Below are 144,179 nucleotides of genomic sequence, written 5' to 3' on the forward strand. Positions count from 1 at the left end.
GATCATTGCCTCCATCTCAGGCTCCAAGATTGTAGGTAGGTCGGGAAGGTTGTCTGTCTCCTCTGGCATTGACGGTATAGATGGGCCTTGCGAGTGGTGGATTGGCTCCTGCAATCCATCCATCGCATGTCCACGAACTCTTCTAATTGGCCGCAAAGGGTGCACTCCCCCTTGGGTCGAGACATCACCCCCCTGAATAGAAAATTTTCTAACAAGACCCAATCTTATTGTGTATGGTTTTCAATTAGCTTACCAGTACAATGCATTATTAATATTAACTTCAAATTACCGTTTGCTGAAAATCTGCAATCGCCTGATCAATGATCTCAGATTAAAACTCGCCAAATCGTCGTATGTGTTCTATAGACAATCGGCGTTTTCGTCTAATTGCCAACTTGCATTGAGAGCAAGGACATGGGACACGCTGATTAAGATACGTCTCGCGGTCTTGAACAATAAGACCTTCTTCGTTTTTCATCTTATCTACATTACAGCAAACGAGGCTTAAATGGATAGCTTTATGGAGATGTACGTCAAGTTGCAAGTTGACCATAAATCTTGCATTGTATATAGTAGTTGAGAGATTTTCTGATGTTATATCTCGGCCTTGTATCATGCTCAAGGATTTGTTTGTCCCGGTAGATAATTATTTGTTATTGTAAAAAACTGCACTAGAGGGCTTTGAGTATAAGTAATCCATTTTGAGCATCATTAAGGATCTCTTAGTCTAATAATAAATCTGTCTCAACAAAAAGCATCTTAGAAATGTGGTTTTTTTGTCCTAGGATCGCGTATTAAAATTAATGCGCGCCATCTATGAAATTTATCAACTATAGTAATAAAATTTATTTCAATCAATTCTACTCATAGTCATAAGACCTAAGAGAAAATATCCTATACTCAATTTAAGGGATTCTTCTTCTATAACAATACTTTTGGGTTCATTTTGATGAAGTACCGTAATGACCATTAGCTAGGGTATCATTTTCTTTTAGTCCTTCCGTTGACTAGTTGGCATGATTTCTAATTTGTTATGCCTATAAAGTTAATACAAAAACAATGAATTATGCATATCACAATTAGATCCCCTACTTGGACATTATGAAGGACATGACCATTTTTAAGCCATCTTAAAGAGTCACCAATGTACGTGGCCCATGGCAAAGCACATTGCATACCATTATCGATAAGTCTATTATCTTAAATTTCCTTCCCCTCCCTCTCCCTCTCTTTCTCTCCCTCTCTCTCCCTCTCTCTCTCTCTTTCTCTCTTTCTCTCTCATTTCCTCTCCTAAACAAGCAAAAAAGAAAGTGATTCAAACATTAAACAAGCAAGAGAGAGAGTGAGAGAGAGAATGCACTCTCTCTCTCTCACCCTCTCCCTCTCGTTCTCTTTCTTTCCCTCTCTCATTTCCTTCCCCTCCCTCTCCCTCTCCCTCTCTTTCTCTTTCTCTCCCTCTCTATCTCTCTTTCTCTCTCATTTCCTAAACAAGCAAAAAATAAAGTGATTTAAACATTAAACAAGCAAAAGGGAGAGGGAGAGAGACAATGCACTCTCCCTCTCTTTCTCTTTCTCTCCCTCTCTCATTTCCTTCCCCTCCCTCTCCCTCTCCCTCTCTTTCTCTGCCTCTCTTTCTCTCTCATTTCCTCTCCTAAACAAGCAAAAAATAAAGTGATTTAAACATTAACATGGGACCATAGGGAGAGGGAGAGAGAGAATGCACTCTCCCTCCCTCTCCCTCTCTTTCTCTTTCTCTCCCTCTCTCATTTCCTCCCCCTCCCTCTCCCTCTCCCTCTCTTTCTCTTTCTCTTTCTCTTTCTCTCTCTCTCTCTCTCCCTCTCCCTCTCCCTCTCCCTCTCCCTCTCTTTCTCTCTTACTCTCTCGTTTCCTCTTCTAAACAAACAAAAAAGAAAGTGATTTAAACATTAAACAAGCAAAAGGGAGAGGGAGAGAGAGAATGCACTCTCCCTCTCTTTCTCTTTCTCTCCCTCTCCCTCTCTTTCTCTTTCTCTCCCTCTCTCATTTCCTTCCCCTCCCTCTCCCTCTCCCTCTTTTTCTCTTTCTCTCCCTCTCTATCTCTCTTTCTCTCTCATTTCCTAAACAAGCAAAAAATAAAAGTGATTTAAACATTAAACAAGCAAAAGGGAGAGGGAGAGAGACAATGCACTCTCCCTCTCTTTCTCTTTCTCTCCATCTCTCATTTCCTTCCCCTCCCTCTCCCTCTCCCTCTCTTTCTCTCCCTCTCCCTCTCTTTCTCTCCCTCTCTTTCTCTCTCATTTCCTCTCCTAAACAAGCAAAAAATAAAGTGATTTAAACATTAAACAAGCAAAAGGGAGAGGGAGAGAGAGAATGCACTCTCCCTCCCTCTCCCTCTCTTTCTCTTTCTCTCCCTCTCTCATTTCCTCTCCCTCCCTCTCCCTCTCCCTCTCCCTCTCTTTCTCTTTCTCTTTCTCTTTCTCCCTCTCCCTCTCCCTCTCCCTCTCTCCCTCTCTTGTTTCCTCTCCTAAACAAGCAAAAAAGAAAGTGATTTAAACATTAAACAAGCAAAAGGGAGAGGGAGAGAGAGAATGCACTCTCCCTCTCTTTCTCTTTCTCTCCCTCTCCCTCTCCCTCTCCCTCTCTTTCTCTTTCTCTCCCTCTCTCTCCGTCTCCCTCTCCCTCTCTTTCTCTTTCATTTCCTCTCCTAAACAAGCAAAAGAGAGTGATTTAAACCTTGAACAAGCAAAAGAAAGAGAGAGGGAGACTCACCGATGAGATATGGCGAGCGTGGGGCGGCTTCTCTTTGCGATGAAGGCTCCTCCTCTCCTTCGCGAACAACGGTGGCGGCGGCGGCGGCAAGTTTTCTTCCTCTCCTTCTCTCACGACGGTCGCTCTCTCCCTCGCTCTCGCTCTCAAAACTCTCAATGGAGCAAAAGAAATGAAAACCGCGCTCGGGTTTCGACCGCGTTTTTTTCGTGCGGCCCGTCGCTATTTGCGTCGCGACGCCAATAGCGACGCCGCTATCCGCCTCGCTAATCGGTGTTCTAGTGGCCCAAATCCTTGTAGTGATAGCCATATGCACAAGAAAGGAAAGGAAAAAAAGATAAAGATGAAAAGAGGAGAAGAAGAGCTTCTCCACAACCTCTCACTCTGACACATAGATACTCTCCCTCTTTTACATTTCCTCTCTCACACACAATAATGAAGTAAGATCAAGAAGCAAGAAGAGAGCAAGTTTGGTCACACACTAAGAATGAGCTTCTTCATTCACTTTTTGACTTTCATACATGCCCTATTCCCTCATTGGGTAGCATTCCCTTTTTACTCTGGCCTTTGTCCATTCCCCCACTCTCTTTTCTCATCCTTCCTATTAGCATTAGCCTTAGCCCATGTCTCTCATTCTTTAGAACTTGCATGGGCGAGAGCCCGGCACTCTTTTACAAAATAAATTACAATGCGCCTAGCGCTCTTCTTACTTAAATATTAAGGTGTGCTTATTCTTGTGTGCTTTCTCTTACATTTAGAATTTCTCCTGCACTTCGTGTCTTCATATTTTCCTGAGTGTCCCTTTGTCCTCCGTCTTCCTCTTGCCTTAGGATAGTCTTCCACATTTGATTTTTTGGAATTTTTTGTCTTGGTCTTTTGAGGGTTAACAATTGAGGATATCTCATGACGCGGGCATGTCACATGTATATCAGAGTGAAATGTAATTAATATATAGGAAGATTTATTTTAACATTGTTTAAGAAAGAGTTCGATGTAAAAAAATTCACCCTCTAACTATCAATGGAATCTCTTTCAGAATAATGAAGATTGGCAAAAATTATTGATATTCTAAGCAATGTTTATCTTAGTGATGCATTCTCTTAATTATGATTGGTGGGATCACTTCATGAGTATCTTGGAGTGTATAAACAACCCTTTGCCACTGTATTAGGAGTGTCAGGGGATGTGAAGTAGAGTCTATTGCTTCATCAATGCCATTTGACTTACCTATCTTCAAAACATCCTTAAAAGAATTAAGTGGATAGAAGACCTTAAACTTGTCAAGCTATTCATATTCCAAGAATCATGTTTAAATCCTATCCTTAATATAGGGGGATAACTAGTTTTCCAAAACCGTTACTTTATGTGATCAAGTGCTTCGTATTCTCCCAACTAAGCACGTTGCCATTTTAGAGTGCTCACACTGCCACGATTATCGTAAATATGGTTTTCCAAATCTTTTCCAAAAATACAAGTCCTAAACATATTTGATGAGCTCAAATTCTTGCAAGATTGTGTACTTTGTATTGCCCTTATTATGTAAATTTAAACTTTGTGGATTCTTAAAAAGAGACAAGTATTGCAAGCATACAATATGTGCAACTAATCTTGTAAATGTTAAAAATTCTATCCTAGGATATTACGTCTTCCATACCTATTCTTATACTGATGGAAGCACAAGAGAAGAAATTTCTTCTCAAGAAAATCAAGCCGCCCAAGCTTGATGGCAAAGGAAACGATATTATTGAGTTTGAAGTAAAAATTTGGATCGAATCTATGGATGATTACTTTGCTTCCATAGGCATTGCCCCTTCAAATCAGTCAATGATAGCTAAGCTAAAATTCAGAGGAGAAGCCCAACTTTGGTGGAAACAATGGTGCAAAGAGCAAATTATTGTGGAAGCAACCATTACTAGTTGGGAGAATTCAAAGGAAGTTGTACATGGGCAGTATCTTCCACCAACATACCACACACTAAAATTGAATGAATTCTTTAGCTTGAAACAATCTAGATTAAGTCTGGAAGCCTAATATTCTAGATTTGTGTCCCTTCTCTGAAGTATGTCATATCTATATATCACCCCAATATGTGTCAAAGTTTTGTCATGGACTAAATCCTCCATTGGATACTCATCTCAAAGTAATGCATCCACTATCCGACTCATAAGACGCAGTAACTTAAGTAAGGTCTATTATCCAAGAACTTCAATTAATATCTAAGAGTGTTAGATTTTAGGGACAAATTTCTTTATACAAAGGATTGCAAGGATATATCAAGAGGATCCAAGGACAATACCAAACCGGTCAAAGAAAGAAGGCCAAGGACAAGTGCAATTGTAAACCTCATACCTGCAGCGCCAGCAACAAGGAGATACCAAGATGTTTCCATTGCAATGAATATGGCACTTCGAAAGATAATAGCCAAAGTTAGGTCAAGTCAATCAATCCACAAGGATAATTTCATGGCCAAAATCAAGCAGTTTCAACCACAAAAGAGAAAGTTAATGGAGTAACCTTCAAAGGGAGGAAAAAAGGAATAGACCCCGAGGAGATCAGTCATAAATATATGTATGTATCATGTGGGTTCAACATAAGGGATTCTTAAAATACCATTTTTACACATTTTTTACATACAAAAGGGTCCCGTATAAAGGGGTTACTTACAAATTGAATAGAAAAGGGTTATTTTTATTAAGGAAATTTTTGTAGATAAGGATATTTATAAATAGAGCTTGAATGCACATAATATAAAGAGTATACATATAGTGAATTCCTCAGGAAATAGACGAAGGTTGAGATCCCACTTTAGAAGTGGATGTGGAAAAAACAATGGTACATACTGCTCTCAATAAAAAGGGTGACAATCACCAATTCTCAATAATCCAAATCCAAAGCCTACCAAGGTAAGACCTTTAAGAATTTGATTGATTGTGAAAGCATCCACTCATTTATCTCACTAAAGTGTGTAAACAGGTTAGGAATAAACATTAAACCTGCATCTAAGTTGTTAGTAGAATTAGCGAATGGAAAATATGCAATTTTAGCTTTATAGACTAGAAGACTGGAATTTAACTTAGGTAATCTTTCCAACATGGGTTTTAGAGTCATGAATTTAGGAGCTTACAAGTGCTTTCTAGGAATGAATTGGCTAACCCCCAATGATGCTCACATTCACTGTAGGAAGGGTCAAAAACCATGCTTCTCGGTACAAAAGGAGACTTAATAGCCACTCAAGGTGAAGCTAAAAACTTGTAAGGAAAGAAAGCTTATAAAGAACCCTCTTGGTTAAAGAAATATGCAGGGAATATATAGATCTATTTCCTAAAGAGCTCACAGAACTTCCTCTAGCAAGAGAAGTTGATCATGACATTAAGCTAACACCAAGAGAGCTACACAAGTAGCAAAGTGATCCTATTATATGTCCACTCCAAAAGCCATTGAGTTGAAAGAAAAACTCAAGAAATTTTTGGACCAAGGATAAATCTGACAAAGTAATTCACCATGGGGAGCCCCAATGCTATTCCAAAATAAGGACGGAATCCTTTGCCACTGCATTGACTACCATGGATTAAACCAGGTGACGATTGAGCTAAATATTTAATCCTAAGGATAGGCGAATTACTTGATCATCTTCAAGGTGCAAAGATCTTATCAAAGATTGATCTAAGATCATGCTATTTATTAGATAAGGATCAAAGGAGAAGACACTTCAAAAATATCCTTTAACATAAGATACGACCATTACAAATTCATTGGGATATCTTTTGGATTAACCAGTACACCTGCAACCTTTAACAAGCTAATGCAAGACATCTTTTGGCCCTATCTTTATGACTTTGTTCTTATCTTCTTCAATGACATCTTGCTCTACTCAAAGAGGGATGAATATCATGAATTGCAACTCCAAGTTGTCCTTGAAACAATGAGGATACATAAGTTGTAACCAGTAAGAGAAGTTGATCATGAGATTAAGCTAACACCAAGAGCTACACCAATAGCAAAGTGACCCTATTATGTGTCCATTCCAAAGGCCATTGAGTTGAAAGAACAACTAAAGAAACTTTTGGACCAAGGATACATCTGACTAAGTAATTCACTATGGAGAGCCCCCATGCCATTCCAAAAGAAGGATAGAATCATTTGCCTCTATATTGACTAATGTGAATTAAACCAGGTAACGATCGAGACAAATATTTAATCCCAAGGATAGACAAATTACATGGCTATCTTCAAGGTGCAAAGCTCTTCTCAAAGATTGATCTAACATTAGCTATTATTACATAAGGATCAAAGAATAAGACATTCCAAAAATAGCATTTAACACAAGGTATGACCATTACAAATTCATTGTGATATCTTTTGGATTAACCAATGCACCTACAACCTTTAACAAGCTTATGCAAGACATCTTTTGGCCCTATCTTGATGACTTTGTTCTTATCTTCTTTGATGACATCCTAATCTACTCAAAGAGGGAGCAATGTTTGTGGTCAAAGGGTGGAGGTTATGACTTCAAGGATAATAAATAAGATGCAACATAGTGGTATGGAGACCATAGGATATTACCACACAGTGTTGTAGTCTGCAAGATGGCATGTACATGGCCATAAGGGTTGGCATTTGTGACTTGTAGAGCAACAACTACAACCAATAGGGTGGTGGATGAAGGGTGATGCTACTAAGGTAGGTGAAGGATAATACAATAGCAAGTTCAATGCTAGGAAAATTTTCTTTGGTAGAGGAATTTGATTTTGCAACCCTCCTTGAGGACTCAGAGATATTGGAAGCATGGTGAAGGAGAGGAAGCAAGTTCTCAACAAGTGTGAGGGCATGATTGAGAGCTACAATACATGTGGCTCAAATTAATAAGAAAGGCCTCTCTTTCTCTCCCTTTGTTGCCATGGTGCTCTCTTTCTCTCTCTCTCTCTCTCCCCCCATGATGCATGTGCAACTATAGGTGTGGCATTTTGAGGGGGAGCATCATGAGACAACACATAAGAAGAGACAAATCTACATTACAGTTACATAGTGTTTGTTGTTGGGTGCCTAACAAGAAGAGCAAGAGGTAGAGGTTAGTGGGGATGCCAATAGTGCCATTGATATGTGCTCGATGGCTAGGAGGAGATAAAAATTGTGTGTGGCTAAGAAATACATCATATGAGATTCTAATCAACATGTGAGTGGCCTATAGCAAGCTAGACACCTCCAGTTATGCCACACTTTGCCCTTTTCCCTTTGCCTTCTATTCTACCTTCCCCCAAAGGATATACTATACCAATGCTAACATCGCAACCCCATCTTCCCCCCCCTTGGATATCTCCTTTAACACCTCTTTCATGCTAGCCACTTGTGTTGGGCACTCGGTCTTGCATATTAACTTGTGGTTCTAGGGTTGCACCACCTTACATCTCATGGCACATGGCCACTATGATGTATGGGTCACTCCAAAGTAGTAACAAAGATAGAACTTGTCACATATTGACAATGGAATTGTGTTGGAGAAGATATGTTTTCTTTGAGATGTGTAAGAAGCACCTAACAAGCTCCAAGACAAGTAGATGTAATCCCTACAAGTGTTTTTCTGTAATACTACCCTCTCTTTGTACTTATTTCTCTCTACCCTTTTGAGGCTCTAAATAATTCTCACTACTCTTGTTGAATTGATTTTGCTGATTACTCTTCAAGCGCTTGCCAAGCTACTCCACAAATTGTGCTTCCTAATGTATGAGAAAGCTGAACAAGCTCATATATTTTAGGTGAGCATCTAGGCATCCTAGAAATTTTACCCATCAATAAGTAGCTAATGTTGCAACTAAGAATCTATATATGCATTTTTTGAGTCAACTCAAAATATCATGAACAACTTCTATAACAATCTTAATCTTTACTTCCTATAACTCTTCTCTAGTGAACAACAACAACAAAATCAAGTGCATTCCCATATTCAATATATCATATCAATTTTTCATGCAAGTTATAATTTTCATCATTGCCATGCTTTTCAAGAAATATCTTAACTTCAAGGAACATGCGCTATGCTTGCAAATCATGGTGGAGTGCCATTTGTAGTAGCATATAACCCCTAGATGAGAATGAGAAATGTATTATGTGTGTTTTGCTTAGTTAACTATGGACTATTCTTCCCTCCAATATCTTGGTTGAGCATGGTCACTGTCAACCAATGTATTGCTCCTTTAATCTCTCACACAAGTAAAATGGTGCATCCACAATGCACTATTTTGTCATCATACTTTCAGCAGAGAATGAACAAATGTGTTGTATCAATGCTACTACAAGATTATCCCTCTTGGATAATGATTGGACACATATGGTTGAAAAATCCTACATGGGCATGCTCATATATAGCCAATATATTGCCTCTCTAATGTACATTGTAGACTAATGACACGAGAATTGATATGTTAACTTCACATGCTCTTTGTATACTTGGAAGAAATGATACACCAAACATATCTACCTCAATTTTAGGAGTGATCTCGTTCAAGGGGTCCTTAGCATACAGGTTGCACTGAATAATCAAGAGAGACCAATAGATGAGCAATCACATGCAAATGATTATTCTCATGAGTAGCTACAATTAGAGAACTTAGATTACAAACCTCAAGAAATTAATGGAGCAATTGAAATATTTAGCATGCATTACAATGAATCATCTCAAAACTGAAGCCAAAATGGTGAAAGATAGCATGTTAGATCATATTAAAATAGCTCACAGTAAACAATGAGATGAGGGGCCTATCTTCTATGACCACAAATTGCCCAGAATTTGGTGTATGTGAGGGGTTTCTTTTATGCTATGGTGGAGAGGAAGCTAGCATAGACATGCTTGGTGCAAAAGAAAACCTAACCCTTTGAATCAACTTAGAATAGATACTTGAAGCAATCATAAAATCCAACTTGATCTATAAGACAATGTTTCTAGCAGATGCACACACACACGCGCACACATGCACATGCACGCACGCACGCGCACGCGTGCACACACACACACACACACACACACACACACACACACACACACACACACACATAAAGGTACCAACTCCCATGTGTCGTTATCCATAAGTGCAAACCATTTCTTCATCCATAGCATGATTCCAATACTCATTATCCACTGCATCCTCAAAATAAGTGGTTTCCACATCCTTCACAACCTTAATCATGTATGCATAGTGATGAGCTACATAGTTATCATATCTCAAACACTACATTGGTTTTCTTATCTTACTTGACATGTGTGGACTTGGATAACTTCCGAGTGTTAAAGCATCCTCTTGTGACTTCCACACTCAAGGAAGTTACTATATCCATATCCTCTACATCACGTGCATTCAAGGCCTATGTATAAATATCCTTATTTGTGAATTTTTCATCAATAAAACATAACCCTTTTCTATTCAATCTATAAGTAACCCATTTATATTACACCCTTCTATATGTAAAAAATGGTATTTTAAAATACCTTATTTCGAATCCCTGTGATGCACACATATATTCATAAGTAACTTTTCTAGTCTTCCACATACTAGGTATTTTAATAAATGGAATCCCAAACTCCTAATCCTAGCTCTACTCAAAGCCATCTGAATCAACATCAACATGAGAGAAACTTGATGATACATCTATCATAATAGGTGAGTCTCCAACTTTCTCTTTTAATACTTACAACCACTTAAAGGTGCAATCTTTGTTGGATCCCACACATTAGATTTTTTTATTTTTTTTTTTGCTTCTTGTATATATGCTTTTCATGTGAAAATGCATGTCTTTCTTGCTTTTCAAAATGACATGCTTCACATACTTCATGTATCCCATCAACTCTAAACTTAGGCAATCTATCCACAATATATTTTGACTCCATGTACTACAGCTGCTGCACATTCACATGATCAATTCTCTCATGCTAAACTTCAATAGTAGCCATAGTACCTGAACCTTGTGCAAACATGGCAGCATCCATTTTAGGTAGACTTACATCAAGAGTAAATAATTTGCTAGCATGTTTTCCTTTTGCAATAAATCACAATCATTTTTGAGATCTTCTATATAATAACCATCGTATGTGACTCAAACTTGCAATCCCTATTCTAGCAACAAGCTAACCAATAGAAACCAAGTTTCTAGTAATATTTAGTACATGCACCATATCAACCAGGCACTTATTTTTACCATCTTGCATATTTAAAGAAAAATTTTGAACATGAATAATGGGATGTGTTGTATCATCCCATGTCTCCACATAGCCTAGAGACTCTAGACTGCACATCTCTCTAAACCACTTTTTGTGAGAAGTCGTGTGGTTAGAGGCACTTGAGTCTACATACCATACGTCATTCTTTCATGAATCATTAGTAGTGAGTATTCATAAAGTATTACATAACAAATAACTACTCACTTCTATCATCGATATTTTTGTTCTATTAGATGCATAATTATCTTGTTGCTTTTTTCCATTTCTAATTTTAGTCTTCTTTTTGAAATAGTTTTTAGAATTGTGGCCTTTCTGACCAGAATGCCAACACTCCCTACTATCACCAAAATTATGTTGCCTATAAGAATCTGCAACTTGTCCTCTTTGACTTTCCCTTCCTCAATAATATCCTCCTCTATTTCGCTCAATGTCATAAATTTGACCACAACCACTACCTTGGCCTATACTACAATCTCTACTTCTGCTAGTAGAGTAAGACACCTATCAAACTTGTTCTTTCTTTGAGAAGAAGAGAAATCCAAGCCAAGGTTCTTCTCCTCAATTATCAACATAGAAACCAACTCTAAAAATTTAGGAATACCATTCCTCGTATTCATAGATGATTATATTAACCTCCAAGTCCATCTAAGCATGCATACACAATAACAACATCATCAACTACAACATTGATAGATCCAAGAGCTTCCACAATACTCTTAATCTTCAAGGCATAATCATTAATATTGGACATATTATCTCTTTTCACTTGGTTCAACTCTAACTCAAATTGTAGTTTCTAGCCTTTGTGTTTACTTCGAACAACCTTGCAAGATTCTTCCATGCAATATATAGTAGGGGTATCAAATTCTTACAAATAGCCCATCATGTTATTTGTGCCATTGACAAATAGCCAATACATGACTTTACTCTATGTTTGCTCCTAATCTTTATTAGCCTTTACTTGTTCTCTAATAGCATTTTATGTAGGAACTTCAAGTGCCACTACCATATCTCCTTTAATGTAATTCTAAACACCTTTGCTCTTGAAGAAATTTGTCATCTTGAACTTCTATGAAGGATAACTATTTTTATCAAGATTCTCGCTTACAATCTGGTGGAAGTTAATAGACATTTTGACAAAACAAATGACTTACTAAAAACTATAATCTGCAAGCAGATGATACCAAGTGCACTACAACTAAACATGCAATCATTTCTAATGACTACACAATAATAAATGTAATCTATAATTTATATGGTAAATTCCTTCTATGCCTACAACCCAGAAAACACCTAAAACCTTACACATTTGAGATGTATAACATGTGTACTTATAAACTCATTTAAGTTACTCATTAATATATGTGTGCATCACATGGGTTCAAAATAAGATATTTTTAAAATACCATTTGTATACATTTTTTCCACATAAAAGGGTGTAATATAAGGGGGTTATTTATAGATTGAATAGAAAAGGGTTATGTTTTATTTATGAAAAGATCACATATAAGGATATTTATAAATAGGCCTTGAATAAATAACCGATATAATCAAAACTATAGTATATTAAAAAACTATTGTCGAGGTCACTTGTCCAAAATAGAGGCCATAATGACCTCTGATGCCAAAAATCATAGTAATAAGTGCAAAAAATGGCTATTTATAATATATACAATGTTTTTCCTACTTACCAAGTTTTACTATGATCAGAGATTGTAACCCTACTAGTATTAGGAGCCCCTTGCAGCTATAATCCAAGGCAAATTGAGCAAGGTAGAATAGCTTCTTATCTAATGTTTACTTACTTACTATTGTGCCCTAGTGCCTTTACCTCTGCCTTTAATCAAACTTTGTGCAGTTGTGGGATAGCTCTAATACAATCATACAATGCAAATAGAGAAGAGGGGAGACAGGTGAAGAGATCAAGAGCACTCACACAAAAGAAATGGAGACTATGACTAAATTCTTCTTCTTTTTCTTTTTCCTTCTTCTCCTTCCATACAAAGAACTGAGGCTATAACATGATAAAATACTAATATGAAAGTACCATAACTATAGGTGGACTATGTGGGTGTAGTCTAGTTGTAGAATCATTAGCATATCCTCATGTCAATCATCTAACATATCAATGAATAATATCCTACCGCATCACTGTGGAACACCAAAGTTGCAGCAAGAAAAGTGTGCACAAGAGGGAGATAGGAGCTCAAGGTACAAGAACTAAATCTTGTTTAATAAGTTGCTCAAAGTACAACTTGGGTACACTCTATCTCTACTTTGATAGTGACCATTGGAAGGTCTTACCACTTGCTAAGATAAGGGCAGTGTCTAGTCCCTTACAAAATTGCCAATCAATGCGGAAGCAAATCAAGGACACCCTTACAAACAATTGATATTCAAATTTGCAATGAAGAGAAGGGTTGAAAATCATATATATGTAGTACTTCAAAATACGACTTTGGTTGTCCTTTCTTATGTGCAATCTTCTTCCGAGGTTTAATGGTCTTCTGGCTCCTCCTTGTGGTATGGTTTAGTAGATGAACCTTGTGTTGGACAAGGATAGTCTATGATTTCAATGCTTGTTGCTGATGACTCTGAGGAGAGTACAATGACACTCATCTTTTTTATTTCATTGACCAAGGTATTTGAAAGAAACCACACATGAAATGCAACAAGCAACACATGTTTAGGATAGGATGGTCTATGTGTTTATAGTTGTACACATAGCCTTGCAAAATGAAGTAGAGCAATTAATGGTTTTAATTTTCTATTGAAAAAACTCAGATTGAGTAAATACAAGTAGCAAAATGATTAAACAATATGCTTTAGTGCTTACAAGCCCTCATCTCTTAATTTATGCTTCTAGAGATGGTAAATGTCGGTCTTGATGAGCTTGGTGATGCCCTACCAAGGGAAAGAACCTCTGAAATGGAGTTTCAGATAAGTAACTGACTTTGGAAGAGATAACTCAGTGATTAAAATCACTACTAGTGACAACAGAAGATGAAAAAAAATAAGAAGGCCAAGCTTTCAAGCTTGTAGCTATGGCTACAATGAAACCCAAAGTTAGGGTTTGACTCTGTGGGAGCAGCAAAAGAAGAATTTCAAGGAACCCTCTTGGGTGGATATAGCCCACTTGGAGGCTATCAAAGCCCCATGGTCGCCGCCATCATTGTGCCTGCTAAGGCCGCGCTGCTGTACGAACTGCCCGACTGTTCAGAACTACATCAATCTGACAATTTTCTCAATGTCATCTTCCACACTGCCCGACGTTGCTCTTTGATGTGCCACGAATGGTTGCCTTGTGTTAGGAAAGAAATTCTTAGTCAAAGCCAGGAGTTGAAATGCTCTCCTTTGGTCCCCAAGTCCTCCAAGGTCAAGGGGTCAAGCTGACTATGGAGTTTGAAGGTCCAAGATGAGAGAAATGAAGATTTTTTTGTGCACTTAGTGAGGCTAAGGTTTGAGGAAGTGGAAAGGATCACAGGAGGTTCTGATACCATGTGGAAAACCAGATTTGCAGCAAGAAAAGTGTGCACAAAAGGGAGATAGGAACTCAAAGTACAAGAACAAAATCTTGTTTACTGAGTTGCTCAAAGTACAACTTGGGTACACTCTATCTCTACTTTGATAGTGACCCATAGGCTATTTATATAGCCTCCGCCTAGCTAGGGTTAGGGTTTTCCCTATCCTTCACGCTATTCACACCCATCTACCCTCATACACCCTTGCTTACGATGGGTTCCTATGCCTATCTTTTAACAATCACCAAGATGCATAGTGGATTCCATCTTATGTAGAGCTCAACATCTCAATGCTCTAGCCGCCATAGGGTGTAGAAATTACAAGGTGTAGTGGACAAAATCTAAGTAAGGAGTAGAGAATACACAACAAATATGAGAAGAATAGAAACTGCTTTAATCTCAAACAAACTAATACAAAGATAACTATGTTCACTCATGTGCTTTCACTATGAAGCTTGGATGGCAATCCAAATAGATGATAGGTGTTCTTGAATGGTGACCTCAAGGAGGAGGTGTATGTGGCTTGGCCACTAGGGATTGAGGGGCCCCATTCTGAGAACAAAGTTTGTAAGCTAAACAAGTTTCTAAAGCATGGTATCAATGAATAGATAAATTCTTTTTAGACCTAAATTTCAAAAGATGTGCTTTAGATGCTACCTTGTATGTTTACAAGGATGGTGAAAAGTCTGTAGTGATTCTTATATATGTGGATGATCTTCTTATTACATGTAACTATGAAGATATGATCCATGAGACTTGAAAGGCTTTGAGTTCTAAGTTTGAGATGATAGACTTAGGCTTGTTCCACTATTATTTAGGGATTGAAGTCTAACAAAAAAATCTTCACCTCTCAAAAGAACTATGTATGGGAGATCTTAAGAGCATTTGGTATGAACGAGTGTAAGGAGATAGCTACACCTATGGAGGTCAATGTGAAGTTATCCTTTGAGAATATATCAACAGTAGCAGACATTAGGAGGTAGAGGAGATTGGTTGGCAGCCTCATCTACTCGTGCAACACCATGCTAGATATCAATTTTGCAGTTGGTGTTTTGAGCATGTCTCAAATAAACCACGAGAAATTCATTGAAAAGGCATGATGTGGATACTCAGATACTTGAAAGGAACTCTTGACTATGATATCACATATAGTTCTGAAAGTGCTCTTATGGGAAACTGTGACTCAAAATGGGTAGGTAACAATGATTCCAAGAAATCAGTTTCTCGATATTTTTTCTCTTTAGGTTCAAGAATCTTCTATTGGATTAGTAAGAAGCAACCAACAGTGGCATTGTCTTCTACCAAAGCAAAGTACAAGGCAACTTGTTTTGCTATATGTGAAGCAATATGGTTAAGGAGGATCCTATAGCATATGAGAGTATAGGATGAAGATCCAACAGTGCTATGTGACAATCAAAGTTGCATCGTCATTGTCAAAAATTAAGTTTTTTATAAATGCACCAAACACATTGAGATCCAATATCATTATCTGTGTGACTTGATTGAGGATGGGATAGTAGAGCTTATCTACCATTCAACGAAGGAGAATGGAATAGATATCTTCACCGAAGCTCTTATGAAGAATCTGCTTCGAGTTCATCTTCAAAGACTCGACATTGATCCAAGGATATAGTTCACACGCGAGCGGAATTGAGGGGAGTGTTAGATATACTCAATGTCCCACCCCCATAAGATGCCACCAATGATCCATGGTGCTCTAAGTTATAAGACCCCCAGTATGAAGAGAAGCCATGTGTGAGCACATGCATCCTAACTTATATGTCAAATGAGGTCTATGTGAGTGGATGGCATGAATATTCTTTGGCCAACTAGGGAAGATTCATAACATAGTTGAACAATTTGATTAGATTATCTACTCCAGCTATGAAAGGAAGACCCCTCTAAAGCCATTGTCAATCTATCTTTCACCTCATCAAAGTTCTTCCAGCTAGCTTTAAGCTCTTTACATATCATCTGTCTGGATTGCCATATAAGCTTCACAGTGGAAGTGCACGTGTGGATAGAGCCATCTTTGTATCAATTTGTTTAAAATTATAGCAATTCATGCTCTTCTCATATTTATTGTGTATTCTCTACTCATTGCTTAGATTTTGTCTACTGCACCATGTAATTTCTATATCGGGTTCCTTGGCTTATGCTTTACACTAGTGCAACAACGTAAGAAGTTGGATGATAAGGCTATAAAATGCATTTTTGTTGAATACAATGATGAAAACAAAGAATATAAATTATATCATCCACAAAGTAAGTATATCTTAATCAGCCATGGTGTTGTCTTTGTAGAAGATATTGTTCGGCCTTTACTTCATATAGAAAAGTAAAATATGTATGCTCACATAATATGTATGACAATGTGTTGCCTCTTTTCAGTAATGTGCAATCACATGTAGTGCCAAATTAAGCAAATTTTTAGCATATATAAGTTTATCACAATACCACATATCAACCTATTTTTTATGTAGATATGAATGCTGTGCTTCTTGATGAGAGAATAGAGATTGAGCAATCTAGGACTATGCAAAATGGTTGGTATAAACATTGTTTGGTAATAAGTTAAATCACCATTGACTAGTACTCGTTCAAGCTCTCATAGTGCCTCTTATGCATCAAATTGTTATATGTTTGATATATCTAGTTTGTGTAATGAGGATGAGCTTGTCTTTTGAAGAGGCACAAAATTCAAAAAATTGAATGTCTACTATACAATCTGGGTATGATGTTATTCTCTCTCTCTCTACACACACACACACACATACACATATGAAATCAACCATAATAGACTTTAGTTATTATCAATACACATTTAGCATATCTAACATTTTAAATAAAAGCTCTCTCTCTCTCTCTCTCTCTCTCTCTCTCTCTCTCTCTCTCTCTCTCTCTCTCTCTCTCTCTCTAATCAAATAGTCTAATAGTTAAATAGAAGCAAGATGGATGGTGAATGTTGATCTGTGCAGAGTGGTAGATGTCTTATATCTCTTAGAAGAGATACAATGAGCTACACACGCACACGCACACGCACACGCACACACACAGAAGATACACACACAGAGGAGCACCATGAATGAATGTGCCTTTTAGGAGCTTCCTTTCTTGTCATTAGGGATGTGGAAATAAGTTAAAGACTAATAGTCTCTCAATCATAATACTATTAGACCCAAACCATGCCATTTGCCACTACAACTCATCATCATGCTACTGGCCTTGACTACTCCCTTAGTCATTCTAAGGCCAATAATACATAGGGTGGATGGACAGATTGCATGAAAAGAAAAAAGTATTTAGAGGCTCACATGTTTCAATGTCATTGGATCCACATTTCACACTTGAGGATACTTTTGGGGAGGGGATCTTCCTCGCCTAGATTTCACTCCATGTCCAAGCCACTATAAGACAGCTCCTTTTACCCAAAAAGTTGAAAGTGCGTCGGATAGGCATTTAACTCTTGTCAATGAGATCGAAGATAGTTTCTATAACCAGTGGGTCAAGGCTGTTTCATTGTTGAGATTGAGCATGCTCTGTGCGTAAACATAATCACAAACAATTTTGCATTGCTCTGGCCATCTAGGGCAATGTGTAACAAACCTAGTAGTCCATTGAGCCACACACACAATGAGTGAGTGACACATATCATGCCGATACAAAATAGATATGCATGTGTATGTGTATCTCTATGCTTGCTCTATGCCGTAACAATAATATGCTATGCATATATGGTGCACCACTTAACCCTAACAAATACTATATGATGCCACATTTTTAAAAAAGCACTCATTATCACAAGTCTTCACTACAACGTTCCCTTAGGCTCCCAAGCAAGGGCCCTTCCTCTTGAAGCCACACACCAAGCAACCAATGTAATATTGCCATCTCACCAAAGCTCATGACCTCCAACTATGCAACCCTCTTTAATAATATCTCAACCAAGCCCTATTTTGAAGCACCAACAAGCAAATTACACCTTCATTGGCTCGCTCAACATTATTGCCAGCCTGAAATCAAGAATCACTTCCACCTCCCTCCACAAGGCTCTTCACCAATATCTCTAATGTCCATCTGTAACCAATTAAATCTCTATGCACCCCCCCCCCCCCCCACTCATTGGAGATTTGGGGGGGAGGGGACAAGGGTGTGCTTGGAGGAGGGGCCAATCGCTATATGAGAGAGAGAGAGAGATGCAATAGTTGCAACTATTAAATCACAAATTTTAAGGAAAAATCACAAGCTTTTATTGTGATTTTGATTTTTCCTATTTTACGTGTTGAGAAAAATTGACAACAAAAGTGAATATCTCACATCATGCCCTTGACAACAAAAAATAGTTATATCGCATGCATGCCTATCTCTCAATAAATCCAAAAAACTATTACTCCCCAAACATTAGATCGATTGGTTGGGTGTGCGGCAATGCAAGGGGGTAGATTTTGCTAATGTGAGAAGCAAATACTCATAAGTGAATGACGGACATTAGCAAAACACCAAAAGAGGGAGAAGGGAAATAAGCTCTCAACCCAAAAGGAGAAAGAATCAAAAGATCTTGAATTCGGGAAGTTCGTGGTTCAGTAGAGAACAAGATTGAGAATGGAAATTAGAGAAGCAATGTTCTCAGAATTGTATGAATCAACTTCAAAATAGTTATTGATGAAACTACTACTATAATTATTGAAATTACTGCAATAACTAAAAGGACTATACTAGCATATTGTTGAAATGTGTCTTGACAAATCAGCCCTAGGATGGACCTACCACATCAAGGTCCACTTTTATAAATCTTCTCTTTTTACATTTAATAAAACCTAACGTATACTTCAAACAAAAAAGAAAAAAACTCGGCCATAAGACAAACTCGAGGCATTAAAATTTTTCAGAAAGTTGTTTCTTAAATTTAAATAATGGTCTAAAATAACGGGAGAAAATACAAGTTCTATCTAGTCTAAGGTCAGAGGCAAAAAAAAAAGTCAATTAAGAAAAACTGCTAATGTTAATGGGAGACACAAATTTTACAGAAACTCCAGATCTGGCATTTTTTAACGGTGAGGGGATGGAGACAACCGGGACGACAGTCGGCTATAGTTTTTGGGGACGTCAATGGTAGCAAGGAAAGCAGGGATGACAGTGCACTTTCGGAGGAAGCCGTCCAGGAGCACCTCATCAGGGATGCGCAGCGCCTGCCGCATGAAGCTCAGAACCTGCCGTGTGGCAAAACTGTTCAGGTCCACCCCTCGCCTCTCCAGCTGCTTCAGCAGATCCACGTATCTCTCTGCATCAAACTGAGCCCCGCCCTAACTCCACAAAACACACACAGAAAGAATCAGTCCTTCCATCATAATAATTTAGTCCAGGCCTAGAGTTTTAAAGGGCTACTACACCCTTCGAACAGGGCTTCACCCTTCCAAGGCAAATATCACAAGAAGTTTTAGACATTTCCCATGTGTGAAAGGGCCTCTTTTCCCTTGTTTTCCCATGCAGTGTTCCAAAGCAAATATCACAAGAAGTTTTAGACATTTTCCCATGTGGGAATGGTTTTCTTTTCCCTTGTTTTGCCATCCAGTGTTCATCATCATGATCTTCTACTCAGGAGGCACTGCATCCCTAGCTAGGTGCGAGGCCAGCAGCTCCCTGCCCCCAACTACAACTAGCTAGGTGTATGGTTCCTGCAAGGGTGCCTCCCTAGCTAGTGCAGTTGGACATGGGGCGGCCAACACCCCCCGCACTGCCCCCAATCGAGGCTGGCAGCCCCCTCCCCCCAATCGCACATAGCTAGGTATGCAGTCCCTCCCTCCCAGAAACTCAAGATGCTGTCGTAATTGACAATGTGGGAAATATAGTGGGGATTTGTCTAAAACTTCTTGTGTATATGACCCTCATAAAATTAAAGGAAAAGGAGAGCCGCTCCCAGATCACCCTTCAAACCTGAGGTCTAATCATAACCATAACAACAGCAAAAGCATCACAGAGCACACATTATACCGCTAGCACATTGCTGACTTGCGCCAGAATGTCCAGCTCTGCCTTTGATGGGTACCCGCACCCCGCAAACATCATGGCCACCAGCTCTTCGTACCATTTGTGAGCCTCCAAATTTAACCTAAAGGTCTCTACCTTCCGTGGACTGTCAGTCGTCCTGTTTTCCCAGCTTTTTTGAGAAGGACTCAAGTTCTGCAGTAAACAACGTTAAGGCATAAGAGTTTTGCTTCGATCAACATCAGTTGGGTAAAGAAAGCCTATCTTAGAATGATGAAAACCATGAAAGGATTGTCATTGAGAGATTATCAAGACAGTCCAGAGTACGTCCCATGGACCCTTTGATAACACACCTTCAAAGATGTAAACTGTTGCGTGTATGAGAATGGCCTTGCTGAATCTATCGCCTTGGTAATTTGCCTGAGCTTCCTGTTTAGATTTTCTTGAACTGCAGTGAATCTCGTTTCCTTATCCAGGATATTGCTCAGTTGCCGTAGACTTGCATCAGCAACTGCTTTTGCTGGTACCGAGCTACATGACCGTTCAGTAGTCATACCTTTGGTGAAACAACTCTGGACGTTTGTTCTGCCATCATCGTGATGACTACACTGTCTTGCGGTGATGGCTGCCGATCTGCAAATAATCCAATTTGTAGGATTTCTTAATTGAAGCCCTTGATTCTTAGAGATGGCTTGCATTGCTTGGCATTTAAAGTAACTCAAAAATTTGTCTGGACAGAAATAATAATGGCACATTCAAGAGATGAGTTGTTCAGGAAAAGCTTATCTCCAGTTTCAACTTCGTTGAAGACCTTACATGTCGTACCATATTCCATATTTTGGGATTGAAAGGTCCTTTTATCTTTTACGTGATACCTAGGTATAAGTTATTCTCCTAACCAGAATTTCCATGGTTTCTCAACATTCACGGCTGTTTATGAGAATAAGATAGCCCCTTTCTGTCAACTATAAAGGGAGCTCTCAATCTCATTCAAATAGTGAAGTAAATAGAATTTTTTGCAAGGCAGGGCGTCGTTATAGCCCTCTTCTTTTGCTGCAGCTACTTATCCTTTTTTCGCTATCAGGTTGCAGCAAATAACAAGTGGGAAAGAAGCATCACTGGGGTGTAGATGCCTCCTTTCTCGTGTTGGATGCTCAGAAGGATAACATTCATAATGTCATGGATATTGTTTGAAAAGTCCTCTCTGGCCTCTGGGATTAGTATAAACTGGCACACATCACTATGATTAGCATTTTTGAGAATGATAGGAAGGAGAGGTTGTCTCTAGAGTGTTGCAATACTGTGTTGGAGTTTACTATATTAACTCTCCAGCAAGTTCAGTGACTGCTAGCTAAAGTAACAAATAAATTTAGCAAGTGGTCTTAGGATGCCTACCCTTAGCATTTCAAATTGGAGATCTAAAACTTATCATGTTTCTCCTGTTCTGTTTTCTGCCTCTTGTTACTTGTGGATTGGAAAAGTTCTCACATGAGAATGACAAACAGGTGGATCAGAGATTTTATGTGGAGCAGTTCTGATGATAACAGACATCTGTCTTGTACTGTATGGGATCAGATCTGCACTCCCAAACTTTTGGGAGGTTAAGGTATTCTGAGTTTGCAAAAGTGCATGCTTAGTCAGGAGACATGGCTCGTTGATTTGAGATTCAAGCTTTGAGGCAATCAGACTTTGGACTCACTTTTTTCTGTACAAGTTCAGATGGGACAACTCAAAATTTGGATTATACACTGATGTCTTGTGCCTATAAGCATCTGAAAATTAGTGGGTGAAGGGCAATTAACTGCTCGAATCAAGGGGCAAATCAGATTGAAGACTTAATTGACATTCAATGGCATTGACCCAATTAACGTCATTGGTCATTTTGGACAACAAGGGGACTTAGAATATTGAAAGGGATTGGGAGAATCCCATTGTACATTAACTTCTTCTTCAATTAAGTTAAATAAATACCAAAAAGGGCGTCAGTTTTGGGGCTAACATGATATCCATTGTCCAAGATTGTAAGTTAATTTGCATTTCTCAGTTTTGTAATAAATGTCACTATTGTAACTAAGTTGTAATTAGAGAATTATGACCCATCCACAGAAGGAAGGTTGGTTTCATCATCTCTCTCCTTTCCTATCTTTCTCTCTTCGTTTCTAGTATTTCTCTCTTCTCGTCTAGACTTTCTCTTTTCTTTGCACTTTTTTTCTCTCTTTCCTACAGTCTTCTCTCTCCTCTTTCTCTCTTCTCTCAAGTCATTTCATGACAAGTGATATCAGAGCATTGGTCTTTGATCCATTTTCTTCTTTTTTTTTCATATTCAATCTCAATTTTTATCATAAAAACCTATTTTAGACAAATACTATAGGTATAAGACATGGACTGTGTTTAAGTGTGACTTGCAGGACACCTACAGTTAGAAGAAGACAAATCTGGAGATCTTTGAAGGTGGAAGGGATAGATATGGTGGTGAATGGCCAAAATAGTAAGTCGTGGACCAATTTTTAGCCATTTTGGAGAAAGAAAGCTAACTAGGTTAGCAGAGCTATAAGTTTTCACTACTTTTGAAAGTTAAGGGTTCTCTTTCCCTTCTCTCAAGCTTTCAAACAATTTTCATGGAGGCAACCAGCAAAGATCCCTTTCTTTCTTCTAAACCCTAGCCTTTTGAGGTTAGTGAACACTTCAATAAGCTTCTCCACTCCACTTCCTAGAGATTCATTGCCATTGTCTTGGAGTTTTAGCAGACATTATGACAATATCAGCAATGCAAGAGGTTATTTGATGGCCTTGAGGCTGAGCTTAATCAATGGTGGTGTTGTTCTTAACCTTCAACTTCAGCAGACAGAATGAAATGGAGTCTTCACCTTAGGCTTAAGTGACTGCTCACTGAGTGTATGCTTGATCAAAGAAGCACCTCATGCCAGTTTTAGAAGCAACTCTCCACTGTTTTCTTGCTTTTGGACAGCTTCGACATACTTGTACATGGGACCTAGCTTGGATGGCAGCTTCATTCTCGAATCATTGGCAATAGAAGCCTTATCAATCGAGCATGTCAAAGAGGATGCAACATGGGCCCAGGGTACGCTGAGGCGATTTGAAACAATCTCTATCAGTTTCTCAATGTATCCATGCTCAAGTAGAAACCTCTCCTTGTTCAACCAAGCTAGTATTTGAAATTGAATAAATCTACATGGGATCTACTGGACTACACAAGGATTTGACAACAGGCAAGTCTGGATAATGGATGTTGTGGAGATGGCTGCATTACTGTTGTAGTGGGAAGGTGAATAAGGCTTCTTAAGCTGCTGTCCTTGATGAAATGGTGAGATAGGTGTGACAGGAGACAAAGGGCTGAAATTAGGAACTCTGTGGCTTACAAAAGGACCAGCATTTGGATGTGATATTGCTGGTGCAGGATTGATCATTGACGGATTTGCTGGTGCAGGATTGATATTGCTGGTGCAGGATTGATCATTGACGGATTTGGCACTAGAGATGGCTGAAATCTGGTACATTGCTGTTCTGCCACTTAACAGACTGATCTGCTGAACTGTCCTCCAGTATCTCATCAGATTACAGAGCTAGGGTCTCTGACAAAGGCTGGTTCATGGCTGCTAGATCATTAACTCCAACGCAAATCATCAGATTATTATTATTCCCTGGTTCCTGCTCATGAGCTTCAGCCGCCAATTCCCTGCACAATTCTCCAAGCCTGGAATCCTCACTTCCCTCTGCAGCCTTTCCAAACTTGGACTTTTCTAATAGTATCAGAGGAGGTAGCCTAGGCTTCCTTGACATGCCTCTTGGGGCTGGCGGGGGTTCATCTTCCAAACCGGGTAACCTAAGGGCTGGTGAATTGCTGCCTCTATGCTCAGTCAGAGAAGAAGATGGACTCTGACCTGCAAATCGAGGCCAGATCCGTTAATAATCCTACTGGATGGCTCACAGGAAGAACCTGAAGGCATCAAGCCAAGGGATTGCCATTGAAGTGCAGAAGCCATAGCTTTGTGAGGCTCTTCTATTTTTGGGGATCTGTTGCGCTAGTGGTGGAGCACGAAGCGAGAGGAAAAGAGGAAGGAGGGGATGGGGAACAGGGCAGACAAGAGTTTCTCTACTAAATTCCAGACCACATATCCTGGTCGGGTTGCTTTTGTTGCCATCCAGGGTGCACTCAAGCTATAGTGAATGATGAACTATGTATGATCAAAACAATGGCAATATCAAATTGGAGTTGGATCATCACAAGCATACAATTTTTCTTCAGCAGCATCATTGCCTCCAGGAAAGAATAGTCCAGATACACCTATTGAATCTACTGTAGAAGAGAAGGTTGAAATAGCTGCCACTGATTCCTCTCAGGAAGTTGAAACAGAAGGGTCATCTGAACAGAAACCTGAGATCACAAGAAAAAGGGAAGTGGTGCCACAAGTAGAAGTAGACAAAAACACATTAATCAAAGCCAAAATGTCCAAAACTGGAGACTAAGATAAGGCAGAATCAAGGGTCATGATGTAAGATAGCTGAATGTTTGCATCTTTGTGCCATGCTTCAGCGTGAGTTTGCACTAGGTACTTTTTGTTGTGAGCAAGTCCTTGGCATGTGCTGTACCAGTCATGGTATTGAGTAGGCAGCCTCTGCTTGATCAGTGATTTGTTCTATGCTTGATCAGTCAGTACAGAACTGTTACTCTTGCATCTCCATAGTCATAGATGCATATGGTCAGGCTACCTCTATACTTGTTGCTGGTACAAATCTTCAAGAAACTATAGATTGGATCATCGATAATTGTGCCTGCAAGCATTGATTGCATCAGGCAAATCTGACCGTGTTATGCACGGGGAAGATGTTTCAGAGAATTATGAGCAGTGAGGGTGATGTGTACTAAGATGTGTGGACAGGTCTCTTCAAGGCATCACTGTTGCTTCCAATTTGCCTCATAAAGAGCTTGTGCTCAAGCAGGTTCAGTTATAGTTTCCGTGAAAGATCTTGACGCCTTTCCAAAGGTGAAAGTTCTCCTGCAAAATGGGCAGCAACACGAGCTACGGTCTTTTCACGAGGGGCTAACTTAGCAGCTGCAGCACTTTGGCCATAAACAGCGGCAAAGGCTGCATCAATAATACTCGGTATAACATTCTTCACTTCCTTGCTCTCAACATCCTTATCTTCAGATCTTTTTTTTTTCTCTTGCCTTATCAAGAACAGCCAGAGCTGCTGCTTGTTCACTTCATGCCTTGAGCTTCTAAGAAGAAGCAGCAGACAATGCACCACGTACTCTAAATGCTACACACAAATTTCTGGATCTTTATTTTTTTGGGTACGGGAATCATTTGCAGTTACCTGCATTTTGGATCATTTCCACAGTGAGCACAAACACTTCTGCAGCTCCAGATAGAATTCTGAGGCTAGAGTGACCAGAAAATACCTTCATCTGGAGTTACGCAAATGGAGGGTTTACACTAGACCTATAGACCTGGTTCAGACTGGATTCTTGAAGCTGAGCAGCATATACTTGAAGATAGAGAATACAAACTGCAAACTAGAGCCTCAAACCTGCTTTGATAGTTTCAGCAGAAGATAGCTAACAGAACATCAGCAGAGATAGTAGTAACAACTTGATTACAATGGCAATTGAGACCAATAGCTCCAGCTCTACTGAACAATCTTGGCTTCAAACACAAGCTAATATTGATAAACTTAGAGCTTTAATTGATTGGTATATTGCTCTTCTGAAGGCGGAGAGAGAAAATAAAGCAAGTCTTGAATCAAGTATGGATTTTCATCACCCTAGGTATTATCAGCAGCATGATGAGTATTATGGTCATGATGAGTATTCTCATGGGCATTATGCACCCAATGCTTATGCTTATGGCCAACATGTATATGCTGATGGGTACACACTATGATCCACATGCATCTTATGAATATGGGCAGCAACAACATGCAAATGAACATGAGCAGTATGCAAGTACATCTGGACAGCATGCTAATGCTTATAGATATGATGTACCATGTCATAATGCAGAGTATTATTCCACTGAACCTTGGCAGTAAAATGTCTATTATGGGCAACATGATTATGTTATGAGTATCCATCTTTTCAGCAACATACTCATGATTATACCTATGAGTCTTCCTTGATTCAACAGCCTGGTTCTTATGGACGTGATGATAATAGACATGCTTATCAATACTCTTCTAGCTTTGATCGTCAGCAAGTTTATAACTACATGGTATCCTATATCCCAATCAATTTATACCTCCCAAATGTAATGCTAGTTATTTTCAAGGTGCCGGTGATAAAGAAGAGGGCAATGAGCAAGTTGAACAACAAGAAGGAGATAATGAACAACATGATCAGCAAGGAGATGAACAAGAAGAGGACCATGACCAACAACATGAAGGGGATAATGAGGAATATGATCAGCAAGATCAACAAGAAGAAAACAATGACCGAGAAGATGTACAAGGAGACAATGAAGAGCAAGATATACAAGCTGATGACATATTAGTTGAAGAATCACTTGAGGCACTCACAGACATAGATGGTTATACTGAAGGTTTTGGAGTCTTGGAGCAACCTCATGATGATCTTATTGAGCATTCGTTTACACTTAATCAAGGTTTACAACAACAATTGAATGCATATGATAAGTACCTTGATCATGGTTACAATGATTGGCATGGGTTTGATGATGATGTAACACATGATGTAGATATACATGAAGATGAAGACGGCATTGTGCTTCCCTATGATCCAAGAGACTATGGATGTGATTATGGAGTCGACTATGGAGATACTTCCTTGTATCCATTTGATCTAGGTGGATTGGACAATCATTATGTCGGAATACCTTTTGATCCAGGCGGTTAATGGATTGCTTGGTGGACCTCATTTAGACCAGCATCTATCTTGCAGGCAATTTCTTCTCTTTGGTAGGCTCTTTTGGTTGAAGATTGGTCATTTATGGCCCTATTTTAGTACAAGGAAAATTACAAACAGCTCATTGTTTTACACCAGATTTTACTCTAAACTCTAGACAACAAAACCCAATCTACATGGGCTGAAAGCACTTACCAAGAGTTTCATTTTGATATGTAGCACACCTTGATCAGATTTTTCTACAAAAAATTGTATTAGATTTACTCCAACAATGTGATGCTTGTCATTATCTGCAAGTGCCTTTCATGAAGCTATGGTGGCCAAATTCTCAAATCCATCATCCTACTTGAATGTGTACTTGGTTTATTTGATTTTCCATTTTACCAGAGTAGTACTCTATTTTATTCCTATTCCATACCTTGTAATAAGTTCTAAATCTTGTTTCTCAGATCCATCATCCTACTTGGATGTTTACTTGGTCTATTTGATTTTTCATTTTACTAGAGTAGTACTCTGTTTTATTCCTATTCCATACCTTGTATATAAGTTCCAAATCTTGTTTTTGAGGACAAAAACATTTGGGTAGGGACAGAATGTAAGAGAGTGGATAGGGACATATAAAAGGAGCAAAAGACATATGTACAGGATATCATTTTTTTACACAATAATACAACTTTGTCCTTCTTCTCCCTAGCTCCTCTTGTCCTTTCATGGTTACCAACCATCTCTTCTTTCTTGTCTTTCTCTCTCCATTTCTAGTCTCTCTCTCCTCATCTAGACTTTCTCTATCCTCTACACTCTTCTTCTCTTTCCTATAGTCTTCTCTCTCCTCTTTCTCTCTCCTCTCAAGTCCCTTCATGACAAATCATTGGTTGGCTCCTCATTATAGAAATTTGGGGGGTTTTGTAATGTAGGATATAATTATACAAAGCACCATAGCTTCTTTTAGAAGAGCCAAACAAATTTCGGGCTAGCTGAATATAGTTTTAGCATGGAATTAACCTCCTCCAACAATAATAAGTTAGCGGGTGGTGTTTCTAGGACACAAGGATTTGTCAATTGAACAGAAAGGAAATTATATGGTTTTGATGGATCATTGATTGTTTCCTCATCATAATGCAGCTGGGGGTAGTATTAGTGGCTTAGAAAGCTTGATGCTATCTGGCAAGCTCCCATCCATGTAAATATAAAGCCTTCATGTGGAAGATTACCTATTTGGGCTTCTTTGACAAGAAAAAACATGTCTAAATGGCCATGTTGCAAGTTGCGAGTGGAATCATCTGATTATTTGTTTTTTTTATTGTTCTGCGCTAAAAGACTTGTGGAAGTGTTAGAAAGTTTTAATTGGAAATTTCCTAGTGCAAATTCACATCCAAGAAGTTTGGTCTTGGTGCCTTATAGCTTGCCTCTATGAATCGGTTGAAGATTCTGTCTTTCAAGTACTTCTATGCTTGCTAGCTTTAAGTCTAGAGGATATACAGCTCTTTTTTGACATGGTGAGGAAAATTGAATGATCTAGTTAGTAGCTCTTCTGCATTAACAGATCTATATGCTGTTGGGAATAAAGGGCCATCGTGCCTTTTATATGTGCACGGGTGTGAACACACCCTTAGCATATTTGTACTTTCATATATATATCTATCTAAAAACCTAAAGAGGTACACTCGTCATTGTACCCACAAGTTGTGCTCACTCTCCTCTCTCATTTGCACTCACACACACACACACACACACACACACACACACACACACACTCTCTCTCTCTCTCTCTCTCTCTCTCTCTCTCTCTCTCTCTCTGTGCTGTGTGAAAGCATTGCGTGTCTCGATCCGCGCGCTCTCTACCCTAACAAACTGGTATCAGAGCGGGTGACGGGCATGAGGTAACTGGCGGCAGGCAACAGACAGTTGAGGCGACCAGGCTCAGGTCACACGTTGCAGACGAAACAAGTCGCACGTGGCTAACAGGTAGCGCAGGCAGGCGTCAATAGACGGTGGTCAGCTAGATAAGACCTGCACGCAGCGCGATAGTCAACATGACTAACGAAGGCCAGGTGGCGGGCAACAAGATATGGAGGCTGTAGGCGACAGGACATGACTGCCCAATGGGGTTGAAGGCGACCGCTGCGCGATGGGACCCCAGAGGGCTTCCACGTGACGAGCAACAAGTTTCTTTCGGCCGCACAAAAGACGGGCAGAGACAAAAGGTCAACGGCCTTTTTTTAAAAAATTTTACTTCATCTTATTTTCACCTCTACGGGGTGTTCACACATACAAGCACAGAGTGCAAATCTGTGCAAATCTGTCTCTTAAAATTTGGGGCTTTTCCCAAATTTGGTGCCTAACACATATTGCAGTGACCTTTGGACCATAAATTGCAGACATTGAATGTACAGGCCTTAGAAATTTTTTGGGGATTCTCAAATGCAAGTGAATTTTTGCTTGGATGAATCAATTTTACTGAAATTTATGCACACTGGATCCGAGAAATTTAGGGATTTGTCTAGATTTGATGCGAGCAAGACACAACAGTGATATTTGTCTCAGAAATTGCAGGGATTTGTGACATTTTGCCTCCGATATTTGGGGCTTTTCATGTACATGCAAGAATTGTGGAAATTTACCCAATTTCTCGATACTGATGCACATTGGACCCCATGCAATTTGGGGCTTTTGCTGTTTGGGCAAAATTTGTGCGCCATTTGGTCATTTTATGTACATGCGGATTTAATTCCATGCAATTTGGACATCTAGCACTTGGAAAAATTTGGGGGTTTTGCTGAAGTTGCTCTATTTTGGCAAAATTGGTCTATTCTATACATGTCAAAGACAGTGCAGATGTATGGTTGATGCTTTGAGCACAAAAAATTTTGGGGCTCTTGACAGTGTGTGTCAAATTTTGTGCCCATGGGTACATGTACAACAGACATTACAGCTAAAATTTGGGACTTCTCATGTAATGTGATGTATTTACCCTTGAAGAAGCTATAATCAGCTGTGGAGTGCTGTAGCACAAGGTTTAGTGCTTCTGAAAATTTGTCTGCAGATCTGAAATTTCTGCTTTTACGTGGTCATTTATTGCCGGTTGGTACTTGTTTGTACCTTGGTCACTTGTGTGAAAGTTTGGGCCTGCATTTGCTGATTTTTTTGTCACATTTGGGCTGAAAATCATGGCTGGCAGCAGTAATCTCATGCACATCAAGAAGCTTGAAGGAGCACATAATTGTCTGGCAAAAACAATGCTATAATATCCTGTTGCAGAAGAAGCAAGCAAAGCCGATTAAGACCAAAGGGGCAAAGCCCGCAGATATGGAACAGGAAGACTGAGATGAGTTAAATAAGCTTGCACGCTCAACCATCGAGCTATCGATTTCTGATGCCTTGTTTAATATTGAAGGTCTGGATTCTTCCTATGCTATTTGGACTCGACTGAAAGAACTGTCTGCCCAAAAGAGTGCTGCAAGCAAAGTTTATTGGTTGAAAAAGCTTATGGATTTGCATATGAAAGAGGGTACAGCAATGTCTACTCATTTGAGTGAGTTTAACTCCATTTTCAGCCAGCTAGTTGCCTTGAAGTTCTTGATTGATGAAGAATTTAAGGCTACATTCTTGCTTTGCACTCTGCCAGAGAATTGGGATACATTCAGGACTGCTATGAGCAATTCTAATGCGATGCTTTTGTATGTTGATGTAGAGAGTGCTCTACTCATGGAAGAAATGAATCGGCAGAACAATGCATCCAGTAGGTCTTCCAATGGTTTGCAAATCTGATAGCAAGGGACACAGTAAATCACGTGGCAAGGATGTTGAATGCCATCATTGTGACAAGAAGGGTCACTTTAAACGTGACTACTACAAATGGAAGAAAGAGAAAGGAAAGGGCAAGAAGATAGATGATAGTAAGGAAGAGAAGAAAGAGAGTCAGCCTAAGAAGAGCAGTGTCAAAATTGAAGAGGTGAATGTAGTCACTCATGACAGTGATAGTGGAAATGACGTACTCTTGGTCTCTTCACGCTTTAGTACACATGCTTTACTTGCAGATACGGATGATGACATGCATACTTGGATTCTAGATTCAAGTGTTTCTTTTCATGTCACCTCTCATCATGAGTGGTTTTCTAACTATACAGGGGATTGACATGATATTGTCCATCTTGGGGACAACTATGCATGTGACATTGCAAGTATTGACAGTGTGCAGTTGCAGTTTCAACATGGCTCTGTCTTCACACTTCAGCATGTACGACATGTACCTTAGCTCAAGAAGAGCTTAATTAGCACAGGGCAGCTAGAAGACGATGGATTTCATACCACCTTTGGTGATAGGAAATGGAAGATCTGTAAGGGATCTAGAGTGATTGCCAGAGATTGTAAAAGTGATACCTTGTATCCTCTCCATGTATCTAGTGTGCGTGAATATATTGTTGCAATGACCGAGTAGCCAAGTGTTTCTTTGTAGCATGGCCGGTTGGGACACATGAGTCAAACTGGAATAAAAGTGCTATCTCGTTTGGGTTACTTGCCTTGTCTTCGTTATGCTGATTTTGAGCATTGTGATCATTGTGTTTATGGTAAACATACACAGACGTCTCATAAAAAGTCTCTTTCGCTGAAATCTTCTCCTCTAGAGTTAGTACATTCGGATGTATGTTAGATGCCAAAGTTATCTTTAGGGAGAAAGAAATACTTTGTCACCTTTGTCGATGATGCTACACAGAAGGTATGGGTTTACCATATTCGTAGCAAGGATGAAGTGCTTGACAAGTTGAAAAATTTATTGGCATTGGTTGAGAATCAGACTGATAAGACACTTAAGTGTCTTCGCTCTGACAATGGTGGGGAATATGTGTCCAAGTCCTTTCAGGCATTTTGTGACAACAAAGGGATAAAGAGAAAGCTCACTGCCCCTCATAATCCACCCTAAAATGGAGTTGCAGAGCGTATGAATCGGACCATACAGGATAAGGTCCGTACGATGCTGTCTCGTGTTGCATTACCCTATGGTTTTTGGCCAGAGGCTGTTATGACAGCCGTACACTTGATTAATCGATCACCAAACAGTTCTTTGGGAGGGGGGAGGGAAGTTCCCCAAGAAGCGTGGTTGGGCAAGCCACCTTGGTATGCACACGTGAAAGTGTTTGACTGCGAAGCATTTGTCCACATACGTAAGGAAAAACACAGCAAACTTAAGCCAAAGTCCTATAAATGTATTTTCCTAGGATATGGTGACGAGGGTAAAATGGGGTATAGATTATGGAATCCTGAGAAAAGGAAAGTAGTACGCAGCAATGATGTTATCTTCCGAGAAGATCGCATGCATAAACAGCCCAAAAAGACTGAGGAGGTCCATAGGGTTGTATTTTGGGAAGAAATACCTTTTGGGCAACAAAATGTGCCCGCTGTACAACAGCAAATACCTGCTGTTAATGAACCTACAAATCTAGAAAATAATGCTAGAAATGATCAGCCAACTATTGCCCATAATGATGAGCCACTGGATGTGCAGGAACAACCAGGACAACAAGCTGTTAATGCTGATTTGCAGGCTGAAATGCCAGGACAACAAGCTAAAAATGTCATAAGATCCAAAGGGCTTTCTCATTGAGACTACGAGATGGATTCAGACTTGCAAATATCCTTGCTAGCAGTTAATGTTTTCAAATTGATCAAGGGACAGTCAAAAATATCTGAAATGATGAATCATGAGATGAAAGATACCTGAAAGGTATCAATATTAGAGACATCAGCCAAAACCATGAACAATCCTAAGGCATCCAACAATTAGGCAGCACACTGCAAAACTTGTGCAATGTGTAATGTGCCTTATTCTTCTCTCTGGCTTAAAAATCATCCTCCACCAAATAACACAAAATTAATTTTAGTCCTCTAGGTATATTGATGGGTTTCAACAAGTCATTGCACTCTAGAGAGTAGTATCACACAATTACTACGCTGATGCTTACCATTTCAACTTTTTAAATAGGCTACATGGTCTTAGCTTGCATGATCGTTCATCCAACTGTACTACTTATAACTTGGATTGAGTCTATTCTATATCTACTTTTGGCAGTGATATTTACACTTCTTTGAGAAAAATGTTTTGCTGATGAATACCTTAGCAAAAGCAATTAACTAAAAACTAATCTGTTTTCTGGAGTATCAAGCATGAGTCTGTCACCATATATGTGACTGACTCCACCCATGTGACCATATGTGTGATCAACTCATATGGGGTTAGGTGAGATGATAAAATCCTTTATAGTTGATATCGGGGAGGAAGAGCCCTCATATTAGTCCACTATACTAGACCCATGATCAATGGATAGTGTGTGGAGACCCATGATCAAATGGATAGTGTGTGTGGAGGAGTATGAACTAGGTGTGTGCCAAGTCATTACAAATGCCTGGACTGCCTTCAAAAGTCTCTGCATTGTCCTGCTAGATCCTCTCAAACTTGTATCTTCAGTGTCCATCTCATGATACATGGGTGACATTTCCTTCCTCTCAAAGAAATGCATGTATACATCAGTTGTGCAGCCATTGAATTCTCTAGCTAATAGGAACTTCATAATGTCTGTACATGATGGCATGTACAAGGAGTGCGTCCTAGTAGGCCACTAGGCAGCCGACGAGTACCCTTTTTCCGATGCCTTGGCCTCTCTGAGGTGATCACTTGGGCTCCCTTGGTAAGATAACCATTGCCTTTGTAGTATTGGTATATCTTTGGACAGCTGGTATACATCCTTTGCGCGATGCCCTAGCTACTTTGGGATGGGACGCTCTAGAACATTTGGGCTTGGGCTTGTATGGTCCGCCGTTTTTTATTCCAATTTTAGGCTTGAGAGGGGGTGTTACAAAGTGCAATCTATCTTGTGGAGTTTGCATTTACAATTGATCATCATCCAAAACTTTGTATTTAGGGCTGCACTACGGTCATCAACAATAGCCAACCAGTTTCTAGGCTGCGTTTTGCCCTTTCAACTGCCACCCAGCGTTCATACGTCATTTTGGTGCTGCATTTTACATGTTTTGCTGTCTCCTAGCCCTATTTGGAGCTTCCTAGTGCTGTGTTTTGCTGATTGCAGCCATTGCCAACTGTCATGTCATCATTCTAGGCTGCATTTGCAGTTTTTTGTTCGTCCTCTGCCCATTTGTTCACTGATGCAACATCCTACTACTGCGTTTGCTATTGTCAAACACGTTCGGAGGCTGCCTTGCTGCGTTTTGAAATCCGTTAGAGTATGACACACTCTCTAGCTCATAATCCCTACCCTGGTCCCTGAGACACGAGAGTTCAAGGATTAGTATTCTTTAGTGTATAGTGTGTTTGCTGCATTGAGCATTGTATTCTATTTAGTATTCATTTATTATTATTCACTGTGTTCATTGTCTCTGTATTACCCCAACTCTAATTGTGTTACTTTATTAGTTTGTGCATTTGTCGTACGAATGTTTGTGTTTTCCATGGTAGAGCATTTATTTACAATGCCCATTTTGCATAGTGATAGTCAAAGTACCATCTAGTGGAATCCTAACTTTCATGCAAAGATAAAGCACGTTGAGATGAAGTATCATCTCATTAGAGAGGAAGTGGATCGAGTTTGTCAAGATTCACACATATAACAACCTTGCAAATCTTCTCACAAAGATAAACCCTTCCAAGCGTTCTGCAAAGTGCTAATGGACATTGGATAGCATCTTCACTAGTTATTCTCTCGTAAAAGCACATTGGCCTTTACGTTGGAGGTTGCTGGGGTAAAGAACAATAGCCAAAGGAGGGGCACCCCTTGTACTAGTACACAATGTACAGTCATATATAAGTATATAAGTGAGAGATAATGAAGAATAAGGGTAATCTCTTTTTTTTTTTCGTAAAAGGGTAATCTCTCTCTCTCTCTCTCCTCATTGACTCCGCACCTCACTATTGCTTCCTCTTAGGGGTATGTACTCTCAAATTTGGGACACGCTGAGACCATTCAGGATTTTGTGCTAGCATCCCACAGGCCCTTCCCCACATCCCCTGTCACCCCCTCTCAAAATATGTATGAATCAGCTGGCAGCCCCTTTCAATGGCAGCAAGGACATACATCATGATGGAAAACAGCCCCTAGAGGATGTGAGAGGCAGCCAAAGGAATAAAGGAGCAGCACCTACAAAGTAGCTTGGCCTGGCACATGCTGCTTTGACCAGCACCACAACTACAGTGGCTGGTCTTAATTAAAGAGAACGGGAAACACTCAACTTCAGAGGGCATTGGATCATTAGAACACAGCAGTGTAGCCACCATTGATTCATGTGAATCAGGATGTATGGTGGCATATGCCCTTTAGTGTACTAGTTTTGCGGTCTGCCATACAGAGAGTCGCCCTGTGCACGCCATTGTATACAAGGGTGGATGGAACCATAGTAACTTTGCTTTTTTTTTAATAAATAAATTTTGTATCAAGGGCTTTTGATTGTTTTGAATAGATTTATCTTTAAGTGAGATTTCTAATTAGTTTTCGTCCTATTGAGTAATCTATGCCCTTGACCCAAGATCTTCACTAAACAAACACACAATCCCAACCACCATAAGATGTCAATGATGAAAAAATCTAGGAAGGATATACAGGGAAAGAAACAGACAGGTGGAGACAAGCTAGGCAAGCTGAGGTAGCAAGAGAGACTTCCATGTGAGTTACTACGGATATGGTGGATCGAGAGTGGACCACCCCAAAAGACTGATCCCAATGTGCACAAATGCATATTCACAAGAATAGAATGCCAATGCACTGGAGTTATGCAAGAGGCATTGAAAATGATCATGCTCAGGTAAAATGCTATGAAACGGTGTCACTTGGACAATGCCCTTGCAAGAAAATTGTTCAATTGTTGAAGCACCCTGTCACGACTATCCAAAGGATGCGGATAATGAAACGATATACAAAATTATAAATGTCTTTGAAAATTTGAATGAACCAAAATCTTGACATCCTCAAGAGAAGAATGTTGTCCCCTCTCAATGTGGAACGGAAAGCCAGACGAAATTACTCCCCCCCGGCCTAACCAAAGCAATAGGGAAGAGTGCACCCATGCCGATCCTAGGTAGCAAGTACCGGAGAATTGGATAGTTGATCGCCTTGGTCAAAATGTCTACAAAATTGTTTGATGAAGATACAAACTTTAGGCATATGGTACCTAGCTCAACCTGCTCTCTGGTAAAGTGAAAGTAGACTCCAATAGGCCATAACTGTGGTGTAATGATCGGATTACCAGCAAGTGCTACGGCACTCTGATTGGCATAATAGATGACAATTGGAGAGTTGCACAGGAAATGAAGAACTACTAGTACTCCCTTCACGTAGATAGCCTCTGTGGTGCTATCAAAGAGGGCTCGATACTTTGTCTCTACTATGGAAGTAGCCACCACCATCTCCTATTTACGACTTGACCAAGAAATGGGAGCTATGCCCAAAGAAAACGTGTGGCCGCTGTGAGATCAACGAGTGTCGGGGTCTCCAACCCAGTTTAAATTAGTATATCCCTGCAAAAGCAAACCTTGACCATATATCAAAGACCATAATAAAAAGTACATTGAACATATCTCAACACATGCATACAAGCAATCCAATGTGACATTTTAGGTGTATCAAAAGTAAAGAAACAAAGTATGGAAAATCAATCCTAGTATAAATCAACAAGAGAAGTTTTCCTACAACAGATCTATAGGTGTGCTCATTGAAGGGATAACCTAGGAAATCCTTAGATAGGTGGATAGTGGGGTCAAATGGCATGGCCACAAGACAAGTCTGATCAGTACAATACTATTCCACTAACTAAAGAGCGTACTTTTACTATGAGATAAAAATACTCTCCCTAGATCGAACTACCTCTCTTCTTGTTCACTTCTTTTGTTAGTAAAGTACTCTCTACATCACTACATTTAAAAATATCTTCAAGAGGATAAGCACTCATAACAGTACGGAATGTATCCCATGACTCAAATAGTGTGACAAGTAAGAACAAAGACTTTATGTTATCTGCAAATTGAATGCTTTGTGAAATAAGCTAGTTGAAAATAAAGTGGAACGCATTCAAATGAGTAGACATAGGAGTGTCCTCCATGCGAAGGTCCACAAGCTTCTTCAATCAATACAACTAAGGTAGGAGTTTGCTTGTCATAAAGATCACATATCTTCTGCCATAAATCATAAGCACCACTATCAGTCGAAATAAAATTGAGTACCCCTGCTTATCACGAGAGTGCATATATACACGATAGCCGATGACTCTAAAACGGAAAATGACTAGCCGAGTGCCAAAAAATGTCCTCTAAGGAACCGCCATAGTCAGACATTGATTGAAGATATACACCAAAGTGTTGACAACCTCGGCCTAAAGGCGCTCAAGAAGCTCTACTGCAAACAACATAGAGCGTGCCCTGTTCATCACACTCCAATTTCTACGCTCTATGACTCCATTCTAAGAGGGAAATTTAGTAGAATGGAGCTACCATGAGATGCCATACTCTTGTAGAAACTCAATGAATTCATGGGAGATAAACTCATGACTAGAATCACTCCTTAACATCCTACTCTATGAGTAGTCTGATTATGTACAAGCAGCATCCATGAAGAAAAGTAGGTGACTAGGTCACATTTATGCTTTAGAAAATACACCCACATGTATCTTGAAAAATCATCCACTATTAAAAAAAGTACATTGCACCATCAGGGCAACAGTGGATGTCGATCCATAGAGATTAACATAAATCAATTTAAGAGATGCCTCAACTCTATGTGTGATTTGCTAAGGAAAAGGGTGTGTAGTGTTGCTTCCCTAGTTGACAAACTCAATATACATCCTTGGATAATTTTAGGCATGGAAAGCCCTCAGTCATGTGACATCTTGACAACTCATAGAGCAAGTTGTGCCAAGGTGTCCTAAGCAATAGTACCAAAGGTGCTCATTGTTCATAGGTTCCATGTGGTGGCTAAAGCCTGGAAGCGATGGAACATCGAGTCCTCGACTATTTTGGCTGAAAAAGAAATTGAGTAATCTCCTAGAGGCCGTTAGGCTATGCCTCACTACAACCAATCATCAAACTAGTTTGAGAGTCTATGATCTCAACTATGGTCGCTATAAAGAAAACTACTTGTCTTAATCGGTAAAGCTGTTGAACAGACAATAAACTTAATTAAAGTTGAGGGACATAGTACACATCGTCTAGTGAAGCAGAATCCTGGTCTTCGCTATTATCAAACTTGATGTGACGTAGGCCATGGATCTTGACCGAGTTGTCCTCACAATGGACATTCCCATCTGCAAGGGCTCGAGAGAGAAAAATGTCTGAATGAGGTTCATGTGATGGGTGGTTCCACTATCCACAATCAAAACGGGAGAATAGGAGATGATGTGCCCAGTTGGGTGAAGTGGGCCTTTGTGGTTGCCTCATCGGGAGGTAATTCACGAATGTGGACCAAACTCAAAGCCTCTAATGTTTTTACAAAGATGACTAGCCAAACATGCCCTCTAGAGTTGAGAATGATATTGACTATGATGGCTGACCATTGGTAGTGTGGATCTCGCCTCACCACTATCCTTGATTTTGGTTACCACCACCTTACCTCCCTTGCTGGGGTTGTCTGATTGAAGGATGGGGGTCTGAGTCTTTTGTTTTGATTGCGTGCCTTCGGCCTTTAATTGACACTCATCATCAAAATGGCTTGCCTTCTAACAATGTTGGCAATACCAATTTTTCTTTGGTACATTTTGCCACTCGCGTTTCAAGAATGACAAGCAATTTCCTTGAGTCTCACTAGCTTGGTTTTGCTATCGATTTTGTCTTTGGTTTTGATTTTGATTTTTCTTGCCTTATCCTTGATGCCCCATTTGAGAGGAAAAACAAGAGCCCCTTTGTAGAGGAAGCACTATGAAACTAATTGAATAACCAAGCATAATGCAATAGCTGACACTCAAATTCATTGAATGTAAACATGGTAGGTGGCTCCAATGTTCTTGAATGTCAGTGCGGAAGATGCAATTAGCCTCGATGTCTATGGATTTGGACAAAAGCCCAGAATTCATTTGATAAAATTTGGTGAAATTTAGGCTTGAATGTGAAAAGCCCAAATTTTTTTCATAAAGTTCGACAATTTTGTGCACCAAACACAAAATCCCCAAATTTTTGGTAAAATTTGGGGGTTTTGGACAAAAGCCCTAATTTTTGTAAAGGAATTGAGTGAAAATTAATGTCTATTGCAAAAATCCCCAAATTTTGTGCCTGTGGAGAAGTTGCATGCGAACAAGTGTTGGTGGGACTTGAAGGCTGATTAAGGATTAATGTCAAACAGTATTTTTGAACCTGTTAAGTGTTAAGGCCTTTAAATGTGGCACAGTAGTATGCAAATTGTCGGACAGATCCATCTCATGTGCCGGCTATCGATGTGGTGCAGTAGGCGGGATAGAAACAGACTGTTTGGCGACAGTTTGCAGGTGCAAAAAGGTGTGACAGTCTAATGCAGGTGCAAACTACGGGCTGGTTGGGCTTTAGGTGATGTTAGGATTCAACAATATAATGACAATCCAATGTCTCTAGTATCATGAATGAAGTGAATGCCCAAGTAATAGTGCAAAGGCCCCAAATCTGACATCTCAAAAGTTTGCTGTAAATTTTTTTTGAATGCTGAAATCTAATCAGCATGTATCCCTGTAAGCAAAAGATCATCAACATATAGACATATGACCAGCAAGAATCCCCCCTCTTTACATACGTAAAGAGTAGACTCTAATGAGATGTTTATGAATCCTTGGCTAAGTAAAAAGGCATCAATCTTTGCATACCAAGTTTGAGGAGCTTGTTTCAAGCCATATAAAGCCTTTTTCAGCTTATAGACCAAGTGTTCGGATCCCACGACTGCGAAACCAATGGGTTGCTGTACATACACTTCTTCTTGAAGTTCCCCATGTAAAAATGCAGTCTTTATATCTAGTTGATGCACAATCCATCCATAATGGGCAGCCAAAGCAACCATAGACCTAATGGTAGTCATGCGGGAGGTAGGAGCAAATGTCTCCTCATAGTCAATGCCTTTCTTTTGTGCATAGCCCTTGGCCACAAGCCTGGCTTTATATTTGTCAGTGGATCCATCTGCATTCCTTTTCAGCTTATAGACCCATTTTGTTCCAATGGCTTTCTTCCCAATAGGCAAAGACACTAAATCCCATGTTTGATTCTTTATGGAATCAAAAACAGCTTGCATTGCTGCCATCCAATATACACTATGTTGTGCATCCTCAAAACATTCAGGCTCCTCATCGTCAACTATATGTGCTGCCATAACAAACTCCATGGTATGTGCACCATCATGCATACGAGCTTGCCTTCTAGTACGACCAGCAATAGGAGTATCCAAATGACTATCTTTCATAGTCTGTAAATACCATCTAGGCACTTGTCGAGCCTCCTGACTGTATACAAGCTCTTGTTGAATTTCAGATTCAGCACCTTGCTGAATATTCAGATCAACCATGGGCTGATTTTCTGCATTACCCCATGGAGCAACTGGCTGAACATTAAGTTCACTCACTAAAACTCCAGTTGTATCACCAAATGAAATGGACAGCAGCCCTTCAAATACATCACTGGCAGCCTGATGTGTGTCAAAACCAGCAAGGGATAATTCTAATTTTTCATCGAAAACCACATCCCTACTAACAAATACCTTTTTAGAGATAGGATCATATAATCTATATCTTTTGCTCTCACTACTGTACCCCACAAAAATGTATTTGACAGCCTTGTTATCCAACTTCTTCCTAAGTACCTTGGGAATGTGTACATATGCAAGACACCCAAAAGTACGAAAATGCCCAACAAAAGGTTTCCAGCTGTTCTAAGCCTCAAAAGGCGTGATATTCTTTAATGCTTTGGTGGGACATCTATTCAAGACATGGCAAGCACACATAACTCCTTCCATCCAAAAACTATGTGGCAAGCTCTTTGCTTTTGACATACATCTGGCCATCTCCATGAGTGACCGATTCTTCCTGTGTGCAACCCCATTCTGTTGTGGAGTATAAGCAGTAGTGTACTGATGAACAATGCCCTTTTGCTTCAAAAAAGAATTCAACATAGAGAACATGTATTTTCCCCCTCGGTCCGAACGGAGAGTCTTCACCCTGCAACCAGATTGGTTTTCAAGTGCTAGAAAAGCCAAAAATGCATCATACACTTCTGACTTTTTTACTAAAGAGTAGACCCAACAGAAGCGAGCAAAGTCATCAATAAAAGTGACAAAATAGTAATAACCACCCAATGACTTTGTCTGCATAGGGCTATATACATCTAAGTGCACAATCCGTAACCTAGTAGTGGCTCTAAAGGCAACATCACGGGGAAACGAAAACCATTGCATTCTTTTCAAAATGCATCCCTCGCATAAGTGCTCAAGAGATCTCTCCAAGAGGGGTAAACCATAAAGCATCTTTGTATGCTGCAAAAGCATCAAGCTACCATAGTTTACATGCCCCATGCAAGCATGCCATAACTCCACCTGTAACATAGCAAGAGTAAGGGTGGACGCTAAATAGGCCAATTGATCAACTGAAAGAGCATCCAACTCATATAACCCATGACATAGAGTGCCAGTCAGAACCAAAGTCATGTATTCCTTATCTCTTACCATGCATCTGTCATCATCAAAGGTGACTTGCAAACCACATCGTGCCAAAGAAGAAATAGATAACAAATTCTTCTTTATACTTGGCACAAACAAGGCATCCTGTAAGTGGAGAATAGAGCCATCAATGGCTATCAGCACAATCTCCCCAATACCTCCAATAGGGTATGATGCATTGTTGGCACATTGTACAGACTTGCCAACCGGGGCTGCAATAACAGAAGTAAACAAATCTCTGCGAGATGTGATGTGCCTAGATGCACCACTGTCAAAAAACCATGTGCATGCATCCTCAGTAAAGCTAAATGCTCTATCAGCCCAATAAGAGTTATAACAGCATGTGTAAAAACAATAGTCCGTGTCTGCAACAAAGGACGCTGACTCAATAGCAATGGAAGGTGCATCGGAAACATGCATCCCTGACTCCTTCTCCTTGGTTATGTGCTTTCTACACTTAGTGATGTAGTGGCTTGGATTCTTGCAATAGTGGCACTTGTTGAGCCAAAACATGCATTACTTGCTGATTAGCCTCTTAAACAGCCCCAAAACACACTAAAAACTGCTCTTTTAGAGTAAAACCCTAAAACGGGAAGCAGTTTGAGAGAGTTCAGTGGAAACCCTAAAACGAGGAGCGGTTCAAGAGAGTTCAATGGAAACCCTAATTTTTGGGGTACCCTTCCATATCTATAAATAGACAAGCTGCCCCCATTCAGCCTCATTCCGTCTGTGCAGGTTTCTCACTCCACGTGTAGATTTCAGCCATCAGCCTTCTCCCACGTGGCTGTCCAACCCTCGAGATTGCTGCCACTCCATCCGTGTTTGCTCTTGCTGCTGGCACCTTTATCCATGCTGACGTCAGCTGCTGGCGACATCATCATCTGCTGCAATCTGATCATCCAGTCATTGCCAACCATATCAGACACTGTTTCAGCCTACTGCTTACAGCAGACTATGTGCAGTTTCCAGCCTCCGATCAGCGATACACTGCTGCGTTTACCAGTTTTCAGCCTCCAAACTGTTGCGTTTTGGTGATCAGCCTGCTACCATTCACTATTCAGCACTCCTACACTCCGACTGGTAGTCACAGACTTGGGATCCGTCCTCGGGGGGGTCACTCATGAATATATGTATATATAACGTGAGTTCAAAATAAGGGGTGAGTTTCTGTGTTTGAGTTTTAAGTTTTGCGTTTAGGGTTTGAGTTTTGAGTTTTACGTATAGGGTTTGAGTTTTTCCCTTTGTGTCTGTGTCTGTCTCTTTGTGTTTCTATTGTGGTCGTACACTCTGTGTGTCCTTACTGCAAACCCTAGCAGTTTTCTTCACAGCACTTGTCCTTCTTGGCTTGCATGCCCCCTTGTTTCTTATTGCCTGGTGAAGTGCTTGAAGTCCCAAACCACTGTGGAGGATTCTTTGCTTGGCTGTCCTTGCCCTTCTGTCGTCGTACCATAAAATCCTGCTCAAAGGCTATAACATCCACACCACTGTTATTTTGTGTCAGCTCTTCCTTTAAGAGTAAACGGACCAGCTGAAGGAAAGTAAGTGGTTGTGGGGAAAATCCTCGTGGTGAGGTTCAAGGCCATATGAAAGGCCAAGTACAAGGGCGTCAATGAATTCAAGGTAGTAGACATCATCTGTGCATTTGAGTAATACTTATCAACATTCATAAGTTGATCACACAAGTCTTGAATTTTATCTAGGTAATCCTGCATAGAATCGCCCTCATCCATCTTTACTGTCTCAAGCTCTTTCTTCAAGAAAGAGATGCGGGTCTCATTCTTTCCAGCAAACATCTGCTCCAAGGTCAGCCACAGGATTCTTGTGAAGAAGCTGCAGAACGAATGTGAGGAATAATAGACCGCTGAACTGCCAATGCAATCAGTGACAAAGCCTGTGCATCCCATGTATCCCATGCCTTTTGTGTTGCTGATCTTTGGGGAAGTGGCTAAGCTGGAGCAGGCAGAATAGGCTGAGCTGCCCATTGTCCACGTTCTCTTGGAGGAGTAGCAGGATCCATAACTCCGGGCCTAACTTCTTCACCACCGACATAATCCCAAAGATTCTTCGCAATTAACACATTCTTTATCATGAAGGACCAGAGTGAATAGTTGTTACCATCCAACCTATCCTCCTTGGATACGTATGTCTTCTACACCAACCTTTTTACATCGAGGACCCGTGAGAAGATTCTATGGGAGGAGCTTGCCCCGTTTGTTTTGGAGTATGATGAGTGTGCCAAAGAGGTAGCCAGTGGATCCACCTCCATCAAAGCTTTTGTTGCAGGTTCAGGAGGGAAGAAGAAGAAAGGGGAGGGGAGTCAAAGGCTAAATAACAAGAGAGTTCTTCACACTTTGACTCTGACTCAGAGAAGCCTAAATGCCCATACCGTGGGAAGGGGACACATCTAGAGAAGAAATGTTCAAAGAAGTATCCTCACCTTCATTCACAAGCAAAGGATAAAGCTAAAATGTCTGAGCCTACTACCTCTACTCTAGCGGTTACCCATGAGTAAGTGTTCCTTTATGTTATTAGAGTTGGAGGAGCCTTCTTCAATAGTTGCCTCGTCTTCTAAGCAACCTTGGCTGGTTGATAATGGAGCTTCTAGTCATATGACTCCACAAGGTGATTTGTTGCAAGATCTATGCCCTTTTGAGGGTTTTGTCACTGTTGGTGACATTGTGTCGGTGCCTATTAGTGGTGTTGGCACTTTGACTTTGTTTCCGAACCGCCCATCGAGCTCCCTTTCATAGACCCTTTATGTTTTGGACTTGGGATTTCCACTCCTCAGTTTATGACCTTACTGGGCTTGGTACCCAAGTTATCTTCACCGAGCAAGCTGTTTGTATTGAGGATTCTTCTACAAGAACTGTTAATGCGGCAGGTTGGAAGGAGAGCGGGCTTTACAAGCTCCATTCCCCTTCTCATATGCAAGGTCCTTTGAGGGAGTTGTCTATTGCTACACTCATTCCTGCTTGTGCACCCTCTATTCCACAGGTTCCTTCCCATCCCCCACCCTCTCCTCTAGTGATTCCCTCGTACCCTCCATCCCTTTCAGGGGGGGACGATCTTGCTGATGCGGCTATGGATTTATTGGTCCCTAGTGTTTCAGAGGGGTTTCCCATGATTGTGAGGAGTTTCTTCATCGACAGTCTTCATCGATGGACTTCATCAATATGGGCATTCCTCTTGCCATTCCAAGTCCGGTTTCTTCCTTGACCTTACGCCACATCCAAGATTTGAGAAGGTTGTTAGCAGTCATGTTTGTCATGCCTTGTCATCTCTTGCCTGTGAGCCTCAGTCTAAGTCAAACAAGGACTTTAGGAGCTTTGACATGTCTATCACTTGTTTTGATAGAGGAGGTAGCTCATTCTAGAGCAACCCATTTCATTCCATGTTTATCCATTTTCTCCTCCAATCGGGATTTTGTGTGAATTTCCCAAGTAGTTTCTGCATTCACCAGTCTGTCTTCACCTGTCGGACATTGTCTACATTTGCTGGGATTTTTTTATGCACATCTAATTATTGGCTAGTCAAATTATTTTTCTAGGCACCGAAATAATTATTAGATTAATTTTCAATCAAATTAAAGGCTGAAAATTAATATTTAATGATAGATATTGTTGGAAAAACCATTTGGGAAGGCTGCCACTTGGCAAACTTGCCCATACAGGCTGGTAAAAGGCTGAAGAAGAGAAAAAACGAGATCATTCTTGCTGTAGCAAATATGGAAGAGCTGTGAGCAGCCATGGCCAACCTATTTTCAACCATTGCAACTAGCCACGAGTGAGTTTTGAGGAGGCAATTGCTGATTCAGACTCTCCACAGCTGGGCGATTGCATCCAGATACAAGATGACAACTAATTTGGACGTCTCATCTATAGGTAACAGCATTTAATGTTGTTGTGGTAGGGCAGCAACTACATTTGACTGATTTTCAGTCATTCTTCGTAACAAAACTCTGAATTCTCTCTCTACAGCTTTCTCTCTCATCTCCCAGCCATTTCATAACCTTGCTCCGAAGATCTCAGCATTTGGACCCTTGGAGGCTGAGAAATTGTAAATTTCCCAACTGTAAATCGTAATTTACAGCAAAAATTAGGATTTAGTAGAAACCTCGGAAAGCGTGCCAAAAATTGGAAGCTCCAAGACTTTGGTTTTTCAAGACTGAAGATGAATTTCAGCTAAATTCAAGTGGAAGACTAGCCATCCATTGAATTTGGGGCATTTGCATCATCTATGAAGTGGGTGAAGGCCAATGAAGTGGGTGAAGACTTGCTAATCACTTTGGACAACAAGGGGAGTTTGGATTGCAAACGGGATCGAGAGAATCCCATTGTAAATCAACTTCTTCTTCAATAAAGCTAAAGAAATACCGAAAGGGGAGCCAATTTTGGCCAGATGAGTGTACATTGTTCCACATCAGTAGGTAAATTTGTATTTTAAGATTTGCATTTATTGTTTGCTAGCTACTGAATTAAGTTGTAATCATGGATTTACCACCCATCCACAAAAGGAAGGCTGGTTTCATGGTTCCATTGCCAGGATACCATCAAATCCTTCGAATTAGTGGGCCTGTGGTACTTGATTGCAACTTGGGACCATTGCATTATTGCTGAAATTGTTCTCAGCAGTGAATTACTACAAGCATGTCTTCACATGGTGAAACGGGATCAAGTGGAGAGGATGCATCACTCCTTGGTCAATCACGTGGTGAAGGGGGAAATGCAATGACTGATGTTGGGTATGGTTCTCAGCATGGACAGCATGCTGAAAATGTGGGAAATGACCCAAATGTTGGCACTTCAATGCATAAAGAGGCTGATGACCAGCAAGGGGCTGAAGAATTTGATGATAGCTTTAAGGATCGAATGCATACAACAGCAATTCTTTTTGCTGAATTGGCAAAGGATCCCCCGTTTACTCAATTCTTGAATGCCCCAAAGAAGGACAACAAAGGCAAAGAGAAGAAGACACCTTCTACAACTTCAAGACAGCCACAAGAACTGAAGGAAATGCCTAAGCCTTCTTTAGAAGAGCCCAAAATTCTTGATGAGTATAAACAGTTGGCATCCGTGGGGCAGCAAGTGCAAATGCATGGCCAACTTGGTAGTGCCAATCCATGGGAGCATGGGACAGCAAGGATACTTTGGTGTTGGTACCATTTTTCATGCTATGGTTGGACAAGCACCGCATACGGGAATGTATGGAAAAAATCCCTATGGTATGCAGTAGCGAATGCATGGCTCACAACACCCAATGTATCCGGGTAACACAAGTGGAATGCCTAATCCCATGCATAGCAGCATAGGCATGATGCCTGGGGCACAAAGCAGGCCATATGGATATGTATCGGCACCCCCAAGGATTGTTGGAGTACAAGGATTTGGTGCTAGTCATGTAGGTGCTTCAGATAGTGCTGGTTTTTATGCAAATACAGCCAATGCACCCTTTTTGCAGCAACCCATCTATGATAACTTGACTCCCATAGGTCCACCGAAGGATTATGATGAAGATGGAAAAAGCGTGAAGTTTGAGCCTTTCAATGGTGCACAAGATAGGTTGAAAGCACTTGGTTTTATTCAGCAATTTGATGCAGCCTATTCTGGAGGCAACTTCACAGAGGCACCTAAGATACGCAAGGCAGCCACATTTTTTAGGGGAAATGCATTGTAGTGGTGGTCTACACTTCTTATTCAAGGGAAGTCACCTACCACTTGGGTCCAGTTCAAGCAAATGTTAGCTTCAAATTGGTTGACAAGTACCTTTGAAGTAGACATTATGACAGCTTGAAATCTTTTGAATTCCAAAGACTGCAAGAACTTGGATCAGTATAATAAGAAGTTTTGGGATGCATTGCTGCCAATTACTTCTTATCGCATAGTACCCCTCCATGAGCAGGTGGAGAAGTATATTTGTGGTTTGCCAAAGAGTATTTGGGATTTTTGCATTAAGTCCACTGTTTCCAGCATGTCTCAACTTATAGAAACTGCTACTACAGCCAACACATTGCTGCATGGAAAGGATGTAGGATTCCACGATGATGATGCCAAGTCACATGTCAAAGAGGCAAAGGCTGAGAAAAAGGGTAAATCTGAAAATAAAGCTGAAAATCAGGGCAGATCTGACAATAGGGCTGGAAAGAGAAACAGAACATAAAAAATAGAGTGGAAAAAGTGATGATGACGTAAGGAGCTGATGGCTGCAAATAAATGCTATAATTGTGAACAGGAAGGGCATATGGCACATAGCTGTCCTAATAAACAACAAGCTGAAAAGAATGATAATAAGGGAAAGAAAGGCAAACCCACTGCTGGTTTAGTGCTTGATGTAGTGGCAGATCAGCCTAATCAAGATAGTACTGAACTTTGTAGGACATGGGGCAAAATCAGAGATCAGCATGCATTGATTTTTCTTGATCCAGGGGCACGGTCCAATTTCATCTCTCTTGATATGGCAGCCCGTTTAGGCATCAGAGAGGATGAGATGGGGCCCATGGGTGAGATTGGTATGGCATGCAAGGGACATGCAAAGCTATTCACTCCTATCATTGGAAAGCTTCGTTTGCACATTCAAAGTTATGTGGACAACGAGAGTTCTTTATTGCTCCATTGAAAGAATGTGATGTTTTGCTTGATATGCCTTCTTGTCATCATGTGCATACAGTGATTGATACTCATGATAAGATTGTGACCCTCTTCCATAGAGGCAAAGTTCATGCTTTGGATGTAAAATTGAAAGGGGAATCTGTCCTTGTTGTATCTGCTTCTGCTATTTCCAAAGTAATGAAAAATCATCTTTCAGCTTACTTAGTTTTCACTAAGGATAAAAGTGATAATGGAAATGTTGGGAATGTGACTACTTTGAATAAAGATTGCATGTCATTTTTGTAAATGTATGTTGATTGCATTTCTCAATCACTTCCGGGATACTTGCCACCTGAAAGGCTTGAGGATCATAACATAGATTTGATCCCTGGCAATAGCCCACCTAATAAGCCACCTTACAGGGTTAGTACAGCCCAACAGGAGGAGATTATTAGCCAAGTATATGAGTTGTTAGAGAAAGGGCTGATTCAACCCAGTTCATCTCTGTTTTGCTCTCTAGTGCTTTTAGTACAGAAGAAGGATGGGTCATGGCGTATATAATTGACTATCGTGCTTTGAATAAAATCACAATAAAGAATAGATTTCTGATCCCTAGGATCGATGATATTTTGGATAGATTGCACGGGGCAGTCATTTTCAGCCATATAGATTTGAAAAGTGATTACTATCGGATTCGGATTAGGCTTGAGGATGTATCCAAGATAGCCTTCCGAACATCTTTTGGTTTGTATAACTTTCTTGTCATGCCATTTGGACTCACGGATGCTCCTGCCACATTTAACAGAATGATGGATTGCATCTTTTGGCAGCATAGGGAATTTGTGGGCACTTTCTTTGATGGCATGATTGCCTTTTTGAAGAATGAGGCCAAGCATCGCAGATTCTATCGACTGATGGCATTCGTATGGATCCTGCTAAAGTTGAGGCAATTTTCTCATGGTCACATCTTCGAAATATTCATGAGATCCATAGCTTTATGGGTATATGTTCGTACTACAAGAAGTATGTACGAAACTTTGCTAAAATTGCTTCTCCATTGCATACATTGCAGAAGAAGAATCTGCCATTCAGATGGACAATAGTGGAAATTTCAGCATTTAATGCATTAAAAGAAAAGATGACTTCGGATCATGTGCTTGTATTGCCCGATCTCAGGAAGTCATTTGTTGTGCGCATGTGGAAACAGCATTGGGACTGTTTTAGTGCAAGATGGCCGTGTGGTTGCTTATGAGAGTCATATTCTCCATGGTGCAGAGAGGAATTTGCAGGTCTATGAGAAAGAGCTCTTGGCTGTAATTCATGCACTTTTCACATGGAAACACTATCTCTTAGGGGTTGATTTCATAGTGTAGACAGACCACCAAACTTTGCGCTACTTTTTGGCTCAGAAGAAGTTATCTGAGAAGCACATGCGATGGGCAAACTTTTTGTCTATGTTTCACTTTATGATTGTGTACATAGATGGAAAAAAGAATGAAGTGGTTGATGCACTGTCACGTAAATCTCAATTGTCGGCTGTCAGTATGGTTTATCACACTAAGTTGGATGCCATGAAGGATCAGCATGTTGCTAATTCTGACTTTGGTAATGTCTATGATCAGCTTTGCAATGGCCAGAGGCATGATCATTTCGTACTTCGAGAGGGCTTTGTGATGATGCATGGACGAATGTGTGCCACAAAGCAGTTGAGAGCAAAGGTGATGACTGAGAATCATGCTCCTTATGTGGGTCATAGGGGTATTGATGCCACAGTTAAGGTAGTTGAGCACTTCTTTTATTGGCCAACTTTGAGGCATGATGTTGAGCAATTTGTCAGGACATGCATAGTATGCCAGAAAGTTAAGTATGATAGGCAAAAGATGCCGGGTTATTGCAGCCCTTGCCTATTCCCGATGGCCTTAGCTAGAGCATTGCTATGGATTTTATCTTTGAGCTTCTGTGCACACCTACAGGGAATGATGGGATATGGACTATCATATGCAAGTTCAGTAAGCAGGCCCACTTCATTCCAATGAGGAAAAAGATAAAGGCTGATCATATGGCACGGCTTTTATGCAACATGTGTTCCAAAGTCGATCATTAGTGATCGTGACCCATGGATGACAAGTTTGTTTTGGAAAGGATTGTTTGAGAACATGGACACAACGTTGAAATTCTATTCATCCTTCCATCCACAAACTGATAATTAGTCTAAGGAGGCAAATTCCACAGTGTTAGATCTTTTGAAGTGCTATGTATCAGACCACAAAGCACAGGGGGAATAGTATTTGCCGTTGGTTGAGTTTGCATACAACAACACAGTGCATAGTTCCATTGGTAAGGCTCCTTTTGAGGTGGTAGAGGGTGATAAGAAAGTACCTCCTATTTTGCACACAAAAGATAAGATCTTTGATGCTGATCACTATGTGAAAAGCATGGATGCAGCTTATCAAAAGGTTAAGTATTCGCTTCAAAGATCATAGGATAAGAAAAAGAGAGCAGTTGATCATCATAGCCATGATTTGCACTTTGCAAAGGGCGATTATGTATTGCTGCGATTTAAAGAGGCACGGCTGAAAAAGATTAAGGGCAAAGAGCGATTGTATCCAAAGCTGTCTATGAGATACTATTGGCCATTTCAATTGTTGGAGAGGATCAATGATGCATGCTATAGGCTGAAATTGCCTCCACACTAGCGGATACACAATGCCTTTCATGTGAGCTTGCTTAGACCTTTTCATGGAGATGTACTAGAGGATGTATCTGCGGAAATTCAGCCGAAGGTTGAAAAGCTCGATGAAATACTGGTACCAGAGCATATTTTGGCACACAAAGAGAGGAAGATTAGGGGTAAGAGTTCCAGAAAGTACTAGGTGAAGTTTCAGAATTATTCACCAATGGATGCCAAATGGATGGAGGAGGATGACTTGGCAGACCATCCTCAATTGTTGCAGCTTTATCTTGATGATTTCTAGTTAGAGCCGACTTTAGTTCGGGCTCAATCAAGTTCATCAAAGCAAAGGTCCAAGGTATTACCTGATGCTTGTGAGGGAGCTAGCACCTCCACTCCTCAATAATGGACAGCTCTAGAAGCAATGGATCTCGAATGTATTCAGCATACATTCAGAGTAGTCTAGCTGAACAGTATGTTTGCTGAGAGATGAATTCACTATGTTGGGTATGTAGATCAGTATGGTTTTCACTGCAGCTCTGAAATTGTACATTTGCATCCGTTATGCTCGGTGTGTAATCAATTATGCTTGGTATGGCATTGGTTATGCTTGGTGTGTAATCAATTATGCTTGGTATGGCATTGGTTATGCTTGGTGTAGCATCAGCTAATGATAATCGGGGCTAATTATCGAATGTTGGTTTTCAGCGTATGATCATTAATATTCAGTGGTATTCAGCTGGTTTTGTGGACAGCAGCATGTCTTATGACGCCATTAATGTTTCAACCATGATTTATGCCTGGTTTTCGCTATACTATTGTTTGGTTTTGCCAGATGAGTTGAGCTCATGAGAAATGGAAGGTCTAAAAGAGTCAGAAAACTAGTTGACAGATTGACATATAGTGGATATTCAGCCCGTCATTATGCTTGCATGACTAGAGTAACAGGTTTCAAAGAACCTATGAAGTTTAATGATGCAGTTGCAGGCAGATGAGAATTGGTATGGTGCCATGGATGAAGAATATGCAGCACTGGCTGAAAATGAAACATGGGATTTGGTCAGGCAAAGTACCCATTAGTTGCAAATGGGTCTACAAAGTAAAATGCAAGTTAGATGGTTCAGTAGAATGGTAGGTTGGTTGCAAAGGGATATGCATAGTAGTACATGTCACATGATAATCTGGCAATGTTTTTGAGACTCTTTGTGAGTCTTATGTATGTTATGTTGACTGGTAATTTTCAGCATATGTTGGGCATATGGAATGGTTGAACAGCAATGCGCAATATTGTGTTGACTATAATGCCCTATGGAAATTCCGGTGTAGTACTTTGCTTTTGATGCATTTAGCAGTGCAATCAAGGACGATCACAAGGATTTCAAGGGGGAGGGCTATCATAAGGACATGTATTTTTGAAACCTCACTTAACATGTGGATTAATTTTTAATCACATGATTAAGTAAATGTTGCACATGTGAGGTGTAACTCAAGTTAGAGTAAAATTATGAGCCCAGGACCCGAGAAAATGACGAGATATCAAAGGAAAAGGTTGATATAAGTTATGTTGCACAGGTACTTGGTGGTATCTTGTGTCAATTGTTGGCCTATGTCATTCATTTGGCCATAAGTGTCAGTTGGTAACACTAGAGATGTGGCATTTAATGGTACCTAATGCTGATCTAATGGTCAAAGATGGCACATAGAGACTAGAGAGTAGAAGATGCCTAGCCAATTTAATTATTGGCATGTCAAATTATTTTTCTGGGCACCAAAATAATTATTATATTAAATCTCAGTAATTAAAGGCTAAAAATAAGGATGGATAATGTTGGAAAAACCATTTGGGAAGGCTGCCACTTGGCAAACTTGCCCATACAGGCTGGTAAAAGGTTGAAGAAGAGAAAAAACGAGATCATTCTTGCTGTAGCAAATGTGGGAGAGCTGTGAGCAACCATGGCCAGCCTATTTTCAGCCATTGTAACCAACCACAAGTGAGTTTTGAGAAGGCAATTGCAGATTCGAACCCTCCACAGCTGGGCGATTGCATCCAGGTACAAGGTGATAGCTGATTTGGATGTCTCTGTTGCAGTAGGCGACAACATTTAATGCTGTTGTGGTAGGGCAACAACTGCATTTGACTGATTTTCAGTCATTCTTCGCAACAAAACTCTGAATTCTCTCTCTACAGTTTTCTCTCTCATCTCCCAGCCATTTCACAACCTTGCTCCGAAGATCTCAGTATTTATACCCTTGGAGACTGAGAAATTGCAAATTTCTCTACTATAAACCCTAATTTACAGCAGAAATAAGGGTTTAGCAACAGCTTCGAGAAGCGTGCCAGAAATTGGAAGCTCCAAGACTTGGATTTTTCAAGGCTGAAGATGAATTTCAACTAAATTCAGGTGGAAGACTAGCTAGCCATTGAATTTGGGGCATTTCCATCGTCTATGAAGTGGATGAAGGCCAATTAAGTGCGCGAATCAAGGGGCAAACTAGATCGAAGACTTGCTGGTCACTTTGGATAGCAAGGGGAGTTTGGATTGCGAAGGGGATCGGGAGAATCCCATTGTAAATCAACTTCTTCCTCAATAAAGCTAAAGAAATACCGAAAGGGGCGCCAATTTTGGGGCCAATCAAGTGTGCATTGTCCAAGATTAGTAGGTAAATTTGTATTTTCAGATTTGCATTTATTGTTTGCTACTGTAATTAAGTTGTAATCAGGGATTTATGTAAACGCCCCGAACAACGTAGTATGCTTAACAATTATGATATTCGCTTGTTTTCAAGATTTAATATAAAAGAGAATGAACACTTAAAGCTAAAAATGAAAATTACTCACAAAATTATAGCCATGAAAATGTAAAAGTAATGGAGACAAGATTGAGGGTTGAAGATGGGCAACCCCCCCCGAAGGAATGTATTTATGCTCAACCCAAGTCCCTTAGGGAAGAGCTCAGTTACAATCAACCTGAGAGTGAGAAAAAGGTAATTCTCACTCTCACAAGATCATGCAAAGATGTACAAACACACATGCATTATCTATTATGCAATGATAAGAACCGATTTCTTTACAGTATGAGAGAAGAAAAAGGGGAAATCAGCCTTTCTCCATCGTGGATCAGCAGTACATGGATAGGGCTTGCTTCTTGTAGCTAAAATGGAAGAAAGAGCTCGAGGAGGAGGTGTTGTAATGAATTTACAGGCTTGCTGTCCTGTAAAACAACAGTGATAGAAGGGGGAATATGGAGGAATTTGATAATGGAGAAGTGGGAGATGATGATGGAGATGGATGGGGCCAGTTTCTGGCTATCTGTGGGTGCTGTACATGAGTTTACAGCAAAGAAAAATGATGATGAATGAAGAAAAACGAGCTCTTATTTATAGGAGAGGGGAGAGCTAGTACAAAAGGGGAAAGTGGAGTAGCACAAGACAAGTGTCCAGCCACATGTCATGAGATGTGACAAGTGGTGGGACACTTGGAAACTTGTGTGACAAGTGTCTTGACACTTGTCTCTTCTCTATGGCCTTCCTTTTTGGGTTGAATACTGTCAAGAATAGAAACAACCAAATTTAGTAAGCACAGTCAGAGTACAGAACTTACTATTTTTAGAATGATATCCCTATTTTTTAGGACTAATATTTTTAGGCTAATTCGAGGCTCCTAAATTTTAGGGACCTCCTAAAATTTAGGGCTCCCCTAAAATTTAGGGACCCCCCAATATGGGTGTCATATGAAAGCTTTTTCCGTGTACATCGCAAAAATGGTATCCGAATCTTCATGTGACTTTCCTATGCAAAGAAATGTGCATTTCAAGCTTTCAGCCCACACATGCACATTATACAAGCATTTCATGATCATGCCATCTTGTTGATTGTAACTGTTTGTTCTGGTGGATCTAGCCCACACTTCAAGGCATCAATCCTTTCTGTGTGCGAGTCTAACCCTGATATGCGTGAGTTCTAGTCATAGGCGCCCAATCGGGTCATATAGGTGGAAGTGTGAACTATCTTTTCTCTAACCCACCGCGTGGGTCCACCATAACCTGTGACCACTCATCAGTGGCCAGCTCCAATGCACTTTTCTTTATATCTAATTAGTGCAAAGGAAATAAATTTAATAAATCATTATATAGACAAATTAATGAAAAAGGATACAAATTCTGTTTCTATAGAGTTGTGACAGCCCTCTGGCTTTTATTCAGCTGTCCTCAGCTGAAAAGCTTCTTGATATTGCTGTAGAATATTTGGGTAATCCTTCATGAATTTTTCATCTACCCACTGTGCATCTGTTGTGGGTAGATTCTTGAATTTTAGTAAGAATTTTCGTGTCACAAGGCCACTTCTCGTGGTTCGATCCTTGAGAAACAAAATCTTTTCAGGTTCCAAGAGTTGCTCTGTTTCTTCAACTTCTGGGGGATCTTCAGTAATGGGTTCCTTTGGTTCTGGTCCTATGTAAGGTTTTAGCAAACTTACATGAAAAGCATTGTGTATTTTCCAATGAGCAGGAAGCTCAAGTCGATAAGAAACTTCATTTATCTTCTCAATCACTTTGAAGGGTCCAAAGTATCTACTGGAGAGCTTTGGAAAAGATGAATTTTGACCAGAACCTTGTTTGAGCCTGCTTTTATCAAACTTTAGCAAGACATATTGACCTTTTTCAAAAGCCAAAGGTCTTCTTCGTTTATCTGCTTGCTTCTTTTGTCGCTCTTGGGCAACTTTGATAGTGGCTCGAACTTGATCCATTGCGGTTTTTAAATCTGAAGTAAACTCATCAGCAGCAAAAATCTTATCTTTAGTGCGAATAATTGGAGGAGGAATCACTTTACCCTGTACTATTTCATTTGGAGCTTTCCCTGTGGATAAGTGCACTGTATTGTTGTAAGCGAACTCCAATAATGGAAGATATTTCTCCCATTGTGACTTATGTTCACTAACATAAGCTTTCAACATATCCAAAAGAGTGAGATTCATCACCTCTGTTTGGCCGTCAGTTTGAGGATAAAAAGCTGAGGAGAACTTTAACGTGGTTCCCAAATTCTCAAATAAAGCACGCCAAAAGTTACTTGTGAATTTGGAGTCTCTATCTGAAATGATCTCAGAAGGCATACCATGTAATCTGAAGATATGTTGAATGAAAAGTCTTGCAGCTTGTGCGGATTTCAATGTTTTATGACATGGAATAAAATGTGATTGTTTGCTGAATCTATCAATTATGACCCAAATCATATCATGACCTTGAGGTGTTTTCGGAATACCTGAGATGAAATCCATTATGATAGATTCCCATGGATCTTTGGGCACTGGAAGAGGTTGCAACAATCCTGGAATCTTCTGCCTATCATATTTGGATTTTTGGCATACCAAACAAGCCTCAATGAAGTTATGTGTATCTTTTCGTAATGTTGGCCAATAAAAGTAGCGCTCAATTGCACTTAGAGTGGCTGCCCTCCCTCTATGCCCTGCATAAGGGGGTTCATGACTTTCTTTAAGCACCTTTTGTCGAACAGGAAGAGTGACACAAAGGCGATTGTTCATGAGAAGGTAACCGTCCTTGATGGAATAATCTGGATGAGAACCTCCTTGCTGTAAATTTGACCAAATTGCTGCAAAATCAGTATCTTCATCATAAGTATTCTTCATCGTTTGAAAATCTTCATGATGAGCCACTGTAATAGTTGCAATGCGAGGCACTCTAGAAAGTGCATCAGCAACTACATTTTGTTTCCCTGGAGTATACATAATTTGAAAATGAAACATAGACAAGAAATTTTCCCATCTTGCATGTTTCTCCTGCAAATGCTTTTGAGTCTTGAAATACTTCAAGCTTTGATGATCGGTTTTAATAAGGAATTCATTGCCTAAAAGATAATGTTTCCATATCTTTAAAGCATGAACCACTGCTAAGAGCTCCTTTTCATAAATGTCATACCTTTTCTCCACATCATTTAGACGGCGGCTTTCAAAGGCTACGGCATGGCCTTCTTGATTTAGCACTGCACCAATACAATCACCGCAAGCATCTGCTTCCACCACAAATGGTTTTATCAGATCTGGAATGATAAGAACAGGTCCAGAAGTAAGAGCTGTTTTCAGCCTTGTGAAGGCTGCATTCTCTTTTTCCTTCCATTGGAAAGAGATCTTCTTCTTTGTAAGGTCATGAAGTGGAGAAGCCATATGTGCAAAATGCTTGATGAAGCGGCGGTAATAAGAACATAAGCCAAGAAACGATCGCACCTCATGTACATCACGAAGAGGAGGCCATTCTTGGATTATCCTGATCTTTTCAGGATCCATCTGAATCCCTTCAGAAGAGATGACATGCCCAAGGTAATTTATTTTATGCATGAAAAATTCACTCTTTTTACCATTTACCAAGAGTTGATTTTGTTGTAGTAATTGTAGAACAATTTCCAAGTGTTGATGATGCTCCTCTTCATTCTTGCTAAAGACAAGAATATCATCAAAGAAAGTACCGACATATTGTCGATGCTCTCTAAAGATGCGCTCCATCATTCAATTAAAGGTGGCTGGTGCATTGGTTAATCCGAAAGGAACCACCAAGAATTCATAAAGACCGTATGAAGTGCGGAAAGCAGTTTTGTGCACATCTTGTGGTATTACCCTAATTTGATGATAACCACTCTTTAGATCAATGCGGCTGAAAACCTTTGAGCCTCCTAGACGATCCAAAATGTCGTCAATTCTGGGAATAGGAAACCGATTCTTCACAGTGATTTTGTTGAGGGCTCGATAATCAATGCACATCCTGAATGTGCCATCTTTCTTTTGAACAAGAAGAACCGGTGAACAAAATGGTGAGCTACTTGGCCTAATTAGCCCACGGTTGAGTAGGTCTTCGACTTGCTTTCTGATTTCTTCTTGTTGAGGACGGCTCACACGGTATGGTGCTATATTAGGAGGAGAACTGCCCGGAATAATATCAATATGATGGTCTTCTGGCCTTTCTGGGGGAAGCTGATAAGGAAGATCTTCCGAAAAACAATCTTTATACTTTTCCAAGAGCTGAAGTTGCTCTTGGTTTTCAGCATTCATATTATCTTTTACATCAGTGACATAAAGCAGACAACATTGAACACAATCCTTAATTGCTCTAGAGACTTGCATATGGCTTACCATAGGTATGGTGTCTCCAGAAACTCCAGCTTGGATTTCGTACTTCTTGCCTTTGTTGGTGAGTTCTACCTTCTTTTTCTGAGAGAAAATGGTTGAATCTACTCTATGATTCCAGGGCATGCCAAGAATCACATCGCAACCATCAAGGTCTCCGATATAGAAGGTATCTTCGTCACTGTAGCCTTGAATTTGAAACTTGAGCTTGCCAATGTAGGGTATCGCAGTCTTCACTGTGTCACCTTCATCAGCATTTAAAGCTTGTCGAACTTCTGCCGGAGTGTCCATCTCTTCGTTCTTTAATCCAAGCTCTTTAGCTAATTACAAGGAAATGATATTTTCATTCGCCCCAAGATCTATCAAGAATAGTGCTTGCTTACCTTGCAACTGTCCCCAAGCTTTTAATAATTTGCGTGTCTCTGGAGTGTGAGTTGTGTTTGCAACTACATCACTGATAGCATTGATTTTCACTGGCGACTTAGGCTTGTTGTCAGAAACCTTGCTTTGTCCCTTGTTTGGACATTGCTTCGCTATGTGGCCTGTTTGTCCACATTTAAAGCACTTCCCTTCTTTCATGAAGCATTGCTTTTCTTCTTCGGAAAGTTGCTTTGCTTGTGGGTATAGATTGGAGCGAAATTGAGGAGCATTAGCAGGTGCATAGGGCTTCATCTTCTTTTGATTTGATGGCTGCTTTTGCCACTGTTTTTGTCCTTCATTTGGGGCTGAATACTCCTCATCATCAGCTACTCTCTTCTTATCATTCTTTTGGAATGATTTGTTGCCATTGTGTTCCATTTCCCATGTCTCAGCATGGTCAATGAGTTCCCTGAGACTAGAACAATGATAATGATTAAGAGCAGTACGAAGTTTAAAATGCAAACCTCCTTGAAACTTCCTAAGCTTTTCCGAACTGCTGATCTTCTTGAAATGTTGGACCTTCAAAAGTAGCTCCCAAAATCTCTTGGTATAGTCACCAAGTGACTCATTTTTCCTTTGCCAAAGCCGATCCCATTCCATTTTTACATCTCTTTTGAAATGAACAGGAAGAAATTGGCTTTGTATCAGGCAAACAAAGGACCGCCATGATTTTGGGGCAGCATGATCATATTCCAACCCCGTCCACCAAGTATGGGCTAAGTCGGTTAAATGTAAAGCTGCAAACTTAATCTTTTCTTTTTCTTTATACTTGTCACGACCATACAAAATTTGAAATTGACGAATAAACTTCAGAAGAAGATCAGGATTTCGGGAACCATCATACATACTGAACTTGATCTTCTTTTCAAGTTGAGATAGTGACTTAGTCTTCTTCTTCTTCTTATGCCTTCGTCCATGCTCGGATCTTGAGGTTGAAGATGATGAAGTGCTTGATGGGGATAAAGATGGAGACGAGGGTGAAGAATGTCGACGCCTTTGACGATGATGAGGTCTTCCACGAGAAGGATGAGACTATTCATTACTAGAAGAGGATCCGTCAGAATAGGCGCTTGATGACTTTGAAGAAGAGGATGAGCTTCGGCGCGATCTCTTTCTTTGTCTTGAAGTAGAATGGGACTGCCTCTTAGAAGTAGTTGGACTTCTTGATCGGCTCCTTTCATTGGTATGGCTTTGTCTCCTTGAAGTAGATGGGCTTCTTTCCTTGAATTCTTTGGGATTCTCAACTTTTTCTAGTTTGAGAAGTTGCTCACGAATTTGCTGATTTTCCTCTCTAAGACTTTGAATGGCTTGAAGGATAGCACTCGATTGATCCATTGAGACTAAAGAAAAAAAATATGCTCAAGCACTCAATGCAAGGGCTGAAAACAAACAAACTTATAGTTGTAAGCACTACCAGTGTTGGGGGTGAGGACCGAGCCAAAGCTCTGATACCACTGTAAACGCCCCGAACAACGTAGTATGCTTAACAATTATGATATTCGCTTGTTTTCAAGATTTAATATAAAAGAGAATGAACACTTAAAGCTAAAAATGAAAATTACTCACAAAATTATAGCCATGAAAATGTAAAAGTAATGGAGACAAGATTGAGGGTTGAAGATGGGCAACCCCCCCCGAATGAATGTATTTATGCTCAACCCAAGTCCCTTAGGGAAGAGCTCAGTTACAATCAACCTGAGAGTGAGAAAAAGGTAATTCTCACTCTCACAAGATCATGCAAAGATGTACAAACACACATGCATTATCTATTATGCAATTATAAGAACCGATTTCTTTACAGTATGAGAGAAAAAAAAGGGGAAATCAGCCTTTCTCCATCGTGGATCAGCAGTACATGGATAGGGCTTGCTTCTTGTAGCTAAAATGGAAGAAAGAGCTCGAGGAGGAGGTGTTGTAATGAATTTACAGGCTTGCTGTCCTGTAAAACAACAGTGATAGAAGAGGGAATATGGAGGAATTTGATAATGGAGAAGTGGGGGATGATGATGGAGATGGATGGGGCCAGTTTCTGGCTATCTGTGGGTGCTGTACATGAGTTTACAGCAAAGAAAAATGATGATGAATGAAGAAAAACGAGCTCTTATTTATAGGAGAGGGGAGAGCTAGTACAAAAGGGGAAAGTGGAGTAGCACAAGACAAGTGTCCAGCCACATGTCATGAGATGTGACAAGTGGTGGGACACTTGGAAACTTGTGTGACAAGTGTCTTGACACTTGTCTCTTCTCTATGGCCTTCCTTTTTGGGTTGAATACTGTCAAGAATAGAAACAACCAAATTTAGTAAGCACAGTCAGAGTACAGAACTTACTATTTTTAGAATGACATCCCTATTTTTTAGGACTAATATTTTTAGGCTAATTCGAGGCTCCTAAATTTTAGGGACCTCCTAAAATTTAGGGATCTCCTAAAATTTAGGGACCCCCCAATATGGGTGTCATATGAAAGCTTTTTCCGTGTACATCGCAAAAATGGTATCCGAATCTTCATGTGACTTTCCTATGCAAAGAAATGTGCATTTCAAGCTTTCAGCCCACACATGCACATTATACAAGCATTTCATGATCATGCCATCTTGTTGATTGTAACTGTTTGTTCTGGTGGATCTAGCCCACACTTCAAGGCATCAATCCTTTCTGTGTGCGAGTCTAACCCTGATATGCGTGAGTTCTAGTCATAGGCGCCCAATCGGGTCATATAGGTGGAAGTGTGAACTATCTTTTCTCTAACCCACCGCGTGGGTCCACCATAACCTGTGACCACTCATCAGTGGCCAGCTCCAATGCACTTTTCTTTATATCTAATTAGTGCAAAGGAAATAAATTTAATAAATCATTATATAGACAAATTAATGAAAAAGGATACAAATTCTGTTTCTATAGAGTTGTGACAATTTACCACCTATCCACGGAAGGAAGGCTGGTTTCACATAGCTCTCCTACCATGTCATCTACCTCCGCCCATCCCATTGCCTACCTAGTGTATCAACACATGTATGTGGGCAATGCCCAAGGGCATTACATTCTCCCCCGCTAGAACTATAGTTGTTCCGAGTTAGATAGCCTCTTGGTAGATCTGAAGCAAAGGTAAAGAGTCATCATCAAATTGAGATACATCCAACTAATCCATATCCATAATCAATTAATCCACCACATAGTTCTCGATAGAGGTCTCCAAAGCACGGTTGAAGGTATTGCTAATTGACCACCCATAAACGATCTCAAATGTTTTCCACTTGAAAGAGGCTTGTACCATATCATTGATCGCATGTTCAACCAATAGTACAACTTGATGATCTTGACAATAGCAGCAAAGCATGGTATCATGGTATGGTTGAGAATCTTCCTCTACCTATCAATTTGTGGGAGAAGAGTGATAGAGAATGCTAACTTTGTGTCAACGCCATAGAACAAAGCTTTGCTACTGTTCATTATCTGGAGCACTTTTCAACATCAACTTGATATGCATTTGCATCTCACATCGTTTTTGCATTTTTAGCATTTTTCTTCATCGTTCTTTCCTTTGACTGGTGGTTACTACACTCAAGATCTATCCCCAATGGATGACACATATCAACACCTCCCTTGGACTTCTCCCATGAGAGCCACCAGCTATTGGAGAGCTCACCCCTTGGCATTTTGAAAATTTTAATTCCATTATTCATTTGTTATTTAGTTATCTTCATTTTGCATTTTGCATTTTTTGCCTTTTTGCATTCACCGTGTTTCAATTTTGGTCCTACACTCTATGGTTTCTTTTGCAAACCTGTCTCCACAGACCCATCTCAAATGAGGGCAAGGGGTGAGTGATGATCCACCAAGTCCATGTGGTCGTAGAGCCATGGTTGCTCTAGAATCACATCAATGTTTAGGAGAGGAGCCACCTTTGAGTATCTCAAACCATGTGCCTACTTTGCAATTATGATTATGCATGATCACACAACACGAGTTCTTATCCAAGTTCCACACTCCATGGAAAGCAAAATCTTCTATTTGCATAGCTACATTCTTTCACGAATCGCATGGTGGGGGGACTTGCTCAAGATACTGCGCCGAACACGCACAGAATGCACAAGAAGAAGCTCACTCAAGAGACAAGAAGAGAGATGGAGACCAAAACGTTTTCTTGCTGGTTTCTTCTTCTTCTTCCACACTCTTTACAATGTACACAAAGTATAGATAAGATACAACATAAAGGAAAGTGGCCTACTAAGTCAAACAATGCATAACTGACCACACTAGTCGACTGGTGCTATAACTATGCTAGCTGTAAATAGGTGTAATAACCTGAATATAATAAGTAATGAGTCAGTGGCCATGTGAGAGTCATAATGACCACCGACGTGCTAAGTGTAGACGTGTGGACCCATCTAACCAGGCAGTCCATCATTAATGTTCGCATGTATTAAGCTTGTCATCTCAACACTCCCCCTCAAGCTCAACTGCATCTCTGCAACTCCAAGTAAGCTTCGAAACTTTTGAAGCTTCTCTGTATCCAATGCCTTCGTGAAGATGTCAGCTATCTGATCTTGTGTGCTGACATACACCAAGTCAATCTCACCTGCTAGTATCTTCTCTCTCACAAAGTGGTACTGTACCTCAATATGTTTTGTCCTGGCATGAAACACAGGGTTCCTAACCAACTGTATACTGCTCATGTTGTCACAATAAATGACAACTGGACCTTCCACCTGCACATCTAAAACAGCCAATAACTTTTGCAGCCATACTACCTTACATGCTGTAATAGCAGCACCTCTATACTCAGCCTCTGTACTCGACAAAGCAACTGTAGATTACTTTTTGCTACTCCAAGTAACTGCTGCACTACCAAGAGAGAACATGTATCCGCTGGTAGATCTTCTATTAGACATACTATCAGCCCAATCTGCATCTGTGTATCCAAACACCTGTACATCTGTACCTGCCTCATAGAAAAGTCCATAATGTAATGTGGACTTTACATATCTCAATATACGTCTGACTGCATCCAAATGTGGCTTTCTAGGTACTTGCATAAAATGACTCACAAGACTAACAACGTAGCTCAAGTCTGACCTTATAATGGTCATGTAGATCAAACTCCCCACTATCCTCCTGAACATAGTAGGATTTTCTATCTCATCCCCAATATCAGCACTCAACTTTACATTCTGCTCCAACGGGACTGAAAGTGGTTTGCATGCTATCGTACCAAGTATCCAACAAAGATACACTTTTCAGCCTTTGGATCCAGTTTCTTCCGTAACTCATCTGGCACATGAACATATGCAATACAGCCAAACACAAGTGTAAGACATCAAGCTTCTTACTTGTAAAACATTCTTCGAGGGTCATACCATGAACTGCAGATGTGGCAGTTCTGTTCATAATATAAACAGCAATATGAACAGCCTCAAACCAAAAATACTTAGGCATATTCTTTTCAGCCACCATCAAGGCGCGTGCAACTTCTGCAATATGCCTGTTTTTCCTTTCTGCAACCCCATTTTGCTGTGGGATATACCTGCATGTGAACAGTCTCTTTATCCCATGAGACCTCAGAAAATCACTGAACTCATTCGAGAGATACTCTCCCCCTCCATCTGACCTCAAGCACTTTACTTTCAAGCCTGTTTCTCTTTCAACTGCAGCCTTGAAAGTTCTAAAGTGCTCAAACGCTTCACTCTTTTCCTTCATAAAATATACCCACAGCTTTCTAGAACAATCATCAATGAATGTGACAAAGTATGAACTGCCTCCAAGAGATACATTTTGTGTAGGCCCCCAGATATCTGTATGCACAACATCAAGGATATTTCTGCTTACATCTCTGTCATGTGAAAAGAGTTGTCTTGCCTGCTTACCAAACTAACATGCTTCGCATATCTTATGAAATTCTGCAATTCTAAATGTAGGCAAATCTATAACCAACCCTTTGGACTGCATTGATTTCAGCCTTTGTACATTTGCATATCCAATGCATTTGTGCCAAATTTCAATATCTGCAACATCTTTTCCTTTAGCATACATAGCAGCATTCATAGTAGGAATTCCAGCATCCAGAGTAAACATATGTCCAACTCTACTTCCCTTTGCAACCAACTTGCACTTGTCATTGAAGTCTTCTACAAAGCAGCCCTTTGCATTAAATCTGACTTGCAACCCTTGCTCTACCATCTGACCGACTGACACCAAGTTCTTTGTAATAGATGACACATGTAATACATCTGAAAGACTCTTTGTCTTACCATCATGCAAGGACAAGAGAACTTTTCTAATGTGTGAAATTGGGTGGCATGAATCATCACCCATCTGCACATAACCTGTATTTTGCAAATCCTACATCTCTCCAAACCATTCTGCATGGCTGGTCATATGATTGGATGCACCTGAATCAACATACCAAACATCATCATGTATTTCCTTTCCTGTAATAGCATTCAACATATGCTGCATAATAAACAGACGTTCATTTTTGTCTTCATTTTGTCGTGAAGATGATGCATAGTTTGCTTGCTGCAACTTACCACTGCGAATATCATCTTTCTAAGCATAACATTGGGCTACAATATGATCTGTTTTGCCACAGTAGTGACACACAATACCAGAGTTGTTAGAACCTCTGATCTGCCATCCACCTCTTCCTCTAAAGCTCCCCCTACCTCTAAAGTTGCCAAGACCTCCTGAAACTTGCATATCGCCAAATTGCTGATTCAATCTGTTTTGCTAGTTGTCACTACCATGTCCTGTACCACGGCCTCTTGAAGAGGACCTGCCACATTCCCTTCCTGAACTGGAGTAGAAAGCTTGGACCTGTTCACCACTTTTTTCAGATGTCTCACTCTGCATGTTGATCTCTTCAGTGATCATAAGAAAGACCAACTCATCGAAATCTGAAAATTACTTTCTGACATATACGGAAGTTACAAAAGACTTCCAAGCCTTTTCATTGTTAAGTCCACCCAAGGTAGACGACACCAAATCATCATCATCGGGCATTGCATCAATCGCTGCCAAGGCATCTACAATGCTCCTTACCTTCAGTGCATACTCATTGATAGACATATTCCCTTTCTTCAATGTATTCAACTCTTGCTTGAGTTGAATCTTTCATGCCTTTATATTTACGGAAAACATACTTTCAAGTATGGTCCAAGCTACATATGAATTCTCTGCATTTCTAATATGTCCTAGCATATTATTGTCAATTACTACAGACAGCCAATACATGACCTTTTTGTCTTTTGCATTCCATTCCTTCCGTGCCTTTGTCTCTTCTACAGTTGGAGGATCACTCACCTCCGGCTCCTTTTCTTCACCTGAAACAAACTCGTAGAGGCCTTTTCCAACAAGGAAGTTCGTGACACGGAACTTCCATGAAGGATAGTTGTTCTCGTCGAGCTTCTCAATGATGGGGTTTCCACTGTTCTCTGCCATTATCACAAAACTAATACCAAACAGCAAGCAAATCTTCCGCAACCCTCGACCTGTAGTGCACAACAATACACCAGACAACCTTTTTCACTGTCTGCTCAACAATACATGCAATCTACAACCAGTTTGCAGATAAACCTTGTGTCTATTCGCTGATAAACACCTTTGAACTTACAGATCTGAAATCTGTAACCTGTGCACCTATATACGGCAAACACAGCTGAAATCACAGGATACCTCGAACTGCTGTCCGCAACCTTGCGAGTCTAAAACGGGGCCTGAAATGACCTCGGATGGTTAAAATAGCAGCAGGCAAGCCCTAAAGGGCTTATCTGCAGAATACACAGCGCTCTTCGTGCACACCAAATTTCACTGCAATCTGAGATTTTTGCTCTATCCTGCTTTCGGTGCCTCCACAGGCACTGTCCAAGAGAAGAAGTAGAGAATGGAAGAGCTTATTACCCGTTGCTTGCTTGCTCGAATCCTTGGCTCCTCTCCTTCTCTTTAGCCTTCAAAACCAGCCTCAATCAGTGGTGCTGTTCTGATACCATGTCACGAATCGCGTGGTGGGGGGACTTGCTCAAGATGCTATGCTGAACACACACAGAATGCACAAGGAGAAGCTCACTCAAGCGACAAGAAGAGAGATGGAGGCCAAAACGTTTTCTTGCTGGTTTCTTCTTCTTCTTCCACACTCTTTACAATGTACACAAAGTATAGATAAGATATAACATAAAGGAAAGTGACCTACTAAGTCAAACAATGGATAACTGACTACACTAGTCGACTGGCGCTATAACTATGCCAGCTGTAAATAAGTGTAACAACCTGAATATAATAAGTAATGAGTCAATGGCCATGTGAGAGTCATAATGACCACCGACGTACTAAGTGTAGACGTGTGGACCCATCTAACCAGGCGGTCCATCATTAATGTCCGCATGTGTTGAGCTTGTTATCTCAACACATCCTCCACTTTTTCCCTTAGGTGGTACTTCTCAGCTCTGGTTTTTCTCCTAAGCTAAAAATCATAGTTGTGCCACACTTGTAAGTACCGTTTGGAGACGATACTCCTTGATAAACTGGCCTTGGATCAACCTCCCAAATGCTCCACCATCCACCAACGATGTATCAAAGTGCAACGGTGTGGCAGCATATGACCGAGATTAAGAGATAGAGTGAACACAGAGAGAGAGAGAGAGAGAGAGAGAGAGAGAGAGAGTATATTAACGTCTCTAAAAGGCCAATGTGGCCTATGAGACCAAAGCAGTACATACAATGATGGTGTGTTTCTCATCTGGAACGAGAAAAAAGATGAAAAACATACCTATAAGACTGAAAAGGAAATGAAATAGTGTCCTATAAAAGGGAAACATGTCAGTGATCTGAAAGTGAGAGTAGAGAAAGGAAAACTCTCCATCAATGATATGTCTGTTCTCTAGGGAGGTGTATCTCTGCATGGCTGAGGCGTCTCGGCATCTGTCTCCTCTGGCGCTCAATGATGGCTTTAATTTGTCTGTGGTGTGGATGTCTAGGCCTTCATCCGGGTGGACGTGGGCGCCTAGACCGGCTAAGTGCCACTGCTCTATCCAAAGGGACACCTACAGAAGATGAGGTCCAATGATGATGTACTCCTGTAGGCTGTGTGGCAGTAGTAGTGGTATCTGCCATACTCTGTCGTGTATCAGTGAAAAAGTCAGTGGACTGCTCTCTGTCAGAGAGAGAGAGAGAGAGAGAGAGAGAGAGAGACAAAATAACATAGATCTGCAATATGAAGAACACTGAATAAGGAATGCAGATATGTACACGGGCGCAGTGGGTATGTCTGCGTATCTCCTCCTTGATGATGTCACCCTATTGTACACCTCAAAGTCTGCTGCAGTCTCCACGATCTCAGCCTGGAAATCTGCAATCTGAAGTACTTGAGTGTGTGCAAGTAGGCAGATATATATAGGCCCAAAATCTGGTACAGGTCAGCTGCATTTAACAGCTGCATTAACTGTGCAGAAAACTGTCCAACTGTGCAGACAGACTATCCAACTGCTGACGTGGCATCCTGCACTGACTGCCACACGTGCTAAACTGCCCTGCGCTGCCACGTGGCACTCCAGCAATAAATGCGTTGACTGTACAGGCTGTACAAACCGCCATATGGGACTTGCAGCACACAAACTCTGACAAACTGATCTCGAATGCCTGCCTGACAGGAAAATGCATGAGCACTGCCTAATCTGCCTGCCAGTGTACCTTCTTAGGTTCAGCCATGAACCTGGCCAACAAACCTACAGCATAACACAAATCAATACGAGTGTTTAGAAGCCAAATCAGGGACCCAATAAACTGCCTGTAACGGGTAGCATCAGCCAAAGGTAAATCAACATGGGCTCTGGCCTTCCAGTGTGGATCCATAGAGTCAACATGGACTTGCATCTCTCTGTCTCAAACGTAGTCAAGAGCTCCTACACATACCGCTACTGGGAGATGAAAATCCTCTTCTGAGTCTAATAGATCTCATGCCCTAAGAAGAAATGAAGAAGTCCCATATCCATCATCTCGAACTTCTCGTGTGGTGCTATCTTGATTTCCTTGACCATCTGTACATGATCAGCTATCAAAATCAAATCATCCACATAGAGCAGAAACAAGGCGTGTGCCCTCTTTGAAATGTGGACACAAAGCTGCAGATCGGCCATTGAGCACTGATACATCAATCTCTACTGGAGCAACGAGTCTATCTTCTCGTTCCAAGCATGCGGAACCTATTTGAGGCCATGGAGGGCCTTCTTCAACCTATATACCTTACCATCCAATGAACCGAAGCTAGGAGGCTGCTCGACGTAAATCTCCTTCAAATCTCCATTCAAGGGGGCACACTTCACATCTGACTAATAAACTGGCCATCTCCTATGGCTAGCCATGGCAAGAACGACATGAATGGTTGCCATATAAGCTATAGGTGCAAAAGTATTATGGAAGCCAACTCCAAGGAGTTGTGCAAAACCTTTAGCAACAAGCCAGACCTTATGCTTATCCAAAGTGTCGTTACTTCAATATTTGGTCTTGAAGATCCATTTGACTTCAATCACCTTCTAATGAGGAGGCCGTGGCACTAGGGACCAAGTGCAAATCCTCTCAATCGCCTCCAACCCTTGATCTATGGCCTTCTGTCAATGATTAGACTGCAAAAGCCTCCTCCATAGAGGTCGATTCCCTATCCTACAAAGCACGAGTCATCGAATAGTAATTAGTACAAACAAGCTCGATGGAATGTGCTTGGTTCCGCCAAGAATGCCGCATGCCATCCTGGGGCTACCACTCCTCAAGGATCTCCTCAATCCTTACATCACCAAGTGTATTACGAGCCCAATGAGGAGGAGGCTAGATCTCTCCTCGTCACTCACCATCTGCTGAAGTCTCTGGAACATTGCCCTGTACAGAAGTAGGGAAGGCCGGTGTGCTAAAGCAAACTTCTCATCCACTGATGAAGGATCCTCAAGAGACATGGTCTCCAAAGGAACAATCGCTAGCGCCCAACTATCTCCTTGATCTCCAAGTACAGGGTGCTCCTCACCCCCCTGTGAAGTTGCTACCTCCACGAACCGATCATCTCAACTCGTGTAAACATCCCGCTTGACAGGATCATAGAATCGGTAGCCTTGGGACTATGAGCTATAGCCCACAAACACCTATCTTTTGGAAGTCGCTTCAAGCTTGTCTCAATATGTCTTTGAGATCTGAACATAAGCATCACACCCAAAAACCCTAAAATAAGAAATATCAGGCTTAGACCCAAAATATGCCTCATACATACCAACAACGATTGAAGTAAGGGTGTGGATAGCAGTAACCATAGCCTCCGTCCAAAGAAAATGGGGCGTCTCTCCATGCACCATCATGGTGTGAGCCATCTCAATCACACTTCGATTCTTCCACTCCAATATGCCATTCTCTTGAGGGGTGTTGGTGTTTGCAAAATCCTTGTGGATACCATGATCTACACAATCTGGCAAGCTCATTGGAGATAAATTCTTCTCCTTTGTCTAACCGCAATGTCTTTAGTTTCTTGCCCAATCAGTTCTCTTCAAAAAGCAACCAATCCTTGAAGTTAGAGAAGGCCTCCGACTTCAGCTCCAAGAAGTACGCCCATGTCATCCTGCTAAAATCGTCAACAATAAGCATGAAATACAAAATCCCATTAAGGGACTCCATTTGCATAGATCCATAAAACTCTGTAGAAATAAGCTCCAAGGGTGCTGAAGACCGCCTCAAAGCCTTGTTGGGAATGGCATCACAATGTTGTTTTCCATGAATGTAAGATACACAAGATTGTTGGCTCACCACTATGTCCAGCAAACCTCGAACAAGTTGTTCCCTAGATGCCTTTGAAAGATAGTCATAATTCAAGTGGCCAAACCGAGCATACCAAAGCTCGAATTGTGTCTATGAAGTAAGAAGAAGAGAAGTCAAGGCAAAAGGAGACCTCAACTTGTAGACTCCATTCTCCTCATAACTTGTAGAAAGCACCTTTCTCAATCCATGATCAAGAATCCTGAAAGAATCAGCATCAAACTCAACCAACAGGCCAAGAGTACAAATCTTATGCACGGAAAGCAAATGGTAACCCAAACCTACCACATAAAGCACCTCGGAAGTATAAGTACCACCTCGTCCGTTCGGAATTAGCTACATGTCACCCCTACCCTATATGGAAATAAAAGAGCTATCTCTTAATGAGAATATCCCAATGTGAAGGCCACAAATGGGTAACACATATAGAAGAAGGGGTCATGTGCTGAGAGGCACCACTATCAGCAATCCATTCGCAGGGGTGTGGGGCCATCAACGCAACATCAGAAGCCTTCAGGGTCGATGCTTGAACAACCTCCAAATGGAGGAAAGTAGGTGATGATGAAGCAACCACTACTCTAGAATCCTTTGAAGCCTTCTCCTTCTTGTTGGCCTTCCTATCCTTGTCGGGGAAATCCTTCTTCCAGTGACCTATCTGGCCACATATGTGACAAGTAGATTCCTTCTCTTTGTCCTTCTTTGGTTTGTCATCATTTTTCTTCTTCTTGTTCTTCCCCTTCTTCTGAGAGGAATGACCTGTCAGTGCCTCTAACTTGGAAGCATTTTGCCCTTCAAATTGAACCTCTCGATCCAAGACCATAGGAGCCAAGTCCTCCCACTGAAGAGTTGACTCCCGCCTTGAAGCAATCAAGGCAGAGTAAAAAACACCAAACATAGGTGGTAACTATGACAGAAGAGTTATTGCCATGTCTTTCGATGTGACCACCTTCCCTGTACTTTAAACCTGCATTTAAAGTTTTCGTAGCTTGTTCACATGCTCCCGAATAGAAGATGACTTGTTAGGGTTCAACGTCCTCATCTACACCTCCAAAAATATCCGGTTCATAACGGTCATTCGGTTGTACATCTAATCAAGCTCCAACCATATGTCCCTAGCCACCGTTAAGTGCTCAATATGGACAATCGCGGCTATAGTACGTAAAATGAAGAGAAAAGAGCGGATGCGAGCATTCCATTTGTCCCAATGCGCCTGAGCTTGTGCCAACAATGCCTTATCTTCTGCAAATAGTTTGGATTCATCCCATGATAAAGGACAGTCAATAGCCTCTATGACAAGCTTCGCCAAATCATAAGTCTCCAAGATGGAGAGCATCATAACCCACCAAATACGGTGGTTCTCACCATCTAGCTTTTGAATTGTAGGAAGAGCCAATAGGACGGGCACCTTTTGATCTCCTTGTCTCCCAAGGGTGCTATCTTAACCGTCAAAACCGTGACAGGTGAGGTTGAGGCTGCCTCCACAATCTTGGCTCCCACCTTGGAAGTTCCATCCTTTGAATCAAGCTTATTCGTGCAATTCATAGCAATATGCCCCATCTGCTTGCATGTGAAACACTACTTGTCTTCCTTTAGCATCTTTGCTCCCCTAAAGCTATTAGTACTATATAGGCTCACATGTGTGAACACACCTTAGCTGTGTAAGTGTTTGTGTCAAAGGTGTGAACACCTTTTACACCTCCCGGTATTTAATAAAAGTCAAATGTTTGGAGGATCACCTTGATCTCACAAAATGGCAAAAGAGGTATGCGACAGCCTTCAAGTCACATTTGAGGGAGATATTAATAATTCCAAATTATCTTTGAAGATGCAATTGTTTAGTATCTCGTACAATCCTTTGGAGACTCTTAAGGTGCATCTCAATCATTTAAGTCTCCTTTACTAATTGACTACTCTCAATAGTCATCTGGATGGCGATGATAAAAGGCTGTACTTAATAGCTTGATGGAAGAAGCACAATTCAATGAAATCGTGACAGCTCTCAAGGTGTCTCCAGAGATTAAATATGAGGAGATGGTTGCCATCCTTTTGGATGACGAAAGATGCAGCAAAGATACTAACGTAGCACCAACACCCTTCTACACCAAGAAACAACCACCCAAGTGCTGATATTGCAAGTGTATCAGTCACATCATTCACCAGTGCTACAAAAAAAGAAACAAATACTAAGATAAACACCACACCCACTATACCGCTGCTCACACCCTATCTGATAGTAACCCTAACGAGACACCTACTACTTCTAACAAGGCCTTTAATGTATCTATGCAGTCATCTCTTTTGGAAATGATGAACCCTATCAATATGCGTTTTGAATTAAATCATAAATAAATAATGTGTTTGGAATTGGACATTGAATATGCTAATGCATGTGTTAAGACCTTTCCAAGACATTTATTTATTGTGTGATACTCTACCCGGATTTTATCCGAAAAGGTTTGTACTTTCCTTCTAGGATTCTATTAGGAATTCTATTTCAAGGGGGGTTTGTAACCACTTTATGCATGACCTCTAAGTTAATCCCGAAAGCTATACGTGCATATTTGGTATCTGATTATGTGTCCCCTCATTTACGTATCTCCTTTTCTAAAGTCATTGTACAAGACTAGACACTTACCTCCTTGAGCTAACACCTTCCCATTTTTATTTCTTTGTGTGTTTCATGTCACGGGTTTAGCCACCCATGAGCCGAAGGGAGTTTTGTTAGTATTACACACACTCCCATGTATGAACACACCTTAGGTGTGTAAGTTAATAAGGGTCGAAGGTTTGGGGGAAACCCTAGGCCTATACAATGAGGCTCTAAGCATTGTACTTTCATGAACATCTATCACATCAATCTATTCAGTTTGTTGTGCAAGAGTTCTCTCTTATTCATTCTCTCTCTTTCTTTTTGTAAAGGGTGCTTTTATGAATTACCAAAATATAATCTCAAAAGTACAGCATGTCCAAGAGTACAAAGATACAATCACAATCAAAAGTACAAAGGAGCTAGGTGGCCTATAGGGAGACTGAAGAAATTGTAGTGTGCCAAGAAACCAAATCCTACCTAGGAAGTATATCTACCATCTCAATCATGTGGAGCTACCAATGGAGAAGGCCTGTGAAGCAGGCTATATAACTCTACACTCCCGATGAAGAGTCAAATATAAAGGCATTCCTCATAGTCCATACATGCCAACAAACCCAAAAGCATAAAAAGTGAAAAAGCACTTTCATATTGGCTTGCACAAGATCCATGAACTTGGGATGTCCAAAGACCCAGCCTTTTGGAAGCATCAATAGCCCAACCACTCACGACCAAATGGAAGATAGCAAAGGCCAAAACCTTCCTAGCCACCGGACAAGAAAGAAATCGATGGTGAGAGGCTTCCACCAATGTCTGATAAAAGAAACAACCACCATTGGAAATCTTGCTCTTGGAGAGTGTTGAGGCAATAGAAAGACTCTCTCTTTTTTTTCGTAAAAGGTAATTGTATTAATTACGAAAAAGTTTACATGATAACAAGATACACGATGGCACTACCCCATTGTGTGTACACACTGACTCTTTACAAGAACCAGACGGCCAAAGGGTTACAAAATCATGGCAAAGACGCGGAGGAAATTGCCATATGCCAGGGGCGTAAGTCCTCCCGAGAGAGGATGTCAGAGTGCCGGAGAAGATCTATCTGCCAATACAAGAAACCTTTAAGCCTAGCAATATGCCGCTGAACATTATAAGCGGAATCAAAAAGGAAAGCATTCCGAATGGTCCAGTTGTGCCAACAGCCCCAATATCGAAGAAAGTGAAACAAGATCTTCATATGTGGCTGTGTCGGTGTGGGATATTTGGGCTGCGCAAAAACCCAATCAAACGGGCGAAGCAAGAAACCAACCACCGCTCGCCAGACAGCTGACAAGAATGACCAGATTTTCTAAGCAAGGGGGCAAGAAATAAAATGATGACGGGCGGATTCCATAGTGGTGGTGCAAAAGAAACAGTTGCCATTGGAGATTCGGCGCTTGGAAAGAGCTGAAGCAAGCGGAAGACCACCAATCATCACCCTCCAAAGAAAAACCTTATATTTGAATGGTGTCTTATTTAACCAGCCCTCCATCACAGCTACCGTCCACCATGACCAGGATTTATGCAATCCCCATAGAATATTAGCTTTAGTAGCCAGTCATTGATGATCTTTAATCAGAAGATGATACACCTGGTTAGCTGAAGCCTTTTCTAAATTTAGCCTGCCTGCAAAGTCCCAGTCCTGCCAGGGATGATTCGTAGCAAGGGCAGGAAAGGGTTGTCTGCTCTGAAGCACCGTCAAAAGCTGTTCCCATAAATACCTATATCCACGAGGGATCCTGAAAAGCCTCCTAGTTGTACGAAACGACATGAACACATTGCGACTGGCAAGAGTGGCATCCGCGACCGAAGTTAAGCCCAAACGTGCCATACGGTTGAATTGTGGTCGAAGCTCATGTTTACCGTCCCACGAAAATAACCGCGAGGCTGCCAACAGTTCCAATTGAAACGAATTAGTGGCTAAGCGATCCTCCCCTGGATGCCACTGAGACTTCTGGAGGACCAATCTCCAGGAACACACCAAATGGGCAAGCAAAGATGAGGAAGAACTGGAGAACCGAAAATCGGCATTAAGAACATGCCACCAAGATCTGCGGATGTGGGTATTACCATGCAGAAGCCTGTGATCCTCAAGAAAATAACGGGCTATGATGACCCAAGGATGACAATCCGAGCACATGGCGCGAAAAAGAGACCAGCAGAGTGCCAGCATATGAGTTTGGGCATCCAAAATAGCCCCTCCACCCATGCGTTTTGGGGTGCATGCATGCGACCAAGAAATCTAGGAAATACCCGCATGCAAGGAATCCTTCTTCCATAACATGAAACGAATAGACTTCGTAAGATCATTCAATGTAGTAGTAGTCCAGGGTAGCAATGGCAAGAAATATGTAAGCATTGGCAACATTATTGTCTAGGCTACTTTGAGGCGAACATGGAAGGGCCAGGCTTGAGACTTTCAATACAGAAACTTAGCCGCCAGTTTGTGTGAAATCCACTGTAGTAGCTGCTTTGGGGGAACATCAACCCCCAAAGGGTACCCAAGATGCCTGACAATGGAGCCACGGGGGACAACCATTCCCTGCCAGTCCAAATCCGACTCCGTGCAGCTGAGAATGGCCGATTTCAAGGCGTTGATGCGAAGACCAGAAGCCTGACCAAAGAGAGCCCAAACATCTAATGCTTTGTGAAGGTTATCTTTGTCCGCACGCAGAATCATAAAACTGTCATTAGCCAAGGATTGACCAATGAAGTGTTATCCAGAGGGAAGCAACAATCTAGCCAACTGAGTAGAAGCTGCCATATGAGATAACATCGAAAGAACCGGATGAGTCGCAAGGACAAAGAAGAGAGGACTCAAAGGGCACCCCTATCTGACAGAGCGGGCAAGGACAATTGGCTTGGTAACGCCTCCATTCAACATGACCCACGAAAATGCTGCAACACTAATAGTGTAGATCAGACGAGACATCCGGGCACCAAAGCCCATAGCAGACATAAGTTCTGCAATGAAAGGCCAGTCCAGATAATCAAAAGCCTTTTCCAGGTCCAATTGAACCAGTACGACCTCTTGATTTGAATGCCTTGCATAATCAATCGCCAGTTGCGCATTTAATACATTGTGCAAAATGTTTCTGCCCTTAATGAAACCATATTGGAGAGGATGCACAATGGCAGGAAGATGCTTATGGAGGCAATTTGCCATAACTTTGGAAAAGATTTTATACATAGAACCCATCAAAGAAATTGGGCGCCATTATTTCAACATGGATGGCGAAGGAACTTTTGGAAGCAGTCTAATAAGACCTTCTTTCCAAGAGGAAGGCATGATCCCCGTTTCCCATACCCGCTGAAACAAAGCCGTCAAAGGTTTCGCGAGCTGGGTGACAAAAAACTCAAAGAACTCATTGGTAAGACCATCCCAGCCAGGACTTTTATCCTTAGGCAAGTGTAACAGAACATCCATAACCTCCGACTCACAAATATCTGCCTCTAGAGTAGATTGCATGTCTTGAGGAACCTGATTACGGACCGAATCATAAAAAACTGAACAAACATGAGTAATTTGGCCTGAAGGAGGAGAAGTAGAACCAAGAAGGTCGAGGAAATAATTTCTACACATATTCACAATCGTCTGCGGATCAAGAACCATTTGACCTTCTGCATCCTGGAGCCTAGTCATATTCTCTCGAGCAGGAGAGACATGGAGAGCTCGAAAGAACTTATGGGTCTGACAAGCACTGTCTTGCAGAGTCTCCGTCAGATGTTGCAATTTGGCTTGCTGATAGGATTTCAACTGAAACTCTTTAATAAGATCAGCCAGACGCGTTGCCAGTGATAGCAGAAATGCGTCATCGGGAGTGTCCACCAGCAAAGAACGGACCAAAGCCAGCAGTTCCTCCGCTGCCTATCGGCGCCGCCGACAAAGAGAGGCATGATGGATCCCATACTGGCGAGCAACCCGCTGCACATTGGAGAGCAATCGTTGAAAGGAAGCAGTGCCCTGAGATGAGAAATCCAATAAGAATCGATCAATCAATTGCTGCATATAGCCCTGGAAGATTGCATGCTTCAAATAAGACGAGTTGAAACGCAAAGGGAGTCTATCCAGAAATTGCTTGAAAGGTGCAATGGGTTGTGCAAGGAGCTCAAGCTGCAGAGGGAAATGATCCGACAATGCATATTGTTGTAACACTTTCATTTCGAGCATCTCAGGAAGGAAATCATCATCCTGCATGATGTATATGCGGTCTAACCGCGACCATGTTGTGGCATACTGGGCAGAATGGAAGGTAAACCCAAAAGACTCTCTCTCTCTCTCTCTCTCTCTCTCTCTCTCTCTCTCTCTCTCTATTCATCATGGAGCTTCACCCTCCATGGCCTGTGAGCCACACATGAGCTCCATACCCAACATGAGCAACGGCCTTCTTGGAAATATCTCGCCCATTACTCGTGGACTCACCCTTCTCTTTGGCTTTAGCTACAAAAAATTGGTTAGATTGACCCATCTTCTTGCACTTCTCCCACTTCTCGTAGGTGGTAGCCAACTCCATGGCCCACTCTAAAGAATTTGGATGTTGTGCCTCCACAACAGCCAAAATGTTGGCATGCAAGCTGTCTTTAAACTTGGAAATGATCTCATCCTCAGTAATGGGAAAGAGATACATCAATAGGAATTTGGTTAAGTGAGTGAACAAGGTGTCCACACCATCCTCTTGTTTGTGCCTAAAGGATTCCCCTTCCTTCCATTGTTGTAATTTGTAGTCCATCGGAGTAAAGTGTTGAAGAATGGCTGGATGCATTTGGGCCCAAATACTCACCGCATGTGATTTAAGATACAACTCCCATGATAGAGTTGCTCCATTCCAAGACTCTTCTGAAGATGAAGAATCTTAAATTCCTCTATTTGCCACATGGAAGCAAGAGCACAGTCCACCTCCTTCACTGGACTGTAGGGACAAGCTTCCCATATTGCTTGCCATTGAGCTTCAGTTTGGTTAATTTCTTCACCATACGCTGGGGGTGGTCCAAGGCACCCTGTGGAGAAAGATTGAAGATATCTGAAACATGAGTAGGAGTAGGTAAGCACTCCCACCCAACATGTTCCAATCCTCCATGTGAACTTGGCAGTGGGGACACCCAAACAAGCTAGCCCTCTCATTGTTGCTAGTTGGTGGGGAGTAGTGTTGGCCATCTTGACTCATGTAAAAACCCTTATTATTGTGATTCTATAGATTTTACTAACAAGTGCATCACATCAATTATTTAAATTTTCTGATGTGGATTTTTCGTCTATTTGCAGCTAGAACATGACTGCTCACTTTATCATTCCTAAGCAAAAGGTGCACCACGAACTTTATGAAGCTGAAGTTTACATAAAGCAAGCCACTTATTTAAATCAAAATAGGCAATGAGGCTTTCACAACTTTCTTGTAGGAAAGTAACTTAAGTTGGTCTTGAATGCAACTGCCAATCACATTTTCTTGATGAAATTACTTATTAATAAGAAATTGATTACTGCTAGATTTTTCTTCTTCTTCTTTCTTTTTGGTGACAGCTGTATTGTAAGATAAAGACTTCGCTTAAATAAACCTGGCAGAGGCAATGCGCTTGGCTTCCACACGGTATGCAAAAACCAAAGCAGCATTATTTGCAAGTTGTTTAGAATATTCAAAATCTTGATTAACTGCCTTCAAGTTCAATCTTGGAATAGTGGGCCTGTAGGAGAGTGAACTAAAAGGGCTTTGACTTTTGACTTTTGGCTTTGCTTCCAAATGATTATAGCTTGCAAGAAAGTACCTTCCCATCCTGATGCCATAGAAAGATTTGCAGAATTTTTAGATCCATCAAAGCAGGCATTATGTAAATCTTTACATTGAATACTGAGAGTGCATTTTTTAACACCTTTGAAGACAAGTGTTACTTCCTTCGAAATCTTGGGGACTTTTTCAATAAAGAAATTTATAAGTCATACCACATGCAAATAACTAACTTGGCTAACACAGCCTTTAACTGCAAAATTTCTGGATGAGGTGACATTCAAACTTAGAGCTCTAGCGTCCATAAAAAGAGATCACAAATGAAGGGGCTTTCTACAGTCATAAAAAAGGTCATTCTCTATCAACTTGACATCTTTAACATGAAGAAATGAAGTGAAAGACAGCTCAATAGTTCACAAATCTCAAAGCACACTTCTTTCACATTTTTCACCTCTAACATAGTCACACAACGTCCAAGGCAGGATCCATAACATTCACGTTTCTGTGACACCCTTGAACTGGAGGTGAACCCCTCACAATACTCTGTAACTGTGTAGTGAAACATCTCTTTGACAGGAACTGATCGTTGTCCAATGTAATGCTTGATGCCACAAGAAAATGCATTATGGTCCAACTGGGCAGAAGTAATGGGGGTAGAAGATAGAAAAATGAGGCAGCACAGCTATGCTTGAGTTCCTCTGCGAGCCCTTTCGATCGCATGCTGCCGATCAGCCCAGCTGATTACCTTACCATTAAGCTATTTTTGCTGGCTCTCTTTGCACCTTGGCAGTTGAGTTAATTGGAATCATTGATATTCAATTGACTGTTGATTTTGGCAAGTTCAGACTACCAAACCTAGGAAAGGCAAAAATTTGTATACGAAACCACATAAAATGTTTCACCTTTCTGATCCCTTGTGAGAATCAAATTGGGGTTTTCAACATGAAAGACAATGTCCTAACCACTGGCCTCTTTGCTGTCACAGTCCTACCACCCTCATCATCACCACAGCTGCCTCCCCCAATCCATCTCAGCCACTGCCTTCTTCACAACCCAACACCACCCCCCCCCCCCCCACCACCACCACCTCGGGTGCCCTCCGGATGTCCACAACCCTACATGTTGCACCAAATAGGGTAGCAGCAGCTCTGCTGTGATAGCATCCAAGACTAGAAGGAGAGTGGCTAAGAGAAGAAGAGTGAATGAGGGTGGTCTTCAATAGTTTGGGATGCCCATAATAATGCCCTTTTATAGGGGCTTTTTGGGCATTTGTCCTATTGTGCAAATAAAAGCCTTTTAATTGTAAATAAAGCTTTTTGGGGCTGATTATTAAGGAGCACAAGTCAGGCATTAATGCATGTCAAATTGATTGTTAATACTAGCCTTGATTTTGGTTGCTCAACTAAAATTAGCAAGAAAACCATTTACACCATCTTTAGCACAAGTACCGGACAAGAACAACTTCTTGTCGTATCCACAACTTGTGACCCGTGCCTACCATGCTCACCCATCTCACTAGTAGCATCCATGCTCACCCCTCATCACTAGTAGTGTCCATAGCACCCTATTTGAAACCAAACTGAACCTATAAGGTGCAGACCATCACAATTGTGTGAGCGAACAGTGGTTTTATGCATGTCATTAAACCTTGCACCAAAGAGAAGGCTGATGCTTTGATACCAATGAAACGTCCCCCTAGGATCCAACCTACACACAAGACACAACACAAGCCACACTCACAACATAGAAACAATCAAGGGAATGGACAAGACTCACCTCCCAACCATAGAGCCAAAAGGGCTCACCTCCAGCTTAGGACCAGCAGTGTACTGAGGCACACTTGCTTCACAAGGGTTGGTATCCCATGCCACCAACCCATAGCATCCCTATGTACAGATGCGACAATCATTGGGCCTAGAGTATTGATCAAATGAATGTACACAAGTGGGGCTTGAGTCCTATTTACAGGACTCGGCTGCCCTAACCCCAAAGTGCCCTTAGTATGTTTAGACTAAGTCACTCGTGACACAAGGTTGTAACCGATGCTTTTCTTTTCATAGGAGAGAAAAAAATCTATTAATAAATCCTCTTGGGACAATGTATCCCAAGGCAAAATACAAAGTACTAAGCATCCATGTACGAGACTTCCATACCAAAAAATATACAACAAGGGAAGTCTATTACAAGGATGAATAACCGATCAGGAGGTCTTTAGTGCTAGACGTATGGGGCTAACAATGGAAGAAAGTGTCGAAGTCCCAAGTCTTGAGAAAAGCACCTCTCCTCCTACTCACATCCTCTCCCATCTCTCATGCAAAGTATGGACAATATTTATCCAAACCTTGAAGAGAGTCTTTGCAGTAGATATTTCTAATAAATCTATGGCATGACTGCAACTAGTGGTCCATAATACATATGTACCAAGCAATAATGCTAGCTGTCAGCTCCCATTTGTGACAATGCCCCTGGGTCCACACTGTCTGTGAGAAAACTGACATGGTAATCCTGCTCACAAGCTACCTTGAGACAAGGTAAGCATGACACCCCTGTACATCCTCACGTCCACAAGCTGGGCCTCTATGTGCGACCCAAGAAACCAACCCCCATGTACCAATCATAAGAGTTTGCAATGCCATGAAACACCAACCTAAAGGCTCTCCTCCAAATCTCCTGGGCCTGAGCAATCTCAAATGCAATGTTTATGTGTCTCCTTTAGCTTCCTGCAATCTAACACAACAGGCAAGGTCTCTACCATAGCCAAGCCATGTACAAACTACTAAACTCCTATGCACTAGTAACCAAATAAAGAGAGAGATCTTTCGTCTAAAACTGTCCTCCTATCTCTTCCAAAAGTCAGCAAGGAAAGGTGGTGATATTCCATGTGCAGCCCAATGCCAAGTCATGCACTTGCACCTCCTAATCTTCAACCTCCAAAATTCAGCAAGGAAAGGTGGTGATATTCCTTGTGCAGCCCAATGCCAAGTCAGCAAGGAAAGGCGGTGATATTCCATGTGCAGCCCAATGCCAAGTCATGCAATTGTACCTCCTAATCTTCAACCCAAGAAGGATGCTAGAACAATCTATTGGTCTAGTTTATCTCTCCTCCCCAAAGGGGGGATAGCCTACACCTCACTAGTGGCATCCAATCACCTTACATTGGTAGATAATTGGTACAAGACTTTGATCCATCCTTCCAAATATCATTAATGAGCTATGATACACAGACACATTTTGTCTAGGATCATTTTCACCTTCTTTGAGGCTACAAAGAGTGGGCCCATCATAGGGGACAAGGTAGATTGGGACTTCTTGGAGGATACCATGGCCACTTGGCTTTGCCCACTAGTGGATCAATGGCATCTTAGCTCTCTACAGGTCAACCAATAGCCAAGTGATTATAAGGGCGAGAAAATGTGTAAAGTTCCACTTGGAGCAATCAGTCAGATAGGGTTGCACTCTTCCTCTGTACCTCTTCCTACTCTTTGCAGGGGCAATGTCCTCATAGTTTGAGGATAGGCTGGAATTGGGACGAGAAGCTAGAAAATGGCCATTCCATGTCACTATGAATGTCCTACTTCCTCGAATTGTGAACCAACACTTGAGAAGCCTCAAGTTGCAAGTGTGAACGGAGGTAGAGGAGTTGGACTCGAAGTATACAGACAACACGGCCCTTTATTTTGAAGATGATGACATGATGTTGGAGAGAGAGACTAAAATTGGAGGTGCCTTGTATCAATTGGCATAAGTCAGTCGGTTTTCTTACAGACCCCCAACTCTAGCATTAATTGGGGTGCCCACTTGGGATTCAAGTGGGTGAGCAAGGGATAGATAGGTAAGTACCTTAGGTTCCAAGTGGGACTAGACATCACAAAGAGCCCAATAGTTCGTGCCAATGTTAGACTCAATCAGGAAAAAGCTAACCTACTAGAGCATAGTGAGCCTTTGTCTTGTTAGGAGGACTTTAGAGGTCACCTAGGTCCTATTGGTGATGGCTTGGTATATAGCTTCTTGTTGATGCTTCTCTCCATCATGTGTTATTGAGTTACATCACTTAGTCTAGAACTTGTGGTCTGGCTCAAACAAGTCCAAGGACTCCCAAGCTAAGGTGGCGTGGCAGATTATCATTCAACCCCTTTCAAAGGGGGACTTGGGGATCATTGATCAAGAGTCCTAAAGTCAAGCACTATTGGGCAAGCTACTAGTCCAAGGGCTCACTCTTGTCAACCAAACCTAGAAACTTCACCTCCAAGAGGATTTCCAAGAATGTGAACCCCACTTGGGAAGGGAGTGGAAACCATCTCTAAGGTGGATCTTCATTGCAACACCAGCCACACTATCCAAATCATCCTTCTTCATAGCCTACTATGAGTTTGACAGAGTTTGCAGAAGGTCCTAGAGTAGAGGGTCCCAACCTTCCAAGAGGAGATTAATAGACATGTCATCCCGAACGCACAAATCCAAGATCGTAATAATACAAAGCTCAAAGAGTGCCTTCACATATGATGGCATGGTTGGAAGATTGGCCTTGCCCAATTAGGTACTTCTAGGTTGCTAGAGAGGGATATAGGCTAGGAGTCAAGAGATACAACAATTTCCCAAGATTGGCTAGCCTTACGGGCATCCCAATGTAGGTTGTAGGCAAAGACAAAGGTGCCCTCCCATCCACTTTCTTTTCTATGTGGGAGATGGTCGGTTAGCTCTAGACAAACGGCAACAGGGTCTTACCTTCCCCAATAAATCTTAGGCCCAAGGGAAGTCGCAACAGATGGATCCACACATAGCATGGTCATACATTTAGGAGTGGCAACTTCAGATTTAGGAGGGCAAGCCCTTGAACAAGGGGATCCAACAAAGTGGCTCTACCTACTTCAGCAGCCCATAAGAGCTTCATTTCTTACACAATCTAGATTGACTGACATATCTTGATGTAATATGACATGGTCTGGTGATGCCTTTGGGATAGTTGACGACCACAAAGGATCTCCTACTTCCTATGGCTTAAGGTGCAGGGGGATTCAGCAATCAATAGTTGGTTGGCCTAGATGTAATAGGATGGAGTTTACAAGTATTGCCCACTGCAACCCCTAGAGACTCTGAAGCATTGACTAAGGTTGTATGAAGCGGCATAGTTGGTTTGGATTGGTCCCTGCTACCTACTCCATTGAGGGGATATTCTATTGGCAATTAGCTATTGTATGAGGCAGAGATCCACGACACAAGCTTCATCATTGAAGCTAATTCATGTGTCGTGATGGGCCTAGATGCCTTGCCCACCAAGTACTAGAGTCCACAGCATTGCAATCGGAGGTATGGGAGCTCATTAGGAGTCTCACAGATTGGCACATCTAAATTCACATTGCCAAATGACTTTTGGTTGTGAGGACCTCTCAGTATATGCAACCTTGGTAGAGCTGCGATCATCCATCATGTACCCTTTGAGGCTATTAGAAGCAGCTATAGAGAGACTATCAACACTAATGCAAGCTTTGACACTAGTTTCTTCACACTTGGGGTGGTCATGGCCTATGGGCTTCACTTTACATGATGGCCACCCGCAATGGTGCTATACTCCACCATGGATTCTATCCCCATCCCCCTCAAACTACTTGAGAGGCTTATATATATGAGAGGATTTTAATTTGTAGACCATTCCAGCTAGACTGTCAAGCATTTGTACTTCACTATAATTTTATTCTAAGTATACAAAGAGTGAAAGTAATATCTCTTCAAGTAGAAAATACCATGTTGTTGAGCATGTCTCTTTGCAACAAAAAAAGCCTCATATAACCATAGATAGATACATCCTATGTCACGTGTTTGCTAAACTATTTTAACCACTGCAACTCACTAAAGGCCACTAATTGTAAGAAAATATATCACAACAAAAAGATAACAATAGACATGAATACAAGAGATAATAGAAGAAACAAAAATTTTCTCTTTTTCCAAATTCATACAACTGATGGTTAAAGGCTTTATCCATCTATATACACATCTACGAGCTTTGATGGATGGTGATCTAGACAAATGTTGGATAGAGAACAATGAGTGCAGAAGATATGAGTATTCAATAGCTATGTTATGCAGTGGAATAACATTGCCTATGTATATATAGTGCTAGAGGTCAACTAATCATAGATGCACATGGCTGGTTTGCCCTGGCCCACAACCATGACCAACCCACAGAGTCCAACTAACCTATCAGCCACTACCCACATATATGACATGATACTGAAACCAACCTTCCTTCTCGGATAGGTTGGTACATAACCTAATTTAATGCTAATTATAGCAAGCATAAAATTCACATAAACTGAAAATGCACAATTTACCACTTTAATCTTGGACATTGGACACCATGTTGGCCCCAAAATTAGCAACCCTTGCGGTATATCTTTATCTTATAATGCAAATGGAAGGAATACAACTAAGATCCTCTCGTCTTCTTTGCTAATCTAAGTGCCTCTTGCTATGAAAATTGACTAGCAAGCCTCCAAATCAATTTGCCCCTTGGTTTGCTTGGGGATTGGCTTGCACCGTGCTCCTTGAAAGACAAATTCAGCCCTAAATCTTGTATTGGCTGGTTGGCCTCTTGAATCTCTCTGAAATTCCTCAATTTCAATTGCTAGAATTCAAGTCCTAGGTCCTCAGTTCTAAGCATGCATCTCAAGAGTGTTGTCGAATCTTAATTTCTGTTGTAAATTAGGGTTTACAATAGAGATTGACTGAAATCTCTTCCTCTCATGGCTCAATCTGCTTGAAAATACTAAGATAACTTGAGAGGTGACTTGATGATGAGAGAAAATGTTGTAGAGAGAGAAATTTCAAAGTTTCATCACAAGAAACACTGAAAAACTACTGTTGCCCTAATCAAACAGCCACAAAAGCTATCACCTACAACTTAGAACTACCAAAAAGACTATTGCCCCCTCCTATATACTGTCATCTGCACCAAAAGGACCTTGGGCTGCTATCACTTGCTCTTGAAGGGCTTCAAACTGCTGTCATCTGCTATAGGAGTGGTCCATGGTGACTGCAAATCATATCAATAGCATCTCCTTATTCTCTAGCAGCCTCCTGTCTCACAATGACTGGAATAGACTCTACTGGCCCCTAAAAACGTTTTTCCCACTTAAAGGGGTAAGTTTTGCTAAGTGACAACCTTTTAGTCTCATTTTTCAATATTATCCAGCTTATTAAATTGATTTTCAGAATATTAATTTTGAAAATCAATTTAATAATTATTCTAGTATCCAGAATTTTAACTTCACCAACCAATAATTAAATTGACTAGGCTAATTTGTCTTCTAAGTATCCCTGAGCAATTGGCTAGGCCAATAAGTTGATATAGGCCAAAATCGGACACCAGGTACCACCTAATAGCTATCAGGCATAACTTATTACAACTTTTGCCTTTGGCATCAGCTAATATCCCAGGATCCTGGGTCCCACACTATGACTTGCATCTCACATGTGTAAGCGACATTAGTACATTTGATTAACTTTTAATCAAATGCTAAGCAAAGCAATAAAGTTTCACGTCCTCGTGACAAACCACCCCTTTGAAATATCTACAATCGTCCTCGATTGCACTGCATTGTGCCAAAGAAAAAGCATACTGCACTAGAATTTCCATAAGGCATCACAGTCACAATATTGGCCATTGTTGTCCAACCATGCCATATGCCCCAAACCTACTGAAAATGTTCAACCAACATATACATAACATAAAACTGAAAATTAGTACAAAAGTGAATATAATTGTGTAAAATTACATAGGTACAAAATTTATTCTACATCCATAGTATAGCTTTTAGGATTGCATTAAACACATTGCAACATTTCCAGTATTGATTTTGCCAACCAAAAAATATTAGTTATGCTAGAGTGTAGAAAACATGAAGTCAAAGATCTACTATTCACATAATTCCTTTATTTTATGTTACCTGCATGCTATAAGCCGCTTGTGCGACTTCTTTACTTTGTCATGAAGAAACTCAAAACCATTTCGTTCCGAGGCCAATCGGGGCAAGAATGGAGTGCCACACCAACGCTCACCATTCCAATAACACCCCTTTAGCCTCGTTGGCAGCACCAAGGGTTCTGAGTCAACCAGTAGGTCATCTGTATCTAGATCTTCCCTATGCTGATTGTAGCGGCAGCGAAACAAGCTATAGCTCTTTGGCAGGAATGACCTATCTCTTTTTAGATCAGGAGTTCCTGTAATGATAGAACTACATGAATATTATACTGACTTGATGCTACAGCACTTGTTGGATCCTTTTTGATAATTTAACACAGAATTTAGTGGCATATGAAATGCATGTTTTCACTTGCCTAAGGTAGGTTCCATATTTAAGTCTTGATTCACACTAATAAAAGTTCTTTTATAGTTCAGATTGAATATGTTACGAAATCAGTTGATATGCTGCAGGAGAAATTCTCAACTGTGTTCCCATTTCCACATAAGCATTCATATGAAAAGAGCTTGACCGCATCAGTTAGTATGCATAGCCTTATCCTGTGTGCAATGTTTTCTGATTCAAAACCCAGCAGAAACCCTCATAAAGTATGCATTTACATGGGTCTATCACTACTTGTTATGATTGGGCTGCAGGAAAGTTGAACACACAAGCTGCAAGGCAAAGCACAAGGCTGATTATAATCACTCAAAGGCTTCCATGATCCACCCCAGAGATATATCCATCCAGTAAGTCGTCAAGAGATACAATCAATTTTATATGCTGCAGGAGAAATTCTCTAAACATGTTTCTTTTATTTCTCATAAGCATTCATATGAGAACAGCTTGATGACTTTGTTTTGCATAGCCTTAACTTTTCTTCCAGTGTGCATGTGTTTAGATTAACGACCCACCACAAACCATCATAAATTATGCATTACCTAAATTTTCATTAAGTTGCCCTGATTGGGCTGCAGGGAGGTTGGAACACACAAGCTGAAAGGCAAAGCAGAAAGCTGATTATCATCGTTTAAAGGCTTCCATGATCCATTACACAGATATCTCCATCTAATAAGTCATCTAGAGCACAATTGTTTTAATCAGGCTAGGCTGTACATGCCACAAACCTTGCTATCAGTAGGTGAGTTGTCTACTGCCATCATTGTCCTTTAATAAGATGATGATGTGTAACTTCTGTACCACAATTAGGACTATATCAGCAATTTTAAGGTGCGGTCTAATCCATCATCCTTCGCTCAATAAATTCTACTGTTTTTCTTCATCAGGCAATGGGCAAACTATATCATTTTCTAACCAGACTGAAGATCACATCAACAATTTAAGTAAGGCATTATTCCAGTGATTGTTGTTTGATTTCTAGTGATAAATGCTCCCACACTTCTTGCACAAGGACTGTGAAGTATATTTTCAAACATTTGGAGTTCATTTTTAGACGGGTTGTAGATTTTGTGGCCTGGAGGTGTAATATGTGGAGGGATAATGTTTTTTTGTGCCCTGGAGGTGTATTTATGTTGAGGAATTATGCTTGTTATCTTGAGGTTGCACATTGCTTAGCTCCATATCATGGTACTTGACCTTCTCTAGGGCCCACATTTATGGTAATTTACATGAGCATTTCTTCTCAGTTTTTAATGTAGGTTGTGGGTGCAGGCTGAGAGAGAGAGAGGATGTTTGTACAATTTCAATGGCAAGCATGTTCTAGTGAATGAACCCAGCTGCTTAATTTTGGATTCAAGTTGTATTGCTAGATTAGTGGACTTTGCCTTTGAGCCATTTTGGGATGAACCCACTGAGCCATGAATATCTTGATTCCACATGACCACATTTATACCATGTCATATTTAGGTCGACCAATTTGGTACAGGTTACCGTCCCATTTTTCCTCCTCATCAATGTTGGGTTGAATGCACCTCACACACACACACAAGACGCGTAATTGTGAGTGTGTCACATGGAGGACACTATCACTTAGAATAATGACTAGAAGTGGAAGTACATTATATCTCCAATGTACTAAAGTGCCCCTGCCCAAAACAACAAGGTCAGTGTGATGAGTGTAACAAATCCCTTGGAGTGAGTGATGTGAACATATACTATGGCATGTTGATCCCAAAATGGTAATACCCCAAAATCCTTGCGAAAGGCTTCAATCTTTGAGCTAGGAAGAGCCTTTGTAAACATATCTACAACATTGTTGTGTGTAGGTACATACACTAAGTCAATCTCTCACACACAGAGCCACTCCTTGACATAATGATAGTGCACCTCAATGTGCTTTTTGCAAATATTAGATTTCTTGCAACTGCCATAGCGCTCTAACCATTATTGTAAATGACGGTGCAACTGTTGAGCAAGTAAAATTAAAGATCTCAACTAAACAAAATTATCATGCAAAGAAGTTTAGTTACAAAGGCATCAAAGAAGCAAGTCCAAAGCATCCTTTGACTCCTAAACCAAGTAACCTAAAGAGCTCTCACACAAAGATATCCATCCCATGGATATCAAGCCCCAAACATCACTCAAGTGGCCACACAATTTGCATAAATTCCAATTTCTAGTGGGCCATCTGCCTTCTATTAGGCAAATCCACCTTACACCTAGAGCACCCATGACAAGCACCTTAGTATCACCTGTAGTACCTAGCCAACCACTATCCATGTTATTGTGACCAACTTATCCAATACCTTATTCCTCCCACTCTACCACTAAAACAAAGAATGCATTAAGTCATAAGACTTGATTGAGTTTAAAAATAGTTTAGCAAAGTATATCAAAGAAAAAAGGCTAAGGGTATCCCACCCAAATCTCATCATCCTACTCCTCCTAGGGTCTCAAGCCCGCCAAGGCAAGGAAATGTTGCACCTCCTTGGCAACCAAGAGAGGGTCATGATCCTATAGTTGTGGCTCATGCACCATGGCCACAAGGTGCTTGCAATGCTCAGTAAAAACCCACTCATCACATAACCTATGGACAACCCCTCAGCCAACCTGTCAGAAGTGGTGCAACAATGGAAGCATAAACATGTGCTGAAATAAACTGCTGAACACAAGACAAAAGAAAAGAAAGAGAGAGCACAATACAAATGAGAACTCAGATATATGCTCGGGAAATGGAATCAATATACCAAGACAGAGACAATACAAATACAATGTGAGTCACCGGCTTTGGAGGCACTGGCACCTGCTCCCTCCCTCCAAAAACTGTAAAGTGATGAATGATATGGTGGAGGAGGGAGCCAGACAATATATAGGATAAATAAATACCTAAAATATGATTGGTCGACCAGCATTAAATGCTTGCCGATTGGCTGCAAATAATGCCAATTCACAATAAACAACGGCAAATAAAACGCCTAAAATGTCTTTGTCCCCAGCGTGCTAAACCACAAGTCCAGACTCAACCATGAGCTGACTAATCTGCGAACACCCTCTCTCAGATCATGGGTGATTTGATACAATAAAATATACAATGATAATGACACATCATAGTACACACAACAATGTCCATCATAGTAGAACCATGGATACCCAAGTAGTGGATGCGTAAGCCACCACCAAGGTGCCTCGGAGAGAACCTGATGTTGATGCCGATCCTACCAGCTCCTGAAGATAGAGAAGATCGTAGCAGTTCTCAATGTCTATCAACAATGCCGCTGAAGTAGCACATGTGACCATCCTATCACCAATGCTACAACGCATAAATGACCATGGATTCCCCGTCTTTGGCAAGACCGCCAAAAGTGTCCCCTCATGTGAGCTCTAAACAAAAGCCACCCGCTCTCTGTCAAGAAACCAGCCCATCATGAACCTAGACGTCAATCCTAGCTCCAGGATTTGTACCTGCCAGACTTCAATCGATGTGTCAGGGATGTCCATCTCTGGATCTTGTGGATCTGTATAGAAATATAGATGAGACGCAGCTGCCCCATCTCACCACTCTCTCACACTCCCTCTCTGGCATTGGACAATCATGAGGGATGTCCGCATCACCACCACTAGAAAGCAGTTGAGGAAGGGGCTACTAAGCCCTTCCCACAATCCGAAGAAGAGGATCCCTTCCGCACCTTGGACTTTGCCTTGGCCGAAGGATCGGAATCGGAATCTGAGGCAGATGATGACTCGTCGGAGGAGTCCGCATCCCGCTTCATCTTCTGCTCCTTTTTCTTCCTGGCAAGGGCACTGCTCAAGTGACATGTTGCATAACTTGCATTCATGCATCCTATTTTACATTACAACTTGCATTACCCCATGCGGTGCATTGTGTTTATGTGAAACAGGACGTTTGGACCAATGAGAGTAGGCTCCCTCCAAATGGTGAAAACCTTGCATTGTGTAAGCATTCTCCCTTTTTAACCTCGTCAAAGTGTGGTCAACTTGGATACCTATGTGCAACACTCACATTGGGAATATCTTTTCGTCTTCTATACCTAGTCTGGCTGACCTTCGTCACTGACACGCTTGGCGCGTGACTTTTCTTTGACGGGCAATCCTAATCAAAGTTTCCGCCAAGCACAGCTTCGATATTTGACTGAGTGCACCCCGAATAGTGCCTTCTCGAGCATAAAAATGTGATCCTGTTCACTTCTGCACATCTGACAAATGATACAGCAGACTTCCCTTATCCCTCAAAAACAACAGACAAGGAAAGAAAGCAGGAGTGACAAGCATGCAAAAAGAGAAAACTGATATCGTCGAATTTGACCAGAGTCCTGCAAAGTTTGCACGTACTCGCTCATAATCACCGGCGATGAAGCCGTCGACTAGCAGAGAGAAACGCTAAACCGTACTGGCTTTGCAGCACAGAAGAGAGGAAAATTACCATAATCAAACACCCCACAGCATGCCGATGCAATAAGCCAAGGAGATACAGGGACATGTTACCGAGAGGCCGATAGGAAGCCACGCGAGAGGAGGCGAAGCCCTTGCCGTCGGAGCGGACAGTGTCGAGCAAAGCCTCGAGGCTGGATCTGGACCATGGATCCAACGTGATGCCAAGCGGACGCTCTCGAGGTACTTGTTGGTCTGCATTTCTGACAAGATCGTCGCCATCATCATCCTCTGGTCCCACCTCCTCCTTCTTCTTCGTCTTATTCTCGCTCGCGCCTTTGCTGCCCGGGGGCTGCAGCGACTGCTCTGACTCGTAATGATGCGAATGATGAGCAGGAGGAGGAGGACGGGCGCTCTTCTTCTCTGCCGCCATACATACCTTAGAAAAATAGCCTGTGCTTCCCTCGTGAAAGCGTCATCTTGGAGCTCCTGGTGCATGCAACCAGAAATATGCGAACGCTAGATTCGACGTAATAATCTCAACATTAAAGGTACCTAGATTCGATGTAATAATCTCAACATTAAAGGTAGGACAGTCCCTTCTTTTTTCTCTTTTTCCTTTTTTTTTTTTGTGTCAGAAATTCGGAAAGAAGAGAGTTGATAGACCAGACAGAGAAAGAGAAGCTGTGATTAAATGGCGTCCAACTCTACCCTACTCCTCCGAGAGGGCTATTTTATACATGAAGCATTGGGTGTTCTTCGGATTCGCCCAAGGGTCCTTCGGTTTGTTACACGGGCTGGCATGATCCGGATTGGGCTGTCCCTTTAGAGTGGACAGCTTTTTATCTTTTGGGATAGGTCCTCGTGCTGGGTGCACCGTCCCATGTATGCGCATCATGCCCTCCCCCTAGCCCACGAGCTTTCCTTTGTATCAATCTTTCAAGTTCTTCTTTCTTTTGATAAGTCTTGCAATATATCATCATTAGTATGTTTATAAATTTCTTTTATTCTAGTCACATGTGGAGTTGTTCTTGTGTTTTTGTCTAATCTTTTTGCTATATATCTATACTTTCTTATCCTATCTATTATCAGATAAGGACCAACCCATTTGATTCATTTAATTTTTTCTTTCTATTTGGGTAGTAACTTAATACTTTATCTCCACTTTTGTATTCTTTATGTATCCTATTTTGTCATACCATTTCTTTTGTCTAAACCGAGCTATGTCAAGGTTTTTTCGAATTGCTAATCTCATTAGTGGTTGTTTTTCTTGTAATTCTAAGTACCAATCTGTTGCACTTTATGCTTGGTTGGTATTTCTAATAGTGGTATCTTTGGTGGAAAAGCTGGTTCTCATCCATATAAGGCCCGAAATGCGCTTAATTTAAAAGTGGATGCTTGGCTTGAACATCAATATGCATAGGTCAGGTCATGTATGGTAGTATTTGATCCCAATTTTGTTGTAGAGGATCCTCATACATTGAGATCATTTGTTTTATTCTATTGTTTAATCTTTCTATTAACCCATTTGTTTGTGGATGGTAGGGTGATTCAAATGTTTGTTTTATTTCTAAGCATTTAAAAATAATTTTAATCACTTCAAATTGAAATTCTAACCTTGATTGAATAATATTGTGTTTTGTAAGGACTTAGGGATAACTAGCTTATCTCCTTGTCTTTGGTCTAGATAATATAGGACATTATTTTGGATATAATTTGTTTTTTGTATTTGTGGATTATCGTTTCTAATTTCATTGATGATCTTTTGTATGTTAGCGTCTTCTTATTGGAGTCTGCTATTACTTGTGCATCTATAGAGATGTAATCCTTTGTTGTGTTTTGGATATGTGGGATCTTAGAAAGGGCATCGACTATATCATTTTTTGTTCCCTTACAATATTTTGTTTCAAAGCTATAAGCTTGGATTGCTAAGATCCATCTTTATAGGTGTCCTAGCGGTCCCCTAGTGGGTGAAATTTTTTCATTAAGGTTATAAGTGGTTGATGGTCTGTTTCAATGGTTCTTTTGAATCGTGTATGTATGAATCTAGCTTTTGTAGAGATTATTTCCATTGTGGAATTATTAAGATCTATTTTTGTAAGAGAATAGCTAATGAAACTATTGGTCTCCATTTATATTAGTCATCTTGTTGTAGTAATGCACTATGCCGACATTAAAAGTGTATGTTCTTAATGAAAAATATTCATTAAATTAGGGCAATTCAACATTATTGCTTCATAAATTAAAATCATTAGGAGAAATATGGACTCTCTTTTTTGCCCCTTAAGAGGTTTCTCTCACATCTCTCTCTCTAAAAAGAGATTTTAAAATAATATTATAATAAGATCTTCTACAATCAAGTAAATCTTGTATTTATATTTTCAATAGGTTTCACCTATTATTTTATCCCCAAACAATAGGATAAGGTCATTTTTTCTCAAAATCCTCATAACTAAAAAAATACTATTCTATTTTTTCTAAAAATAGAGCCAATCATCAATATACGACTCTTTAATACCCTCATGACTTTTCAACATTAAAATATATTAGAATCATTCTCATTCTCACTTTTTAAAATGACAGAAGTTAAAATATATATATATATAATGACATACACATCATATTTTAAGATTATTTTTTACCCAGAGACACCTTTTTTACTTTAGAGTTACCTTGTAAATTTTTATCTTTTTTAGACAAGTATAGGCTTATTTTTGGGCATTTTTTCATTCCCTCTCAAAGCTCTAGTTTTGTCCCAAAATTTTGTGTACTATTCTCCTTCCCTCCAGAATACGGTTTCTTGCATACGAATTCTTCTGAAGCAGCACTCAATACTAACTACAACACTCTCTACCTTGCTACAAGCAATCTCAGAAGTGGTTTTGATGCCATTTGCCAAAATCAAATACTCTCTACCTTGCTATAAGTAATCTCCCTCTTTAGTACTATACTATAAGATATCTTCGTCTTCAACAATCTATACTACAAGCAATCAAGTGATAATTGAAGTATCTTTATTTTTTAAATCTATGTGATGTTATTATTCTTCATAGTTGTTGTTTAATCCTTAAGCATCTAGGGGCAGAAGATAAGATGATGTTATTGTTTTTCACCAGCTAAGCTTCTACATAAATGTATTTAAATATCTTTGATCAATTCTTGTTGTGAGAGAGAGAGAGAGAGAGAGAGAGAGAGAGAGAGAGAGAGAGAGAGAGAGAGAGAGAGTAAAATGGATAGAATAGAAGATAAGATTTTATGCTAATTAGAGGTAGATTAAAAGCTAAGATTACAGGTTGATTAGGGGTTGGTTAGGTTTATCATAAATGAAATTAAGAGAAAGAGACAAGATCTAATTGGGTAAAAAAGAACACAGATATAGTGAATCAAAGGGGTATAATTGTGTGATTTAAATATTAATCCAAGTTAAAATTGACATATATTTTTCTTTGCAAAATGTAGATGCAGGATGTACCAAAAGAAAGAGAGATATTCACTTTTAATTGGAGGATAAATATGCACCAATGTTCAAACGAACTATGGAAAGGGATGATGCAATAAGATACAGGATGCAACAAGAAAGAAATGCTGGGAAAAAAATGTGGACCTTTGGGTTGATGGGTGCATTCATCCACCCGATCCAATCACTCAAAGGCCACCACAATTTGAAGGGCTTATATCATTTGTAAAGTTTGTTTGTAAAGGCAATGAAGGATTATATGGATACACATGTAGAATTATCACACAAGGATTAACAAGGGTTCATCAAGCCTTGACAAATATGCAGACAAGATTACAAGGGAATATGCAGTCTTCAATGGAAAATGATAGATTATTAGCTGAGAAGGATAGGGAGAACCAAAGCCTACAACAAGCAATGTCTGTCATTGAAGATGCTATGCATGCTACACACATGCAGAATATGGAGCTATAATCTAAAGTTATGGAGTTGGAGAAGGAGAATCGAAACATAAAGAGGAAGCTCACAAAACTTTGGAGATTGGGTCCACTTTAAAAACCAAAGAAGTATGTTAGCGCATCCAATTAGTTAAGCCATTTCACCAATTAACCAAAGAAAGTGGACAATATCATAGACAAATATATGCTCAATCTGCTACAATGAGAAATATGTTCCCTCATGCAGAGAATGATACTATTGTCAAAGTCCTAAGCAAGGATACGGTAAAAAATGCATTGAAAAATCGTAAATTTAGGGACATTGTAGATGGTGTCGTAAGTGAACATCTTAGGGATGTGAGCAATTTTTTTATTGCTACAGATGCTCAGGGATTATGTGACAAGGTGGGAATGAGTTCTGAGTCATACAATATGATCTATCAACAATTAGATACATGTTTTAAGCAAGTCTTCAAAACTAAGTGAGTAATGCCTCTACCAAAACCATTTCATGTGAAGAAGGCTTGAAAACAACTAAATGAGAAAGTTTTAGAACTAAATTGCGAGCCAATGCATTTGGAAAACACACACATATTGAAGTATGGTTCCAAAGAAGTTGCATTTTTATTGAATGCATCCAACAACTTTGTATTGGATATATGTAGGGTTCAGATTGCTATGGTCAAGTTCTACAATATGTCTATAAAAGAATGTAGAGGCAATCTTAATTTTGTCCTCAAACTTTATGAGAGTGAGATTATTAAGGGGCAAAAACTTGAACGTGTGAGTATAATACTTATGAATCAAGCATTGGATCCCAACATCGATGAAAACCATCATTTATACTTCAATGTACAATCGGAGAATGAAATATAGTGGCTTGCAGCATTTGAAGTACCAAAGGAGGACCATGAAGTACTTAAATTTTTTTTAAACCTCACTAATATACCTAGTGTTATTCAACAGCAAAATAATGGAGTAATTTTACACATCGAGGGGTTTGGGGACTATCAAGTTGAATGGTATCTTGCAAGTGAGTTAAAAACATTGAAGTGTATGTTTGTTTTATCAAATACAACAAATGCAAAATTTCCGTGCATATATTGCATGCAAACTAGGAAGAGAGAAAAATGTGGAAAGAAAGAATGGCTTGCCAAGGCCAATGGACAACAAGGTGCTTCAACATGGATAAAAAAGTCATGAGAAATGGAATGCTAGTTCTAGTGGATCCAAACTGGCGCCCTATTTTGAAAATACCACTAACAAGGGTTCACTTTTGCACATTGCATTGTTTGGTTAGAATAATTGAGAAACTAGTATATGAATATCTATACTTTGCATATAAGATGCAGCCCATGTCAGAAGCTAATGCTACATACAAGAAGGTAGAACAAGTTCTCTCTGAAGTTGGATTGCACAAGGGCCAAGTAGAAATAAAAAAGGACGAGAAAAAATTGAGCAAGAGTGGAAATATCCCTTGTAAACCATGCTTTGGCGGACCCAAGGCTAGGAATTTTATATCTCCACTTCGAGATGAGAAAGATAATATACTTATAAAACAATTAGAGAAATATGAAGCATGGAAAAAGTTGCACCTTGCTGTTCCAGATTGGAGCAATGGGGGACGAATGAGGATTGCGAAGGTAGAAGTGTGGATACACCTAGATAGATTAGCAGCTCTCTTACAAAAGTTGAGGTTTAGGAATGCTGATGCTAATATATTTAAAGAGATAGTTGTTAAATTTCATAAGTCCATGGTGGAGGCATGGACTACAAATAACATAATACACTATATGGTTAGTATTGTCATCACTGCAAAAAAATATCATCATTTTGAATTAGTTTGTGTTTCTAATCCCTCTTCTTGTGCAAATACTTGAAGCACATGGTCCATACTTTGCGGATCAAGGAAGTTTTGACAGTATGGTCAACTCAAGGCATGGAACAATCTCACTGGCAAGTTCGCTGTGCTTTTTAAAAGGCATTTGATCACGGAGGTGGCATCAATGATTCCAATTCTATGAGGCAATTATTACAATGGTGGTATAGGAGATTAGCGATACGATACGAGAAAGAAGAAAAGAAGTCCAAAACCTCACTTGTAAGCATTGAGCCCTAAATACTTCTCAATTTTGTATGGTCCACAATAGCTTGGGCTTAGCTTCTTGAATTGCCCCTAGGATAAATAACTCTTCTTAGGATGAACAAGAGGAAAAACCGGCAATTCAAGATAAATAACTCTTCTTAGGATGAAAAAGAGGAAAAACCATATCTCCTTCCTTGAAGATTCATTCCTATCTTTCTAGATCATCATAAGCTTTTTGTCGATCCTTGGTAGGCTATATATCTTGTCTAATAGTCTTAACTTGTTCATCCATCTCTTCCAACATATTCTTGGAAGCTTCTACATTTAGGGTAGGATAAAAAATGTTTAGTGAAATTAGGTATTCTTGTCCATAGAAAGCTTGGAATGGGATCATCCAGATGCATCAGAACAAATTTGGCTAAGACCTTCACTATGATACATCAATAGCATTCTAGCATTAGAGGATGGATGTGGAAGCGAAGGGGCCATGTGCTATGCCACATCAACAACACCCCAACATTAAAGCTTGGAACAACGTGTAATACTGGTCTATAACTAGTGCATGCTACAAGGTTGTTCCTTACCAAACGCAACACAATGTTAGTAGAAAGAAATCATGAAAATATTGTTTGTACACTTCATGTTTGCTAGTTTTTAGTTAAGTTATTTGAGTATAGATTGTTAAATACTTTGCATATGTGATCTAAATATGGTATCAGAAGATAAATTCTTGGATACATTACAATTGTATGTCTAGGTGATGATCAATGTTGAGAGTATAAGATTTCCCTTTGTCGTAAGATATTTTGATATCTTAAGAAAATTAATTAAGTGAGGAATATATACAGTCTCCTAGATTGTTACATTTATATTATGTGAGGACTTTGTTATGTTCCTATTCTATGTGTCAAACGACACATCCTAGGGACAATCCCCAGAGTGTAGGAGAGCCGTAGTAGCCAAAGCATTCTATTGTGGGAGGAGCTCTTTGTGTATGTGAATCAAGGTGTTGATCACCTATATGTTTGGGTACTCCCTCCATTGGATTGAAAAGAGAAAACATTGGACAACAATTGATACAAATGCGTGATTTATTTAGAGTAGGGTATAGTCTCCAAACACTCCCTACTGCCATAAGGTCGTGAGGGTGGTTTGGTGAGCATAAGAGACTCAACTAGAGCGCTAGAGCAAGACTTTTGCAAGAGCAAAGGGATTAAGCATCAATCAATGCCTCATACACCTCAGTAGAATGACATTGTTGAATGCCAAAATTGCACCATCATGAAAATGGCAAGGTGCATGCTTAAGGGCAAGAGATTTCCTAAGCAGTTTTAGGTAGAAGTTATTAATATTATAGTCTAAATTCTCAATCAAAGTTACATAAAGGCTCTTAAGGAGAAAACTCCTCATGAGGTCTATTTTGATAAGAAACCATCCATCTCACATTTTAGAACTTTTGGATGTGAATGTTATGCACATGTTCCAAAGGATAAGAGAAACAAGTTAAATCCAAAAGGCACAAAATGTATATTCTTGGGTTATAGTGATGAGAAAAAGGTATACAAATTGTATGACCAAGAGACAAAGAAGATCATAACAAGTCGTGATGTGGTGTTTAAGGAGCATCCACATATAGTGGAGGAGAATATAAGTTATTCCGCTTTATCATCTACCAAAGAAGTAGTCCATTATGAACCTATCCCAAGAGCTATGCCTCCTCTCAAGGAGGAGGAAGCATCATCTTCAAATGATGAGAAAAAGTTCCCAACCTACAATCACATCACCAGAAAATCTGATGCCAGGAGGCATATTCCACGGTGGATTCCGTGAGGTTTTGCGGTGGATTCCGTAAAATGTTATTTATTGCCGGGGCTCATACACAAGGTGGATTCCTTGTGCGAAAAGTCGATGGGGACACCTATCCTTTTCGGGCATCTTGTTAATTTAATGTGCAAGTGGGTGATTCCATAGCGGGTGATTCCGTACAATACATATTTAAATTAATAGACGTTTATGAGTTTAGAGTGCGCACTCGTAATAAATTAAGGTTAGGATTGAGTTCTAACCAATTTATTTATTTTGTAGCTAAAGGTTGCTAGGTATTCACTTTTGTCAGTTTAATTTTATTATTTTCTAACAATTGTGAATGCTCCAGTTGATGTGTAGAGCAGGCAACATTGGCGTTGGGAAGCATTGGGCGATAGCGTGTATTCAAGTTATTTAGAAGAAATTATCATTTTTGATGGGCGCGCATCTTAGGCGTGGCGCCAATATTTATTTTGATGCGCTTACTTATTGAAGCGCTTGACATTTATTTATTATTTTGTATGCACATGGGTGCACGATTTAAATATTTATTGTTGGACATTGTATTTGGGCACTGCCTGATACTTTGGGTATCCAATAGCTTTAATTCTTTAGTGGGACAAAAGCAAACAAAAAAGCTAAAGCGTGCTAATTGTAAATTGGGCTATTTTTTGAGCTTGGAGATCAATAATATATCAAATACATGCTTTGTGGAGCGCTCACACAAGGCATGGGGAGAGATTGTACCCAATTAGTCTTTTGCTTCATGTTGTGCAAGTCTTCTCTCTTGTTTTTTGTGCAAAACTAGAGTTCTTTTGTTCTTGGGGACCTTCCGACGCTCACTACGCGCGCATACAATATCCGATCTGTGCACCAAAATCCATTACTGCGATGGGTGAAGCAACTCTATGATCACAGTAATCCTATGCCTAGTATAGTTGACAAAAAGACAAATGGACCAAGGAGGTCTCTAAGAATAGAGAAGCAAAGAAATACTTCTACTCACATAGTCAATATGGCTTTGAAGGTGGCTAAGATTATGAGAGAAGTAAATGAGCTAGTTGACTTGGAAGAAGCACTCGTTGATCCAACATGGAGAGTAGGTATACAAAGCTGAGTATGATAGTATAATAAAGAATGATACTTGGGAGCTATTGGATTTGATAGAAAAGAGAAAGATTATTGGCACCAAGTGGGTCTGGAAGGTAAAGTACAAGGTTGATGGTAGCTTAGAAAAGTACAAAGCCAAATTAGTTGCATAGGGATTTTCACAAGTTGAAGGATTTGATTTTCAAGAACCATTTTCTCCAACTACTAGAATTATCACTATTTGCACAATACTTATAGTGGCTACTCATAAGAAGTGGCAAGTTTAGTTTACCAAATCGATATAAACCAACATTCTTGATGTGGTGACCTCAAGGAGGAGGTGTACATGGGTCAACCACCAGGGTATAAGGCCCCCCATTCTGAGGCTAAATTTTGTAAGCTGGAAAAGGCATTGTATGGGCTAAAAAAAGCCCCTAGAGTATGCTACTAGTGGATAGATAAATTCTTTCTAGGTTTGAATTCCAAAAGATGTGAGTGAATACCTCACTTTTCTCACTCATAAAGTAGATCCATACTTTACGACTATGATTATCAAATAAAGAAAACATAATACTCACAACCACTCAAAGTTGTAGCCTTTGTAAGATCCCATACATCAGAATGTATCAATTCAGGTGGCTTCTTGCATATATGTTTTTCATGTGGAAATGCACACCTTGCTTACTTTTCAAAGTGACATACTTCACATACTTTATGTATCCCATCAACTCTAAACTTATGCAAACTATTCAAATTCTATTTTAACTCCACTTCTTTTAGCCATTGCACATTCACATGACCAAATCTATTATGCAAAAGTTCAATATCAACCACAACACCTGAACCTTGTGTAAATATGGAAACATCCATTTCAAGTAAAATTACATAAAGAGTAAATAATTTGCCAACACATTGCCCAATTTTTTAAGATCTTCTACATAACAACCATCAAATATGAACCAAATTACAATCCATGTTCTACCATCTAACTAATAAAAACCAAGTTTATTGTAATATTTGGTATATGCAACACATTAACCAAGCAATTAGTTTTGCCATCCTATATACTCAAAGGAATATTTTCAACATGAGTAATGTGATGAGATGTATCATCTCCTATCTCCACATAGCCTAGAGACTTTGGACTACACATCTCTTTAAACCACTCTCCACAAGAGGTTATGTGGCTGGAGGTACTTGAGTCTACATACCATAAACCATTCATTGATTGTTAGCAATATTTTGTGAAGGTTAAATTTCAAGAAGATCAAAGTAAAGTCAATTCACAAGAATAAATTTATTTAATGGTGGATTATTATTTTTATAGCACTTTAATTATTATTTTTGGGCACTTACATCGATTTTATACTTCATGGACATTAGATTATTATAGATGTATTATTTAGTGAGAGTCAAGCTCACTCCTATGTACATTGTATTTATCACCTACAGTTGTATATTTCATAATCACAAATATTGCATGGGTTACATACATGTAATTGTGATTATATTAGCATAGGCTTGGTCTAATTAGGCTAAGGTACAAGCATGCAATGAGGATTAATGGGCCTAGATCCCATAAAGGGGGTAGAATTTCCAAAAGAGGCTGCAAACCCTAATTCATAGCGCTGAAAACATTAAAATGCAAAAAGGTGCATAAATCATAACTCACAGGGGGGTGCAAACCCTAAAATACAAAGTGACATGCAAAACCCTAACCCTAAAATAGTATGATATCTCAGAGAGGCGACCTAACCCTAGCCCTAATTTGTGTCTATGTAAGGATAGGAGGTCTCAGTTTTATTTATCATTTTGGTGCATCCATGTTGTGGAAGCTCTATCAATGCAACTATTGAAGCTCTCTATTCTGTTCTTCTATCCTACACTTACACCACCTTCCCACACCTGTCACTTGCACCATCTAGTTGCACCACCTAGGGTTTGCATCATCTCACATCCTACACCACCTACCCACACCTGTCACTTGCACCATCTAGTTGCACCACCTAGGGTTTTCATCATCTCATGTCTTACACCACCTCACCTAACACTTGCATCACCCTAGCACTTGCACTTGCACCACCTAGCACTTGTACTCGCACCACCTAAACTTGCACCCTACACTTTACACTTGCACTACCTACCTAGGACTTGTACCATTTGTCACTTACATACATCAAACACTCACTCCCACACATAATCCCACTCCCATGCACACATACCTCTACTCCTCTAAGGTTAGATTGACATGATTGTGATGGTTTGAGGAATTGTTACATACATGCATATTGTTTGAATAAAAGAAAGCCTAATTTTGCACACCTCACTCTTATATGTTTAAAGTGTCTCAAGTGTCTTAAATATTGTATGTTTTGGAATGATTATATTGGAAGAAGCACTTAAATGCCTTAGGAATTCACTAAGGATCTTGTAAAAACCAAGGTCAAGTGGCATAGGAGACACTTTGCTACATCATAAGGATCTAGCACACCTAGCACCTAGGCAACTTACATTAGGTTAACATCACTTAGGGACATTTAAATTCATAATGCATAACCACAATAATAATTTCCATGTCTAGGCATAGAACACACAACAAGTTGAGGGGTGAAATCATCCAAGCTACCACCAAGAGCTAAAGTCTAATCACTACAAGAAGGGCCCACTGAGAGAGAGGTTATTGACTAAGCTATCAACAATAGCAAGCTGAATTCATATCATTTTAGAGATTCAAAATAATAGAAATGCACATAAGAAATTTAATTTGCAAGAAGGGTATCATCTAGCTTTTCAAAGCCTAAGACTTAGTTGATGTGCCTCATAGTGAACTAGGCCATTGGTCTATAAGTCCTAAAATCTTTGGAGTCAACAATAAAAAGAAACCTTCCCATCCATCTATCCATTGATAATATGACTGAGCTAGCAAATCAAGAACCTAGGTCACAACTAGTAGACCGGATGGGGACAAACATATTCACAAAGATTGACCTTAGATGCATCAAGTGTGGCATCACTCATATGTATCATGACTGTAAAACACATAAGGAGTCTTGTAGTACCCTTACATAGTCCACTAAGCCTAACACTTGAAAGGTCAAAGCTAGCATATCTTAGGGTCAAACTAACTGCTAAGCAAGAGCTCATCATTGATGATCTCATTGATGAAAGTTCTAATTACAACATCATGACTTATGATATATGGATTGCGATTGGTTAATCTCAACTAGTCCCAACAAATGCAATCATTAAATCTTATGGAGGATAATATTATTCTCTCCTAGGGACGATGCAAGATTCTTCAGACTATAGAGACTAAGGACCTTCCAATTGTTTTTAGTGTGCTTCCAAATCAGAAAGATATGGGTAGAGAGATTCTACTTGAAAGAACTTTCAAGCATGTGACCAAATGTATTGTGGACTATGAAGCACACCGAATACACTTGAGCTTACCAACTATCCAAATTGTCATTTCTTTTAGCAAAAGGAACCTTTTTTCTTCTCCAAGGAAGGGCAAGCAACCTATCTTAGAGTAAAATAAAAAATCTAATGAGGATAGCCAGAGAGTTCTAAAGAAGCTACTCAAGGCACATGCACATAAGAGATAATCACTTAATGTGAATCCTCCTGGCAGCAAAGTAAAGCCCAAGGTGGCTAGGATCACCATAATAGCTTCTTAAGCTATTAGAAAGAGAAATTCATCTAGAAGAAATAGGAGACCTATGGCATACACAAAGCCACGATGGGTTCCCAAAGTGTTGCTACATGCTCAAGGTTCTCATATGAGAAATTGTTGGATTTGGTTACCAACACACAAATCTAGGATAAGGACCAAGACACTTGTAGAGATACAAACTGACACCAAGCAACTAGTTCCTGAGATACCTATGTCCATAATTTTGGAAGTGCAATAGCCTAAAATAGTTGCTAATCGACAAGTGCAACCTACAATGACTAAGCAATCACTGAGTCAAAAAGAGGACACAAAGTAGTCACTACTTGGTGTTGATGCTCATGCTAAAATAGTAAGTCCAAGGAAGCTAACTATAGATCCCTCTAGTAATGACAAACAACAACCCATGGAAGTTGCTAGTCCTTTCAAAAAACTAATGTCTCCCAATAATGCAATCGAATAGAACATCTAATAGCAACAACCTAGTGCAACTACTTAATCTACTAAAAAGGATACAGAAGGCTACAAAATCTCCTCCATGAGTGTTGTAAAAAAGAAATCTAAAAATTCTAAGATCGAGAATACTTCTAATTAGTTCACATATCCTTGTGCGCAATCATCTTTGACTAATATGATTGACCAATCCATTGCCTTAAAAGTTGCTACTTTCAATTCCAAGGTGGAACCCACATAATCCCAACCCTTTGATATGACTAAACCTATCACTTTAGCTAAGAACCAAGACACTACTACTTCAATCTCACAACAGAATACTAACTCTAGCCCAAGGAGCACAATGAATTCCATGATTCACAAATCTTGTTCTTCTCGTCCAAAAGCTCCAGTGCATTTAAATCCAATGAAGAGATCTCTTACGGGGGCTTTAGAAAATATGGGGCAACAGAAGGATCAATCCAAGGTTAGAGTTACAAGGAACTAGATGAAACACTATTGACTTCACTCACTCATGCACATATTCATGCTAACATTGGAATTCAAACTTTTGAGGATGAGAAGTTCTTAGAAAGGCCTTTGACATGGTCAAAGAAATCAAAAAAAAAATTATGTTACCCAACAGTCATAGAAGAAGTCATGAAGAAAATAACCAAGGTAGAGCAAGAGAGGCATTGCTTAATTCATGTGTTCCATCCTAAGCAGTGCATGGTAAGCTCGGGTAAGTTACTATATGTATATCCTCTACATCACGTGTGTTCAATGCCTATTTATAAATATCCTTATCTGTAAATTTTTATTGAATAAAAAATAATCCTTTTTTATTCAATCTGTAAATACTCCATTTATAGTATACCCTTCTATATGTAAAAATTGTATAAATGTGGTATTTAAAAAATACATTATTTTGAACCCACGTGATGCACACATATATTCATTAGTAACTTACCCAAGATGGTAAGCAAGGAAGACATCACAACATTAGCCAAGAAAGCAAAAGGACAAAGTGTTTTTGAAAGGAAATGGTATTCTACTCGAGGTTTAGCTATAAGGTATGATAGCCATCTAATGACTATTACTGAGCAAAGTAAGGCATTTTGGACTTCCATACATGATTTGACATATGTAGGACCTAGATCTTTGAGAGTGTTTACAACTATTTGTGGTGTCAACATTTCTAAACTTGCTAAACTAGATCCTTTATGTAACAAACTCCTTTTAGAGGAGGATCTGCACATTGCAAGTCAATTGGGACAAAGTGACATAATGATTAATGCCATTAGATACATTTTCTACCTTACATATGACCCACAGCTTCTTGATGGTCATGCTTTGTTATAAGACAATCCCAATTTCTTTGACTGGTTTACCCTAAGGCTGAATGACACACACCTTATCTTTCTTTTGCTTCTAGTACCACACAGAATGACTCTTCATCCCATGATGTGAAGTAGAGTGATGTACATAAAACTTCTACTAACACTGACATATTGGCTAAAATTAGTATGCTTGAAATTAAAAATCCTAAGGCCATAGCTACTAACATCCCTACTAACCCACACCACTATTTCAAACAAGTTGAGCCAGCTAAACCCTAAGATGCTCTAGAGAAGGCTACTCAGACTCACCTCCAAATCAACCCTACTAAACCTAACCCTCCTTCTAGTCTCTAGCCTTTATTTGTCAACCACTCAATATCGTGGCAATTCATTCGGCCAAGAAATTCAATTCCTCTAAAACACAATGGCTACTCCAATTTGATGCCAAATTCACTACTAATGCCAAGCTGTTTGCAATGATTGAGTTAGGCCTTGCTGATGAGTGATGAGATGATACAAGTTGCTTCTAGATGGCATCCCATTTGGAAAGAGAGTGAATACATCTACCATAAAATCCTCTTGGTTCAAGATGAATATGCTAAAATCCTTTCTCAAAAGCAATTGCAGTCATGCCGACTTATTCCCTCTTATGATTTTGTAACCAAAAGCAAAGACCTGTCAATACTTGATGAACTAGAGCAGAATTTCACTTTCTCAAGTCCATTCTTGCAGAAATGGTTTTCTCATCACCTTGAGATTGCTTGTGATGATAGTCATCTTATGACAATGATTAAGTACAATCATATAGTCAGTATGCTTCAATATGATCCAACCTACTATGAGACTACTTCCTTGCATTCTATCATCTTGACTTGATATCTGGACTTGCCACAAAACTTAAAATACCATCCATTACTTGATAAGATTTGGACTAAAGAGGAGTTACACATTGCTAGTTGCTTTGCAGGACCATCCTTGCTCGATGATGTGATTACTTACATTTGTGGACTAGCTATAAAACCAACTCACTTGGATGCTTTTGCTAAGTTGGAGTATAATCCAAATTTCTATGACTAGTGGATCCCTAAAACTACAAAATATTGACCCCTCTATATAACTAATCTTTTTTTTCCTTGTAAATATTTTTCTTTTGTTGCGCTAACAAGAGCCAAAGACCCTCTAACTTTTGAAACAATGCTACATTTTATGTGATGGCATGATCAAGGTATGAGATCCCAACTTTTGCTCAAGGTATAATGGTGAAATGCAATTAAAAAAATTAAGTAATTCTTTATGTCTTTTGACTTTGTATCTGCTACATAATACTCTCACATTTTCACCTAGTGAATGCAAGAATATCATAGGTGGCAAAGCAAAGATCTAGACATTCAAGACTTGATAACAACATCATGGATAATAGAAGATGTTTGCAACTTTAAGGCTATGGCCTCATGAAGACACCATCATCGGCAATGGCAAATTCCTTGAATATCCTAAGCTGCAAAAACATCAATGCCAACCAAATCTTCTTAGAGCTACAATGAGGCAACAAAGATAATAGAGAACCATCCTCAATGGTGTCTCGATTTCTTCAACAACAAACTCCCTTGACTTCAACTTTCAATTCTCATCTACTTCTATAGGAAGAGTTGCAAATTGCTTCATCATCAGACACACAAATCTTCAACACATGCATGTTCTTCAATAACAACAAGGCATTGTGCTTCACTGTTCTCAACTCAATCTTCAATCTTGATGGATAACAATATACAACTCTATGCTTTGAGCTAGGGAAAGACTGAGAAAGAAAAAACAAGAGAAACAAAAGAGCAAAGGAAACAAAAGGAAAAAAAATTAAAGAAAAGGAAAGAAAAGAAAAGAGAGAAAAAGACCCATGATTAGTTAGGTGCACGCACATTTTCGTTGCACCTAGGGGTCGTCAAGTTAGGTGCATCCAATGGCTTTGATCAGCCTTGTCTAACCCCCTAGACCCTTTTCCATTTTCCCCCACATTTACCCAAGGCACATCAAGGTCAAGACATACCTAGGGAGTCTCAACTTGCCTTGGCTAGACCTATCTCCCTAAGTCATTTGCACTTTTTTCATTCCACTTCATTTATCCCAGTGCTACTTGACTTCAAAGCAATAAGGAAAAGTTGTTTCACGTAAAAAGAAACTAGTGTCATCCACTCCCCCTTGTGTTGATTTTGTAGAGAACCATGTGCTTCAAGAGCTTATTGGATTGGACTCCAATTTTTTTCCATCTCCCTAATGGTGTCTCTCTGATAACTTTATTTTCCCTCAACAACTTTGTCAGTCCTCATCAAGAGAAGAATCCATGCAATAGTCTTTTAACTATGTATTAGACTATGTATGCACATGCATTCACATAATATTCACACCATAACCTATTCATGGCTTTGGGTCCTCAAGTCTGGGACAATACTTTAAGCTTGCTTGAAGTTTGACCCATCTCCCAATTCCACCAATAGGTTTATAAGTCACCATCCACATAAGTAAACACACCCATTATGGAGAGCACAAGTTGGCTTACAAGACTTTCATAGATGACCATTTGAAGGACCGAAGACCCATCAATATCGGTGGCCTCTGCATCCTCATCCTTCTATGCTTCATTTCTATTCTTTTGCTATTCCATCAATGATTCTTCATGCAGATATTATCTTTCAACAATTAACACATGTTTTTGGATGTCACATACATCATCTACAGGAGCATCACCTTCTTCCATACTAGTTCTTCACATCAACAGGGCATATCACTCTCATCATCCATAGTTCCTCATTAGTAGCCTTTATTTCTCTCCATCAAAACTACTTTATTAGGACTGTTTCTAGCATTCCATCTCTATCTACAACATGAGTGCCATGGAATAAGCACTTGTCTTGGAGGGGGATAATGTTAACAAGATTTTTGAAGGCTAAAGTCAAAGAAGGTTGAAGAAAATGCACAAGTATTGGATCTATTTGATGGTGGATTATTATTTTTGGAGTGCTTCAATGATTATTTTTGGACATTTACACTATTTTTATACTTCATGGACATTAGCTTACCATGGATGTATTATTTTGTGAGAGTTGGGCTCATTGTTGTGCACATTATATGTATCACCCACCACAGTCATATTTGTCATATTCGCAACGAGTGCTTGGGTTGTGCAACATGTAATTGTGATTAGATTAGCATAGGCTTGGTCTAATTACACAAAGGTACAAGCATGCAATGACGATTAACTACCAGTCTAGATTTTCCAAAGAGGGTAGGATTCCCAAAAGAGGGTGCAAAGCCTAATTCACAGTGGTGGAAACCCTAAAATACAAAAGGAATGCAAATCCTACTTCACAAGGGTGCAAACCCTAACCCTAAATGTAGCGTGTCCACCTGTTCCCTTCAAGACACATCTTAGCAGTCCATCGGGAAGGAGGTCTAGAAAGCTCCGCCCGGCACTCCCATGGAATGTCACGGGGTTTGCGATCTAGGACTTCCCGCGCCTGCCACGTAGCAGAAGTATTCTGGCCGTTTCCACTTAGGACCGCGACCTGAATCAGGGTTTCCTCTACTGGTCATTTCCTAAACGGCAACTAGCGTCGAACCCCAAGCAAACTACTTTACGCAAAAACACCAGGGCCGAAGCGGATTCACACTGCACTTGGTTCAAGGAGAATGGGAAACAAGAGGGATGCAAAGCTCGACCTCTCTGCCATAAGGCATAGCCCCATTCAGTTCCCCTAAAACAGCGTAAACTGGGATTATTATAACCTAAAGTCTAGGTCAGCGCCTTTTCTATTCATGTCCTTTGAGATGATCTTCTTGCTGTCCATTATGATTGAGAAAAGTCTCCGGCCAACCGGGACCACCCATCCGTAGGACGGACCCATGGCCACATCCGTCGCACATTCCTCAGATTGTTTTAGTTATCTAATTACCTACCACATTTAGTTGGACATGCATCAATCAGCTTCCTTAATTAGTCCGTTAGGCACTGGTTCCTTTGCATAATCTTAGCACTTGACATAAAAAAATTGTCAAAACAAGTTCCTTGTCAATAGGTTATCATATTTATCCAGCAATCCACAGGGATTACTAATCCAAGTTTCTGTCCGTAGACTAGTATGCGGGCCCCGAGATCCAATCTCGAGTCACGTTGGCCTCTTGTGCAGGGCCCGGAAGGCGAGGGATTTACGGCTAGAGCCCCCCTGGCACCCAAGCGTCCTCCTACTCCAAGTAGCGCTCAACGGAGAGACCTCTCGCGGCGGGTTCGGTCCACCTTCCTGGCGCGGCTAAACAACCCCCTTGGTTAGGGTCAGGAAGACAGTCGGGGGTAACTGATGCTGCCTCTCCCTTCAAGGCTTCAACCTGAAGCATTAGATATCTTTTCATCTTTTAATTCCTTGAGCAAACAAAGCAAACAGCGCTCACTAAACTGTTACAAGCACAATCATTTCCAGTGGTCGTTAATTTGGCCAATTGCTAAGGAGTGAATCCTTCTCTCCAAATGCATCTAGCACTCGATCCGGGATCAATTGTGACTTGACAAGATCCCCAAGGGTTTGCTTGTTAACCCTTATGTCCTTGGGTTAGGGCCATACCCTATTAACCCAACTTAACTAATACCTTAAGTAATATGTTGCTCCAAATTATTGATTGGTCCTTTGCTTCCAAAAAAATATCTAATCCCCTTATCTTGGTCACTTTTCCAAGAAAGATACTATATTAAGATGACTACTCATCCTCTTGCAAGATAAACTTGCGCAAGAATCTGCTAATCTCACTCCGAGGAATTGGCCGTTCCCTTGTGGTCAACCCACAAGATCATGCAACTCTGCAACTTGTTGCACAAGTGTTACATCTAATCCATGGGACTATTTTACCCATCGAACGGTGTTTTCTAATCACAGAATCATGATTAGATAGGAAAGAGAGTTAGGGTGTCTTCATATCCAATCCGATCCTGATTGCACTAGGCCGACATTGTCGGTCCTAGGGTTCCAATTCAAACCGAGTTTCATCTTTTTTAGCAAGCGATCCTTAGGATAGAAACCCTAGATTGTTTCTCGCAAGAATGTCCTATTGTCCCTGCATTCCGTGAATGTGGACAGGTTTTTAGGGTATGAGAGTTTCAACTTGGCAATAAGTGCGACTGGGTCACGTCCTCAACGTGCTAAACCCTAGTTAGCACTTTGGGATATGTTGCATCGATTTAACCATTCCTAAGTGATTCCTTCGCGGTTTTAGGTGTTTAGGGTAAACCAATTTACTTATCTACTCATGAAGATAATTACGATACCATTCTCGTAATCACGTGATTCATTACTTATATATGATTAGATTTACAAACCCTAACTTTTCTGGTTAAGATCAAAGCGTAGGTTAAGTTATGGCATAATTTCCATTGATCCTTCTAAAACATGCATTCACGATTCATGCTGCTAGGCTTTTAGGGTTTATGTTAAAACGAACCATGCAACCTTTTCCTAATTTCATTTTTGAATGAATTATTCGTATGCTAAATGAGCATTACACAACCTTTCGTAACTACTTACGTAATTGATTGAGATTTATGCCAACTGACTAGATTTTAATCTACTTCATGCAGCCCTAGAATCATTTCTATGCCTTACAAATTCCAACAGTTGTTAGAAATCTTCTTTAATGAATCCTTGCAAAGAAAGAGATGTCTAATAATGTGATATGCAATTTAATCTTTCCATGCATAATCGAAGTGTACTACAATAATTTCGACTTTGAAATGATGGTCATTAGTTAATCTAAATTCATTACTTTGCAATGCATAAAAACAATTTGCTAAGAATGCATAGACATCTTATGTTTTTCTTTCGTTCGTTTCTTTGAGAAATACAAATGACCGATTCTTCAATTGTGAGGTATTTCCTTAAGATAGCCAATGTTTTCAATTGTAAAAGCGCATCTTGCTTCCGTGAATTAACCATGCATAATTTCAATATTACGACGTAAACCAAAATTAGGAAGAAAAACCTGGACTTGTGGATTTGGTGAAATGTCCACATGCATGTTAGGAGATGATCCTCCTGCGGTTGCGCCTTGTCCCTTTTTAGGGGCCATTGCGTATTCGACCTTCTTGCCTTGGTCGCAGACTTATGATCTTGGCCCGTCTCCCTCGCATGCGCAATTCCCTCTGAGAATCGGCTTCCTTGATTGATGCTCTGTCTTGTGGAATTGGGCTTTGGAAGACCTTATAGGCTTCCTCCTCGAAGCTTGGAGGAAAGAGAAGTTATCTTTAGGAGGGTTCAATGGGAAAGCCCTTAACCCCGGCAAGGATATTGGCCTTGTGACGGATGAAATGAAATAGCCTTTAAATTCTGGGTTGCAATGGACTTTAATAGGGACACCACGGGTAGGACTTTACAATCGGAAAAATGGCTTTTGGGGGACTCAAGGGAAAGGGAACTTGAAAATTCCGGATATAAAATGCTCTCCATGGGAATGGCTGTTAGAGGACTTGTGTGGTAAGGATTTAAAAGGAAACCGGGGGTAATGAGGCTTTGTGGAAATGCTATTGGAAAGGCTTAAAAACTCGGCTAGTGTGAGCTTTATCAGGGATGCAAGGAGAAAGACCTTAATTCCGGGGGGTGTAAAGACCGCACAACAAGGGCCAATGAAAAAGGGTTTTTAAGAAACCCGGAAGTAATAAAAACCCACTTGAGAAGGCAATAGAAAAGGGGGCTTAGAGAGCCCCCCCCTTAGAAGCTTCAAGAAGCTTCTTGGAAGCTTCTGTGACTGTCAAAATCCACGTTGTCATCGCGTTAAGGGTTGAAGATCTACCACCGGGGCTTTAGTGCAGAAGAGGAGTTTAGGATTCAAGGTTCAGGAAGGGAAAGTAGATTGGGGTTTAATAAGATCCGGGATTTAGAAATGATTTAGGTACGGAAGAAGAGTTCAAGCTTTTTCACTATGTACTTAGCATACATGAACGGAAGAAATAAGTCTATCTTGATTACATCAAATGCCTTTAGATACATACATCATATCATAAAGGGTATTTTCAGATTCTCAATTCAATTATGAATATCAAATGCAAGATATAATGGCATTTATTTCAAGTACATAGATGGATTTCAACCCTTTGGAACAAGTATTTTTTGATAGATTCAAATGCATTCAAGATTTGGGCCAAAGATACATGAAATGAATTGAAGAAGCATAATTTTAGCTTCAGCCCTGTTTTAAAACAGAAAATTCCAGCCCATAATCAAGCTCAAAATGAGTGCATAAACTCAAGAAGAAGCACTTCTGATCATTCATGAACAATGTCCTGAAGAAAAGAGGTCATTTCCTTCCATTACAACTACATAAATCCCATGTTTGCTCATAAAAATGGACCATAACAGTGGGCCGCCCTATTTATGACTGGTTATTTCAGCCCATAACAGCCCGTATGCCTTCAATATCCTCACCCTTTGCTTGCCCCAAAGTCACTCAAGTACTTGGGTACAAGTCGGGCTTCATTGGATTAAGAATAAGGTAGACAAAATGAGAGAAGTTGTGCATAAGAGCAGGCTGAATACTTTTCTCTCAGATTTCCCTCTTTTATAGACTGTTTCAGCATGCATTTTCATCAGACCAAAGGGGCAGAGAAGTGGAGTTCTCACCATGTTTACATCTTCAGTAGTTGGGCCTGTTGATCTTCAGTTTGCATGCTCCAAATCATGCACCATAGCTCCAGCTCTCTCCAGTTTGCTTCAGACTGTGCAGCCCGCATTTTGCGTCGAAAAATGCGGGCTGCTCCTTGCTCAACCCCTGGTCACTTTTTGACCTACCCAGGTCACTTGCTAGTCACTTAAGTCTATTACTCCAGGTCCCATGTGGACCTAGTGGACTTTTGGCAACTTTTGGCATTCTTCTTGGGTTCTGACCATATTTTGGCACCTAAATCAATGTGATTTATCCTACAGACTGTCAATTACTTCCAGTTGACCAAGTTGAAGGTTGCCATAGACTTATTTTTCATAAATATACATGGTATAACTGAAAATTATATGCTAAATACAAAAGAACTTGTGTAACTAAGGTGGTTATTGGATAACAATGTCTGAATTTTGTATGCAAATTCCTCATATAACTTCCAGTGAAGCTCTTCTGTGTTCATAAGAATCCCATGATTTATATTATGAATAGTAAACTCTTTGACAATGTGGAGGAAGAGGGGACGATTATTATTGATGGATGTTGGCGGGCAGGAGGCGAAACATGGCGGCAGCGGTTCTTCCAAGGCAATCCTCCTCCCTCTTGGTGCATTCAGAGTGGTGCTGTTGCTCTCCTTTTTCTCTCAGACTGGCGGTGTCATGACCCTCCTTTTTTTCCTTCCCTTACCACCCTCACATAGGGGGTTTATATAGCTTTTAAGGGAGGAGGAACTCCCCTCCCCCATGCGGCCTATTGCATGGCCATTCTCCCCCCATGTCCTTCAGCAAGAGAGCTTAGTCATCCGCGCCTAGTCCCTCTCCTCCAGCAGAGCCTTCACCTAGGGGGAAAAAAGGGTTAAAAAAATTTGCCATAAATCAATCAATTTCCTCTTGACCTCCTCCCAAGAGGAGGTTCACATGAAGATATGTGGTTTCTTTTACTTTGGTCTAGTTTCTGCCAATCATGATACGTCGTGTACACTTGCACCGTCCGTATTTTCAATGCCGGCATCATCATTGCATGAGACTCACGCGTACACGTAATATTTTTCAGCAAAAATATTACATTCTCTCCTCCAAGTGGCGTCCTCCTCAGGATAATCTTTAGGAGGCTTCCTCATCGAAGCTTGGAGGAAAGAGAAGTTATCTTTAGGAGGGTTCAATGGGAAAGCCCTTAACCCCGGCAAGGATATTGGCCTTATGACAGATGAAATGAAATAGCCTTTAAATTCCGGGTTGCAATGGACTTTAATAGGGACACCATGGGTAGGACTTTACAATCGAAAAAATGGCTTTTGGGGGACTCAAGGGAAAGAGAACTTGAAAATTCTGGATATAAAATGGCCTCCACAAGAATGGCTATTAGAGGACTTGTGTGGTAAGGATTTAAAAGGAAACCGGGGGTAATGAGGCTTTGTGGAAATGCTATTGGAAAGGCTTAAAAACCCGGCTAGTGTGAGCTTTATGGGGGATGCAAGGAGAAAGACCTTAATTCCGGGGGGTGTAAAGACCGCACAAGAAGGGCCAATGAAAAAGGGTTTTTAAGAAACCTGGAAGTAATAAAACCCACTTGAGAAAGCAACAGAAAAGGAGGCTTAGAGAGCCCCCCCTTAGAAGCTTCCAAGAAGCTTCTTGGAAGCTTCTGTTTGGCTGTCAGAATCCACGTGGAGGAAGAGGGGACGACTATTATTGATAGATGTTGGTGAGCAGGAGGCGAAACATGGCGGCAGCGGTTCTTCCAAGCAATCCTCCTCCCTCTCGGCGCATTCAGAGCGGCACTGTTGCTGTCCTCTTTCTCTCAGATTGGCGGTGTCACGATCCTCCTTTTTTTCCTTCCCTTACCACCCTCACACAAGGGGTTTATATAGCTTTTAAGGGAGGAGGACCTCCCCTCCCCCCCCCCCCCCCCCCCACGCGGCCTATTGCATGGCCATTCTCCCCCCATGTCCTCCAGCAAGAGAGATTAGTCATCTGCGCCTACTCCCTCTCCTCCAGCACAGCCTTCGGCTGGGGGGAAAAAAGGGTTAAAAAAATTTGCCATAAATCAATCAATTTCCTATTGACCTCCTCCCAAGAGGAGGTTCACATGAAGATATGCAGTTTCTTTTACTTTGGTCTAGTTTCTGCCAATCATGATACGTCGTGTACACTCGCACTGTCCGTATTTTCAATGTCGGCATCATCATTGCATGAGACTCACGCGTGCACGTAACATTTTTCAGCAGAAATATTACACTAAAATGGTGCACCTTCTTAGAGAGGTGACCTAACCCTAATTTATATCTATATAAGGGCGAGAGATCTCAAATGTATTTACTCTTTTAATGCATCCATGTTGCAGAAGCTCTATCAGTGTAACTATTGAAGCCCTCTATTCTCTTCTTCTATTCTATTATCTTGCCTCCATTGTTAAGAGTGAATGAGAGAGAGTGAGAGAGAGTAAGAGAGAGGTATGTTGAGTGAGAGATTAAGGGAAGGTGAAGCTCTTCGTCATCTTCTTGCTTCTCTCTTATTTTCTACTAGCTTATTGACTTCTTTATGTGCTTGGTATGGATGCGAAGGAGCAAAGACATTGGATTGTGTTGATCATAATCATTGAACCATATTCAAGCCTTCAAGCTTTCAGACTACAATGTGAAAAGATAAGTTGGTGAGTTCACTACACCTCGAAGCTAGTATTGTGTTCTTGCTTTCTTAGGATAGAGAGGAGGATGCATGGTAAGCGGAGTGTTGAGAGATAAGGTGAGAGATTATCTCTAAAGCAAGTTGTATCTTCTTAAACAAGAAACATCCATCCAAAGTCCCAACTATTGGTACATTTGGCTCAACATTGATGAACCATCAGTAGTCATAATATTCATAAATTACTACATAAAAAACAACTATTCACTTGTGTCATTATTATTTTCTATTGTTGAATGCACAATTGCCTTGCTACTTTTTTCCAGTTTTAATTTCAATCTGCTTTTTGAAGTAATTTTTAAAAATATGACCTTTTTTACTACAATGCTAGCACTATTTGCTATCACCAAAATTTTGTTGCCTATTAGAATCAGTAACTTGCTCTCTTAGAATTCCCCTTCCTTGCAACTGTCCTCCTCTATTTTTCTATGTATCATAACTCTGACCACAACTACCACCTTGGCCTCTTCCACAACCTCTATCTCTACTGGTAGAGTAAAACACCTATTTAGACTTGTTCTTGCTTTGAGAAGAAGAAGAATCCATGCCAAGGTTCTTCTCCTCAAGTATCATCATAGAAATCGTGTGGAAAATCAAGGATATCATCCTTGGTATTCATAGATGACCTGAAGCTCTTGTATTCATCTCCAAGTCTATCCAAATGTACATGCACAATATCATCATCATCAACTACCACACTAATAGATTCAAGAGCTTCCATAATACTCGTGATATTCAAAGCATAATCATTAATGGATAGGTTCCCTCTTTTCACTTAGTTTAGCTCTGACTTGAGGTATAGCTTTCTAGCCTTTGTGTTCACTTCGAATAACCTTACTAGATTCTTTCATCATGCGATAGCAGGGGTATCAGATTCCTATAAATAGGCCACCATACTATCTCCGATACTGATAGATAATGAATAAGTGACTTTATTCTGTGTCTACTTCCAAACTTTCTTAGCCTTCACCTATTCTGCAATAGCATTTTGCAACTTTAGGTGCTACATGTCTCCTTCAATGTAATTCTAGATATATTTTCCCTTCAAGAAATTTGTCATTATGAACTTCCTTGCATGATAATTGTTCTTATCAAGCTTATATCACTGACAATCTCATTGAAGTTGTCACACATTTTGACAGACTAAACAACTTGCAAGAAATTGTAATCTACAAGTAAGCTGATACCAAGTGTACCACAATTGAACACACAATATTTCTCACTCATTACACAACAATAACCATAAATTTTCATCTATATGAAGATGCCTTCAATATCTACAACCCAGCAAACACAAGAAACCTTACAAATTTGAGATCTGTAAGCTGTCTACTTATAAATAGTTGACATAGTACCCAAAAACTACTGTCATGAGCACTTCTAGATCTAGAATAGAGATTGAAATGACTTGAGATACCAAAAATAAAATTGATAAAGTCCTAAAGGATAATGATGTAAGATATTGTCATGGTCACCAATTTTCATTGCAATCAAAGATTGTAGCCCTGCCAATCTCGTGAGCCTCCTACAACTATAATCTAAGATAAATCAAGCAAGGTAGAATAGCTTCTTACCTATTGATTTCTTGCTTACTATAATACTCTAACATCTTCACCTAAGCATTCAATTGAGCTCTTCACAGCTATGGAACAGGTCTGATACCATGAAAATAGACAAGAGGGAAAAGAGGTGAAAAACCCAAGAGCACACATACAAAAGCAATGGAGAATTGAGAACACAGAGAGATAGGGCTGAAATCTTCTTCTTCTTCTTCTTTTCAAACAAAAAAACTAAGTCTACAATATGATAAAGACTAATATGAAAGTACCACAACATATGTATGTGTGGTCACTAAGTGTGACCTAAGAAAGAAAAGGTGGCACAATGAATGTGCCATAACCAAGGATGAACTACATGGGTGTAGTCTAGTTGTAGAATCATTGGCATATACTCATGTTGGTCCCATAACATGCTATTGAATAATATCCTACCATATCAGCAAGACACAAATCTAGGGATCTCAACAAATTAGAACAAATTACTATAATCTAAGGTATTTATTTCTTTGTTTGTTTGGCCGAGAGTGTATGAGGCCATTAGAGAAAGTGCACCGAAGCTACTGTGTTAGGAGCACCGTTGTGTTGTGGACACAGCATGTAGTATCCAGAGGGTGCAACAATGGTGTTTGGATGAGTGGCGAGAGTGACAACATAGGCATTTCCTGTAGCCTTGAGACAAAGGCACCATTCAAGGAGAGCATGTGTTGGTCCAAGGAGATGAAGTGGGTGGTGAAGGGTGGAAAGTAGATGTTGAAGACAACATTAACAAAGGTGGTTATTACTTGACCTTCATAATGACCTTCATGGTGCCCACCACATTTGTTAAGATTATCTTCAATATCTACTTTTCACCCTTCACCGGCCACCTCCTCTATCAACATTGTCTTCAACATCTATTTTCCACCCTTCACCACCCACTCTATCTCCATGAACCAACAAATGCTCTACTTGAATGGCGCCTTCATCAAGGCTTGGGCCAATGCCTATATTGCCACTCTCACCACCCCTCCAAACACCATTGTCATGTCCTCCGGGTACTACGTGCTCCACGTCATCAATACTAGGGCTCCTAGCATAGTAGCTCAGGTGTACTTTGTATGATGGCCTTGTACACTCTTGGTTAAACAAACCAAAAAACAAACATCTCACTCAGATTATGGCAATTTCCTCTAATTGATCGATCACACACCATCTAGTCTACATTATAATTGAGAGATTACACCTCAAGTAAGTTACTCATGAATATATGTGTGCATCACGTGGGTTCAAAATGAAGTATTTTTAAATACCATTCTTATACATTTTTTACATACAGAAGGGTGTAATACAAAGGGGTTATTTACAGATTGAATAGAAAAGGCTTATGTTTTATTTAGAAAAAATCCATAGATAAGAATATTTATAAATAGGCCTTGAATGCACGTGATGTAGAGGATATACATATAGTAACTTCCTCGAGGATTGCACAGACCTAAGTACAAATCTATGTGGTGATCATATAGTAATCTTAAGCTTGAGATGTTGAATTCACACACACACACACACACACACACACACACACACACACACACACTCTCTCTCTCTCTCTCTCTCTCTCTCTCTCTCTCTCTCAACACACTTGACATCTCTATCCCATGGCATGTTCCCCCCAAAGCCACGATGTCTCTTCTCTCTCTCTCTCTCTCTCTCTCTCTCTCTCTCAACACACTTGACATCTCTATCCCATGGCATGTTCCCCCCAAAGCCATGATGTCTCTTCTCTCTCTCTCTCTCTCTCTCTCTCTCTCTCTCTCTCTCTCTCTCTCTCTCTCTCTCTCTCTCTAATAACAAGTCTTAGAGCAAAGATTTAACTAAGACGTACACAAACTTAGGCACAAACCTATATGGCACTCATACAATAATCCCGAGCTAGACCTTAAACTAACTCTCTCTGCTCTCTCTCTCCATCTTTTTATCTCTCACCATGCTTGACATCTCTATCCCATGGCATGTTCCCCTGTAGCTAGACCTTGAATTCTCTCTCTCTCTCTCTCTCTCTCTCAACAAGTCAAAGATTTAGCCAAGACCTTACACAAACCTAGGTACAAATCTATGTGGTGCTCATATAATAATTTCAAGCTAGACCTTAATCTCTCTCTCTCTCTCTCTCTCTCTCTCTCTCTCTCTCTCTCTCTATCCCGGGATAGTATATCTCCCTGCATCTGTTACATATACACATCGCACCACTTTATCACAGCCGACAGTTGTTCCCCTATCACAGTCGACATTTGTTCCCCTTTTGTAGCCATTATCTGGAGTACCAGAGCTACATACGCACATACACATACACGACACTTATCACACTCACAGCACTGTATTTTCAGTTTCCAGTTTTTAGCTTTTCATTCAGCACTTTTATTTTGGATAGCTGGACCTCATCAGTTGTATCACAGTTTGTCTCATAGGTCAGTTTTGGTCTTTAGAAGACGTTAATATAACTTTCTTTCTTTCTTTCTCTCTCTCCCTCCCTCCCTCCCTCCCTCCCTCTCTCTCTCTCTCTGTCTCTCTCTGTCTCTCTCTCTCTCTATGTTGCAAGTATTAGAGAAAAGATTTGGCTAAGACCTTCACTATGCTGAATCAATAGCATGCTAGCATTAGAGGATGGATGTGGAAGAGAAGGGGCCATGTTCTATGCTGCATCAACAACACGCCAACATTAAAACTTGGAAAAACGTGTAGTACTAGTCTATAACTAGTGCAGGCTGATTGAAAGGAGCTAAAGAGCAACATTTTGTGTCAAAGGGTGGGGGGTATGACTTCAAGGATAGTAAATAAGATGCAACATAGTGGGATGGAGATCATAGGATACTACCACAAAGTGTTTTAGTCTGCAAGATGGCATGCATGTGGCCATAGGGGTTAGTGTTTGTGACTTGTAGGTGAAGGATAGTACAATAGCAAGTCCAATGCTAGGAAAAGTTTCTTTGGTAGAGGAATTTGATTTTGCAACCCTCCTTGAGGACTCAGAGAAATTGAAAGCATGGTGAAGGAGAGGAAGCAAGTTCTCAACATCCGTGAGGGCATGATTGAGAGCTACAATGCATGTAGCTCAAATTAATAAAAAAGGCCTCTCTCTCTCTCTCTCTCTCTCTCTCTCTCTCTCTCTCTCTCTCAGCATGCCTGACATATTTGCTCCCCCACACCATGTTTCCCCAAGCTAGACCTTGAATTCTCTCTCTCTCTCTCTCTCTCTCTCTCTATGTTGCAAGTCTTAGAGAAAAGATTTGGCTAAGACCTTTTCTATGCTACATCAATAGCATGCTAGCATTAGAGGATGGATGTGGAAGAGAAGGGGTCATGTGCTACGCTGCATCAACAACACGCCAACATTAAAACTTGGAAAAACGTGCAGTATTAGTCTATAACTAGTGCAGGCTGATTGACAGGAGCTAAAGAGCAACATTTTGTGTCAAAGGGTGGGGGGTATGACTTCAAGGATAGTAAATAAGATGCAACGTAGTGGGATGGAGACCATAGGATACTGTCACACAGTGTTTAAGTCTGCAAGATGGCATGTACGTGGCCATAAGGGTTGGTGTTTGTGACTTGTAGGGGAAGGATAGTACAATAGCAAGTCCAATGCCAAGAAAAGTTGCTTTGGTAGAGGAATTTGATTTTGCAACCCTCCTTGAGGATTCAGAGAAATTGGAAGCATGGTGAAGGAGAGGAAGCAAGTTCTCAACATCCGTGAGGGCATGATTGAGAGCTACAATGCATGTGGCTCAAATTAATAAAAAAGGTCTCTCTCTCTCTCTCTCTCTCTCTCTCTCTCTCTCTCTCTCTCTCTCTCTCTCTCTCTCTCTCTCTCCCCATGATGCGTGTGCAACTATAGGTGTGGCATTTTGAGGGGGAGCATCATGAGATGGCACATAAGAAGTGACAAATCTGCATGACAGGTACATAGTGTTGTTGGGTGCCTAACAAGAAGAGCAAGAGGTAGAGGTCAATGGGGATGCCAATAGTGCCATTGATATGTGCTCGATGGCTAGGAGGAGATATCAATTGTGTGGCTCAGAATACATCATATGAGATTCTAATCAACATGTCAGTGGCCTATAGCAAGCTAGACACCTCCAACTATGCCACCCTTTGCCCTTTGCCCTCCGTTCTACCTTCCCCCAAAAGAAATACTATACCAATGCTAACATTGCAACCCCATCTTCCCCCCCACCTTTGATATCTCCTTTAACACCTCTTTCATTCTAGCCACTTGTGTTGGGCATTAGGTCTTGCATATTACCTTGTGGTTCTAGGGTGGCACCACCTTACATCTCATGGCACATGGCCACTATGATGTATGGGCCACTCCAAAGAAGTAACAAAGATAGAACTTGTCACATATTGGCAATGAAATTGTGTTGGAGAAGAGATGTTTTCTTTGAGATGTGTAAGAAGCACCTAAGAAGCTCCAAGTCAAGTAGATGTAATCCTACAAGTGTTTTTCTATAATCCTACCCTCTCTCCGTCCTTATTTCTCTCTACCCTTTTGAGGGTCTAAATAATTCTCACTACTCTTGCTGAATTGATTTTGTTGATTACTCTTCAAGCACTTGCCAAGCTACTCCACAATTTGTGCTTCCTAATGTATGAGAAAGCTGAATAAGCTCCTATATTTTAGGTGAGCATCCAAGCATCCTAGAAATTCTAGCCATCAATAAGCAACTAATGTTGCTTCTAAGAATCTATACATGCATTTTTTGAGTCAACTCCTAAAAATATCATGAACAAATTCTATAAAAACCTCAAGCTTTACTTCTTATAACTCTTCTCCAGTGAACAACAACAAAAAAATCCAAGTGCATTCCATATTCAATATATCATGGTTATGCTATCAATTTTTCACGCAAGTTATAATTTTCATCATTGCCATGCTTTTCAAGCAATATCTTAACTTCTAGGAACATGAGCTATGCTTGCAAATCATGGTGGAGTGCAATTTGCAGTACCATATAACCCTTAGATGAGAATGAGCAATGTGTTATGTGTGTTTTGCCTAGTTAACTATGGACTATTCTTCCCTCCAATATCTTGGTTGAGCATGGTCATTGTCAACCAATGTATTGCTCCTTCAATCTCTCACACAAGTAAAATGGTGCATCCTCAATGCACTATTTTGTCATCATACTTTCACAAGAGAATGAACATATGTGTTGTATCAATGCTACTACAAGATTATCCCTCTTGGATAATGATTGGACACATATGGTTGAAAAATCCTACATGGGCATGCTCATATATAGCCAATATATTGCCTCTCTAATGTACATTGTAGACTAATGATATGAGAATTGATATGTTAACTTCACATGCTCTTTGTATATTTGGAAGAAATGATACAACAAACAGATCTATCTCAAGTTTAGGAGTGATCACGTTCAAGGGGTCCTTAGCATACAGGTTGCACTAAATAATCAAGAGAGACCAATAGATGAGCAATCACATGCAAATGATTATTCTCATGAGTAGCTACAATTAGAGAACTTAGATTACAAATCTCAAGAAGTTAATGGAGCAATTGAAATATTCAACACGCACTACAATGAATCATCTCAAAGCTGAAGCCAAAATGGTGAAAGATAGCATGTTAGATCATATTAAAATAGCTCATGGTAGGCAATGAGATGAGCGGCCTATCTTCTATGACCACAAGTTGCCTAGCATTTGGTGTATGTGAGGGGTTTCTTTTATGCTATGGTGGAGAGGAAGCTAGCATAGACATGCTTAATGCAAAAGAAAACATAACCATTTGAATCAACTTTGAATAGATACTTGAAGCAATCATAAAATCCAACTTGATCTATAAGACAATGTTTCTAGCAAGCACGCATGCACACACGCGCACGCTTGCACACACGCGCATGCGCGCGCGCACGCTTGCACACACGCGCATGCGCGCGCGCACACACACGCACACGCACACGCACACGCACACGCACACGCACACGCACGCACGCACGCACGCACGCACGCACACACACACACACACACACACACACACACACACACACACACACACACACACACGGTGTCGAAGGATTTGTGAAAACATATAGTCGCGTCTTCAGAAGATCTTGATAAATTTCAGGATAAGAGATTGAACAGGTGAATAATCAAGATGAGAAAATAATGTCAAGACTGTTTTTATTTCTTTAAACTTATCAAGCTGTAGCTGTATGATCTTCAGATATACATCCCAATGCTTAGAATAAAGAAGGTGCTTTTGAACTAAAAGTAAAGTCTTCTGGGTACAACAATAGTTTCAGCAGGTCTATATTCAAAGATTCAGACTGCTTACAGTCTGTCTGCTCTTCCACAGTATTGTTTGCATATTTATCCTATTGCTTAATATTGACACCATACTCTTGAAGTACTAATGTCAAGTCTTCAATTGTCAAAACAAAGTGCTTCTCCTTAGATATACATCCTCCTCTGTCACTCTGAATGCAGAGCTAGTACCCTTCTCTGACCAGTTGATCCAGCCATTGCCTTAGCACAGTATCGATGTGGTCGACGAAGGATGTTGACATGTCCATATGATAAGAGTCCATAACAAGCTTTAGTTGCTGGCTAGATAGCTTGAAAAGAGCTCAGAAGCAGTGACTTGCAATTGCTCTCAGAAGAGAGAAAAACTTCAACCTGTGTTCAGGGTCCTTAACATTATTCTCATTTCTGACCCTTATAGCAGCAGTTGGAAGTATGTGTACCTGGAAATTTGAAAGCATTTCAAGTAGAAGGTTTAGACCGGTCTCTGCAACTAAGAAGTTCTTTTTACATCGATTTCCTTGATTGACTGTCAAATAGAATTTTGGTTATTTGAAAATGATTAATCTGTGTTAACACGAATTCCAGGAGACTATCGATGATTTTCAGTCGTAGTAGCATTGTATGTTGTTCCATCTTTTGGACAAGAAGCGGCAGTAACAGCAGAAAATTCTGAGGCAAGAGACCGCAGAATTACAGAGGCGCAGCAAAGCGAGTTTCAACTCAAGGATATGACACTTTTGACCTCTGAACCATATGTAATCTGCACAGGCGACTTGATTGCTCTTGTGAACTACTTCACATAATACCTAATTCATCCCATCCTTAGTGTTTGATGAAGTCACAATGGCCAATCCTGCACACGAAACATTGCAGCGGGCCTGTCCGCATCGTCAAAGCTTTTCCAATGGCATTTTTAGATTCTGTGTTTCTGCCTTGAATAGTCATCATCAACATATGAAGTTCCAAAAGTTGCTCTATGTATTGTGGATGACTGACAGCAGTGTCGTATCTTTTTTTCCACACCTACAATGCTTCTTGAGTCTTTCCTAATCCAAACAGAGCATGACCTTTCTGGATAAATGCTCGAAAAGCTGTAGGAGAAAGCTTTAATGCTTTGTCACAATCCTTTATTGCATGCTTGTGCAAGTCGAGCTTATTGTGACAAAATGCTCGATTGCATAGCAGGTCGACAGAATCGGGCTGCTGAGAGAGTAAAGTTGTGAGGATTTTGATGGCCTTCGACCACTCCTTTGCGATGCAAGCCCGCGTGAGCTGCTGCTACGGGGAATCGGAAGAAGACGACGTCCCCAGCAGAAAACCATGGCGGGAGACAAAGCAAGCGTATTATGCCTGCTTGTCTAAAGGCTCTCGTCTCTCCCTCTTCTGCTGTCGCTGCTGCTTTCTTTGTCTTCGAAGCTTCATCACTACCTCGACTCTGATGCTTCTTTTGTCATTCTTCTTCTGCCGTATTTGCCATCCGTCTAGGCATTATCCGAGAAGTAGGTAAGATCAATCACAAAGCTTCGATTTTTGATGCTTCAATTGTTCCAGAAATCCAGTCTAGCTGTTCCCAGAGAAAAACGAATTCTGCCGTCCCCCAGTTCGCCGAAATCCTTCCGTTCTTTTCTCCAAAATAGGCTCCAACACAGACAGATCAATCGTGTTCATAAGCAGGCTGTTTTTCATGCTGTTCTTTCTTCATCGCTCTTCTCTCCTCTATCCCCCACGTTCAAAACTTCCCTCCCTTTTCGGATTTCAGAGCGCCCTTTTGCCTCCCAGATTAGCGTCCTTTTGCCTCCCAGATTAGCGTCTTTTCTCCCCTTTTTCTGCCCTCGTATGTCAAATCCATCAATCCCGGGTCCTCCAAGTTCTTGACAAAGTGCACATGGAACACAGAACAATCATTGTATATAATCAGTGAGATATGTCTTCCCAAAGCACCATGTTTGTGCAGGTAATCTGCAACTCCAAGACCTTTCCAAACCTGTACATTGTCAATGTTGATAGCTGCTAGGTTAAAAATCCAGTATGGAGCAGTACATAGAAGTATAAATGTCACTATATGGACATAACGATTCCCAAATCCTAGCCTCTCCATATTCCACCCAAAAACACAGAATGAACACAGCACTGACAAGACTGCAACTGGTGGATCATTACAGCAATTTAAGAGTACCCATTGCCATTCTGGATCCTGAACAAGAGCACCATCTCTTGACATAAAAGAAACTTCACCACAGCAAATCTTGGGAGCCCATATGATCCTTAATGATGGTGTATGTTCAAGCTTCTCTTGCTGAATAAATCCTGTTTCCTGAATGTGAAGTTCAATTTCTTCATGGATTTGGAAGTCTTTCCCTAAAGGACTCAAAATACTATACACACCTGCTGCAGCTGGAGCACCATTAGCAACCGCAAGGCACAAACCAACCCCAAAAGGGCCTTTTTGACCTCTTAAAACCCCAGTTGAGAGTGTAATGAGATCATCTCATTCCATGCCACGACAATGTCCTGATCAAACAGCCCATCAAACATGCTCTCTGCTTCTAAAATGTTGCCACATTTACCATAAATATTAATAAGTGTGCTATTAACAAAAACATCTGAAGTGAAGCCCTTCATGGGAACATCTATACTCATACGCAGGGAATAAATGTAATCACAACAACTAAGTATGCATAAAGTATTAAATCGCACACACAACTTTCGGGTGGTTTTCACACCTCGAATGCGTAGCAATACGACATCCACCCCCTCTAATCCTGCGCATCCTCCGGATGGGCCAACTACCCATGATCATTATCATCAAGATCCACAAACAAATCAATCTCTTCATTATGCATTTCCGGTAGATCAATAAGATTTTCAGTCATATCATCTGTCTCTTCCATTGGAGTTTCTTGTCGTTGCTCTTCTCTTGAAAATTCTTCCAATGCATAATCCTCATCATCTCTTTTCTTGAAAATCTTGATTCTTTTTCCAGCAATAGGCACTCTAAGCACTGTCCCATCCAATTCAGTCAGCTCATATGTTGCATTATCAAAGACATGTCTGACTATGTATGGCAGCTGGAGTTGTAGAGGAAGCTGAAATAGAGGCTGAAGTGTCTCCCATCCTGAAATTTCTGCGACGCTTTCACGTCGGGTTCACCAAAGATGTCGAAGGGATTTCGAAAGCAAAGTCGCAACTTCAGAAGTCCTTGATAAATTTCAGGAAAGAAGATTCATCATGCAAGTAAGCAAGATGAGAAATTGATGCCAAGTCTTTGTTTAATTTCTGTTAATAACAAAACAAGGGTTCAAGATGAAGAAATCGGTTCATTCAGATCATCCTCCTCGAATCCAGGAAAGAAAATAGAAAATCCATTAACTCTTTATCTTCCATGTTGTTCTAGCCTTTGCAATTTTCCCTTGTTAAGTTTTGGACTTATGGGTGATGATAAGAATTCAAGAATATGCTGTTATGTTATGACTCCAATGTCCTGCGAACACCCCCATCATTGTATGTTCTTCATATGTACGGTTTCAGCATACCAAAGGTGTTCTTTCCACTGTATGTAACATAAAGAAAGCCATCCTCATCTTTGTATACCTCATAGATAGCTGACATAATTGTAACAGTAGGCGAAAGAACATTGTCTACAAGGATGAAGATTGTAGATTTAAGTTCCTTCAAAGTAAATCCACGGTCAGTTCTGATCTTCGAGTTGTAATTCAGAATCTGAGAGTGCACTTCAGACCAGAGAGGCTCACTATTCTTGCGAGTAGGCTGATTGAACCATGTTCAGATATAGTTCTGCCAGTCCATCTTGAAATGGCCGTTCGGAACATCATTGTTAAGCTTCATCTCTGCAGGCGAGGCTCAAGAAGCTGCATGTGTACTGTTGTTTGCGGGGAAAGTGAGCAGTAATGGATTCTCCATCAACACGGGGCCTGTCGCATCCAGATTGATCTCCTGGGTCATCAGCTCTGGCCAACAATACGTCTCTTTCTCTCTCTGTCATGATTATGATTGAGCGGAATGCCATGGGTGAGCTGAAGCAAGGCCAACTTGAGGAGCGGAGAGACGGCTGCTGCAGGTTCCATGGAGACTTCACGAGAGCGTTCATGGTGATGGTGGGCATTCGGGAAGATGACGACCTGCCATGCCTGCTGTGAGATGGAAGCGATAGACCTGAGGGTGCCTGCCGAGACTAGGCCCATGGCTATCAGACTTCAAGTCGCCAAGGTTCTTCTGTGACGATGCTGAAACTCTGACTCTCTCTCGGTCCATTTTTCCATCTACAAGCCCTCAGCTCTACCAACTGAGCTAAGGTCGGCTGGTGTAATACTATTAAGCCCTTACCCTTCCTGCAACATCACCTCGACCTGTCCTTCTATTTCCAGACAGTCCACAACCCGCTGTCCAGAAGGTCAGAGCAAAGCTCTTCAATCTTGGCCGAGTCTGACTGGTTTCCATGTGTTTTGGCCCTTCTGCCGTTGCTGTATGCTCCCTCTTCCTGTTCTGCTTCAAGAGAATCTGTATTATCATATGAAGAACCTCTATTGCTGTTTGTGCTGCGCTTGCATCCTCAAAGTCCCCCACCTTTTTGAACTCGGAGCTCAATTCAATTACTGGATTTTCTGGATTGCTTCTTGCAGGGTTTCGAACAACCAACCCCTCTTCTATAGTGTACAAGTCAGACTGCACAAGTAAAAGATCTGATGTTGCCTTCACAGGCAGAAAGCGGGAGCGAGGAACATTTAGCCTCAATAACTACCTTACCCTTCAGAACTACACTAGAGCCAAACCACGCATCACCCGGCACCTTCAGTCCGTCCAGGTAAAGGATGCTTGGAATAGATTTAAAGCATTTGAGAAAGTCCCCTCCCATCGCCATCGCTCAAATATTTGCTCTGTTTTCAACACGAAAGGTGATAGCTGGCAGCACGCAACTGTACACAAAGAAAACTAGAATCTAAAACCATAGCTTGAACACAATCAGCAAGGGCCTCTCAAATTCTGCCAACAACCATTCTTGTGGCTGCACGATTACTGTAACATAACATGCAAGCTCTAATACAGCTTTGTGAAGTTTCGCTTTTTGAGACACTCCTGGCACCCTGCAAATAGCACTCCTCCGCTTTCCCTCTCGATTCCCCAAACACTCCCCTCCACACTCCAAAATAGGCTCCTTTTTCCCTAAAGCAAGGCTCCCCCTCACGCTTTCCTCCATCGTCCATCCTCCTCTGTTTCCCCCACGCTCAAAACTTTCCCCCCCTTTTCGGATTTCCCTTCTATCATTTGTGGTACCTTTTTCCATAATCAATCCTAAAAAAGACCACCTTTGTTTTTAGCATACTCTATATAGAGAGTATTCACCACAAAGAGTTTTAACCAAGTTCAATTTTTACTACAATACTCTCCATGTGGTGTATTGCACACAAATGAAAAGGAATAGGCTTAATGTTGTTCCCACTTGCCAAGCTAAAATCCTAGTAAGTCCACCATAGTGCCATATACCCTCGTCATGGACGCAAATAGCTGAATTCCCTTGTCAACATAGCCAAGGATAAGGAAACTCCAAAAAATACTTATTACATTATGGTATGCAGTCAAACATGTGCTGAACATCAAGCAAGCTCCCACATTTGGCATATTTATCCTCCAATGTACTTCGATTTGCATCTCTTGGAAATAGTTTAGTACTTCCTCACAAAACCCATAATCGGCATATCTTAAAATATAAAAAAAAATCCATGTTCTTCTCTGTCTTCAGCATAGAATGAAAGAGCAAACATAACAACTAAGTATGTACAAAGTATCAAATCACACGCACAACTTTTGGGTGGTTTTCACACCTCGAATGCGCAGCAATACGACAACGGTGTATTTTTGTGAACAAAGTATCCTAAAGTAGGATTGTGATGGAAATGATTCTTTGAACACAAAAAAAATTATGATATATAAGTGTTAAAGCATGCATGCATTATACTATATGAGTTTTAAATATATGAATTGAGGGTTACTCGTTGCTTTAATGGGTGTTATTGAGGGATTTGTATGGGGATCCATGAGAAAGATACAGAGACAGAGATAGAGACAGAGAGAGATGGCATTTTCTAAGGGCTTAGGGATTATGTAATGTGGGTATGGTGATTCCTTTGATGCATGTGTTGTCAACTCCATCGTCATCCACTGCAATTGTGATTTGGTTGTAAGCAAATTTTGTCAATGTACTCCCAAAGCTTTTGTTGCCCTTTGTTATGCTTACAGGTCTATGTGCTAAAATATTACATGCAAGTCCTTCACCATTGAGCATTAATCACTTTAGAAAGAGCTCATTGTTTGATCTTGGTATTTTCACTTGTGACAATGTACTCCAAATGTTGATCGTAAATCCTTGATTGTCATACTATGATTCCCTAAATTTAGGATTTTGTAGGTGCTCCTTAAATATCTAGTTTTGTGTATCCATGTCCATGCCCTCCATTAGTCTAACCCATCTATTTGCCATATTTTTGCATATCTTCTTACTTAGCCTGTCATTAGTGAACGTCGATTCAACCCTCATATTCTTTAACTTGTCCTGATGCTCTCTTTGCTTTGTAGCCTAGTATTATCTCATTACTCTAAAGCCTTCATTTTGACAACCTAAAAGACCGCTGGATAGCTCCCCTTGATGCTATGAATTCTACCCATGATGTTATAAATCTCCTTGAAAGTGAAGATAATAGAACACCTACATATCCATGCTTGGAAATCCATTGCTTTGGTTGGATGCCACAAGGGAAGCCTAAGTATGTTCTTGTCAAGGAAACTCCATTGCGAGAGAGAGAGAGAGAGAGAGAGAGAGAGAGAGAGAGAGAGAGAGAGAGAGAGAGAGAGAGAGAGAGAGAGAGAGAGAGAGAGAGGATTAGAGCTTCAATAGGATAGCTACTCCACAAAATGGAAAAATGAGGGGGAGCTTGGCCAACGAGGAAATCCAGTGGGCACATACAGAGAGAGAGAGAGACAGAGGGGGGGGATAGTGTACTCATTACTGATAGCTAAAGGGAAAGTGTTATAACTTGTTGCATGTATCCCCCTCTAAAATTGAAACAATTTAATAAAATAAGAGCTTACTATTTCCTAAATACCTATATCAATTTTCGGCACAATATACCACTTACCAAATGAGTGTTAATGACGCCCTTTTGGTACCACCTAACCATGCTTCCACCTAGGGGTAAGTTGGATTTTTCGGGCTTATGGATTAGGATCCATCAAGCTTTTGTTGCACTACTTTGATCATGTAGTACTAGTATTGGTCTCTTAATTATTCAAGTTTTAAAGAAAACCTGTCATGATAATGTTCACTTATGGTTTTTTTCCATTTAACATTTTTAGTCTAATACCACACGTAATGTGCCTGGCTGAGGACCCCTCAATGGCATGGTTTAGTGGTCCATCAAGAGACCTTTCCTAACTGATGTCACTCAATACTCCTTTGAATAACATGGAGTTTGTTACCTATGTTCTCTTGATTCCATTTTGCGATGGAATATTTTGGCCATAACATGTAAGGATTGATCTAAATCTGGATCTCTAATTGGGCGCTAAAATCACCTAATAGCTTAACTAGTATTACTCCTTAAGCCACTCCATTTGCAAGTCAACTCAAAGAAAATCATATCAATGCCCCACTTGGGTCATACTGAGTGAGAAATGAGTGGGAATAATACACACATTGACCCCTCTATAAAAATAGACAAGAGAGGAGAGAGTTGAAGAGACTAAGAGCATTAACACAAAAGCAATGGAGACTTGAGCACACAAAGAGATAGGGTTGAAAACTTCTTCTTCTTCTTTTTTCAAACAAAGGACCAAGCCTAAAACATGATAAAAGACTAATATAAAAGTATCACTATATATGTACACACAGTCACTAAATGTGAACCTACTTAGAAAAGAAGATGTGGCACAATAAATATGCCAAGGATGGACTATGTGGGTATAGGTGGACTAAGATAAGCAGGTGGTAAATATCTTCCCTGCACGGCTTTTTTCAACTTCTCCCAGGTAACGAACCCCTCTGAAATCCCTTGATCCCTGCACCATTGCTTCCACCAAAGTCTGGCTTCGCCGGTGAGCTTTAACTTGGCGAGCATGGCCTAATTGGTAGGTGCAGTACCAGCTGCTTCAAAGTAATCCTCCATGGATTCAATCCAAATTTCAGCATCAGCCTGGACGAATCTGCCTCTCCCGTCAAACTCGGGTGGCTTTATCTGCTTGAGGAGGAACTTCTTTTCCTGGGTCACAGCAGTACTTGATGTAGGAGGCGATTTTGGAACCTGTACCTGGGGTTGTGCCTGGATAAAAGTTTTCTTAACGTTATTATATGATAATCGATGATAGCTTATCTTTCATTTTTAGTTTAGCTATCTCGTAAATAATGAAGCTACTTAACTTTTTAACAACTCTTATGCACAGCCAGATATTGATAAAAAGAAGTCTTTATTTGTATTTACATACCCTTATACAACGTTTCGTGTGATGATAATCCAATCATTACATTCAGTTTGGGGAGAACAACGTTGTATTGCATTTGTCTATAGGAATTGTGTAATATTAGGGTTTTGGGTCATGGATCTTTAGGAATCGATAATTCATTGGAAGTTCAGGATACCCTTTCCGTTGGAATCCATACTTCTCATGGCGGCCCAATACTTTAATCCTGTCGGCTGGGATTACACGGGTTACTTCCTCATATACATGGGAGGGGGATCTTCCCTCCCCTGCGTGTCATCACGCATGTTCCCCCCCCTCATTCCAAGCTCCACCAAGGAGCTTAATTGCTCCTTCTATTTCCCTCCCTCTCCAGCTCGTCAGTCGGCTGGGGGGGATAAGGGGGAATTTAAAAAAATTCATTATCCAATTCGTTTTTATGGAGGCAGTTCACGCGTGTATTTCTATTAGCGAATCGGAATATTACAATTTCTTGGCAACAAAGACTTCCCTTGAGGAGGCCTTGCACAAAAAAGATCAATCAATCTCTCAACAAGTAGCATAGATCTTATCAAAGAAAGGAGAGTCATACAAAGGGAAAATGAAAGCCTTAAAAGAGTCACCATTATCTAAGTCAATGACTTGCAAGTTAATGACTCAATTAGAGGGTCTAAAAGCATAGATTGATGAGCTCACTAAGACAAAGGAAACCACATCAATGAGTCAGGATAAGAGGCCACGCCTAGAAGAATCACCCATGCATTGAGAGATAAGTTGTAAAAGGTTAATAGGACACCCCATTCTCCTTGAGCTTCTACCATGGGAAGAGGAAGAGAGACTATACAGAGATACCAAGAAAAGCAAGAGATCAACCCTTCCATAGTGTCTGATTTCAAAGTTAAAAAGAGAGTAGGTCCGAATGGCTACTTCCCTTACACATAGTACGACTACTCATACGAATAGCTAAAAATATTGCAATGAAATAGTTAGTTTAGACCATGTCGTAGCCTATCAAAAAACCTATAGAGCTGAAGAAAGCATGGAAAGATACTTGAAAATGAAACCTAGAGAAGTGTAGTTAAGTTTACTAGAATAGCATTATCCCATTCTAGAAAATGAGATACTTGAAGATACTTGAAAATGAAACCTAGTGAGGTGTGTCCAAGTTCTCTAAAATGGCATTGTCCCATTTTGGAAAATTGTTAACCCCAAGTCGAGATGGCGGAAAATGGCAAAAAATGAAGGAAAAAACGAAAAAAGCATGGAAGAAGGGGAAAGACACGCAGGCGACCTCTAGAAGCTAAGCCGAGACCAAAGGCGCAATTTTAAATGAAAGGCGCCTCAAAAAACTTGGGAAACTATTGTAAAAGAGCGTCAGGCTCCCTCCTGTGCCAATTGTAAAATATTAGATGGGCATAGGCTAGAGGCATAAGGCTAGAAGAGGGAAATGGAAAAAAGACCTTGCCACAATGGCCGGTCATGTAAAAAAGGGGTTGGGTGCCCCTGGGATTTTAGGGTTTGTATATAAAGTTCAAAAAGTGAATGGAAGATCATTCTTTGGTGTGTGGCTAACAAGAGCTCTCTTCTTCTTCTCTTTTTCTCTTCTCTTCTTCTTGCTTATGTGTGCTCTTGAGAGAGGGAGTGTGAGAGTGTGAGGGAGTGAGTGTGTGGGAGTGAGGGATCAAGAGGGTGAAGCTCTTCACCATCTCCTCTTCTCTTCTTCTCTTCTCTTCTCTTCTCTTTTCTCGAGCGCGCGGCTATGGAGGATGGAGCTTGGAGATGGAGGAGGCTTGAGGATGCTTGAGCTAGCATCAAGTGAGAGATAGCCATTAGAGCTTGCTTGAAACGCTTGAAGCAATAAGCGGTCCATGGGTCTTGGTGGTTGAGCGTGAGCTCCCACTACATTTTGGTTCCGTTGCCGGGACAAATGGACTCAAGCTTGAGCACTTGCGCACCTCATATCAAGCATCGAAGTAGGGGATTCATCCCCGAAACGGAGCTTGATATAGGTAGGAAGTTGGGTGTTTTTTATCTTCAAAAAAAGTAAGTATTTTGGGATATTTTGGTTGTTTGATGATTGGAAAACATGGAGAATTTATTTCAGTTTTTTGCCTTCCATTGTTGTTGCATTTAGCGTAGGTTAGAATTAGGAAATCGAACTGGAGAAGGGTAGGGTTCGTTGTTTCAAAACAGGGCAAAAATCATGCAAAAATGGGTAAAACGCTCGCTAGTGATGCTTAAGATCGGCAAGTGAGTGATTGGGGGCATCAACGCCACACTTGGGAAGGGGTATAAGAGCCAGGAGGCCAAGAGAGAGCTCATTTGTGCCATTTCAGTGAGAGAGAGAGAGAGAGAGAGAGAGAGAGAGAGAGAGAGAGAGAGAGAGAGAGAGAGAGAGAGAGAGAGAGAGAGAGAGAGAGAGAGAGATAGAGAGCTCCAGCCCGCATCGATTCGATCGCATCACCGACGCGCTTACCGGCCCGTTCAGGTATATGAATCTCTCCCTCTACTCCCCTAGATAGGATCTGGAAGTGCATGGCCATTATGCTTGCTTACATCTTGTGAATCAATCAAATTTGTGGTCGCGCGGTTTGCGTGCACCGCATTCGGCCCGTCCGAGTGGCCTTTTCTGGACCGAGTCCTAGAATCAGCCCTCGGCCCTTGTCACTCGGCCACTCGGCCCAAACCCTAGTCGGCCCTTGGGCTGGGGCCCTCAGACCGTCCGAGGCAACCCGACCGAGTCAACCCATTTGGCCGTCCAAGTCAAAACTTTTGGCCACGTGGCACATTCGGCCTCGGCCCGTCCGAACGACCCGTCTGAGTCTCAAATTCGGCCCTCGGTCACTTTCCACATTTGGCCCTCGGCCCAAGTGCCATTCGGCCCGTCCGAGTCACCTTGTCCGAATTTTCCATTCGACCCGTCCGAATCAAAACTGTCTGAGTCTAACCCTGAAATTCGACCCTCGGCCCTGTGCCTCGGCCCGTTCGAGTGACCTACTCGGACCCTACAATTCGGACCAGTTGGCCCGAGTGCAACTTTTTATCAAATTTTTCAGAAATTTGACATGACCCGACAAATACGCAGCAGCGCAAACTGTCGAAACCCTTCGGACGCTCAGAACTTGATTCTGGCACACGTAATAGGAAAAATCGTAGTGTGCAGCCGCTTAGCAGCTAGAAGTGGGCAGTTGCGAGACCCAAGGAGTTAGATGCAAACCGCTAAGCTGTAAAACCTGATTGACTGAAAACGAACAAGGCAACATACGAGAAATCTCTAAACCCTGACAAAACGGCCAGAAAAGTGATCTACAAGCCTAGCAGGCCCGAAACAAGCGAGAGTGCGTAAGACGCTGAGGAATTGCTTGCTGCACTCACATTGAATTTCCGCACTTGAACTACACTAAGAAAGCTGAAAGCCTGATTGAGCACAAGTGCACGAGAAATGATACATGCACTAAGTGATCATAAATTGAGGTTTGTATTCAATAACTAAAGGAACTCCCTCAGATAAACCACTCAAGGAACCCACCAATAGGAGATGACCCAAGACATAGACAAACCATCAAAGCGCAGATTAGGACCAAGCAAGGGGCACCGACGATGTGGATTTAACGAGTTTACTAAACCTGATCGACAGCTTGGTGGAGCAAGACAACTCAACAATGGCAGAGGAAAGCTCAGACCGTTGGTCTAATGAGGAACTCGATTTGAGCGTCTTCCTAGATGCTATTCAGCAAGCTAGTAAGCAGTTACGACACACACACCCAGTATGAGCACCACGGTAGGACAGCAGACGCTATCGTCACAGATCTAGAAGAGGAGAGAAAGCTAGCCCGCAAAGCATTGCAAGGCATAGCCGAATACAATAGGGATCAGCAGGCTAGAAGCCAAAGGCAAAGTACGGAGTTGCGTGAGGTGCAGCGAGTGTTGAACTTAGCAGGTAGGAACCGAACAGATCACGAGAGAGCCCTAGAGGGGGACTTGACGTTGAGCGAGCTTCTCATGAAGCAACTACTAGATAACATGGCGGCAGAACAAAGTGCCGCGGCACTAGCGACATCGTTGCTCGCAGGACTAGGGGCGAACCAAGGCTCAAATAGCCAGTTTAAAATATCGATCCTTGCCAAGAAACTCGACAAGTACCAACCCCATGACGACCCATACAGCTTTGTTGAGCAATTTGAGCAAGTCTGCGAAACCAACGGCCTCAACGACCTAACTCAACGCTCGCAAGCATTCGGGCTTTACCTAGGCGGCAAGGGTAGGACGTGGTATACGAGCCTAGATGCTATAGAGTGAGCTAGCTTCAATGGCCTCAATGATATCTTCATCAAGAGATTCGCCGAGCCCGGATACTCCAATAACCTACTAGTACGCTTTATGAACATCAAGCAGAAAGAGAAGGAGGACATCCACGACTACATAACCCATGTGAGGAGTCTCTTCAAGAGAATCCCTCTGGGTGAGCAACCGACTGAAAGAGCAGTTTCAACTGTATTTATCAGTGGAATTTGAGACGAGGAGCTATATAAGGCTTTGGCAGGCAATTCAAGCTTGCAGCGAGATGCGGTAGCTAGAGTGTTTGAGGAAGCCATCAGAGTTGATGATCAGCTGAAAGGGCGGAGCTCCAGGAGCTTGAATGTAGAGGAGACCAACGCGCGAGGTTCAGAGAGAGCGTCAGCCTCTAGTGAGCGATCAATCCCATCATCTCAAGATAAGGGAAAGGCCACCGAGACAGACCAAGGCTTGACTAATGTCAAGATGGAATTAGCCAAGTTGCAAGACATGTTGAGATGACCAACGCGCCCGCACATCCAATGCGTGTATTGTGGCGGAAACCACTTACCGGCCAAGTGTCAAGACCCTAGGTCAAGACCTTGTGCTAACTGGGTAGGTTTGGCCATGACGTCACGCAATGCAGATTACCAAGAAGACTTCCGTACTTGCAACCCTATGACCAGCCTTACCCAGCGAACAGGCCGTAGCCATTCCTTGGAAGGGGAGCCCCATTGGCCCTTCCCGCGCCTAACGATATGAAGCCAGCTGTTCCTAGGATGGAAATAAATCCTACAGGCATCCCTAGACTACCTGGTCCTTACGTGACCCATCCATCGAGCGATGCTCTAGTCCACTACGTGGAAGAGCCAAGTGAGGAAGAAACTTACGTATACCCTTACGTCTCGCATGACGATGAGGGCAATGCTGTCCTCATGGACTATCGACCCGTGCCGGTGATGGCATTAGGAAGAGGACGAGGTAGAGGCCTAGGAGGGCAGACGCAGGATCTAGTCATCTATTGGACTTGTGGTTACCCCAATCATGTCTCATCAGGCTGCCCTAAAAGAGAGCATCAAAATAGAGACAAGGCTGACCAAAGATGCGCAGAGTGTGGAATCACCCATCTCTTCGTAGATTGCCCAAAGCGAAAGCCATCTTCTAGCTCAGCCAACGTACCATCTGTCCCATTGGGGCTATTTGGTGTCGAGAACCTCGATGGGGAGGCCACATCTATCCCATTGCGGGTCATGACCCAAGCCCAAACGAAGTAGGCCGGCATCTCTCTGCCAAGACCTAGCAATCTTGATGCAGCCTCGATAGGGAAGAAAAGCCGCAGGCAGAAAAAGAAGAGATCGGAAGCTAAAGTCGCACTAAAAACCGAGAGTGCTACGACTCTGCCTGCTAGAAAGAAGGTTTCAGATGCAGAGGTAGAGACTTCAGCCCCTAAGACGGCCGAAAAGGGAAGCACTAAGGTAGGGGAATACCCGCATCCGAAGCGACAGTTAGAGGCCATAGAAAAGGTGAAGGGAATCCCCCATGTCCAAGGTTTTCTATGCGCAATGCTAGAGTCATCGAAGATTGGGGTAACGGCTTGATCTTCCTTGGCAACAGAATGGATGCCGTAAGGATAGAGATGGATACTTGGAAGACCTCACCGGTCAACCTAGATGCCATCTCTGCTATACTTAAGGATAACACTCAGGTCAAGGAGTCCTATGGGCCCTTGACCAAGTATATCCCATGCCCAAAGGATGAGCGGGATTGGATGCACGTTCTTGCTACAATCGACCTGCCATTCTCAGTCCATGAGGCGCATGAGCAAACCATGAAAACGATCAGCAAACCTAGCAACACACTCTCCGTGTACCAGTCTGCATGATGGCAGGAACCCTTCGGGGAAAGCCTAAGCCTGTCAACTTCCAAGTCCCAACTAACAAAAGGGAACTCCAGGAGATGCTGGAATACTTGACAGACAAGCTAGCTGGCAATTCAGCTGCAAACTTCAAACCACTACAGGATCTCTTAGGTGAATCCAAGTGGCAATGGACCAGAGTGCATGACTTAAACCTCATGTATAACTGGGCCTTACTCCCTGACCAACGACAAGAGATGTACCAAGCCCGAGGAGAGGACGAGTAGTTTGATGAAGGGGATTCTAACGATGAATACGAAGACTGCCAATCCTTTAGTGATGGAACTGAGGGTGAAGTAGATACCATAGAATATGACACTAAAGGACAAGAAATAGAGCAAATATGAGCAGACTCCAAGCCACAGAAAAGAAATATCTTTAGGATAGAGCGAGGGCTCATGCACAGGGAATGTGACCGCACCTGGTTGGAACACATAGGAGCCATAGACCTTAAACAAACAGGCTTAGCCCAGCCATGGATGACACGAGTCCTTAGGACAGAATCACCATCTGAACTATGTCCACCAGGGGAGACTACCTCTTCTAGCGAAGATGGGGAGTTCGATTCTGAGTCAGAGGTTAGTTCAAATAGTGATTCAGAAATCCCTAGGCCGCCCATGACTAGACGCATGAAGGGGGATCTACCCATCCACTTAAGGCGCAGACGGTTAAGGCAAGAAAAGGTAAAACAACCCAGGGATACGCGCATGGAAGAACATAAAAAATCGTAGGACCTCCCTAAGTGCTTCACAAAATTCAAAAAAGGGGATAGGGTAGTGGTTCTGTTAGGTGCCAAACGTCAATGACAAACCAACGAACCAATCGAGGGACCAGCCAAGGTCAAGGAGGTGAATCTGGCCTAGGAAGGGGAAACACCCCGACCAGTCTTCATTGCCGACGACTTGACTGAGGAAGAAGAAACTAGTCTTGTTGCTCTCTTGTAGGAGTACAGAGACGTATTCGCCTGGTCCTTGGAAGAGCTTAAGGGAGTAGACCCGAGTGTCGTGACTCACAACATACCCATGACGTCAGACGCAACGCCGGTCAAGCAGCAACCGTACCCTATGAATCCAAAACATGCTTATGCTGTCAAAGAGGAAATTGACAAGTTGATGAGAGAAGGATTCATTTACAAAATTGAGCACACAGACTGGGTATCACCCATAGTCATCGTGATGAAAAAGAATGGAAAAATCCGAGTGTGTGTCAATTACAAGAAGGTGAATGCTGCTACAAAGAGGGACAACTATCCATTGCCGTACACCGAGCACATGCTTGAGAGGGTGGCAGGCAAGGAAGCCTACAGTTTTCTGGACGGCTTCTTAGGGTACAACCAGGTGCAAGTGCATCCTGCGGACAGGCACAAGACCGCCTTCGCCACTGAGTGGGGTGTCTTTGCTTACATAGTCATGCCCTTCGGGTTGACTAACGCCCCTGCCACCTTCCAACACCTCATGTGCACCATCTTTAAGGACATGCTTCGTAAGGAGATAGAAGTCTTTGTCGACGACCTGTGTGTCCATTCGACCTGGATCAAACACTTAGACAAACTCCGCATAGTCTTCAAACGGTATTGCTTGTATCGTCTCTCCTTGAACCCCTTAAAGTGCCAATTTTGAGTAAAGCACGGATGCATCTTAGGGCATGTAGTGTTGAAGAATGGCATTGCCACTGACTCCTTGAAAGTCAAGGTCATTGTTGACCTTCCACCCCCAATTAATTACAAGGGAGTTCAATGCTTCTTAGGCCATACAGGGTACTATCGGCGGTTTGTACTGAACTATACATTGATCGCCAGACCATTGTACAAGCTGCTGATTGTCTTCGAGTGGACCGAGGCATGCCAACAAGCGTATGAAGAATTGAAAAAGGCACTGACCACAACATCAATTCTACGAGCCCCATATTAGACCATTACCTTCCACATGCACATCGATGCTTCTAAGTTTGCCGTGGGGGCAGTGTTGTGCCAACCTGGTGAGCACAACTTAGATTATCCAGTGAGCTTTGCTAGTAGACAACTCACTGAGACGGAAATGAACTACTCAACAACAGAAAGAGAGGGATTAGCCATGGCATTCGCTGTGAAGAAATTCTGGCATTATCTATTGGCCACACCCTTCATCTTTTTTGTGGACCATCAAGGCCTGCTCTATCTAGTAAACAAACCTTGTGCTATAGGACGCATAGCTCGATGGCTCCTTCTGCTCTTGGAATTCGATTTCTCCATGGTTGTGCGGAAAGGAAAATAGCACTACATGGCTGACCATATGTCACGCATTCCCACGGGAGAAGCCGCTGGACAAGGCATCATTGATGAATTACCCGACGCCCATCTATTCCACCTATCCAGCGAGATATTTATTTAGGACTGATCTAACGCCATATTGGGCAGATGACATAGTCCAAGTGCTTGAGCACGGATTACGTGAGCGACCAATAGAAAAATCCCGACTTAGGCACTTAATCCTTAAGATCCAGCCCTATCAGTTGATTGCAGGCCAACTCTATAGGCTGGGGCAAGACGGATTGCTGCATATATGCGTATGTGAGCATGAGATGCATGATGTGCTCTCGGAGGCACACAACGGCATTGCGGGAGGACATTTTAGGAGAGACACGACAGCACGGAAGGTGCTGCAGTCTCAACTATGGTGGCCCATGCTTTTCCGCGATGCCACACGATTCGTCAAGCATTGTGACGAGTGCCAACGGACGAAAGTCTAGATTCGCAAGGATCATATGGAGTTGACCCCAATTATTGCTCGACAACCCTTCGAAAAATGGGGAATCGACTTCATAGGACCCATCATTCCTGCGACGCAGTACTCACAAGCCAAGTACATCATTGTGGTCACGGATTACCTCACGAAATGGGCAGAGGTAAGAGCCACATATAAAAATGACGCTAGGACGATTGCCAAGTTCTTATGGGAGCAAGTAATCTTGTGATTCGACTGCCCCATCGAACTGGTCAGTGACTAAGGCACGTACTTCATCAATGAAGTGATAACGCATCTCCTGTCCACCTTCCTCATTATCCATCGTAAATCATCGCCATACTACCCTCAGACGAACGGTCAGGCAGAATCCACGAATAAGATTCTCGTCAATGTCCTGACCAAAGTAGTCTCAGCCTCACATAGCGACTGGGACAACAAACTTATGGCAGCTTTGTGGGCTTACCGTACGGCTTATAAAACGGCTGTCGATCAAACCCCGTTTAGGCTGACCTATGGAAGAGAAGCAATCCTACCCTTAGAATTCTTTGTTCCTAGCCTGAGATTAGCCCTTCAAGAACGATGGGAAGGGAAGGAGGCATGTACACAATGCTTGGTCGAGCTCGAACGCCTATCAGAGACCCGGCTTCTAGCCACCCATGCACTTATATGTGAGAAGGCCTGTCGCAAGAGTTGGTTTGACAAGCATGTCAAGCAGCACAAGTTTGAACAGGGCCACTTAGTGCTCCTCTACTATGTTAAGGGACATAAACAGAAAATGAAATTTCGAGGCCTTTGATCCTTCAAAGTTCGTGCGATCAGCCGCACAGGCAATGTCGAACTCGAAACCTTAGACGGTGAGGGAATAGGCTTCTTGAATGGCAGTCGTGTCAAGAAGTACTACCCTCCCACCCATCCTTTGCACGAGCCCCCGATGTTAGAACCGCCTGTCAAAGTACGAGTGGCCACAATCACTGAGATTGTTGACGAGGATGAGGAAGCCGTAGAGCCTGCATACCTCCATATAACGGTCACTGTAAAACAAACCTGCACTTTCAACGCTTTGATCGATGAGGGAGCAGACTTCAATGTCCTAACTCACGATCATTGGATCAAACTTGGCAGCCCACCACTTCAGCCCACGAATGCTAAATTAAGTCCCTATGGGGCCCATTCATATGCACTCCTCGGTAAGTGCAAAGTAGCTGTTTTTATCGAGTCTGAGACTGTCATAATGATTTTTTACGTGTTGTCAAATGCTAAAGACGTAGGCACGGAGTCGCTGCTAGGGCGCACTTTCAAAAAGCAGACTCATTGCAATGTTGATTATGAGTCGCAGCGCATCCACCTCGCAATAGGCAACGTTCACATTGTCACAGCTTTCAGCAAGGGCTGCGCGACTTCATCACCGTCCGCAAAGCCACCAATAGAATTCTCCATGACCAAATCTACAAAGGGGGGTAGTGCGCGGCCGCCACCTCCTAGAATTCAGGAATCACAGCCCACAGTAGCAAAACATCAGGCTCAACAGCCTAGATTTCAATGGAAGCCCAAACAGACACAACCGCCGCTACGAGTCAACACTTCTATCCTCGTAGGACCAAAAACTCTAACCCTAGGAGGCCAAGATGCAGTCACAGAAAGTGCCGCATGATCAAGCAACGATGGGTCCCTAAAGCCCTCTTATGTGTGCAAGGCTACTATGAGGGAAATACCTGGCTGTGGATCCCTAAGGCCCACACGGTCAAAGGCACCATTCATACACCGCCCTCAAGCTTGATCAAACCGCATCCCATAAACCCTCAAAACCACAAGCCACAGTGCTCTCCTAAACCACAACCATCCGCCTCATCCACGCCTAGGCCCACGAGAGTCCCACAATCCTATCGGCCCAAACCGCAGGCTCCGTCACAAGAGTCATCACCCGCCACAATCAACCTGCCTCCCCAACTCCAACCTGAATGTAGCAGCCTGTCTGTTGTCGTGGCTGCTCCTAATCCACTCAACATCCAAGCGGCTCAACCACAAACTCACGAACCTTCCCAACCACCCATCTTCGTTGTCAAAAGCTCTTGTTCCGTCAAACCTCAACCACCTGTCGGCCTTACGCCCTCCTATGAACGAAAATCCTTTTTAGCGCTAGCCGCTGACCTCGTTGAGGACACCGGGGATGACGTGGTGGATTGTATTAAAAGATTAGATGATACTTTCGTGTCACTCGCGCTAAGCTATGACCACTTAGACTTAGGTCTATTAGAAGAACCCTTTGCAACTGAAGTGCAAAATATGCCTTGCTCTTGGGAAACCTTTGAATTCACGTTTGCAAAAGCTTCTCGCTCTGTTGCTGAGTTGATTAACAACGAAATCTCCAAGGAGCAAGCCAGCAAACAGCGCCTTATCACGTCATACGATCCACGAACCACTTCTGCTATCACTGACCAAGAAATCGCGGAGTTATCACACCTCGCTGATACTGGATCACCTTTCTTGAGGCAGTGGTACGCTCTTAGGTTGCAATGGGAAGTTGAAGGATGTCGCATAATGACCAACGCTGAGCAATGCCGTGCCATCAAAACAGTA

General features: G+C 41.0%; 1 protein-coding gene and 1 long non-coding RNA gene across 7 annotated transcripts; one reads left to right on the top strand and one right to left on the bottom strand.

The window, feature by feature from the left end:
- Positions 1–19,441: 19,441 nt before the first annotated feature.
- Positions 19,442–92,360, bottom strand: LOC148032783 (uncharacterized). Of its 2 annotated transcripts, XM_087683457.1 has the most exons (6): positions 91,792–92,360; positions 86,875–87,148; positions 78,762–78,977; positions 20,817–21,096; positions 20,470–20,658; positions 19,442–19,781 (listed from the first exon to the last, which is right to left on the bottom strand). In XM_087683457.1, exons 1-6 carry the CDS (start codon positions 92,108–92,110, stop codon positions 19,527–19,529), a joined length of 1,533 nt encoding a protein of 510 aa, XP_087539583.1. In that variant the 5' UTR covers positions 92,111–92,360; the 3' UTR covers positions 19,442–19,526. The 2 variants fall into 2 exon arrangements, with proteins under 2 accessions (XP_087539583.1, XP_087539584.1); XM_087683458.1 differs by lacking the exon at positions 78,762–78,977 and having other exon boundaries at positions 91,792–92,356.
- Positions 19,576–88,831, top strand: LOC148032784 (uncharacterized). 5 transcript variants are annotated; one of them, XR_015691663.1, is made up of 7 exons: positions 19,576–19,712; positions 78,472–78,511; positions 78,727–78,793; positions 87,363–87,428; positions 87,546–87,638; positions 87,867–88,030; positions 88,176–88,831. It is a non-coding gene; the product is annotated as an uncharacterized LOC148032784 (long non-coding RNA). The 5 variants fall into 5 exon arrangements; XR_015691661.1 differs by lacking the exon at positions 87,363–87,428 and having other exon boundaries at positions 88,176–88,803; XR_015691662.1 differs by lacking the exons at positions 19,576–19,712; positions 87,363–87,428 and adding an exon at positions 78,219–78,250 and having other exon boundaries at positions 88,176–88,804.
- Positions 92,361–144,179: the final 51,819 nt, after the last annotated feature.

The sequence above is a fragment of the Lygodium microphyllum genome, chromosome 8 (assembly GCF_053477565.2).
Source record: "Lygodium microphyllum isolate KBCC chromosome 8, Lygodium_microphyllum_v1.1.10, whole genome shotgun sequence".
In the NCBI taxonomy this organism is placed as follows: domain Eukaryota; kingdom Viridiplantae; phylum Streptophyta; class Polypodiopsida; order Schizaeales; family Lygodiaceae; genus Lygodium; species Lygodium microphyllum.

What these genes read in the sequence shown, in the direction of transcription:
- LOC148032783 (XM_087683457.1), bottom strand. Translation starts at nt 92,110, where the DNA reads ATGGCGGCAGAGAAGAAGAGCGCCCGTCCTCCTCCTCCTGCTCATCAT. An exon ending in AAGCGGCTTATAGCATGCAG is followed by an intron (nt 78,978 to 86,874) that starts GTAACATAAAAT and finishes CTATGGCATCAG; the next exon opens with GATGGGAAGGTACTTTCTTG. An exon ending in AAGTCAGCAATGTGCTAGCG is followed by an intron (nt 19,782 to 20,469) that starts GTATAATGTGTG and finishes TTGTGGAGTTAG; the next exon opens with GGCGGGGCTCAGTTTGATGC.